Below are 144,179 nucleotides of genomic sequence, written 5' to 3'. Positions count from 1 at the left end.
CATGTTAAAACAAGCAATCCAGCATTGCTTGAATTATATGACTGACATCCCCCCTTTGACATTTGTCAGTCTCTTCAGCACTAATGTCTTCTGCAAATTTCATTTGCAATAGTTGTATTCCCTTCCATATATTTGGAAGAAGTACTGACCACCAGAAAAGAATCACTTCCCAAAGAGCTTTGCTAAAACAAACCTGCTTAAGAAAGAGAAATTTTCACGCTATTAAAGAGGTTGCAGAAACTCCACCTTTGGAGATATTCAGAACTCAGCTGGACAAGACCCTGAGCAATTTGGTCTGACTTTGAAGTTGTCCCTGCTTTGAGCAATGGGTTGGACTAAATGACCTGCAGCGGGGCCTTCCAATCTAACTGATCCTGAAATTCAGTGATGATTCTCCATTTGACTTGTCAGTTGGTGAGTTTTCAATCAATATAACATGTACCATGTCAATTTTATATTGTTTCACCTTCTTAATTTCAGTCTTCATGTGATGTTGAGTCAAATACTTTCTGTCATTTCCATTGTCCATATAAAGCTAACTTGCCAGCTCATCAAAAAAGGTGGCAAATCACTTTTACAGAATCGGTTTTGCATACAGTAATGTTGACTGATATTAATTATATTTTTCTCCCTTAATTCTTCTTTAATCTAGTCCTGCATCAGCTGTTCATTCTTCTGCCCAGGATTTGTAACAGGCTTTAACTTATTCTAGATTCCCAGCTCTCCCACAGAGTTTCAGGAGTTACTGAACATCAGGAGAAGGGGCTCAGAGACTCTTCAGTTGATGCTGCTAAAACTTTTGGATGCAAGTTATCTGGATGGTCTGATTGCAATGTTTAACTTTGCCCTAAGTTCCTAGTAGAATGGAAATTGTTTCATCCTAATCCTGAGATATGACTGCTGTTCTTGACTTCTTTCCAAATATAAAGTTCATTGAACCCTGCTGTCTTTTCCATGTTATTGTTACTGGCAGTTTTCAGGGCAGACTCCAGGTGCAGCCACATAGGAAGTCACCTGAGAGCAGACTGGGGGGGTCTGTAAAAGCAGCTGTAGTCCTCCTGCCAACTTGGCCCACAGCAGGGCCCTGGAAAGCCGGCCTGAAAGCCACCGTCGACTGCCATGGAGGGGAGGGCTGGAGTGGAGCGCAGCTCGGAGGCTGCTGGCGAGGGCTGGCAGGGTCCCCACCCTGCTGCAGGATCACTGCCCGTGCCCTTCCCACCCTCTCTCCTCCCCAGGGAAGAGCCGCCCAGTGCTCCAGGTTTCCCCGGGGCCTTTCTGTCCCAGCCCCAGCTCCTCCCTCCTCCCGCCATTGCATCCTGCTGCTGGAGCAGCCCAGCCCTCGCCCAGCACAGCACCAACCCCTCAGCCCAAGGGGGCAGATGCATTTTAGTTTCCTCTTCTGACAAGCCTCATGGTGGAACAATAGCATAACTGCAGTACTTTTTGCTCTTAATATACCTTTAAAAAATCTTGTTAATTAACTGCATGCAATTCAGAAGTTGCTCACAGCTACTATTTGGTATTAAGTTGAATATCAAAAAGGTCTATTTGTGACACGTGGCTAGAATCTTATCTATTTTGCTGGACAATCCAATAACAAAAAATTCCAGGATGTTCTCACTTTTTGTCTGCCTTCTCTATTTTTTGAATCAACAAAACATTGGTATTTATTCACTGTCTCCATATAGTTCAATGCAATTTATATTTATCAGTACCTGTGGTACACTCAGAGCCAAATTCTGACACCCCTATTTCCACTTACATCAGTCTGCCAGTTTAGACAATGGATTAACATTCCTAAAATGTCATAGACTGACAAATTTACTAATACTACAAGTACTACTGAAAAAGTACAAGTGATATTTCTGTATTTACTGTTGCAGCAAAAGGGAAGAGAAATCATTTTTATCATTTTTTTCCTCCCAAAATGCTGGCTAGTTTTGAAAGAAAGTTTAGTAGCCAGCATTATATTTTGGTAACTGACATCATTAAAAATGACATTCATCATGCCCATTTCAAACTTGTGAAAAAACTTCTTTTAACTATGTCTCACTACTAGTTGCAAAATCTGTTTTAATTTTCCACCCTGTCAACTCTATGGGCTTTCCTGTAGCAAACTGTGTTCTGCCTTTTGGTCTCCAGCCAGCCAGTGTGTTTTGAATCCAAGTTATCGCATACAGAAAAATAAAGTGATTTTTCATATCAGCAGGCATCAGCGCTCATTATCTGTCACTTCCTGAGAAAGAAAATCTACCTAACCTGATCTTTCCACTCTATTTTTAGTTAGTGTTCTGAGTACAAAGCCCCCCTCCAAAACACCACTCTTAGGCTCTCATGAATTGGTGAAGTTCACAATAGATGCTTAAGGAGGAAACCATGGGTAGTTTCTCTCTTCCCTGACCTACATGCTGCCAAAAATTATGTGTCTTTAATAGCAACTTCCTTTTGCCTGAGATGTCTTTCACAGACAGCATTTAAAAGTATATGATGAATACAAGGAGGGTGAGCACCATTCACAGACCCTGCAGCTACGGCTCACTTAAGAAATCATTGCTTTCGGCACTGGGACATTAATCCTTCCCTCCCTAAGAGACAGTGAGACACCCCACCCTACACACCTTATCTCCCATCTCGTTTGGATTTTCTGCCATGGTAAAAATCTTGGGACGAAATGTTGCCTTTTCATTTATAAAAGACTGTCTTCAGGAGAAGAAATGCTGAAGTTCCATGAAAAAATTTCATCTTTATGGAATTGTGTGAAGCAAAATTCACAGTTCAACAGTAGCTCTGCTTCTGACAAATAAATGTGGAACAATCAGGAGATTACAGGATGGGCCTGGTAATCAGCCAGCTTCAAGTCAGTAAGTGGCCACATATACTTATTATCCAAGGCCTTATACTACAAGAACTTCAACATATCCCAGAAGAGCCCATCAGGTCCTGTTGGAATTAGCTTATGCAGATAGTACCATAAATGTGCGCAGGAACAAAAAGGAAGATACAAATCCTGCCCAGAGGCTTATAAAGACAAATTGAAACACAGAGCCACAACCCAGACATTGGGATCTGCATGTATCAGTGCAGAAAAGCATCTAAGACAGAAATGGATCTCTACAGAGAGAACAGAGACAGATGGTCCCTGTTAAGACATAAGCGTGGGACCTGTGAGAACTTCTGTCGGTTCCCTCCACTTTCAGAGACATCCTGTGTGGTTCAGGCAAACCACTAAGGTCTAAATATGTAATGGGATTCATTCTTATCCTTTGGCATGTAGGTGCCCACTGCCTTTCACAGTCCTCAAACTCTTCATTCGCCCTCTGAGGAGAATGAGCAGCTCATATACAGCACCCATGGAAGGAAGTTGAGCATGCAGTAGGAAACGCCAGGAGAGGGACAAGTACTAAGCCAGGTCTCTGCTAAGGAGCTGGTGCCTGAGTCCAGGCTGCAGGGAGACGCCTTCCTCCAATGAGGAACAAGCTAAACAAGGTCAGCGATTTCGCACAGAAAGAGGAGGAGGAGGAGGATGTGGTGACAGCGATGCCACCCAGTAGCCCAGGGGCAAGAGAACTCACCTGGGAGGTGGAAGATTCAGGTCTGGATGCCTTCCCTTCCACCTACTTTGGAGCACAGATTTAAACACAGGTCTTCTGTCTCCTAAACGAGTGCTTCGAATGCAAGCCATCTGTCACCCAGGTTCCTCAGTATAAACTGCACTACGTTGCACAGTATTTTTAGATATTCCTTTGGTCAGAGAGAACAAAAATACTTTCACACCCTGGTGTTAGAGTATTCATCTGGGACGAATGCTCCAGCCTCCTCCAGTGAACATTTAAGTACTTTATACAAACTGGAACAGCAGAGAAACCCACCTCAGAATATCCTCTCATCTATTGAGTTGTGCAGTTTTTACAAGAGAACTGGAGTCAGACCCAGCAAAAGAAGGATCAGGACCCGGATTTCTCCCATGCCTGCACAATAATTACTAGGCTTAGGGGCAGGAAGAAGTGGAGACTCTTGCTTCTTGTGTTTTGGGACAGGTGCAATGAAGAAGGTGTGTTCTATCAGATTGCATATTTCAGGCAAGGTGAAGAGACTCCGGGCTGTCAATGCCTGCAGGATGCAGATGTTAGCAGCTCAGAGCCATTGGGGAGGGGACGAAGGACTAGGTGTATGCCCACAGCAAAAATCTAGGTGTATTATGACCTTAGCTCGTGTCATCATCAACACCAAGTGATGCTGGGTGCCTCCCAGATTAAGTAGACCTTGCCGGGGGGTTCTGATGATCTCAGTGACATGCAAACACTGCGTTAGCCATACACCAGCCAAAATGTTAATCTAGCCCTTAATCTCCAGGCCACATCTACACTGCGGTGCGGCAGCACCACAAAGACAAGGCTCCAGGCCAGACTCGCCTCCTATCCATTCTACTCCCTTGCAGGAGCACCTTCAGGGCTGCATCTGGGGCAACCCAGCTGGTACTCACAGGGATGAACTCTATGTGCGCCCCACGTGCTAAAGTGCACTCAGAGGCACACTTACTTCTGTGCAGTGCAAACAGGCCCTGGGACTCTCTGAAGCCTCTGCCTGTGCCATTTGCCCTTGCAGTCACACCCAGTCGCCATTATCAGGCAGACAAGATTGCCTGGAGTAAGACAAAAATGTTTCTTGCCACTGATGGGATTTGCAGGTTACCCAGACTCAGGCTGCTCCATGTGTGAGTGTGAGCATGACCGTGCAGTGCTTTGCTGCAGGAGGCCTTGGTGCCGGGCGGTGCGGGACCTACAGCCCAGGGGCAGAGCAGTTCCTGCCTCCCTGCCTCCCTGCCACTTGCAAGAGCAGTGGTCGTCCCCCACCAGCCGCACTGTGCGGATGCACACATGCACGTGCACTATCTCAGATAGCCAGGGCCACTGTAACCACCAAAGACAGAGGCATTTTGGCAGAGGTGGGAAAGCTGATCTGACAGATCAAAAGTGGAGAGCTAGAAGCTGTTTCTAAGACAGACTCCTAGGGAGCACAGTAGAGAAAAGGAGGGAAAAAATAAATGATAACATCATTGCCAAATCCCAGCACACCAGAGACATGAGTCAGGCCTCAAAGAATGATACAATTTCAAAGCAAAATGACATTTTTGTTCTTTCTGTTTGCCTTTTGATTTTTGAGTCCCTAGGGTTCACATTAAAAAAAATAAAGATGAGATTTTGCCCTAATTACATACCTCCAAAATATGTAGTTGTAACAAAACAGAACAAACAGCACAAAGCTCCCAATAAAACCACCAGAGTTGACAAACCTCCTGTTAATCAGAGAGCTGGAGAGAAAAAGATGTTTGGAAGAAATGAGCAGCCGAAAGCTGGATGTGTAAGAGGAAAAAGCCCTTTGCTTAAAGCAGTAAGGGACTGGGAGGCAGGATATAAATTAAGGAGGATGATAATAGCAACATTTCTTGGGAGAAAATGAAATCCTCCTTAGCTAGCCTTCCACCCCAAAGAGACTGCAGCAAATGTTGAGTTTAGCTAAGAAACTTAAATATTGAATTTTAGGTGGGAAACTTAAAACTCAGACTTGTTAAAGATGTATAGTATGGATAATAAGTGACATGACTAATTAGTGACTTCCCCAATCTGTTCTCCTACTGTGAAACATAAGATGTTTCCTATTTGTTTAGATTGCAAGTCTGAAAAGGATAGAAAAGGAAACATTTGAATATTTGCAAACATCAGGCGGGGTACTATAAAGAGAATAAATGTATTTAAATATGTTTATTGAGGTTTTTTAAGCTTGTTAGTGCACAATGCACACAGATGAGGATGTTCTGGGAAAATGCAACTGGACATTCATCGTGCCTTCCCAGCAACTTTTGCTACATCAGTGGGGTTTTTTCCGTCTCTGCATATTAAAGCTCTCCACTCATCTGGAGAAAAGCCCTGCAGATTACATAGTTGCAGTACAGATCTGAGAATTTTTATGGATGTTGGCAATCAAAATGTAATTGATGGCTTACAGGAAGCAAAATAAAGAAGGTTCTGTGTCAGTGTTTACAGCGCTGTGAATAGGTGAGCTTAATATCAGACATTAAATATATCCAGGTAATAAATCACGCCACAATAAATCAAAGTCTTATTGTACTGTGGACAGTTTTTTTCTAATTCATTCGTCTTTGACATGGAGTCTTTTTCCCATTATGAAACTATGTATTTCTCTGTAAGTTGCTTTATCAGTTTGCCAATCAAGATTTACAGCCATACAAAAGCACCAGAATTTTAATCCAGCAAAAAAAATTCTAAGGTTAAAACCACAGACATTTAATAATGAATTACTGAAATGTCCGTTCAAGTCCCCATCATCTCAATCAAGATTGTTCGTTCAGATCCAAACTTTTCTTTTCAGGTAAATTTAATATATTACAATGGCTCCAAGGAAACATAAAATTCTCAGTTGTATCTTTAGATAAAATCTTTGTGACCTCCAAAATGAGAGCAGTGTGCAGGGAATGTAAGCACACCTGATCGCGGACCCTGCGCAGCCACAGCTCCCCAGCTCCTGGGATCCCCCAGGGCATCCAGGGTCCTTCTTTTCCACAGGTGTTTCCCACAGCAGGGACTTGCATGCCTCAAGGCGTTACAGGAGTGGAGCAGAGCTTCTCAGGGCATCACCACTGCTGCCCTGGCAGAGGACACGGGCCAACCATGTTATCAGCCCAGCAAGCAAAGCCTGGTAGTTAAAAGCTTATCCAGATTCACACCAGCTCAAAATCACTTTCCAGCACTCCTCTCTCCCACTCTGCCCTTGAGAAGTCATGTTCAGCAAAAGGGAGCCTTCCTGGCTTGCATTTGCCTCAGATCTTTCCCAACTACTGCTGCTCCGGAGCGAGTACAGAGATGACTCAGCTTTTCCTTTGAAACAGAAGAAATTTGGTTCTCCTCACAGTCCAACTTTGGTGTGCTATGACAGAACGCAGATCTGTCTTTCACTTTGTTTAGAAGATGTGACACCAGTAGCCATTGTGGATTTAATTATATTTCAGCTGCAAGAGAATTTCAGTTATGTTTTTTATGTGTCTTCTGACCTCAAAAAGCCAACTTTAAACAGGCAGAGCATTCTTTAATATCATTGATTGTGGCTTGGATGGACTTATGTCCTCATTATAAAAGAAATTACTCTTCTTTGTCCGAAATGTTCATTTTGGCAATATCCAAAATGTCTCCCTCTCATATATATATATATAATATGTATGTATGTATGTGCGTGTGTATGTGTATGTATACACATACATACCTATGTATATGAACAAATGACATTGTATAATAGTATAATGAACTGCATAATCAATATTTGAATTTCATAATGAAACTGCATAATGAATGTCTCATATATATTTGTATATTGACACATAAATATATGTCAATATCCAAACTATCTCTCATATATGCACATCAGCAGTAAAACTTCTCAGTAATACTTAGTCAGCATATCCTCATCATCCTCAAAAGAAAATATATTTGTAAAAGCTGAACCCTCTTGTCAAAACCCTTTCCTCAGAAAAAGAAAAGCTTGTGATATTCTTCATTTTGTTACATATTTATTAATGTTCATTATACCTCATACATATTTCCTATAAATTATTGCTTAGATATTCATATCTGTGCAGTATCACTGTCACCTTGGTTTAGATATTTCCTCAGCTAGAGCTCCCTAGTAATATATTGAAGACCTTTTATTTCAAAAACATAGCACTGCTCCACGCTTTGATAACATTTCCTTTTCGGTGGGATTGATTTTTTTATTGCAGTATGATGATGGACTTTAAAAAGCATCTTAAAGCACAAGTGACAAGGAGCAGCTAGTATTGTGAATAGCAGGAGGATAAGTGGCACCTTAAGGTAATGAAGAGGAATATGTAGATATGAGAACAAGCAGCTGGGTCTGACTCAGCCCAGCCTCATACCGGCTCCCTGCTGAAGTGACACCTCACACCGGCAGGGCTTTTCAGCTTGGGCTCAGCCTGCCGATGCTGTGCACACACCTTGGAGCTCCTGTGCCTTGCTTATCCTTAAAAGTGCCTTTTCCCGAAGGGAGGGCAGCATATCATTAGATCGTATGGCTAGATAGTCTTCAAAGTTTGCCTGCAAATGCTCATTACAGGGTTACTTCAAAGCCCAACCCTGTTCCAGATGCCCAGACCCAGCTTGGGTCGGTGGGCCTGGCCAGTCAGCTCAAAGAAGCGATCTGACACTATATACAATACTTCATGACGGAGAGCCTGAGGGGAAGGACCTTTAAAAGTCCAAGAGCTACAATGGTTTCTGCTCAAACTATGCCACAAAATCCAGCTCCAAACTTTCGTCAGGGATGGGCTAACTTTTATTCATAATGCCTCCCCTTTCTTCTTCCATTTGTTTGCTGCTTGGCCCATTCCCACCCCTGTGTCAGGGGCAAGTCTTTCATGTGTCATTTGGCTGAACACCAGTGGAATATAATTTACATGAAACAGATATAGAAGACATTGGGCCTCTCTTCCGCTGTTAGAGAATCAACAGCCTCAGGAGAGGAGGGTTGTTTTATTTTCTTTCTTTGTTGTGCTGGGAGTGGTATTGGGGAAAGAGCTAACAAAAGTGATATTTAGCAGATTGGGCTCCATTTAATAAAAATAAGCAAAGAGAAAACTTTCTTCTTTCTCCATTCTTTGTGATACTACGCTCACCCCTCCTGGCAATCATGGTGCTCCTGGGATATTTTCCACACAGGGCTGGGCTGTTCTCATACACCATGGCCATGACAGGAGCAGGCAACGCTCTTCTCTGATCTTGAAGTCAGAGCTCTGAGAAATATAGCCTCACAACTTAAGGCTGCTATTGATGCTGTGGTTCAACGACACTATAAATCTTGTTTTGAACCTTCCTGATTAGGATCAAAAAAACCCCAGAACCACACAGGCAAAGCAGCGACCTAGTATAAACTCACTTTGCCGATTCAGATTGCACAAGAAAGCTCTGATGAGTTGCCTTGACTGATACTGGTGGGCTTTATGCCTGATTGATCACCATCCCTAGCTTTTTACCAATCAGGCCAGCACACAGCGCCTACAGAAATGTATGTGCTTTGGATGATTACACAGAAATGCGATCATGTGCCACACCTGATCTGAATCAAACACGCACTTCTGGGCAATCCAGTCATACACAGGTACAGCAGTAATAACCATGCAATTACACCAGAGAAGTTTCCAGAGAGAAAACTGCGGGTCCAGGAAATAGGCAGACATTCCTGGAATTTGAAGGCAAAAAGAAACCCTTGCCATTATTGCAAATTGTTCCTTTGCATAACAAAGCCTGTAAAACCTTGTTCTTCGAGAACTATCAATTAAGCAATTTTTAATTCATTTAATTCAGTGGGATTGTACTTCTTCTCTGTCAGGCACTTTTTCAATCAATGTCACAAGGACAAATGCCTTTCAGAAGTCCAGCGGGTAGCAGAAGGAGTATTGTTAGAAATTGCTATCAAATTTAAATCTAGCTACGATAAAACTACATTAATGGGCATTAATTATGCAACTATCCTTTATGTTCTCTAATTGCATGCCACAATAGCTTTCCTAAGATTTTGCCTGAGATTGAAGCAGTTTCCCTGTTCAGTTTACTCACATTTTTTAAGCAATATCACGCGCGGATTTCTGCAGGCCTCCAGGACGTCTCTGTGCACCAGGCTGTTAACACCGATGGCTCAGAGAGTCCCTTTGCCAGCTTTGCTAATGCTCTGGGGAGCGAGCTGCTCAGTCCTGCGATTTTAAAAATGTTTAACTCCAGCAGCTTCTGCTCAGTGCCCTTGCGGGCGAGGAGGAGGGCTGGCTCGGCGCCGCCGGCGCAGCTGGGTGTGTGCGCCACAGCCACCCAAGGGCGTTGCAGATCCCTCGCCCGCCTCCCCAGCGCCGCGCTCCCGCAGCCGGCCCCGAGGCCACGTAACGCCTCGCTGGCCCTCGCCACCGGCAAGGGGCAAAATGCAAGGCGCGTGTCCCACCAGCGTGCAGCTGCAGGTCTGCAGGCACCACGGCAAGGCAGGAGCTGCGGAGAATGCGTGTTCCTGTGCAGCCTGATCTGCTAATCCTCTCTAGGCTGCTCAAAACGCTCTTGTCGAAGCACAACACCCTGGCTGCAGGCTTTAGGGAGACTGCTTGCAGTAATTACAGTCTGTCATAACAAGAGTTTATTACAATAGTCATATTCATGTGACAGGCAGAAATGTTTGTTCCCTTATGAAATACACAAATGCTAGAAGATTATGTGGGTAATGCAAACAATAACACCATCCTAGATTATGAACCACAGTTGATTTTCATATACTGCATTGAAAAAATAATGACAGCAAGTTATCAAGTTATCTGCCTAAAGTCAAGATTTCAGTATAATTATTTACCTTCAAGGAAGGTACCATCTCTCAGTGATGCTTCTGTTTATTGATGATCACAAGCTAATTGCTGCTGCCTTAAAATAAAGCATGAGGGGATTGAGGGCATTTGCCTGTTTGTGAGGAGGATGTCTGTTGACTTTTTAAGTATTAACAGGCCCTTTTAAAATATTAATGTCAGTATGTTCAGGTAACACTAGCATAAGCAGGTTTTAATTCCTGAACTCTATTATTTTGATTGCCCTGATAGCCAAAATTAGCTATCATTCACCCTCCAAACACCTCCATGGCGACTTTCTGCACTACCGAGCAAACACCCAGACACCTGCAGCACAGTTTGCTCAAGGAGATTTTGGGAGCTGAAGGCTTTCAACATGAATGATATATTTCCCTGCTCATCTTGATCAAAGAACTACCTAATTTGAGGGAAAAAAATGCTTGAATCATCTTCAGTGCAGCCATGATGGCTTCCATTTACAACCATCAAAAATTAGGCTAAGCTTTCAGTGTTCATTGAGAGCATTTTCTTTTTACATAGCTCGTTTCCTCAGGCTCTCCTGCTTGGAACTGCAGGAGAAGGGGTTATATTTGTTTTACTGCACTGTGATCATTTCATGAAGCCTTTCTGATGGCTTGTAGCTCGCCAGCCATTCCCTGATGCTGGGCTGAGAAGCAGAGTTTTAAAGGCATGGCCTGACGAAGGATGCACGAGGCAAGCAGTTGTCACGGAGGATGGTTTATGCAGCGTGTCAGGTTGCAACTCTACTTCTTAGTTTCAACATGTTCCCAGAGATTCTGCTGCATCTTCCATCCAAGCCACCACGGCATCGTAGCAGTAATAACCAGTGTCCAACAAGGAAAATGTTTCTGTGGCATGGGTGGAAGTTTTGTGTAATACCTATGCATTTCTGTTGAAAGTTACATTTCTGTGATCACATTTATAGCTCCACCCCCTCACTTTCATTAGCACAAAATATGCAAGGATACTTGTTTGCATTTGGCATGATGGTTCATCTGTTTGATGAAGCCACAGTAACATGTCTTACCTTAAGTCAGCTCTCTGTATATTGAGGTGCCAGCATGACATGCAAAGGTAACAAGAAGAGCAGTAAAACAACAATTCTTTCTGCTCTGATTGCAATTTTACCTAAGGTATTTTCCTCACGGAAAACAACCAAGTAGATAAGTAACCAACACTGGTGAGGCATAAGTGGAGAGACTAATCAGTATTACCTTTCATTTAGTAAGCATCACAGAAATACTTGTCACTGTACAGAATATAAGTTCAGAAGTGTTGAACAAATATGCAGAATGGTCCCTGCTCTGAGAAATTCAATTTAAAAACACAAGCTGATACAATTAATAGAAAAAAGGGAAACAAAATAAAAAATTTTATAGCATCTTCTACCAAGCAAATGTATTTGCTTAAGTATTGCTTTGACTTTATTGCATCCTTTCAGAGTTCTCATGTGCTTGGTGTATTTTTCCTCCTTAAATTAATCTAATTACTTTTTGAAACCATACAAGATTTTAGTATCCACAGTGCTTGGTGACAATGAATTCTGTTTTAACATGCTATGTAAAGTATCATCTCCTTTTATTTGTTTGAACTTCCCACCTGATAATTTTATTCAGTGTCCCCTGATTCTTGCATTACAAGAACAATTAATCTCTATGCACCTTCTCCCTTCCACTCACGTGGTAGATTTCTAGTGTATCCTCTCTCAGTCCTCTCTCCCCAGGCTCAGGAACCTTAGTCTATGTAAGCATCCCTGATACGAAAGCTATTCCTTATCTTTTACGATATCTGTTGACCTTCTCTATAGCTTGTATAATTCTACTATATCCTTTTTGATAAGAGCACACAGTATTCAAAATGAGGGTGTATCATAGACTTATACAGTGGTGTAATTTTACTGCTATGAGTAAATTAGTATCTTCAGTTACTAATTCAATTAAAACTTGGAAAGATGCAAAATTATGACAAAAAGTAAATATAAATCTGTTTATAAGTTCAGTGACCTCACACTGATTCTGGGACTTGATATTCAGGCTTGAGTGTCTCAAGCCTAATTACTGATTTGGAGAGTCTAATTGCCTTACTTGGGCACCTAATTGCAAATATTTTTGAGGCTATAAACACAGGCTTCAGTGCTTAAATGCAGTTTGATAACTTGTTGAAATAATGCAATCTTTTTCTTTTCTTCTCCAGATTCCTATGTGAGAATCAGGCAGGAAGTTAAAAACCCTCATCTTGGCAGTTCAAACTCCTCTTCTTTAAAATTAAAACATTACAAATCCCCCTGTGTTCCATTCTTTTCCCCGTCCTCCCCACCTCTTTTTTTCCTACTGGCATTTCTCTGTTTGCTCCCAGAAGCTGAAGATACTACCTGTTGCTGTTTTTAGCCAGAAACAGAATCTTAAAGAACTCTATTAAGCAAAAATACTGTAATTTGAATGCTCACACAGTAAGAAAAGCTTTTAACTGTATATAATTTGGAAAAAGTTAAACCTGGTTATAACACGTATAGCATATATACAAGGGTATACTGCATGGCTACAGCACTTATTCCCAAGAACCACAGAGCATTCGGATACTACGAACTAGGTCTGAACCTAGGTCAGCATAGGTTCGTTGAAGCTAATGGAGATGTGCTGGTTCAGATTCATTTCAGGAGGATGAAGCTGCTGTCTGAGCATGACAGAACCATGGGAGCTGCTGTCCCTTTACAAAGGACTTCCAAGGGCTTCAGCAACAGGATGTAGGTTGTGATAGTCGGTCTAGGCAATCTTTCACTGCATTTGCAAAGCTTTTGGTCCCAGCCATACTGCTGACAAAGGCATTATTTACACTGACTGGCCTGATAAGAGAATGTAAACACCTTAAAAGTGCCATTCCTCTTGCACAATTAGCTCTGGGGTGCTGCATCAGCATTCCTGGCCTGCACTTCCCACCGGCAATGATGCACCTTATTCAGCCTTTACCTGCCTCTGTTGCCATCACACCAGCTCTTCCTCAGGGCTTTCCATGAGCCTTGAGGAGCCTGGCAAGGCTCTTTGCCAGTGAGCACAAAATTGTCCTACTCCTGTTCTAATCCCAGTATTTCATAAACTAACGAATCAGAAGATTAGTCAGTTATGATAGTACTTCTTTTTATTAGGGCAGGAATAACCTGTGCAGAATCCTTTTAGCACGTGCATTTTTTTTCAGGTCATGTACACTGTTCTTGAATTACCAAACCCAAACCCCTAAATTAAAAGTATGAGGACATCCCAGTAATAACTACTGACTGTTTTAATATATTTTTTGCTTATATTTATAGCTTCTTGCAAAAGCCCTATGGCTCCAAATGGCAAAACAGTGAATTACTTGGATAGGGACAGATATAATACTGCATTTGCAAAACACACAGTACCACCTGAAATTCTTCATCTATTCTGGGTAAAAGTCAATGGATTTCAACCATGGATAAAGGTTTATCTTTGATCATCTTGTAGGAGATAACAGCACAGCTGATGATATGATCAGACAAGGATTTGTGATCATATTATTGTATTTCATAAGCTATTATTCCACACCTGTCTGCACATCCCTGAATCGTAACTACCATCTTCAGTCTACAATGCAGTAGTCTACAATTTGTGTGCTGCTAATCTGTTGAAATGCAAAGTAAAAATAAATGCATCTAATCCATTTGCTGAGTGCTCACTGTAACTATCTCATGAAAGATGACAGAGCCAGACTCTTGGAGGTCTGCACAAGGATAGGATGAGAGGCAACAGACACAAGGTAGAACAGGAGAAATTCCTACTAGATATAAAGAAAATATTTTCAGTGTAAGGGTGGCAATGCACTGGATCAGGTTGCCCAGAGAGTTTGTGGAGTCTCCATCCTTGGAGACTCAACTGGACACTGTCCTGGAGGCTGGACTAGATGACCTCCAGAGGTCCAACTTAAATTACTCTGTGATTCTGGGAGTTTATGGCCACTTACTGTATTTCAGTTGTGGGAGCGGTAGTTAACAGGTTATGAACATTTTCATATTGCTGTAACTATCAAAGGGAAGTAGCAATAAAGAATTAAGGAACATTCAGTTACAAGACAACAACTACTAGTTATTGTTCATTAATAAACAGAAAAACAAAACAGAAATCTGGAGATTGGTGAGGTGCCCAGCAACAACATCATCAGCTGGTAGCAAAACTCCTCAGGAAATGGAATTCATTTAGGTCATGGGAAATTCCAACACTCTAGAGTCTGTTTTGAGATTAAAAATATAGATGACATATTTTTCAGGAAGAACACAAACTATTTCAATTAATGAAAAATGTTAATACTGTTAAAAGATTATCACATAATACACATGCACACACGCATGCATGCAGACACACGTGCGCGCACACACACACAAACACACACACACACACAAAATGAAATGGAACAAGAATGCCAACACTGAAAATTCAGGAAAAGTGGTACAGGAGAATCAAAATAAAACAAGACAAGAACATCCAAATGGAATCTCCTATTTCGACTTTGAATTTCTTTGAAATTTTCCCATTCAAAAAGTCAGCTGATGTCAACATTCTACTTCATGAAAAACATTTTATACCACCATGGAGCAGCATTTTCCAAAGGGAAACATTTCCACTTCAAAACTTTAAATCAGTTGTAGCATCAATAACTCAGCTGTTCTTCCAAGATCAGGAATCTCTGAGGAACGTGGGTTTTCTTCATCAATTCATCTTCATTTTTCCTAAGCCAAGATTTTCCTGTCCTCACAACAAAGCAGAGAATTCTTCATGCTTGTTACACATTCCTTTGGTGTTTTATAAAAATACATCCACAAATTTTACTGCCTCATTTCTTTCCAGACCACCCTAACAAACAACTTCTGCTTTATTTTTAGAATTAGGCCTCCTTGCTGGCTTTTGTTTTCCTGTACAGCCCTACCACGGTCTACTGTAATTCAAATTTAACTATTAGTTTGCTGCACCATACACCTGACAATACAGCACAAATAATACCTACCTATTTCCTTCTCCATCTAGGTACTTCATGTCCCTCAGCACTTTCGAGTTTTTGAATACCTTAAATACTGATAAGCAGAAACAACATATAAATAGTATAATGCTCTTACTTCAAAGTGGAAGGAAGAAGTAATAAGATTATTTTCCAGCAACCCTAGCAATCAGTCCTCACTGACTGTGTGAAAGGCTATGACACTATGATTATTTTCTTGGGTATATGAGTGTAGAGTTTAGAGAGATAAGTCATGCCCAAGAAATGAGGTTTATACTTCTAGTGGTATGATGCCACTAAATATCATGTTAGATGAACCAATGTTATAAAGAACAGTAATGTTTCAAACTGATGGCAGTGAAAAATGAGACCATTTTGTACTACAACACCGTTATTGTATGAGGCAGCTGCTGCTCTACAGTAAAAGAGCCAGTCATGAAAAGGTTAAGATTTTCTGGAAGTGGCATCTCCACAGATGGCAAATTCCTCTTTCTGTTCAAATGAGACTGTCAAAATCAAAACAACCTCTTTCCCAGAGAAAGAAAACTAATTTTCCACGAATTCAACCCTTCCTTCTTCTACCGTTTCCTCAGCTGTTGGTTCACTGCCAGTTTACTGCATCCTCAGTCTTCAACTCCCTTTGGTTCTCAGAAAAGATCATGTTTGCTGTTTGCTGTTGTTTCCCAGCCCAGGACACCCTGCTCTTACAGGGCATGTTATATCCCCATTTCTCATGCTCATGTTCCTACTTTTTCCTGTTGCCTTTAAGATTCCTTCCGCAATCTGCTGTATCATGTATTGTTCACATAAAAGACACTGCCTCTCCCTATAAAATCTGACTCATTCACACCTCTGAACTCATGAAGTTAATTGCCTCAGGGTTTTTTTCACCTTGATGGCATCAAGCTAAGCCCATTCTCCCGATGATTCAGTTTCAGGTCTATGTATTGCCAGCTGCTTTTTCAGATCTTCTCTTTGGTTCTTCTCTGATAATCTTCATTTGTTTCAGTGGGATCCTCTTTAAACTTCTTTAACTTCAACAGATTTCAGGAACTGCAGTTGGTAGGCTTCATTTTCCTCCAGCCTTCTTCCAAGTGAGAAGAATTCACCATATGTCATAACTAGTAGGAGCTCAACAACCAGAGTTAAATGTCTTGAAATGTCTTGACTAACTCTTGTATCTTTTTCAGAATCTCTGAACACTCATCCATGAGAATGTGTATGTACAAATTTGCCATTACATGTACTAGAAATATTTTTGGTAGGACACTTATTTCTCCACTAGATAATCTAATTCAGTTCATATTCTCTGCCTCTGGGACAGCAAGATGGTCAGTAACTGATACAGTACTGCACTTTCAGTCAAAGTTTCATACTTTCACACATTATAGGAATTTTTTTTTAATATACAAATGAATTATATCAAAATCTGCCCGGGAATATGAGTTTTATTAGGTGAACAAGCTGTCAGGAAAATAAATTTCTACTCATCACAAATTGTCATGCAATAACACATTCAAATGAGAAGGCCAAATTTTCTAGGAATTTCCATGAAATTCCTGAATCTCAGCATTTATTGTAGGTCTTGGTTGCATTTGATGTGAGATATGAGCTAAATGCAGATGGGCATTTAGCTCATATCTGCACACAAGAATCAGATGGCAAAACTGGGGCTGCATGCTGGTATAGCGAGGCTGGCTGATAATGGGGTGGCTGGCTGTAGTGTTTTCATCGTTTTCATGCAGTACAACCTCATATAATTGCTTTATTTTGAACATATACAAAAATCACAGCATAGTTCAGGAAGAAAATCCCCAGCCTCTGAAGAGCCAAACTATCTGTGCAGTTGGATCACTCCTGCTCCTGCAAAGGAGACAACAGACAGCCACCTACGCAGCGTTTCAAGCCACCTAACTCCAGTGCTGTGCTAACCCATTGGATATGCCACTTCCAAGCATTATTCCGCCTGTAATTCCCATGCACAACACACACAGGGATTCTTTTTCCAGTTTCTCTCTCTCTCTTTCTCTCTCTGCAGTTTAGTATATTCAAGTAACAGAGTCAAGGCAGCTGTACCATATAAACTACTCAATGGGTACATACAGGATAACAGGACTTGTCCATAAATGAGTAAAAAGTACTCTTAAACTAAAATTGGGCAATATGGGCCCCATAAATATAGTATAGAGCAAAATCAGTAATGGCTTCAGCTCCTGCTAACACACAGGACAAAATGGCTAATATTCCCATTCCACAGCTTTCCACCATACTGATTTCCCCTCAACGAGAGTGCCAGATTGGGCAGCCTGGCTGAGCATGGATGATTCTCTGCGTCTCTGCTTGGTCACTGCAACCTCCACTTTGAATATGTGGATGATTCTCCTTTTCCCCCAGGCTTTTGCTGCTTCCGTATTTGTCTAAAACTCACAGAGAAATCTTACCTCTTCAACACACACACAAAAGGAAAAGATCATTAAAGTCTGATGACCAGCCATTCAACCAGCAAATACTTTTGGATAAAGTGAGAACTACTGCAGAGATAAATGTTCTGGTTTGTAGTTGGGTCTACAAATATGAAAGGGGGCTTTTGTTGTCCAGTGATGTTAATGAAAAGCTCACCTGAAAGGGGAAATAGGGCTTACCCCCCCTCCAAAAAATTCCAGCTTTACCAGATGCAGCAGAAAAAGAGAGGAGACAGTAACAGTAGAAACACAAAGATGACTGCAGGAATATGAATATGATTCAGAGAAGAAAACATAAACTACATGAGCGGAGTCCTAGGCAGCTGAAATAACCTTCCAGAGTGGCAAGAAGCCTGACGCAGGACAATACACACAAGTGCTTATCGTTTGGTTTAGCTCTATGTGCTACCTGCAGTAGCTCCACTGATGAGAGACTTGAGGGAGGATGTTTAGAGAGGCTACGTGTGCTTCAGAGGTGAAACAAACAGGACCTCTCCAAAAACTTATGTTCATGGTGCCAGGGGAACCAGGGGCAGCTTTTGTCTTACAGCAGGAATTTGTAACAGAAAGTCCCACTTCCATCAGAGAATCCTGCACAAGACACCTGCATCCCGGAGAAGCGCGTAGAAGGATGGGGAAGGAGCCAAGGGCGCTTCAGCCTCCTCCTATCCGAGGAATTTTAAGAGCCGATATAGCATGGAACATGCCAACATAGCAGCCTCCTGAAGGACGGGAGGAAGTTCATAATGTCCCAAAACCTGGCCCTGCTCCCCATGTTTCCATATGGAGCGGGAACAGCCATAGGGGGGGTAGCTCTGCAGTTGCAGTCTGTGACCGCTGCTGCCTAACAGCACTGCAGAGAGCACCACACACCTTCTCCTTTCAAATTCCCATTGCTACCGGGCAGCCAAGGGCTTTGGAAAGCTCTTGTCCATGCTAGTTTCATCTCAGGATTGCTAAAAATCACAGATCAAGGCTAAAATTCATTTATGAAATGGAGCTATTAAAAACACCAAATACTGAAAATTGTGATAAAATATGGGTAAAAGTTTGGTCTCCACAGCTTAGCATTTGAAAGCCTCGTGTAGACTGTGATTTTGAAAGTAACCTAAGGATTAACATGCTTCAGCAAGAAATATGCTACTAAGTCAGCACCAGAATGCCTTGCTAAATAGGTATTTTCCACAAGAAAATTGTGAAATCCTTTCACAATGAAATATTATCACTCATTTTCTGAATACACGGCTTCATCATCTTTTTCTACTGCTTCTCTATACTTTTAACTCCACTTTCATTCCCCTCTTAATTCCAGCCCTCCCTAATCAGTACCTCTCCCAAAACCAGTGATTTCTGTCAGCACCTGACCACCCAAAATTCTTTTTGGAACATGTCTTAACTGACTGATTCACAGATGACTGTGATGATTACTGTTGATGAGAGAGGGCTCAGTGGGCAAGAGGAATGGAAAGTGATCTCTTCTTCTTTCCTTAATAATTCCAATGGTGGAAACAGACCTACCGTTATTTTTCTTATGCCTATTTTCATGGTAGTGGCTATGAATTTTCATGTAGTCTTGTAGAAACTGTGTTGGCTGAGTAAGTTCTTTCATTATAAATAACACTGTTTACACCTTGGCTTTCCTAACTCAATTGAGGGTGAAATCTAGCATGCTTAATTTCAGCTAAGGACCGGTGTGTTTCCCTAACACTCAAATGAACTCAAGCAAGTCAATTTTTACATCAGGAGGTCCATACAAAATATGATTTTAGTAATTCCAAGGAGTTTCTTGACTGCTAAATGAAACTCTGCCATGATAAATTGGCACTTTTGGCACTTTTAAATAAAATTCAGCCTCATAATTCTCATGTTTCTGTAGATAAATGCCGAGTGAGAACAGTGTGGCTAACTCCCAGGTAGCTTTTTGGAAAGCAGAAAGGTTAATTAATCCTCAGTGTAGCCTAGCTTTAATCTTGAAAAAATAAAAATGTTTTAAGAGCTCCACAATTTAGATTCCAAATGAGACTGTTATGCATGCAGCAAAGCTATAGTGCTCTTCATCAGTGCCTGGTGTTCCCCAGAGATTTTTCTGGATAAGTCCCAAAATTTAGGATTTGAGTTTTATTTACATAACAGGGCTCAGGCTCAATGGCTAAGCAAAGCTTATCAGAACGTTTGGACATCCTACTGGCTTCCTCTCTTCATTTTTTCCCTCTTTCCAGTCCCTCCAGGGTCTGACCTCTTTTATTGTCCCTTCAGAGATCACCCCTGCCAGTCCCACGCCGCAGCCAGGCCATGACCCCCAGCCTGGCTTTCCTTCCCACTGCAGACCCAACAGGGTGCTCCATGGTAGAAATTTGCCTGATAAACACTATATCTTGAGATATCTGTGACATGAAAAAGCCTACCTCACTACTCTGTCATTTTTCTCCTGTTCTGGTCACCATCTTTTCCCAGGTCTCACTTGTCCATTTATAGAAAAATTAATGGAGTGTTTTGCTCCTTATTATAATTAGAAAATCATTTAGTGAGAAATCCTTTTAAGGAGATCATTATATTTACAGATAGGGTCTGATTCTGATCCTATATAAATCAGAGCAGTTCTTTCTGTTGACTTTGGTGGGAATTGAATCAGACCCCTTATCATTAATTCCCCCTTGAAAGGTCTGTACAGGCAAAGTCTGAATTTACTGCTGGCTGTACAAGAGTGAGGTATATGAAATATCAGAGCTGCAGCTCAGGTACCAGATACCAAGGATCGTAACACTAAGTATGTAATTCAATTATTCGTGCAGTGAGCATGACGAGTACAATGACTTATATAACAAGCTGACACACCTAGTATCAATGTTTAAAGAGCGAGCCTACAGAAAGCTGAAGCTTGATCTGATACCTTTGCAGATTACTGGCAGAAGGACAGAGAGGTAAAGGACTATTAATATGTATTAGGAAAGGGATGTAAATTTGAGCTGTGAAACATTCCTTACAGGATAAAACTGTGAGATAGGCCACAGCAAAAACTATAGATCTGAGTTTCATATTTCTCTGCTGTGGGAGAATAGCGTGTCTGATAGAACTGCACCTAAATTCAGGGATTGGGACTTTGGATCTGGATTTAATGTTCCCATCTTTGTAGGTTTTTCAAAGTGATGTTCAGATCTGATCTAACATAAATTCAGGCCCAGACCCAAAATCTCGATTCAGACATGATTCATCTCAATAAAAAACATGTTATCCAATTTATACCATTCAGATCCAAATTTGTCCAAATTTCTAGGACATTCAGCCTCAGCTGAGCTGATTCAAAAGTTCTATAATGAAGTTCACATTCAGATTCCTGAAAAGTCAGGAGTAATTAGGATGCCTAGAGGAAGAGAAAAACACAGGGATGGAAGTCAGAAGCAAAATAGTAAGAGGACCAGCTGATTGCCAAAGTATCACAAGCAGAAAGAAATATCAAGAAAGGGGAAAGAACAAAATGCTGTGGCATCACTCTGTTCACACTTTTATCAGGCAGGACATAAAAGCCAAATCTAGTCTGTACGCCATATAGATATGTTAGTGTACAATGTGGCTATTCTAATAAATCTGGCTTTTCAGGTAGATTTACTGGAGCAGGAACACTCCCATACTAATCAGCTAGGCAGTTCTGGGACTGGAACTGACTTGCACTTTGCTTGGAAGAGCAAGTACAAGACTGCTTCCACCTGTGAGCAAATATCTAGTATTTCAGATAGCTAGCACACAGACATGACTGTGTAGATGTGACATGAGTCTGGGGAAACAGGCCAAACCGGAAGTAACTTAAATCAGTACCAGTGACACCTCTTAATCTGTTGAAGACCCCCTTGTCAAAACAAAACTCTTAGTTTAAATGCTGCACTCCTTCTAAACTGAAACGGTAAAATTCTTACTCCAGTCCTGAGAAGGCCTTTTCCATAAATGGAGCTGCCTGTGGACTATTACTATTTCAGCTCTGCTATTTTTGATGAAGACGGAAACAACAAATTCTTGCTTGCTCTGTATTACAGAAAAACAGAAAGAAAACCGACTGGCAAAGCTAAATGACCACTTGCTGTGCAAGCAAAACCTGAGAAGAATGTCAAATCTAGCAAGGAATAAACCTGAAACAACCCTATTTCATTCTTAGTGAGATCAAGCTTACAAACCACCTCACACACAGTGTCTCTTTGATCAGCAAGATCCACATCAGCTGTTGAACTTAACAGAAACAGTTCTCTGTTACTGCTCACTCTCTGATTTCTCTTGTGTACTTATCATTTAATGTAACTCCCCTAGGTGCTGCGCAGAACAGTAAAGGTCATTATTCAAACAAGAGAGGTACACTCACAAGATATGAGCAAAAAGCATCCTGCCACTGCTCTTACAAGGGCAGTGAGTGACACTGCAGAAATTCTGCAAAATTATCATGCCAAACCCAACATGATTTTTCATTTTTGCTCTTTCCTATTATCCACATTTTTACTTCCATGCTTATCACATGCGCTTGTGAAAACTGCACATACAGTCATAGGTGCAATTGTTGTTACACAGTTTTGCACACAACTCTGGGTATGCAATAACAGAAACCAGAATGAACATTTTAGTTCTATGGATGAATAACAAAGGTCATATCTTAGAAATGCTAAAGTGAAAGAATCAGCAAGGCTTAGACACACTTGGGCCAAACACAGACTCCAGTGAAACCCATGCAAAGAGCTGATGGTTGTGCTGCAGAAGCACTCAGGGGTAAGAGCAGGACCAGGAGAAGAAAGGGAACCCAGATTGTGTGTCATAGATGCCAGATAAGGTAAAGAGGCTGGAAATCTGGTTCTGAAATTCAGTTGAAAGCCTTGCAAGACACTGCAATGACCTGGACCGAATGGGGTCTCTCATGAAACAGAGAGGAAACCCTAGCAGTGCTTAAAAACTGCATATTTGTTGAGCTTAGAGATGAAAAGGAGAAGAAACGAGAAGAAGTAGCTAGAGAGGCAAGTGAGGTCAGGTTGGATAATGTTTTTTAAGATGGGAGAGACTAAAGCTTGCTTATATTATGGGGTGAAAAAAAACAGCAGAGAACAAGAAATTACAGAGGGGAGTACAGGAGAATAGGGATTGGAGGGGTGCTGAAAGAGATTAGGAAATGGGATGTGATCACTCAGCCTTGAGGAGAGGTTAAAGTAGAGCCCAGATGCAAAATTTTTGTTCTGACTGGGAGAATAAGGGAGAGTTGTATGGCAGGAAAGGAAAGGAAAAATAGCCAAGTCATGTCAGATTGGAAGAACTTTCCCTTAGAAGAAATCTGCAGCTGTTAATACTCAGGAAACTCTCAGAAAATCAGGAACAATATATGTTCCATTTTTATATTGCTATATAATTTTGCATTATGGCTTTAATGCTATGCTTTCATACTCCAATATAATGATACTTTTTAAATGTCCATGCCCATTCCATGTAGTAATAAAAAAATGCCACTTGCTCTTTTCCTGTTTTCAGTAGTCCACCTATTTGTACATCTTCTGTTAAGCACTGCAGAAACTTAAAAGAAAGCCTCCTCTCAATAGCCCTCTGAAGAAGGGTAGTTAGTTGTATTTAAATGATGGAGGTATGAGGCACAAGGAGCTTGTGACTGCCCCTTGCCCTCTCACCAGAGATCAGACTCGAGCAGAGCTATTTGCCCTGCCCCTCTCTCCACATGTTCATATTACCAACCGTAGGGTGCCTGTAGCTTGGACAGCATCATCATAACTCTTTTGTTAGCAGCTTGCATGCCAGATGCCTGTACATCTCATTTACTGTCATGGGATGCGCTACCAGGACCTTTTGGCTGGCCAAGTCTACCTACATGACATTGCTGCAGCAGGCTGAGGAGATTCAGTGACAAAACTGAGGTGGGCTCTTGCAGCCCAGCGTGGACAAACTTTGGACTTGAGAACAAGCTCAGGCCTGTGCTCAAAATGCAGTATGCTTTTCTGAAGGGCTTTTTTCTAAAATCACACAGGAAATAGACGTCAAAGCCCAGAAAATGAAAGCTGGTCTCCGGAGCATTATGCTGGCATCTAGACCGCTGAACTTTTTCTTCTGTGCTCCAGAAATGGCGATTTGTGGATCTATGTGTGATTGCCCACGCAGTGAGTTGCACAGACATTGACATTACCCATATAACTAATGTTAGGAAGCCTCTTCTGAGTTAAATCATCAACCTAATTACCTGAAAGGCCTGAAAGAACTTAAAATGAAGCTTTTTGTGTGTGTGTGTGTGAGACATTTAGCACTTGGCTCAGACCTGATAATATATTAAACGTACTCAGGGCTCATTTGGACATACAGACACTTGAGCATGTTGAGCGTCCCTGAGGAGTGGGGACACAACTCTGAGGATAAGCTGTTTTTTTAAAAAATCATTTCAGGTTACCTTTAAAATCATAGGACAAATGTCAACAATAAAACAGGTAATAAATTATTATCACAACCAGATCCCCATACCTCCTAGTAAGCAAACATCTGAATGAGACCAAAGTACCGGCAGTGCAATAAAATACAAAGGGTGTGGAGTTTGTGTAATATGAAGTCATAATTTCTGCTTCGTGGATCTACTTACAGAAAGAGGAAAGAATTTTCTGAGACGTAAGCAAGTTTGTTTAAACAGAAAAAAACTTCAAAGAAAATCATAAAAATAGGTGGGTAAATGCAAAGATGACTTTGTTTGGAACTCAGCATAACTTTGATAAAAATGTTTACTGTGCAAATTTTTAAAAAAATTTAAATATCACAGTTTCTTTTGCTACTTTTAGCAGAATCCTGTCCTTATCCACTGGAGGCACTTCCCTTATTATTCCTTTCCTTAGGCTTTGACCTTGAAACTCCACAAGGGCACAGGAGTTCATCCACTCACTTTAGTTTGCAGGATTGGGGGTTGCTTTTTGCTTACCTGAAGGTGTGGAGTGATGTTTTCCAGATATGAACACCAAAGCTCTCCCGCTTGAACAGTACAGGTTAGCTCAAAGTAGAAGAAACTGGATGTGTCACTACTGTAGGAAAGAAAAGCACTTCCTTCATTATTTCTTTTCAAACTAAAGTATAATTTGAACTATGAGGAACCTACATCTGATTTTTACTTTGAAACTGCAGACTTTCAGAGCAGTGGGCATCAGCTGGCAAGTCAGTCCCCTGCTTTTCTCTGCCTCTGATCCCATTTCCTCTTTCAAAAGCTTCTTCATGATCCTCTTCATTATGGTGTATCAGATACTCACCAAACAAAAAAAAAAAAAAAAGAGAGACTTAAGGGCAAAAGATACAGTTTCTATTTACTCACATGTTATCTTTGAAAAGAAGGTGAGATTCTCTGGAAGGAGACATGCTTTAGCAATATGTACTCATAAATCTTTCTTTTTAAACTGATATGATTTTAATTTTTATCAAATGAAATAGCCACAATTTCTTACCCACAATTTCCTTATTCTCCTGTGAGCTGAACCAGATGACATTTATGGCTTTAACTGTTGGCATGTTACATCTGATATACCTTAATTCACATGTACACTCTGCACAGAGTGGCAAGGATTGCCAGAAGAAAATTAAATTTTTAATAGTTAAATTTCCTGTGACTTTTAGTGGATGTTGGGGGCCTAGCTCTCCTCCATGCCTTTGAAAATCCCAATGAATATTAATATTTATTAATTTTTATAGCAATCCTTATACAAGTCTTTTAATGTTCTTTAAACAGATTAATGAATCAAATCTTCTAATACCCAAGAGAGACAAGTGTTACTTGCATATAACAGATCCCAAGACCCTGAGAAGATAAAAATAAAAACAAAAACCCACTGGAGCCAGAGGACAGTGGCATACACTGACAGCAGGGGCTTCAGGGTCAAGGCTGCAGTCATTGGCTTCCCCCATCAGTCACTGTGCTGAAAGCAGGAGAAAAAAGAAAGCTCCATATTTCCCTGCCAGACTCTCCTCCTCTGTGAAAATCAAACTCACTCGAAAGAGGAAATGTTTCTGGAGTTTGTGGCATTGTTTTGGTCTGGTTAATATTTTGTGCTGTCACTCTTTATCATGCTCCTCAAACAGCATTATCACCAAAATGACCTTTTGTTTTCAAAGAAGCATGATTGGTCAAATCTTTGGAATAACTCCTAAAGCCAGAGGGCATTCAGTAGCCAAAGATCTTTTATGCTTATAACCAAGTACTTCTATAAAGTGTTGCATCAAGCAGAGACAATATGGCAGATAAGGCACTGCTGAATAACAGTTACATTTTCCTCAAAGTAGTAAAAACAATGTCATAGCTCCCAAAGGCCTCAACTCTGTAGGCCTGAAATAGAGCAAAAAGGAAAGAAAAAAAATGTAGGCATTGTTTTCCATTTCTCAAGAACAGCCAGTAATAAAAAGACAATGGATGAGTCTTTCTTGCATTGTATATAATATTTTTGCATCATCGTGAATGTTATATATAAAAAGTACACGCACACACACCCAGATGTCATGAAAAAGAATGCCATTAGTGCCACCACAGAGTTTGAGAAATCAAGCACTTCAAAGGCAAAAAATGAAGTCATAAAATAAAATTTCTCCCTTAACTTCACTCTCCTGTATTTATTCTAAGATATAGAATTTGTTACAGAAATGAGCAGGAGAAATATTGGTGATTCCAACAGCACAGACAGCAAAAAAACAGTTTTTGTGCAACTCACTGTAATGTCCTCTACCAAAACCAATATTTGGCCCTTCCAAGTCTATAGGCTGGAGGACTTCAATTCAGCTAATTTTCTGCAACCTTGTCATACTCCCTGAATTGCAAAAGATCTATTAATTAAGCCAACTTTGATTAAACTGTCCTGCTACTGAGCTATACTTGGGCAAAAATGTGTAGTTTTATCTGGTGAAAAATTATTTAATGCATTCAGAATGAAAATGCACTGAATGCATTCTCCTTTCAGCAATGAGACAAACTGCAGAACCCAATTAAATTTGATTAAGTTGTGCATTACTAGGACAAGGATGTAGAAATCTAAACTGAAGATCTCCCTTAAGTACACAACATTATTAGTAATACTTTTTGCCCACCCAAATGCTAATGGTCACATAAATTAGGCATCCTAAACTCTGAGTACATCCAATCTTCTCTTTGTTTTATGTGAAATAATAATAATGAATTAATTAATTCTATGCATTGACATCATACACTGGCATTTCACAAAATGCTTTACAAATTCACCAATGAACAAAGTGTGCCTTAGGTTAAAAATTAAGTAAAATGTAATAATATTAATTCCTGCATTTAGGGATTTGAAACAAGAATTTCTGCTGTGGGTTGGAGGTTACCAACTGGAAACACAGGAGAGAAGACTGAAGATATTAGGATCACAGGGTGCCTATTAGACCCAAATGTAATTGTGAAATAAGCAGTGTGGTCCTGGGATATTTCAGACAGAACATTTCCATTAGAAATAGAATAATATTCATGGCAACGTACAAAGTACTGCTGCACCTTCATCTCAAACACTTTGTATACAATTCTGATCATCCATTGTTCAAAAAGGATGAATTCAGGATGTAAAGGCAGTGTAGATGACTGGGATGATCCAAAGAATGGATCAGCTGCCATACAGTAGCCTCCTTTGTTTAACCTAATGAAATAAATGCTAAACAGGGATACAGTATGAACACCAGAAAGCTAAAAGAACTTTTTCAGCTACAGGATAATGCTGGCATTTGATATAAATTGGAATGAATAAATTTACACCATAATTTAGATTTTTAACCAGCAAAGAAATAGGGTTCTGAAACAGGCAATAGGAAGAGTGGGAGTAGAAACCTAACTGGTTTTAAAGAGGAACTTGATTAACTTATGAAAGTGGTGGTATGATGTGATTGTCTGCAATAGGAGAGACTCAAACTTGATGACCCAAAAGGTCCTTTTGAATTATATGATCCTATGTCATAGGTATTCATCCTATATGGATAGGTGTACCCCATGGCTATTCTGTGGATCAGCCACCCATAGAAGACTGGACATTACCAATGGTTCAGGTACTGCAATAGATGGCAGGAACTAGCACTTCAGAATCACTTTTTAATTTAAATTGAGAGCTCCAAGGCAATGTGTGCTCCTATTTACTGATTTCCTGAAAACCCTCAGGGTTGCTGTAGTTACATCTGCACTGCTGTTGGTAGTCCCCACCAAAAGCACCTTGGGTCAAGAAGCAGAGACTACCTCATGTCCGTGCTGTATGGGGGGTCGCTCCCTTCTCCTGGTCCATGGCCTGACTTCTCTGCCAAGGGAAGTTCTTCACTGCCCCATAACACCATCCCTCTGCGAGCTCCCCGGTGTTGAGTGCAAACACCCAGAGAACTGGAAACACGGCATAAAACACACAGCAAACCAAGATGATGGTACGAGCCACTAGCGGTGTTCAACCAGCCACGATTTGGAAATTCTGACTCTCAGCAAGGGGACGGTCTGTTACATGAGCTGTGGATCCTTGAGCTTTCCAAGTCCAGCTCTTTGATTTCAGCCTGTTTTCGTCAAAGACCGTCCTTGCTGATGAAGGGGGCAGTCCCAGGCAGGGCTCAATTTCTGGTCCACCTGCCCCACGTGAACCCCACATGGTCTGGAAAACAGGCTGCTTCGTATTGATGGAAGCCTTGCCCATCCACAGCAATCACCTGCCATTCCTTCTGCAATGTCATTAAGCTTTGTTTTGCTTTGCTGACACCAATGCTGCCAAAGAGATCATCTGGCAAAGGAGACAGTATTAGTAATGCGGCTGGTATTTTGCCTCCTGCAGTTGAGATCACTTCTGAGCACTAACTCTCTACTGGTCCACTCAGAGTGATGGCCTAAAGCTCTCTCCCTTGTTCAGCTTCCCACTGGTGTAGTGTATTTGCCATCAAGCTATTGCACTGCCTTACTACATACTAATGATAATATCTATAATTATTATTTTTCTTGTCTTGTCTCTTCTCTTCCCTAGGCAGTCACATGAGTTGTTGAAGTATTTCAGGAGCCTGTGTCCCTGCTCCATTCCTAAATTTCCAAGTAGCCCTGTAGCCCATTCATTGTCACTCATGAGGATGCCTCTGCTTTGCTGGAAGACTTTTTTTAAATCTTCTGTTTCTCATTTGGATTAGAATCTTTATTTTCCAGGCATTTCCTTGTGAAACTATGACGGATCCCTCTCATTCACACAGTTCTTTTCATTTCAGAGATCAGAGATGTGAAGTGTAAAGTGTCTTCTTTGTACAGTGTATAAACAACACTAAATGTATGTGTTAGCATTCAGGATGGGATTCATTTAACTTCACCTTAGCCATGTAAAAGTTAGCCTCATTCAATCATCTAGATACCCTCTGTAAAGATTGGAAAGGGGAAACTTCCTCCAGAGGGAAATGTTTTTCATGCTGACACAGGGGGAGATCTCACCTTCCAGAGATGCCACTCTCCACTGAATGCAGAGCATGTCTCTGAAACCATCTCAGACTAGACACTAATATTCAGAAAACTAAAGGTAGATGAGATTGATGATTGGTGTTTTATGTCTTGGCAGTGTTTTGTAAACAGCAACTAATTAATTCTGACTCTTATAAGGTAAGTAAAACTCTCCCTAGCCCATTTCAGAGAAGGTAAATAGAAGCACAGAGAAAATAGATGGCCTGTCAAAAGATAGACTTGCAATCACTGTCAAAGTCACAAGAAGAATACAGGAGATCCTTAATCACCGTCTGTGTTAAGACCATTAAGCCATGCCTCTTTCGACAAACATCTTTCTTCTTGTTGCCACCAAACATCTCAATAACTGTTTTATTCAGGTTATTAATTGTTTGCAGTGCTTTATCCTTGACTGGCAATAAAAAGTGCTAACACAGAAAGAATTCCCTGGAACTGCTCATGTCAGTTAACCCCTGCGACCCAGCTGAAGAAAGTGCAGGATCCAGAGTGGTTCAGAGTGGTCCCCTGCTGTTTGGGAACCAATAAAATCCCAGTGGAGACAGAGGTGTAGCAGAAATGGGGTTTGGGGTGCAAAGATACCAGAAATGGGGTATTGGGGGCAAAGAAGGGATGGGAGCAAAAGCAATTGTTTCTCCAGTTAAACTGTGCAGGCTTGCCAGTATAGCTAAACATATGCAGAACTCTCCAAAAACATTGTCTGGTGTAGAGCAGACCTCTGGTCATCCCCCATCCAGAGAAGTCTGGCCAAGGACCTTCGAGTTCACAAGCTAACCAGGCCACTATAAATACATACCTCTGTATCTGTATTTATATCTGTGTATCTGTATTTATATATGTACCTATGCATATTTGTGTGTGCATATGCACACACAGAATTTTATAATCTTTAGGAGCTAATTCCTGATATTTAACCATTTGATGTTAGTAACAATGTATACAGCTCACCAGAAATTTGTACGCACTTAGAACTCTAGAGGGTTTTTTTGCTTTATAGAGCCAGATCCAGCCTTCAGAGCACTGAAGAGACCCACAAGGCCAAGGAGAGAGAGGTATGGCTATAAAATGAAGGTGAGTAATTGGTGGTGTAAAGTAGTTCAAAAATCCCTGGGCAAATACATGCTGTGCCTCTAGTCCATCAAGGTGCTGAAGTCCCTATCAGTGGGGGAGGGCATGCCACAGAGGAGCTCAGCTATGGCATACCAGAGGTTGCATGGGACTCCTAAATTCGTACTGCCAGTCTGTAAGGATTTGATCTTTTGCAAACAATTCAGTATCTGAGAGCAGAAAATAATGGGGGGTTTGGTGGTAAAGGTAGCAATACATCTCACAGTCACTTCGCTACTGCACAGAAAAAAGTGCAAAGCAATCACATTTTAAATTCAAATTGCAAATCCTATGCCCTGCCCTTCACATCCCATGATTCATGCTGTGGAAAAGCTGCAGCACGCTGAAGAGGAGCTCTTTTTCAATGAACAGAAACAAACTGAGGAAACTGGAAATCTACATTATTTACTGCATCTAAATCTCTTTCATATGGTAAGCAACAGCCCTAGCCAGCAAGCTGCAAACCAAAAGACACCTTAATGGTCCAGGAAGTTCAGAGTTCTTGGAGTTAAATATTGTGCAATGCAGGTGCAGGCTGCAGATGGGAGGTTGGGGTGTGAGAGCATGCCAAGTGCACAACAAAACTCAATTGAAGGAAGCCAATTTTAAGATCTCAGTCTGAATGAGTTGAAAATAGATGGCAGGAATTCCATAGATATCCTCCCTGAGAAACGAGGTTTTCAAGGGTCTTCAGTGTGCCAACCACTGCTTTGAAAGGGGAACCTTGCCTGGCTTTGCTTTCTCACAGTTAAAATTATCACTTGGCACACTCAAGCATATATTCTGTAAAATTTATAGGGGCAAATAATTTCTTGATGAAACTCAGTTGAAGTTAGCAGGGAATTTAGCCTCTATCCACTGAATCAATGTTTTTTCATGATTCGTATCTAGTTATTTTAGAAATAAGAGCTCAAGATTTTGCTGAAAGCAAGAAGGCAGAACATCCATATTTGAATCCTTTCCCCCTTATTTCTTCTACTAACTTTCTGTGTACTTTGTGTTCCACTACCCACTGGGTTATGCCATGCATTTTTAAGGTTGAAAGAAATCTTGTTTTGGTGTGTTTTCCTTATCTACCTACATAGAAGCTCTAGTCTGTAAAACTGACAGAAGTTCAAGCAATAAATCAAATTACAGAAAAAAAAAAAAAGAAGAAGCAAAAGAAAAGAGCAGGGGGAAGTACTTCCAAAGCAATAAAGCAATCAGCTCAGCCTGAAAAGTCAGGGTGCTGATGGGCATGTAGACTTTAACACAGTTCACAGAACATGCTTTCAGATCTTGAATTCTTCCCCTTTCTACAAAACAGCCCAATTAATAGTCCATCATTTGAGAGGAGGAAGATGTCACAAAGAAAATACAAAGTTGATGTAGCATCTTGTTCGAGCAAATGACGCTTGCATGGCTACACAGCAATGTTCAAGCAATGCCTACCACAAGTAAGACTTAAAAAACTGACACCCATCCAAGAGAAATCAACCTTGCATAATGCTTTCCACTGAAGGTGCAATAGCCTTTCGGTGACCCTATCAGCTCAGAGCTTCCTTGAACAGGATCTTTAAAGAACAAAAGAAAATCTGATAGACATTTTTTCCTCTTTGTTAGGCTTCCCAAACTGCATGCTGTGTCCCTGTTTAGCTTGAATTTTAAAATGAGAAAGCTAGAACGGCAACTTGCCTTGCTAATGCATTGCTGTATAGTTATGCAAGAATGACTTGTTTGATTGATTCAGGTGTTTTCTCCTACCTTTGTTCTTTTATTTACCAACAGAAAAAAAAAGAAGCAAATATTTTGTTCTTGCCTTAGCATTCTATTTCATCTGTAAACTATAGATGATAATAATATAAGTAACTCTGTTATGCATAAAACTTAGTGAATAGTCTCATTTCCGCAGCCCTACTGAAGTAGCCCATTTAATTTCAGTGGAAATAAAATTAAAAGACATTGGGAACACTGACCTCTTGCATCTAGACCATTGTTTATACAGTGCTTTGAATATCTAAAGCCCTACATACATGCTAACTACTCTAGTACTGCTGACATATGCTTGAAAATAGATCTTATGATGTATTCTTAATGTCTTGCATTTCTTTGCTTAGGTCCCAATTCTGCCTAACCTTTCCAGCAAGCATTTTGAAGTTTACACATTACTAGTTGTTATACCAGAAGTATTTGCAGTATATTAAGTTAGACACATACATAAGTCTTTGCAGAATCCAGGAGACTTGGTAAAACACACTGAAATTCTCCCTTCCAGAGTAGATCATTGAAATTGCTGCTAATAGCATTAACTCCAACTTAAGGATGTAAATGAGACTTATGTGGGAAATGGGCTTTTGCTGGCTGTTCATACATTTCATCTTGTGGGTGTGTATGTTGATTTTCCACTCCAGAACTTCTGATCCCCCCCAGTTCTTCATTACTACGTGCCGAAAGCACTGTTTTTAGTTTTCCTTTTTGTACACTTGAAGTCATATTTATTACCTTTGTGGTCAGAATATTCCACATTTGATCCTTTTTCCATTTACCTTTTGCTCTCTTCCCCAGCCCTGATCATGACTGCTAAAAAAGTTTAAATAGATCAGTGACCTTTTTATTAATCACTTTTGTAACTAAAAGCTAGTTTGTTGACAGAGTAAGTCCTAGTTTCTGGAGTACTGTGGAAAAAGTGTGTCACTGAGGACTTCTCTAAGTTGATGGTGTCTGTATGTATATAAGAAGCTCTAAATCTCTCAAGTGCTTATTTCTGAGAACTTCCAGCTCCAAAGGACCAATGTTTATCTTTGTGATGATCTGTGGGAAGATTTGAGAGTTAAAAGACTTTAGATTTAGTAGCAAATTTTGCAGAAAGTACACAGTCCTTAGTGAGAAAAGATATCCATTTGCTTTTTTAATCATTTATTTTCCCCAAAGCAATAAAATTCAACTGCTTTTGAACAGTTATCTCTGAGATGTTATTTTAGCTGAATGTCATAATTTTTAAACTAATACTTCCTTAAAGCTTCCCACTTAAGTTTAAGCATTTTTTCTATTTTCATTTTACAGTTTAAATAACTGAAACATTTTATTTGCATCTGTGAAACCCAATAACTAAAAATCTGATATGAGGTTGCCCTCTTCTGAATTTATACTTCTTAACTACTGTAAGCACACTCCAAAAAGAGACCTAAATTTGCACCAGAATATAATCCAACAATAAAATCATATTTTCTTTTCAAAAGCCAAGCATTCAGATATGACAGGAAAAAAAAACTGTTGTAAATTGCATTATAAGCAATAATTAATTTCTAAAAGTTTTGAAATGGTCTGCTGAAGAAAACTATTAGGATTATCCATGAAAAATATATATTTTCTATAAATTACTGGAGGCTCCATGACCCCAAAACTGTACATTCCCAACTCTTCCTGGAATATATGGCTGACTAGTATGTCAGCAGTTTTTTTCCAGGCCTTTTATTAGAAGTATGCACAATATGTTGTCCTTTTCTGATGTCCTTTGCCAAAGGCTTCACAAAAAGGAGAGATTGCAACAGACACAGTGGACCAAGGCCAAAGGAACATTTTGGATACTGTATGCACCAATGAGATGACAGAGCAGCTAGGATGCCTGCAGAAACAAACACAGCATGAGTGCCCCTTGAAAGTATATGCACAGAATGAATATGCATGAAGAAAGGTAAATGGACACCTTTTTGTGCTCAAGGAGGAATACGGAGCATTCACAAATACTTTAAAGCAAGTTTCAGAATTGCTACAGCAGATCTCTATGATGATATCTTTACACAGCTGTTCACCAAAGGTGGAATTTTCACTATTGACATAAATCCGCTTTGACCGTGTCCCAGCAAAAGACTTTGCTGAAGAAGTTTTTTGAGAGGTGATCACCACAGGAGTAGCTTTGTTATTGATAAATGCATCCAGCATGAACACGAAGAGAGCGTTCTTTCAATGCAGACAGAGGAGAGTAAGCTTGACTTCAAAGCCATCTTTGTCTTCTCCTAATCTTGGTCTTCTCTGCTACGCAGAGCAGTCCTGTGTAATCTAGACAGCCCAGAAGACTCCTCAGCAGGTACATGAGCAGCAGTACCAATACACTTTAAAGCCGAGCCATCAGCATGCCCATGGCTCTTCCCACTCCCACCCCGAGTAAAACCCTCATACCAAGTTTCTGAAAGGATCTTTGGAGAACAGCCATGCAGCTGTCATCCCTGGTTCCTCTTCCAAGTAAACTCTCTCCTTCCTGGAACTGGGGTTTGTGAAGACCTTTTCCTCTGTTGCATCTCTCCTGCACTCTGTGAAAGGAGAGTATAGGGATAAGGATTTAATCTATGGTTTCTGAATATACAGCAACCCCTGTTTTGCTGTCTGTGTGACCCAGGAGAGGTAAGATCTCACTTCTGGATAGTTTTCAGTAACTTTTTCCTGTTTTGGTAACTGTTTTATTTCTGTTTAAATGTTACTATAGATACTGGAATTCAGCCTCATGAAGTTATATAACACAAATTTGCAGAGGCAAGGGCAGGGATGTCAGGAAGGACAGTAACATCCTCCTGTAAGAACCACACACAGAAGAGAGGGTTCAGTGTGAGCCCATTCAGAGAGAAAGGTACCCTTCATACCTCATTCCAGATCTGGGAGTCTGTGTGGTTTCCCTCTGACCCATAAGGATCCAACGTGTCTGAAGCATCTGGGACTGATTGTGTGAAACTAGTCATAGGACACTCATTAAAAATATTGAAAGGAGAACAGCAGATTTTGTTCAGACGTCAAGAGATGGCAACATGTACAAACAGTCATTCCACAATTGAGGGAAAGCTGGTGGCAGACCTGAGACAGCAGCAGCTGAAGGAGAAACGGGGTACAATGTTCAAAAATGCTACAGTGCCTTAGGCACTCATGTTCCATCAATTTGCAGTATGGTTTTAGTTCTTAAGCATTCCTCCTTTTTGAAAAAAGGAATGAAGGTACACTGCATTTGTCTATACCATTCAGGACAGCCCTGTGCAGAGGAATCATCCCACCTTGGCACAAGCTAACTCCAGCCCCAGAAGCAGAGGGTTGGTGTGGTCGTGCATGTGGCTAATTAACCCAAGGAGCAGCGCTAGTTAGCTTTTGCACTAGCGATGTGCTGCTACAGATCTTCTGTGTCCGGGACCTGAGGCGGCAGAGGGCAAGGCACAGTTCAAGTCACACCAGCTTTCTCCGAGCTAACTCTGAGCAAAATTACCTAACCATGGTGGTATGCTGGATGTCCTCAGACATTTTCCTATTACTCATGAATATGTCTCTGTCATACTGTGGGGGAAAAAAGAGTCTCTAAACCAACTTGTGAAAGTTGAAACGTGTTTGGCTTTGCCACCACCATTTTCATAATTTTGGAAATGACTAAGAAAAAGTTCACTGGCCTCGAAATGTATCAATTTTCTATTGCTCTACCAAATATAACTGAATTGAAAACAGACACCAGTATGTAAGAAGGGGAAGGATGGATGACTGATTTATGTGCAGTTTCCCAATGTTTTAAAGAAACCTGGGTTCAGCTCTTGACTTGCTGAAATGTCAGAGTCTAAGTCCACATTTCAAAACTGAGCCGGACATTTGAAAGTTCCGCATAGAATTTACTGATTTAAATGCTGTAATTTTCACCTTTACATGCTAATATTGCCTCAGCTTTCCATGAGTGAAAGGGTGATGATGTCTCCCCATTTCACAGAAGTACAGCAAAGACAAATTCCCTTAGAGAGTATATGACGCTGAACATCAAGGTTTGGGGAGAAAGAGGTTATTAGAGATTCCCTGCAACACAGGCATATAACATGCCTAGCTCTGTTTTTTATTTAAACTAGTGTCAGTTGTAGTCTCATCTTTTTTAGCAACTACTACAAATGCTCCTTTTAGAGCTATTACAGATGCTGCTTCTTCTTCATTGAAACAAAGAGAGTGTTTAACAAGACAGAGAGATAGGACACAGTCATTTAGGACGGGAAGTGAATAAGAAGTAATTAACATAACACGGCAATATAGGTAGGCAGATCTCGTGAACAGAACTCGTTTCATCTTTCCTGTTTATTTGCATGTACCTGCCACCCCAGTTTTACATCTCATAGCTCCTCAAATACTGACACAGGAGCTTTAATCCATGTGTAGTTTTCAACCATGCAAACAAAGGCCATTTAGATATTCTTCAATGATTCAAATATTTGCAAGCTACATACACACTACTGTACTTGAAACAGAGTCTCTGATCCCATTTAATATATTCTAAATAAGTGTACAGTTAGCCTACTTAAGTTAGTGGAGTTTTTCTAAATTATGTAAATCTGGTCAGAGATGGGCCCATTGCATTTGCATGTTAAAAACACAGAGTTTATGTAAATATAAAGTGGGATATTAAAATGATCCAGCACTGATAAGGCTGCTAAGGTGGCAGTGACTCCAGCGCTTGTAGTTCATAGATATATATATATATGCATTTCATTTCTATTTCTTCCTTCAGTCACCAGGAACAAAATTAAAAACCAAAAAAACCCCAAAAAACTAGTAGTGATTCACAATGCCCCATCTGAGAAATGCCAGGGGAAAACAATTTCTGCAATGTACTGACTCACTCATTTTTTGACAATCTGATTCCTTTGAAAGTGTCTTGAAATGCTCATTGAAAAGTTAAGAACTTATAAAGGACCTGGCAATTTTTGGAAATAGAATACAGACATTAACTGTTGTAGGATAGCTAGGAAGGCCCAAGAAGGAACAAAAATGGTAGGTCTTCCCTTAAAGCTTAGTCTGAAGAATGTTTCTGTGATGTTGTTTTCAACTGATTCATATAAAACGCTATATGATCTTTGGGGAAACACAATGTACAAATGCTTTTCCTATTGTATTGAAAAACTGTTAGCCCAACTGGAAGACTTGCACATATTGTCACACAGTTTCTTTGCTTCCACATAATTTTAATATCATATATTTAATAACTATTATCATTTTAATATTTCTCAATGAAATCCTGAACAATAAACTGAATTGTAGACAATATACTTATTCAGTACCCCACGTCTCTAGATGTTCTGAATGCCATGTTCCCTCCTATTACTGTATCCTTTCTTTAACAATCCCACAGACTTCGTTTGAATTCTAACTACTATCAGATAATTCCAAATACAGATACTTTAACTAATCAGTTGTCTTCAGTGTGGTTCCTTGCTCAGAAATGCCAGTGTGACCTTACCGTTTGCTGAATCTGTAAATAAGTAATTATTTGGCTTACTTATTAAGGTAACACACCCTAACTAGGATGAAAAACCAGACCTACAAGATAATCATCATCTCAAGTTTCTGCTGGCTGTACTGTCTCAAAGTATTTGCCCACATTGTAATAGTGAAATTTCATACATGCTTCGCACTGTAGCTGGAAGTGCAAGGCACTGGTGGCCAAAGCAATAGTCATCTAACAGGTATATTCTCTCATTAATTTATGAGCCCTGAATCTAGTTCTGCAGATAGGAAGATATATATTCCTCACTACAGAAATTGTATTTCTGGGATGTAATTAAACTTTTTCTATCAAATAACTTTTCTTTATAATAGATAGATCAATATTGGTATTACTAGATGTTTCTGTAGGAGGCAAAGGATTACATTTCAGATTAGGAGAGTATATTTCACACTATAGCTGATATCACACAGGACATTAATCTTTTTATTGATACTTTGAAATTCTAAATAGCATTGATTACAAAAGTAATTTGGAAGCATCATGAAGACAGAAATGATGTTCAGAAAATTAGACATGTTGGTATAAGAAAAAATATATTTTTGAAATGATGCATAGCTGTATTTTCCCTAACACCTCTTCAGTTTTAACATTTAGAATATACAGTAAAGGAAAAAATAATAAAAATTGATGGTATCTGTTGGTAAAAACAGAGAATAGATACTGTTTTTGCTAAAGTATGTAGTACTACACATAGGTATGAAAGATGGTACCCACTGCTGTTGCTTTACTTTGCTGCTATTGTCTGAATTATGGCAATTTTAACTTGCAGTTTATTTTCATTCAGGTTTTATTTTTAACAAATACAACTTTTTATAGGTAGTGGCTGCCATCAACAGCCTGATTTTGAAGCACATAATGATCTTTATCTTCCCCTAAGAGTGGCACTTATGTAGCATCCCAGAATCACAGCATGGCTCAGGTTGGAAGGGACCTCAGGAGGTCATTTAGTTCAACATCTTGCTCAAAGCAGGTTCAGCACTGAATTCAAACCAGATTGTTCTAGGCTTTGCCCAGTCGGATCCTGAAAACCTCCAGGGACAGAGATTCAAGAGCCTCTCTGGGCAGCCTGCTCCAAATATTCATAGAGAAAAACTATTTTTCCTTCTATTGGGTGGAAACTCCCCTCCCCCATTTTTATGACCACCATCTGTCCTTCTCCTGGTGTGTTCTTCAGCAAAGAGCCTGGTTTCATATCCTCAGTGACCTCCTCATAGGTGCTGGGGGTTGCTGGTAGGTTACCCAAAACCGCCTCTTGTCCAGGCTGAACAAGCCCAGCTCTCTCAGCCTCTCCTCACCAACAATGTTCTGCAGTACATGAGTGAGGCCAATTGTTTTGCCTATATACTTTTATATGTCATAGCCTCTAGTGAAATATTTTTTTTAATATACTGAACTATACAATATACAAAGCATTAGATAAAGATGGCAGCTAGACCATTCCAGGGGTTAACCCAGTCAAAACTGGACAAGTTCCACAGAGTTTGTTCAATCAAGGGAATGAACCAATATCACACCAACTTCAGTACATCTCCTCAAATGAAAGAATTAATTCTATGCTTTGTCTGATAAGCCATTTTAGGATCTCAAAAATTAGCTGAGAAAGGTGCTAACCATTCAGTAAGTATTTAATGACATTAAAGAGAAACAAAATTTTTCAGTCTTACATTAATTTTTCAAATTGTTGGTATATATTTTTCTTGCAATACCAGATTTGCATGAAAAAAACAAAACATTGTTTCCCCAAACTACATGCCTTTGGAGGCTGTTTTTGAATATTGGGCATTATGAGTCATTCGTTACTGTGGAAATTCCAGTAAGTCAATGGAGTTATGTCAGACCTGAATTTGACTCTGAATTTCTGACTGTACATCCTATCCTAAACTGTTCAAGTAAACAAACTCCCCAAATGTGAAAGGAGAAAAAAAATTGCCTTTTTTTTTTAAGATACCTCTCAATCATTCAAATTAAACCCAAAGTTGTTCCTCTGTTCCGGTAGAAGGACACATAAAAACCTATGATCTCTGGATGTCTCAGAGATCTCCAAAGGTCAATTTGTACCCTAGTCAAGTTATATAAAGTGGAAGCCATACATAATAGAAAATGGCAAAATGGGGAAAGAAATGCTTTAATCAAACCAAAAATTTAACAGATTATTTTAAGATTCATCTATTTTCCCATAGCCAAGCAAACAAATAATAATTGGAGACCATAGATATATTAACCTTAAGTATCTACTGGCAGATCCAAGTCATATTTTTATAGTAGGAAGAATTTGACATTGCATCCTTTTAGTTGCCTGACTGAGCAAACTTGAAGCAGCTTTTACATAATATGAATCTCAACAGACATAAATTGACACATCTAAATTATTTTTGATACAGTAAAGCCAACTTTCATTTGTTAAGGATTTGACTTTCTGTCTAACTGAATTATAACAATCAAGATTTTTTGAGGATAGCAGAGAGAAAAATTACTTCTCTGGACTTCACATTGATTCAAGACTTTCACTGCTTATTTTGGAATTTTGGGATTGATAAGCAACAGAACTTTTATAACCAAACCACTGAATGTACAGATTTTTTTGTATGAGCAAATCACATCATCTTTCCATTTCCTGTTCTACACACCAAAAAGAAATTCCAGCCCCAGTATTCAGGAAAATGCAGTTCCTAAAATTGCACAGCAGTAAAGTTCAAGACCAGTAAGAAGTAAGAGACAGAGCATCTGCACAGATGACCAGACTGTGATCTCAATTATATCAATATCCACAGTTACTCTGAGCTTACATCAGTGTAAATTCCATGAGAATTTGGTCTCTGGACCAAATGTTAATGTTAAAATTGCTGCTATTCTTTATGCTTTGGAAATCTCAGGTCTTCCTGAACTAAATCTTGAACCTATATACTTAAAATAACAATCTTTCTACACCTCAAATAATGAAATTCAAGCCCAGCAACCATCAGTACCAGTTACAACGGCAAAAGAAACATGCTTGTTCTCAAAAATATCATCCTGTCTGAACAGATCTAAACCCCCACTAAGGTTGTCTCTGTGATTTTGATTGCTGCTAAGGACTAGGGGGCTGACCCTTGGAGGGCTGTTTTATTATTAAAAGCAGTCATGTGTGCATAGGTGGTGTTTTGACTAAAAAGAGCAGCCGGCCAGCCCTACCTTACGTAAGGCAGCAAACACAAAAGAGCCCTGTGTTGCGGTGTCTGAAGTTTGTTTCTGCACCGAACAAGCATTCATTTCAGGGGTGAGCAGGTCCGGCAGCTGCCCAGGTCCTCTGCGGTGGCCGGGGCAGGTGGGGAGGAGGCACCATGCCCTGGCCCCACGCACCTCAACACTGGCCCTAACCCGGCTCCGCGGCAGCATCCTCCCCATGCACCCGCGGGACGGACCTGGGAAGCCTGGGAAGCCTGGCCGCTTGACTCCTTCCTACCCTTCCTCTGAGCAATACAGCCCCAATTACGCAAACACGCGTTTGACTCACGTGTTGCTCACGTGCCTAAGTGGCTATAGGATGGGGCCCACCAGCCTATGTGGGAAATTTCAGCGTAATAAAAGTGAGTCTTGTCTTTCACTGTGAAGTGTTGAATAACACTTAGGTCTTTCAGGAAGGTCTTTCACAGGGACCAGTGAGTTGACTCTACCCACTTAGCTCCCAGAGCTGCAAGAGCTGTCTGCCAGAAGACAGGCCTGAGCCAGGTAATTTGCAGGCGCCTTTGTCTATACTACAGCCGAGCTGACTGCAATAGAGTGTAAACATAGCCAGGCCAGCTTTCAATTAGGTAGCTTAGGCACCAGCAGTAGTCTAGCCATAGAGTTCAGGCCAGTCTACCCGCTCAGGTATTTACCCAGCTTTTTGGGCATGTTTTCCAGCCTACTCTGAGGGCCATGCTACCGCAGTTGGATTGCTACCAGTACCCAAGCTGACGAGTTTAAGACCAGCTCAGGTCTGCCTGTGACTGCACTGTAGACATACCTAAGCCTCTAAATCATTTAAACTCCTACTGTCTCAATTTCCACATTTGTAAAGCTTGGAATTACAGCATTGGCCTAGGTTGTTACTGTACTGTTGAGATTAAACACTTGGTGTGCAAAACACGTTAGTGTACAATTTGAAGTGTGAAATTCATGGTTCTTCCTAGATGTGAACTGTTTAACACAAGTAATGAAAATTGCTGGCTATGTGATGACCCCTCTTTCCTTTCTTTCATTCCAGAACTAGTTTAGTGACGTCACATCAAATCCTCCATCTCATGACAAGGATTCATCCCACAGGTTACAAACCAAAGGAGACCCTAGCAATACTCTTTATTCTTTCCATACCAGAGAATGTGCACCACTGCTCTTCTTTCTGTTTTGAGAGAGAAGTCATTCAGCATGTCAACACTTGAAATGTTGCTGGGATGATGAGCAGAGTTAAGATGGAGGAGGTGTTGTGCTGGAAGATGTTAAGAGCTGCCATCAGCCAGCCCTTTGATCTAGAAATACTCCCAGACCTGGTTAAAACTGCTGGGTCTGCTAACCTGATGGCAAGGGCTCTCTGCATCCCCAGTTTTTCCCTCCTGGTTTTTCAATTCCCATTAAAACCAATCAGATTCTGATCACTGATACCTTGAACATCCCTTCAAATTTTGGATTTGTTAAAGTGTGGAGACCAAACACAGGAAGATGATGAAATGCTGACAGATGTAGGATCTTCCTTTGCACAGCGAAAGCATCATTCACAATCCTCTCTCACATTTGCTAATATAAATCCAAAGTGACTTCACAGAACACAGTGAAATTACAATGGATTGAAACAGGTTCATCTGAGGCCAGAATTAAATAATAGTTAATATGAAAACCCATTGACTTTACCAGGAGCAGCAGCATGACTTATTACTGCTAAATATTTTGGCATTTCTCACAATTTGACATCAAGACAACTCTGTCCCGGACTTAGGGGTTTCAGTTACCTGTGTAACCAGTGCTAGTTCACCAGAATAAGAATACAAAACTGGGACATGGCTACTTTATCTTGAGCACGTTCATATAAGAAAACTGCAGCAGCAGCTCCCTTTCGCAGCCCTAATGCAATGTTTTTTGCCCATATGTATGTTCTAACACCACAATTTTGTTTATTTTATAGACGTGTAATAAAAAAATCATTCTTTAAGAGCTACATGATAATATTTCAACAATACCTTGTTGTGACATGATACAGTATAATTGCTTAGCAGGAGATGCTACAATTTATTGTTGTGTCACTGAGTCATACCCTTTGGGGTTTCAAACTGGTGTCTTAGCTCACTTTTTAAAGACATACAGACTAGTAAGCTAAGTCAAGGGATGCATTAAAACATCCTAGAAATAAAAAGACATAGACTGAACATGTGCCTGTGCACAGCGAAGTGCTTAAAAACATTTCCCCTGATCCTCTTCCCTTCCCTCTTTGTTTTGGTTTTACAGCACTATTGACTAAGATAATAAAGAGAACAGAAACAACAACCCAAACATGCAAAAAGAGGTTTGTTAAGTTAGGGTCCTCTATAGGCGCTTGATCTGGTGTGATCTTCAGGAGCTGGAGATGCTCAGCACCTACCACTGGTCTTACCCACGAGAGCCAGCATGTAATCAGGGTCCCACAGGGGGACCTCTCCATCTGCAGAAAGCATCACTGGCTTTTCATCCATCTACACAATTCTCACTGCAGATCAGGGCCTTGCCAAGTGCCAAATTTGCCTCTTGCTTTTGTTTTTAGGTATCATATATGAATCAGAAGAGTACAGTACTTATAGTCCGTAATGAATATATAATAATTATAAGCTCAATATGGCAAATTAGTGGCAGACTTTTTGCCTAAGTTATGGCATTGAGACAGTAGCCCAGTATTTTTTTTAAAACAACAATATCCCAAGTTAAGTTCCTCTGTCTATACTTGGGTATCTAAATAAGTGGCTTCTATTTCACAAGCTGTACATGCAGTGCACTCCACTGACATTCCCGTCTCAACCAGCAAGCGCAGTCTTGGGACAAATTTTGTTCCCACATTGTCATTGCGCACCTCATTGTTCTCATGCCACTCCAGAATGTAAAACGTCCTCAGAACTACAGCTCACCCTGCTCTGAACACTGCTTTCCTGTTGTTTAATGTAAGCTCCTCAGGGCCACGCCTTCCCTTATAACCTGCGCAGCACCGAGCAGGAGCTGTGCCAGGGCAGGGGCCAAGGCTTCCCCACTCCAGCTGTGTGGCCCTGGCTGGGAGAGGAGCCCAAAGGGTGGGAAAACCAGGGGGTTTGCTCCACAGCTTGTCCCCCATTTAGACTCCAGTGAAACCTGCCTAAAGTCAGTGTCACCCCACAGATTTTAACGCTTACAGTTTGTTCGGGGGGAACCGGGCATTCCTGGGTACATTGAGTAGGTGGGCTGAGCTGGCAGCATTCAGCACCTCAGGGGCCCCAGTGGCTCGGGTGGCCGGGGGCACACCTGGGCCAGTTGCATGACTTAAGAATTGGGGAAAGGGAAGGAAGGGGAAAGGGAAAAAGGAAGGAAAAGGAAGGAAAAGGAAGGAAAAGGAAGGAAAAGGAAGGAAAAGGAAGGAAAAGGAAGGAAAAGGAAGGAAAAGGAAGGAAAAGGAAGGAAAAGGAAGGAAAAGGAAGGAAAAGGAAGGAAAAGGAAGGAAAAGGAAGGAAAAGGAAGGAAAAGGAAGGAAAAGGAAGGAAAAGGAAGGAAAAGGAAGGAAAAGGAAGGAAAAGGAAGGAAAAGGAAGGAAAAGGAAGGAAAAGGAAGGAAAAGGGGAAAAGGGGAAAAGGGGAAAAGGAAAAAGGGAAAAGGAAAAAGGGAAAAGGAAAAAAGGAAAAAAGGAAAAAAGGAAAAAAGGAAAAAGAAAAAAGAAAAAAGAAAAAAAGGAAAAAAGGAAAAAAGGAAAAAAGGAAAAAAAGGAAAAAAGGAAAAAAGGAAAAAAGGAAAAAAGGAAAAAGGAAAAAAAGGAAAAAGGAAAAAAGGAAAAAGGAAAAAAGGAAAAAGGAAAAAAGGAAAAAAGGAAAAAAGGAAAAAAGGAAAAAAGGAAAAAGGAAAAAGGAAAAAAGGAAAAAGGAAAAAGGAAAAAGGAAAAAAGGAAAAAAGGAAAAAAGGAAAAAGGAAAAAGGAAAAAAGGAAAAAGGAAAAAGGAAAAAAGGAAAAAAGGAAAAAAAGGAAAAAAAGGAAAAAAAGGAAAAAAAGGAAAAAAGGAAAAAAGGAAAAAGAAAAAAGAGTTGAGATCGCCTCTGCCCATCTGCCCCTTTCCCTCCAGCAAAGAGCCTCTCCCCGCGCAGCAGCACCTAGGCATCTCGGACTGATTAGAGCCATAAAAACCACCCCGGCACGGGGCCTCAGGGAGGGAGCGCTCGCTCCAGCCGGAGCGGGCGAGCCGCCAAGCTGGGGCGGAGGCGGGCCGACACCTCTGCCCCACGCCCGCCGCGCTCCGGCCCGCCCGGCCAGCGCCGCGGGGCCGCGCCTCGCCTCGGCCCGGCCCGGCCCGACCCGGCGCGGCGGGGCAGCGGGGCCGGGCCGGGGGAGCCGCCGCGCCGCCCCGCGCCCTTCCCCGGCCCCCGCCGGCGCGGCCGGCCGGGCGGCAGCACGCCCCAGAGCGAGCACCTCCCTTCCTGCCCCCCGGGCGCTGGGTGTTGGCGTTGTTTTGCCGCCGCCGCAGGTTGCCGGGGCGGGTGCGCAGGGAGGGGCCGGGGCCGGGGTGCGGGCCGGGTGCCAGGCGCACGCCTCTGCCCGGCACACGGGCGGGGAGGAGCCGGCCGGGCAGGTTCGTCAGCGGGCTCGCCGCCGCGCCGCGCCGCTCCCCTCCGCCCCGCTCCCCTCCGCGGCGGCTGGGGATAATTAGTGCCTGTGCGAGGCCGCCTGCCCGCGGGGCTGGGCGGGCGGCGGGGCGCGCCCCGCCTCGGCGCGGCCCCCACCGCGGGGCGGGGAGGCGCCCGGCCGCGACCCTCCCCGCGCCGCGCCGCCGGCCGCGGAGCCGGGCAGGGCGAGCGGCGCCGGTGTCATGTGACAGCGGGGCCCGGTGCCAGGAGCCCGGGGGGAGGCGGCCGGGGAGAGGCGGGCGGAGGGCGGGCGGGCAGCTCCTCCTCGCGCAGAGACCCGGCGCCGCCGAGCAGCCGCAGCCACGGCGCCCTGGGACGCGCCGGCCCCGCGCCTCGCCGCCGCCCCCGGCCCCGCCGCCCCGCGACGCCCCCCGCCGCCCCCCGAGGCCGGGCCCCGCCGCGAGTGTAAGTGCGGGACGGGGCGCTCCGGGCTCCCGAGCGACGGCGCCCAAAGGGAAAAGTTTCCAGGCGCCGAGAGCGACCGCAGGGGCGGGGGGCAGCGGGGAGCCGCGGCGCGGCGGGGCGACTCACGTCGGGGCCGGGGCGGGGCGGTCGCGGCGCGGGGCGGCGGTGCCCGTGCGGGGCTCCCGCGAAACTCCGCGCTGCGGCGCGGGGCGGCGGTGGGGAGCGGGCGGCTGGCGCCCGGGTGCGCGCACCTGCGGCGCCCGCGCCGCCGCGGCCGCCACCCCGGGGGCCCTCGGCGGGGAAGGGGGCGCCCTCCCGCACCGCTCCGCTCCGCCGCGCCGCACCGCGCCGTCGGGGCGGGCCCAGCGCCGCCGAGCGGGCGGGCGGGCGGGCGCGCTGCGCTGCCCCAGCCCCCGTCCTGGGCTCCGGGCGCAAGAGGCTCCTCTTCGGTTAAGAGACAAAAGTGCCGTCGGGTCCTACCTAGGGGAGAGTGCCGGGCAAAAGTGTGCCGCAAAGTGTGATGAGCTCCTTCAGCTGTGGCGGAGGGCGAAACGTTTGCCTGCTGCGCGGGGAAATATCACTGCAGGAGTTAGCTTCTTTAAAAGTATTGCAACAGTAGCTCCTAAGCGGTTCAGTAGTGCCCTATCCCTGGTTTAACTCTAACTGCGGTTAAGGATGATACTGGCTCTCAGAAATATATTTGTCCCACATATTGTCAACTAATTTTAGCTCCATTTAGCTATGATATAGATGGAGTTAAAACACATAGTATCTAGGATAGCACTGTCACTTAAATATGGAATTAGAAATGACGACCATAATTAGCTTGCTTTTCTGAATGCCTTTTTTTTTTAAAGCCTAAATCGGAATAGGAATATTTACTTTGGATCTTTGTCAGATGTATGTCTTGCACAGCTAGGGGGAACCCTGGAAAAGGAAGGCTTAATCCTCAAGAGCTCACACTGGGATATCACAGATTGGGAGAAATACCTCTCCTAGAATAGCTCAAATGATCATTCAAGAGCTGTATGAAAAATTACATTAAAATTGCTTTTTGTACTCCCCTGATAATTCAGTTACTGTACCTGCATTGTCTGCTGTGTTTTATTTACTTCCTAGCCTTTGAAAATTCAGGAAGTGTCCCTGTTTGTAAGGTTCAACTCCAAACGTTTTATTGTTATGAAAAGCTGAATTTGCATGGCTGATGGAAGAGCTTTGAGGACTTGACTTTATTTAAACTAATATCCATAAATGCTCATTACCTGTGTTGAAAACAAAGGTTTAAATGGCTGCTCACTCATGTTTTTTCCATAGAATACCTTTAAGATATGGGTTTTTTGGTAATTGCATGAGGAACTTCTTGTATGAGAGGAACCACATCTGGATTTGATAATCCTGCCTGACCCAGAAGAGATTTACTTCAAACTAACTTTCCTCTTGTATTTTTAGGGATATAATATTTTGTCTACTATGAAAATACGAAAATCTGAAACTGACTTGAGCGGCCTTTTTAATTTTTGTCTAAGCAGGCCCCCCCCCCTTTTTTTTTAATGCAGTGGGTAATGTGTTACAGACCACAAGGGAGACTGAGGGCAAGGGCAGAGAAATAAGATGTTAAGTGGTCTCTTCCTTCCATGAGAAAATGGACAAAATTGCATCTGAGTAATAGAGCTATAAGACAGCCCTTAGGTACTGTGAGGATTCAACCTATGCAATAGCTGCAAAAGTCTTTAGATAAATAATGATGTAAATATGCGTGAGATTAGTCAAAGGTTTTAAGATACTAGAGACAGGAGTTATACAACCACCAAATTACTTATATTTCCAGATATTCAATATGAAGAAAGTAACTGATAAAGGAACTGATACTATCAGCATAAAACACGCACCCACACGTCTGTAGATTTTGTACTAGCCAGTTGTAATCTCGTGTGCCTTCTTGAACTTCAGTTATTAAGTTAAACTCTACAGGAGTTATTAATGTTACTGTGATACTAGTCCACATAATTTGCAATAGTGTATTCTCATGTTGGATAATATTAGATGTCTGACCCATGGTGTGTGTATATGTGTGTATATATATATATTTTATATATATATGCATAAACAGTTCACAGTATGTAAGAGGAGAGAGAGTATTGAAACCACAGATTTGAAGGAAAGGAAATTTTGAAGTTATTCTAGTATATGACATCTAGGCAAGTTATGCCTTTTTCTGCCTCATGTCATCAGCTTGATGATTTCTTTTTATTGAGCTGTGTATTTGGGGTGCTTCAGAAATAAAAGCATTATACCCACAGTAAATCAGGTCCTGAGGTAAAGGTTCAGTGTATACGAAACAGAGATATAGAAAAGCTAAATTGCTAAGTGTGTGTGATGCGTTAGGAAAATGTTAAGTGCGCTGAGTTATGTTGGTCCTCAGCTATTAAACAGTACTGCACAGAAGTAGTGAAATACGGTGCAGCAACCCCTAGTTTTAAAAATTATTCTTGCCTTGATCTGACCCTCTAGTTCGGTTTATGAAAAAGGTGCTTACTTTAGCCTACGAGCTGACTGTTGGACGTAATGGAGATTTAGCTCTGTTTAGCTACTGGCGTTCTGCAAATCCAATAATAAATAAATCGGTCCAGGGAAGTTAATCATCATGACCTGTGGTGTCTGAAAATCTCATGCTCCCTGGTGTTGTTAAGGGAGCCTGTTTGTAAATAGGGCAGGTCCCCTGCATGAGGACAGTGTTTTTCTTCACACCCAGTGAACAAACACCTCCACCCAGCGTTGTTGTTTCGAAGGCTCCAGCTGCTCATGAATACGGGTCAGCGAGGGCCGCCGAGCGCAGCTCGCTCTCCCCGGCGCAGCCAGCAGAGCCGTTTCCTGTTCTTTGTTTCAAGGCTGGGGTTTGCGTCACGCATTCCTGGTGGCATGTGCGCTGCTCTTTCCTGTCTGGGCTGCTCGCTGCTGGGTCGGGAGCCCGCCCGGCCTGGGTCGGGAGCCGGCGCGGCCCGGCGCCCTCGGCCGCCCCGCCCGCCGGAGGGCCGCCCGCTCGCCTGGCTCCGTTATGTCACCGCGGGATGCCGGAGTTAACCTTTAACGCACACCCTCTGCTCCCGCCTGCTTGTAGGGGATGAGCTGGAGCTGCGCTCCCTTTTCCGAAAACCTGTGCTCCGGTCTCCGGAAGGCTCGGCGCCTGCTCTCGCTCGCGCGCCGGCCGGTCTGGAATAGCCCCGCTGCGGACATGGGGCTGTCCCGGCGCAGGCAGCGCGAGCGGGCGCGGGGCCGCGGGCGCGGCTTCGCCTTCCTAAGAGCGTTGGCGCCTGTCCTCATCCGGCCTGCGCGCCCCGCCGTGAGCACCTCCTGCTTCCAGTTCAGGTTAGAGCGACCGCTCTTGAAAGGAATACGTATTTTCGCATTATCTGAACTAGGTTTAGTACAGAAATCTTCCAGGTTTAATACGGAAAATGAGACACTGCTGCCTAACTTTTCTTTGGGATAAATAGGTATGGCTGGCTTATATGTTGCATTTTTGAAGGAGTAAAAATGCATTTTTTACTCCTATTTTTATATTTGTCTTCTCCTTCCCCCCCCTCCTCCCCCCCCCCACTACAAGCAGACATAGAGAAACATCAAGAGGAAATTCAAAAAGAGAACATAAATCTTTCTGTTGCTCTGAGTCTGACTGAAGAAGAGCTAAGGACCTGAGCGAAAGCTCGCTGAAATCAAGAGAAAGAGTTGCATTAACTTCAATGGGCTTTGAATCAGGCCATGGATGAAAGTGCAAGATGGACTGTTTCTTCCTCTCTGTCACTTGTGTGCTGGAATATGCATGTTTTCTGTACACACAGAAATGCTTCCAATCTTTTATTCTACTCCTGTTTTATTTCATTCATTTCTTTAAGTAACCTTCTTGTTTTTGCAGCTGCTCTTTCGGATGCTAAAAGTTAGTTGTTTGTGCTCACTGCAAGTGTCTTACTTCTTAAAAAATATAATAGAACTTATCAGAAATGTGTATTTCATAAAATTCCTCTTTCAGTGCTTAATTATATATGAAGAATAGTTTTTACTAAGTTAAGAATATGTGCATATCCTTATATCAACTTGTTTCTTTCCCCTTCAGAAATCCAGATAAGAAGTGGTGTCTGGCCACACAGTTTTGGTAAGTTGTTCGTTGATTGTTTTTGTTGCTCTCAGTTATTTTACTTGATTGTTTTTCTGTTAGTTTTAGAGTACTGTTCATGAGGTTACCCAGTAGAGCCTGAGTAAATATCTTTTAATTCTGCTGCTGTTAATTTGCACAGGATTTCAATCATATTTAATCTTTTTCCAATGACAGAAGTGTTGCACTTAACTGTAGTTTAATATTGGAAACTAGTGTGTAATTGTAGTAAATGTAGTAAATCACTAAACGTAAAAAATTTTGTGACTCACACCTTTTTGTAACCAGAAGTTTTACAAAATCTCAGACCAAGATTAAAATCATAGCAGGTTTGTAAATCAACTTTTTAATATTAGTTAACACCGCTAACAGGAGATCTTTTAAAGGTCTTTTATTCTGTCATCATTGAAGCTTTGTGTTTTCATTCCAAGGCTAGTTGCTTCCAATCCAGAATATGAAGTTTGGCAGAGCTGGTTTCAGAAGAGATTTAACCCTTCCCTATTAAGAATTCACTTGATGCCGAGCCTTGCTTTTGTGGTTTTAGTAGCCATAGTGGATATCTCTTGAGGTAAAATAGTGTAGGTGTACATCAGCCAAATAGAAAAATAAAGCTCTAACAGGCTTTTAAATACTAAACTGAATCAAAATGGAAAAAAAAAAAACCACTGTGTGGTCTGCCCATCATGCAGTCAAGTGTATTATTGACAAACTTTATACATGAAGGCAGGACAGAATTTCCTAAAGAGTCTAGGCTGCTTTGATCACAGTCTCATTTGTACCCACTACACTATCCAACTATTCTCCTCCCTTTTTTTTTCCATTTCCTTAGATGCACAGAAGTTCACAGACATCTGCCCTGTATTCAAATTCTGATTCAAATTAAACATTTAAGCTATTATTTATAAATGTATACTTACTTTAGGATTTGAAATTTTTTCCTCTGCCCATTCTGTTAAAAATGTTAAATCTGTCTCATATGTTTGATCAAATAGTAGAATCCTACATGTTAGAGAACAGTATTTTCTGTCATTCTTCTCTAGTAGTAATAAATAAGATTTGTATTTTCCCTTTAAAATTATCTTCAAAATTAACCTCTTAAAAAAACACAACAAAAAAACAAAGTCCAGTTTGGAAGGGAAAGATTATCATACCATTCCACATACTTTACTTGTTTTCGAAAGTCTGGTCTTTTCTCCTTACTAGACTGTTTCTCCTTCTAAGCAGTAGTTTGAGACAGGAAACCAGACAGCAGTCTGCCCTGATAAGGGAGAATATTGTCTAATGGTGGTGCCTCAAGATCTTTTCTTTCTCTCCCCCTTAGGTTCAGTAAATGTAGAACGGAGGATTGAACAGGGGTTACATGGGGTCCATTTTTCCTTGGTAGAAATGATACTTTTTATGAGCACTGGAAGGACTTTTTGCCTAGAATTCGCATACAAGAAAGCCATTTTCAGGCATGTGGCTTCAAAGAGTCTGTAAAAGTGTTATCTTAAGTTTCATTGAATACTGATTAGTCTGCTACACAGCTGATAAATGATTATGTCAGAATAGTTCTAGGTCAAACAAAGAGACATCAGCAAAGTTAGGATGCACAAATTGTGCAAAATACCAGATTTTTCAGCTCGCTTGCAATTCTGAAAATAGAAAGGTAAAAAATTTTCAGGTCAATAAAAAACATAAATAGTCTGAGATTCCTTGCTATGCAGAAAGGAGAAAAAAACATTTTGTCACATAGAAGTGGAACATTTAACTGTAAAGGATTAAAAAAACCCTAACAATTGTGATTAAAAGAACTGAAGCTTCTTACTTAAAAGCATGTTAATCATAGAATAATGTAGGGTGGACCTCTTGAGGTCATCTGGTCCAGCCACTCCTCTAGAATGCAACATTGCACTCTCTGGAATTTCTGGATTTTTTTTAAAGTGACACAACTCAGTGAAATCTAAACAAAATATTGTTGTTGATCCAAATATTCTTTTTCTTTATGCCTAACAATTAAAACTTTCAGCTGAAAAAATGTTGCCTTGGTATCATTTTCTTTTTACACCATGTCCTAACATTTTCAACAGTTATTACCCAGTGGAAATCCAGTGAATAAACCAGCAGAAAAGGCTGCCGAGTAGGAAAACTTTTTCTTGGTGTACTAGTTCTTAATAATTTCCCCCTAGTGTTCTTTGGGGGCTGCTCTGTTTCATTCCCCCTGCACTGTGTCTGGGCCTTCATTCCTTCCTCTGCTCTTGCTTTCTTTGACTGAATCTAACTGCTGTGCTGAACTTGAGTTTCTTTGCCTGCTGCTATTTTCAGGCCCAGTGCAGTTAAGCACTAGCTTACTTCCCATTAAAGTCCATGGAACTTTCTTGCTGACTCGGGTCTTGATGAGCAACTGGTACTGTAAGTGCAAACAAATCTTGTCGCTAGCTCTGGAAAACACGTCTTTGACCCCTTCCTGGGAGTCCTGTTCTCAGAAACTCATTTTTCTCTGTCTAACTGTCTTTCGAGGTTGCATTGGAGAAGATTTCTCACCCAGGTCTAAAAAACCTCCCCACCCTTTGGATTTCATCAGTGGAATCTTCTGATATTATCACTTCTCCTTAACATCAGGGGAAGTTTGACTTGAGGCTCACAGAAGAAGTAATAGTTTCAGAACAACAAAGTTTCAAAGGGCTTGGACCAAAGCGCTTTTGGCCACATGACTTGCGTTTGCTGCTAGATCCCGGCAATGCTGCAAACACTGCAGTGTCTTTGTGGAGGGCGCTCATGCAGCACTAATTTAGCAGATGTCATTACGTTATTTTGTAATTATACCAACAATAACAACACTACTTGGAAGCTTCTAAGCCAAGCCTCACTGTACCATAGGGCAACATTCCTTGCTTCCCCAGGCACAAGGATTGAGAAAGCAAGCTCCATGCATGGTTTTGTGCAGGAGAGGAGAGGGGCAGAAGTTATGGTTGCCACCCCCCTGTCCCAATAGTGTCAGGTCTCTGACTGCTCTTCCAGGGGTTTAATGAAAGCTCTGTGCTAGAGGGAGGATTTGTAGTTGTTGGATGTGCACAGTCAAGACGGGCCCTCTACCCCACCCTTTCCTTTCATAACAGGTCTTCAGAGTTGGTGGACCTTGAAGGTAGGTGCACTGAACAGCCTGCAGTAGCTGCACTGCAGTTGCTCTTCTGCAGCTGCTCTTCTGCAGCTGCTCTTCTGCAGCTGCTCTTCTGCAGCTGCTCTTCTGCAGCTGTTCTGCACTACAGATGTGTAGTCTGGGGCCCTTCTTAACTGCTCGGCTCATTTCATCCAGAGTGAATAATCTTTGCAAAACCTTATTGTCAAAATACATTAAGTACCTTTAAGCTTTCATTTACTTACATCTATCACACCATACCATACCAGGAAGTTAATATCAAGAAGTCTCCAACCTGGACAGGAAAATGAACTATTCTGGTGATAAACATTCCTTTTGGAAGGGATCATTTGCTGCATATTGGATCATCTTTAAAGAAATAGTTCCTTTAATTATTAAGGGGCAGAGTTTATATTTTTCTGACTTGCTGTTTTCACTGGACTTCAGCTCTGAAAATACTGAGGGACTTTGCCTGGACTTTACCTTGCACCTGTCCTTGTTTGCATACAAAAACCAATTGCTTCATTTGTCTTTCTGAAGTACAGGGTGTGAGCAAAATCTTATCAAAAGCCATGTCCTGTTTGGACAAGTTGGACTGCCTTGGCAGAGATCCACAGGGTGGAGTGAATGGGAGGAGGCAAGAAAGTAAAACTGGGTGGCTTGTTAGCAGAAAGAGAGAGAAGGCGAGCAAAAAAAAGAGAGGGTGGAATGTTTGCCTACCGGATTGCAGTTAATTATTTAGTTTCAGATTACGTGCATTTTAAATTCTTTTAACCCACATTAAAAAAACCTTTTAATGTAAAATAGTTTATACAATATGTGAAAGACAAAGGCCCTATTTTTAGTAGACTTAATATAAATATATTGTTGTCTTTCCACTGCTTTCTTCGGGGTACCTCAGGAACGAGAGTTGGTACTTCAATTTTCCAGAAATTAATTGTATTTACTAAACAATTGATGGGCTTTCAAACAAGTACATTATGAAATCAGTGTGCACAGTAGAACCCAACTGTTTTTCATTCCTCTGTAATAGAAACAGATAAGACTGTTTACCTTCCCTATTGCCCTCTTCTCAAATATTTAGGAGAGAGAGAGAGATTGGGAGTTTTTGGATTAGTAGGCATGTTTTTTTTTATTGGAAGTAGTGTGTATGTACGTACATGCATGCACTTACTTGCTAGTGAATGGGGTCCAAGCGACCAATTTGCAGCATTCTGTTTAAATGCAGAGAAGATTGTTTCATGAGTTTATTTGCAGTCTTGGGGAAGTGTCATTCTGAGCTAAATTTTAAATGCCAGACCCAAAGCTGGTTTATACTGACTTTGTAGCAACTATACCAGATTCCACAAGGTAAGGATCTGACCCTCCAATCTGGACCCACAGGACCAAGCATCATACACCAATTGATTTTCTTTTCTTGAAAATCTATTTCCACTTACTATCAAACTGGGAAGAGAAACCTACCTCTTAAGAGTAATGCATGTTAAAGGAATGCTCAATTTCTGTACTGTGGAACAGCAATAAAAGTAAGATTTTCCTCTACTGTTCTTAGATGACTGCATCTGACAAAGATTGAGAACTATTTTTTCGCTTTTGCTCAGTGCAGTACACTTTCTATTTTCAATGTCAGTCTAACTCCTGCAGAGTAATTTAGAGCCCTCTCAAGAAACACTCAAATGTGTAACATGACATGTGAAATGCATATCAAGTGTCTTTCACACACGTTCTTGGAGAAAAAGGAGAAAAGAAATAACTCTTGAACTGAAGAAAATCCAATTGTAAAACCACAAAAATGACAAACAGAAAAACCTGGGAGCATGATGGCTTACTTAGAACTTCTTTCTTTCTTTCTTCCTTTTAACTGACTAAAATAGTTGGTGTGCCACTTTATCTATGCACATTTAAACTAAAAATTGAAAGTTTCTGGAAACCTGAAAGCAAGTAGTTACATATCCTTATATGTGAGGTCTGAAATGTTGCATTTTATTGTAAACATTTTTTAAAATCTAAAAATACACATCATGAAAACAGAAATGTTAAAAACTTGATAACCACTCAAAGAAAAATAATATAGTTCATTCTCAACTTGCTCTCAAACATGCTTAATGTATTTATAAAATTACCACAATTTTTAGCAAATAGTACCATCTTACAAAATATTTCTAAAATAAAACCATATTTTAAATATAAACCGGAAATCTCATTGAGCTGCTCTTTTTGTTTCACTTTATTTTTGCAGTTTGGTTTTATCAGACCTTTGACTTTTGTAAGAAGAGTTATGAAGATACTTTCATTTACTTTTTAGGAGTTAAACTGGTTTATTTCCAGTATTCAAAAAGTATACTGTTGTAATATTTTTCTATAAGTCATCAAGCTTTGTTCATACACATAAATCCATGGCAGACTTAAAACAATTCATGCTATCTTACTTTGGAAGTTCTTACCAATTTCTTACCTATAAACACACGTGATAGTTAAATATTGCAAAACTGTTCATTAGTGTAGGCTTATTAGAATTGTTCTAATTTGAAGCAGGTACATCTTAAACATTTAATTTAAATCTCTGGAAGAATTTTCTGGCCACAATTGCAAGTATGGTGTTGTGCATTCAGCCTGCTTCCTTAGGGTGGACTTGTCCTGGGGGAGTAGTGTGGGTGTATTGGTTTATTTCCAGTGCCATCTACTGGTCAGAACTAAATTTGTGTAATGTCTTGTCCTCGCATCCTACAGAGGTCATACCACTTCTAGGCAGTGCTCTGCAGGGTATAGTGTATGATCAAAACTTCCTCATAAAATACATAATCCCAAGTAGTTTATAAAAGCTTTATCAACATCTAAATGTCATTGAGAACAGCATTCCTCTGCTTCCCTTGGCTTTTCTCTGGACGCTTTCTGGGCCACTCCAGAAGAACTATCTCCTCCTCCTCTCCTTCACAGTGTCTTTCCAAGTTGACCACGGCAGATGTGCGATATGATAGTTAAGATCTAACATGCTTTACGCTAAATCCTTTTATCTCAGACAGTTCCAAATAGGCTATTGGACAAGCAGAAAATGATAGAAAAAACAACTGAAGCTCCACAGAATACAGTCTAGATCTTTTTGAAGTGTTGGGTTTGTACAGTTAACACAAATGGTTGTTGCATTGTCAGTAAATCCATTCCTTCAGAGAAAAAATAACTGATGTATTGCTTATGGGAGGTCACTGCAGCATGTCACATGCACCTCTCCAAATTAGTCCTGGTTTTTAATCTCCTTTCTTTTGCATTGATTTCAGTGTCACTGTACCTGATAGTTTCAACTTTTCTGCCTGGATGCTGAGGAGAGGGACAGCCTCTCCAGAATCAGTTCACTGTATTATCAGCTGAACAAGATTGTTCTGAAGTTGGAGTGTTGATGAAAAATGCATGGTCTAAACCGTGACGTGTTGCTTTCCACACTGACAGCTAGTGAAAGTTGAGAATACTGTGGCCTTGATGTGCTGGTGTGCACAGTAAAAACTCAAATTAACTTCTATTAAAGACAGCAGATGTCCCTTGACTTCAGTGGCAATTGGGAAAGAATAAAGTCATGATAACTAAAATATTTTAAATGAAACACTGTCAAATATTAAGAAAGCTACGTTAGATATAGATAGATATTCAGTCTGACAAAATAATAAGTTCTCTCCAATCCAGAAAGTTGATTGTGGGATTTCCTTCAGCTTTCTAAAACATTGTCTTCCCCTTGTAGACCAGGACATCAGAGGCACCAGGACAGCTGAATAAAAAAGATGCTAATGTTTGACCCAGTCCCTATCAAGCAAGAGGCCATGGAACCTGTTTCAGTGGTAAGGCTTTTAAAATATTTTAACCGTTGTGATCACGCTATAGTTTTCCACTTTTAAGTTTGTGCCAGGATTTCTGTAAGCGTTGGACTACTCCAAGAACTGCTGTGGAACTATATGTTGCTTTTAGGGCAATCAGAGTCACATTCTAGGAAATCTTTTTCAGTAGTTTGTGAATTTATTGCCCCTAGAGGATGTGCCCCATCACCTCTGCCACTGCTCCCATCCCCAGAGCAGGGGGAGAACATCCAAGCACCCCTCAGTCATTGCGACTGACAAAGCAAGTAATGGCTTTCTGCTGGGTAAGCTGGCTAAATTACCTTACCCTGGGGTCAGATGAGAACCAGGACAGTGGAGAAAGAATGAGGGAAAAGAGGGAAAGGTAGACTTTTTTTTTTTTTTAATTGGGTTAATTTTCATCAGTTTGGTTTACAGGGTCATTTCAGCAAAGAGTCTGATAAGCAAGAGCGACAGGAGCGTGTAGCTGGGGAGGGGACAGTGAGAACTGCGTCGGTCTAGGCTGCCAGGGAAACACTGCCTGAGGAACAGTCTCACCTGTACTGCATTTATGCAACTTCCCAGAAAGGGAGGTTCTGTTTTTTCTCCCTCCCACCCAGCTTTGTGCTCCCACCATCTCTTTTGCCTGAGGTCTAGCAATTGTGTGGAGGCAGAATGATTTGGATCATTTGCATCAGCTCATTGAATGGTCAGCATGGGTAACCCACCCAAAAAAAAGCCAAAACTATTTTTTTGTCAGATCAGGAAGCTGATCTGACTTGTTCTGCAGCTATTCAACCTAGAGCAATGGTGGGGGGAAGGGAGAGGGAGCAGGACCTCCCCTCTCAGCAGTAGCCTGCAATTAGATCAGATTACGTGTAACATGAAACCTCACCTTTAGAAAGGCTGATGCATTAATACTGTGGAGTCAGTCTGCATAAATTAGCGTGCATTAAATCCATGCTCTGAATGCATTTTCAGTGGAAAATTTGCTTCTTGCTTTATTTAAAATGTAGAATAATTGCCATAAATTTAAACGTGTCTGTAAACAGTCTGATTTCTTTGGTGTTGTTAAGAGTACATGTTGACTGTTAAATTTATATAAATCATAGAATTACAATTTTATATTCATGGGGTTTATTTACTTCTGAGCAATGACAGAAAAATAGTCAGCCTGTCACTGAGGACATAAGTATATTGACACTTTGTCAGTCAAGAAAGTACATTAGTATTGGTCAGTCTGTCATTTCAATCACAATTATTGCATATTCTTATTAAGATAAACAGTGATTATCTAAGATTATTTAAGGATATCTAATTGTTTTCGTCAAAGGCAGAAAATAGGCCACATCCACAATAAAGGAGCTATCATTACACTAATGACAGAAAATCGCTATAGAGACACTATGAGCTGTCCTTGGCATGCATCTGCCTTCATCTCCCAAAGAAGACTCTGCAGTGGCTTAGGATGGTGCACACAAGAGACAAGATCCAGCCCCAGACAGCCACGTACTTCTGCAAGATAGGCAGGGTCAGTCCTTCAAACAGATGACCAGGGAAGGCATGAACAGTCCCTTCCCCAGAATGGAGGATGAAGGAGAAATTATACATGCCAGGTGCTTCATACAGATGTGTAGCACCTTTCACATGTTGGACCTGTGGAGCTCTTACATATTCTTATACCTCTGACCAGCCACTAGAGACTATGTAGAACATTTTACTAAATGTGTATGCTTTCCTTTTACTTACTGCATAATGCGAAATAAAAGCAGGAAAGGCGAACTGGAAAGGGGGACTGCTTAGATTCTTTCCTGAGAAAGTTCAGAGGAAAGGACACTGTTTGAGTGAGGGTCCCCTCGTGAAGGTTGCTCAGTGTTTCCTCAGGCTGGGGGTGTGTTTGTCTCAGCTCCTGTGCGTGCACTGGCTGTTTCGCCCTGAGCCCTTGAGGTCCTGGCTGCCCCTGCGCTTCTCGGTAAGGTGGTTTCCTTGGAGCCTGGCTGCCGAGAACCGCTCAGCCGGAGCTGTTCTGCAGACACCTTTAAAGGGAGGGAGGGGATCTTGGTACAGGGAGAACGTAGCAAAGGGTAACAGTCACCGAGTGTGTTAGTTTTCTTGACCTTCTCTTGAGGAGGCATCAGTGTGGGTTTTGTTTTGTTTTGTTTTTGAGAGGTGCTGAGCATACCATTCAGTTCACTGCGGGCTGACATAACTCAAAGCCTTTGAAAATCAGGATTTATATGTATAGTATCTCTCATTTTGATAGTACCATTAGAGGTCAAACAAAACAAAGCTCCCTAGGAATGATTATTTTACCTGTTTCGATAATAAAGTATATATGAACATACAGTCTGCAGGTACAAAACCTGTCTTTAAAAAAATCTCACTGGTTGGGGTGGGAGATGCAAACAAATTATAGTTTTGACACCACTGTGTTTCAGGGCGTGTGGTTGAAAGGATTAACTATACTTCTCAAATGACTGAAGCTTGCACCCAAAGTATTTCATCACTCTACCAACAGCTCATACTATTTATCAAATTGAACTATCAAGCATATTTTATGATAGTTCTTAACGAAATAGTGACGGATTCATCTCAGTCCTACCTAAGTATTCACTGTGAGCACTTTTTAAAAATTTGGACAAATAACAGTGACCATTCAGTCACAGAAGTTGCTTTTTATGTGTTAACATCTTTATGAATTGAAATAAGCAGGTTTTTTTCTGACCTTCAATCAGTCCCCAAAACTGTTTGCTTCATCCCTTTTTTAAGGCAAAGTGGTATGTGCTACATGAGAGGCTGAGTAACTAGTAATTAGAATATGAATTTCACATGGTGAGAATGTTTCTTCATGTATTATCTACTACTTGAGTTAAATCCTATTCATTCTCTTATGTGATACTGATTTGACAACTTGTACAAGTAGCTAAGCTGGATCATCATCTGTTTTTGCAAGAAGCTGGTTAGACTTTTAAAGTCAAATGCATTGGGTTTTGTAGTTTATAAAGACTTGATGAATTGCTTCAAAATCTCTTAGCATGTAAAACAAAAAAGGTGTTTCACTGTGGCAGTTTTAACAGAATTTAGCAAATTATATCAGATTAATGCTTCATTAGTGCTTCATAGTGTCGCCTTAGGGAAACAGCAGTCTTCTGGGTGGTGAAAGGTATCTTTTGACATATTTGGCCAGTCTTTATTCTTGACAGATTGTCAAGAGGAAAAGCATGGTGATTCCTTCTCTCTTCTGAATTATGGATTTAATTGTGTGAACCACCTGGATGTTTTCAAAAGATGCCTCAAAAATGTTAGAAGTTGCTTGAGTTTATTTTCCAGTCTCTTTGTGGGTTCAGTACTGGAGGTTTTATTCTGGACAAACAGTAAGTAAAAGGAAAGGAACTGCTTAGTAAGGTTCAGTTGGAGAGTGTACAGGAATATATGCTGAAATACAATCCTGCATCTTTATAATGATGTTCAAGGGAAATGCGTCAGCTTAAACGTTTTGGGGAAACAGCAACAATACCTAGTTTTACATTGTTCCACCAGAATACTTCTAATCGGTGCTAAATATTTAGTATTGCCAATGTCAGATACTTCATGCTGTTGCAAATCGGGAGCAGATCTAGTGAGGATGGAAAGCTGCGTGGCTGCAACCTTGCCGAATGACGAACACTGCACCAGACAGTGCTAACGGGTGGGGAGAGGCAAAAGTCTCCTTCCCTTCTCTCTCCCTTCCTCCCCTTCCTAAATGGTATGGGACAGTCTTAAAAAAGACAGCCTGGTCAGTGCCTTAATACAAGCCAACTGTTAACCTCGTTGTTTAATTGTCGTTTGATCCGTTGACTTCTCTGAGACTCTCAGCTGCAGCCGGGCAGGAGGTCAGGCTCGGCTCTGCTCTGCTTTGCTCTGCGGCTGTGGCCAAGCCAAGTCCTTCATGTGCAGCCAGAATTCTCCCAAAATAGGCGATGGCCCACGAGGGAAGTGCCAGGACTGGCAGAAAAGGACTGTTCTCACAGGCTACCTATATGCTCCTGGCTGCTGCAGTCAGTGACGTTCAGAAAACCAAGCAGTTTCAGGTAGTTGTTCTTTTTTGTTTGCTATCGCTGACACTCGTGGCTTGGAGAGAGATGGTGGCGTCTCCTGTGCTCTCCCAGTCCGTATTCCCACAGTGGGGCTGTCACTTCCCCAGCAAAGGGAGGGGAAGTGACTTACTGGAGTTGAAAGCAGCGCTTCCTATCACCCGAATGGCAACTGCTGTCACCCAGGCAGATAGAAACCGAAGCTATGCTACGCTAAAAGACACAGCAAGCTTAACTATGGGATTGATGAGATACGTCTAGAAGTGGCTTATTCCAGACTAACACAGGGTTTCAACCACCCTTCACTGATGGCGAAGCAAAAGAGTTTTCCACCCAACAGGCAGATTGTTTAATCTATCGCCTCACTAATGGCCGGTAGTCTCCTTTTGATTTTTCTAGAATCCTTCTAGTCTCTTTCACCATTTTTGTGCCCAATACAAATTTGGAAAATTCATAATTATGTGCACAAATCAATTCCAGAAATTCCTTTTTTTTTTTCCTGTTCACAGAAGTGCAAGAGGCAGAAGGAGGTGGTCTTTCTGCCAACTCAGATTATAAAATGTTCACATTTATTCCTGTAAAGAAAATAATTTGTGACCCCACATTTTTGTATCATGACTTTATCTACTGTCCAAACAGAAACATGACAGTTAAAATCTCAGAAGGAAAAAGAGCTTAGAAAAATAATTCAGCTTTCACAAACTACAACAAAAAACAGCTGACGTATGTTAAATTTGTGCCAGCTCAGTTACAATGAAAACCTTTTATGCAAAATAATGCAAGGCATATGGGGTAATACCAGGTCCCTAAGATAATCGCTTTTTAAAAACATAATTGTTTTCTTCCTAATTCTTGAAAAGTATTTCTTGCTTATCTAAATTTATTTTACTTAATTTTTCCATTACACAACATTTTAATAGTTTAATATTTTTCTGACACAAGCCTAATGTTTCTTGAAGAATTGAGAGAGGATAACTGTTTTAATAGTAGGGGTACAGCTTGGAGATGCTTCATTCTTTAGTAGACTCAATTTACAGAAAACATTCCCAGAGATTCAGATTTCATAGTCTTTTCCTTTCTAGTGTTTTTTTACATCTTTCTAAATGGTAGTTTTCAGAGGACCGAACTTGTTAAAAAGTGCAAGATTTATAAGGCCCTTGTGCATGAATTCATGTGGGCTGTGATTTACTAAAAACTATTTAGATAACATCTGTTTATTATTTTCAGATAACTGTTATTTGAATATAAGAGCACTTTAATTGGATGAAAAGTGCACATTCACCTACACTGGGACATGCCTCACAAAATGAAAGAAATGTTTGTATATAGTGACCTTGTGACCAACCCTGACGAACCTGCAAAACTGCAGATACACTAATGCTTAGTTGTACTATGGAACACTTACAGTTTGTTGAAGCTAAGTAGACTTTGTACTCCAAACCAATAAGGGCAGTTCTAACAGAATACTTAATATCTCTAATGCATTTAGTGTTTAAATTTCTGCTTACACCCATAACATGGCTCAGGTTTAGTAGATATTAAATACTGTTAAATATTAAACTCTATCAATATTCAGTAGCTTTGATCGCTTAGAATTCTAATAATTCTCATTATTGCTTGGCTCATTAATGCTGACAAGTTCATACAACTTGTCTCACTTGGGATTGCTTGCAATGATGACATTTTAGTAGAATTCTGAGTAACCAATTACCATCAAAGATAGACTTTTTCACAGATTGAATTTGCAAGAATAGTCAAAAGAAGATCAATTAAATAAAATTTCAGTGTTTTTAATGTAATAGTTACTATTTGAAGAAATAATTTTAAGAAAAGCTTTATTACTATCCACATAGTTCTCTTTTAAGCACCATTTTTGCATGCTGCTTTGCTTGAAATTAATGATTAGTTATAAGTATTTTATGGAATAGGTGACTCCACTCTGTCGTCGTTTCTCATCACAGTAGTATGAATCAAAAGAACAATTTACCATTTTTTAAACTCACATAGGACAGTTTCAAGCAATAATGGAAAAAAAGACAAATACGTTTGTGTCATTTTGCAATAATACTTTTAGTTAACATTGATATTTAAAATCAACTAAATGTCCCTCACAGGGAAGACAGAGGTAAGAAACTAAGATGATTTATAGCTAGAAGTTTTCATCTCAAGAAAAAACATTTAGAAATGTCATGGAAGTGATTGTATAAAAGTGCAATAGCTTTATACTTCTAATCTTTGTCTCTTTCTACCATTTTGAAGATTTTTTTTTATCCCACTCTCCCAAGTCTATTTGTTGCTAAAGAATTAAGATGTCTTTGACTGTTGGCATGAAAATGCTTAGCCTTAATGTGAGGCTTTACTTACTCAGGATACAAAGATAGTGTTTTATTTCATAAAATTTACAAAATCTAGGGGCTAAAAACAGAGTGGATTGTGTACACTGTCTTTCTACTATGTTAGAACATCACACCAGCTTCTACAGTAAGTTACCTGTTAGTAAAATAATTCAGTTTTAAATATCTTTTAAATGCAAATTTGATCTGGATAGTGGTTTAATAATACACTCTGCAATGTATGCTAATACTTCTTGGTTTACAGAAATTGTTTTTACTAAAATGAGGAGATCATTGTTTAGGTTAAGATTAGCTTTGGGCTTCATATGATCTTGTAATGAGAATTGCTAGCTACCACTAATTAACAGGAATATTCACCCAGCATGCCAAATCTTTATTCTTTCTACTAGTTTACTCAGTTTTCCAAAGTCAGACTGTCTATGCTTAGCTTTTTTTTACCTTTCTCAAAAAAAAAAGTTTAGAATTTACCCGTTGTACTCTATTTCTTTCTCACCTACTGCTTGTGTAGTTCAGTTGTATAATTTTTACTGCTCATAGAGTTCAGATACATAATTTCTTGTTTTAGTGAAGGTTGTGAAGTTTTGTTTTACAAACGTGATCAATTACTTGTTCAACTGACTGGGATTCATTACTTGCAATTCTAAGTCCAGTTTAATTGCCGTCTTGCTTGACTTCATGTTCTCAGTTTGTACTTCTGTACTGTGGGTAGTACCATGTATCCACCAGGTCAGTTAAATATGTGCAGCTTAATGTAAGAAAAACACTTTTTTAAGGAAAAAAGAGTTGAATATGCCTTGAGAATTTGTTTTCATCATTTGTGATATGTTGCTTCTGAAATAGTGAATCAGTACTTGAATAACTTTCTTTGTGCTAAATATTATGCTTTTTTAATATACTTTTATTTTAAAAGTACATTAAAATGCTTTCTTGAAACCTTTTCATTTTGCCTCAGTTTTATTAACTGCCATTTATTTTCACAAGCAATTGTGTTTGTGTGTGTGTTGATTTATTATTTGATGTTTTTTTCCCCTTTTTTCCCACTCCTTCTAACAGTCATACCCGTCCAATTACCTGGACCAAATAAAGCCAAACAAATACAGCGTCATTTATTCTACAGCGAGTATGTTGCACAATAAATTCTACTCAAACGCCGAAGGACTATCAAATGGGATCCAAATGGAGCCAGTAGACCTTACGGTGAACAAGCGAAGCTCGCCGCCTTCAACTGGAAGTTCTCCTTCCCCACTGAAATTCCAGACTGTTCACAGGAGAGCTTCACCTGGACTGGCTCTGTCCTCCCCCAGCTCACCTATCAGTAAATTCACACCGTCGCCCCCAGGAGTACAGCCTATTTCCATGCCAATAACCATCCCCCCCGTCATGGCCGCAGCGCTGTCACGCCACGGACTGAGAAGCCCTGGACTGCTGCCGGTTATCCAGCCCGTCGTGGTCCAGCCCGTCCCGTTCATGTATGCGCCCCACCTCCAGCAGCCCATCATGGTGTCCACAGTGCTTGCGGACGAGATGGAGAATCCAAGCAGCATGCCAGGTGGGTGTCGTCGGAGTTGCGCTTTTATGCCAGCTCATCCCAGGAAAATAACAGTATATTTGGGCACCTCTTAGTGTATTTTTTTACATTTTAGGAAATGGAGGCATAATTCCTTTTAGTTCTTTTAAAATCTGCAGGCATATAACTTACTGTGTGAATATTTTCCCAGACTTACCAAAATCATATTTTGTTCTGGTTTACACCTGCATAAAGCTGTTTATCTTAGTAGACCTCCTGAGATTTGAACTGATGAAAATGAGAATTTGAATCCTAATTCATCAGGAGATAGACTAAACACTGGAAGGTCTTGTGTTTTAATATAAATTGTGGCACTAAATATAAAGTGGATGGGGGATTTTTTTGGTTTTAGCTATAGATTTTTACCTATATCCTTTATTTATACAATGCAGTATTTTTCATCTCTTGTCTTCACTTTCCTACCAACCCCTCCACAGTGCCTGTCATTGAGTCTTATGAAAAGCCTGCACTGAAGAAAACGATTAAAGTAGAACCAGGAACTGAACCATCCAAGACTGACTTCTATCCTGAACAAATGTCGCCTCCGGTGATGACCTCATTGTCTCCCCAGCAAGTTATGTTGCAAGAGTAAGTAGCCAACAATAGTCCCCAAATCAGCAAGGGAGTGAAATGAAGTTTGTTGGGGTGGCTACTAATTTTGGAGGGAGGGGAGAGTTGCTGTGTTTTAGAACATGTGACAAAATACAAAAAAAGATGAAGCATCAGTTGCAGCTGAAGTCAACAAATGTATTAGTCTTTCTTCCCCCAACTGGCACTGTGAGATATGGTTTAAACTTTTTCTCTTTAGCAATATAAGCGTTGATATGTATTTATACATAGTAAGCATGTAGATCTGTTATATTTATGAAATGCATTTCTAAAGTAATACTAGACCCAGCCCTACAAGCCACTGAAAGCAGAACTCCCAATAAGCCAGTGCTACCTCTTTATGAAAAAATGACAGCAAGCTGGAAAAATACTGCAAGGACATTTCATACTGCTATCTGTATTTTTATTGCCTGAAATATTTCTTAAAAAAATATTCTTGTGACTTTTCTTTTTCTTTTTCTTGGAGGACCACTCTGTCTTTTAGTAAACTTTGGCTACTTAGTGGAAAGAAACCCTTCAGGCCTACAAGTTCTTTATATAACCAGTGAAATTTCATATTTACCTGAGACCACTGTTCCATGGATGTTTCTTCTGGCAGCTTAAGTAGTTCCTGCAGCTCCTTCTCCTCCCCAGCCCCTTGTTTCCACCCCAGGAGCAACTCATTTGTGCTGGCACAGCTGTTACTGGGACCACTTCATGAACTGGATAGCAGAACTAATCAGGGTTAAAACAGTCCTATTTGCAGAAGGCAGAGCAAGGACTAGGAACAAGAAGTGAGGTTGGGGCAGAAACTTTTTAACTGGAAATATTAAAAATACTTCAGGAGGTACCTGAGGAACCATGGCCACCCCTCCATTTCCTGAATTCTTAGGACAATTCTGAAAACTTCTGCCAAAGTCATGGAATGGTCTGGAGTCTTGCCCATCGTCCTGCCCAAGCAGCAGGCACTGCCCTACACAGCCATACGGCTGCTGGAGCAGCTCTAGCAGGAGCTGGAGCAGGGAACTGAGCTAGGCTCATGACACGTGACCTCCAGATCCATTTCTTTCCTTTCTTTTGCTCACTGACGCCCTCGGAGCAGTTGTATGGGGCCTCACCTCCTGGAGTGTGGAAGAAGGACCCCAAACCAGCACATGAGTGTGGGAACACAGGGCGATTCAGAGAGAGAAAGCATGGGGCTGGCAGTCCCGTGTGTTTCCTTCAGAAGGGAGCCCTTTCCTCCTGCGCACATCTCCTCCCCGTGGTGAGGTGCACTGCAGTACCAGAGCAGACCAGCCCTCTTGTAGGCAGCCCTCCTGGTCTTCACATCTCCAGCCAGGTTGTATGTGGGTTTCAGACTGCAGTCTCCTTGCAATCATCTATTACTGCATTTAATACAGTACTTTTCTGCCTTTTGGAGAAAGTGCTGGAGTTAACCACTTGCCAGCTTGCTTTCATAAAGCAGAATGCTGTTTATTTAAAAATAACCTTACACATTTTATTACAATAAACATACAATAAATTAGTAAGCATCCGTGTTTACTAGGTGATTACTTATCTTCCATAATGGACCTGCCACACACAGCAGCCAGGTCTGTCCGTACTTGAACTAACTTCTCCTAGGTCAGGACTATCAAATGCTACAGTTTACTTTTGTTCTTTGTTAGGCCTCTTTAACAAGAGCAAACCAGTAAGTGCTGTTCCTGGCTTATACCACACCCTTCCTCGGGCTGAGACTTGTACAGACTCCACCTGCGTTAGTGATTTGCTTTAATTATTTCCCAGCGAGTCCAGTTTCCACAGGAAACCCATCCATTGAGCGAGGAACACAAAATTTGGTATATCTTGTAGGCAGCATTGTTACAAAAACCTTTGAATGGTCCATCTTTTCAAAGCATCTCCTCTGCTGGTCGGTGTATGGGCATTAGGTTTATGGAGATGCTGCCGTCACGTTGGAATGACTTTCGTTGCTTCCCAGCTGGCCTGGAGAGCTGCAGTTCTTGCTCATTCCTAAAGCGAGCCCTTTTGAGTTCAAATTCTGCTGCTGATCTACAAGCAGATTGTAGATGGTAATTTTTATCTTTTCATCATCCAAAAAATACATAAATTACTCAAGTTACAACATCGGAGGCTTAGAGCTTGGAAAATTTCCTCTTGTCTCAGCTTCATCAACCTCTTGGCTCTGCGTGATGAGCCTTAGTTATGCAATGGTTTTTTTTATCATTTTTCATAGGTTCCAGCTGCCCAAAATACACTATTGAAACACGTTAAGCCACATTAAGGATGCATAGGAAACCCTCAGTCTCACTTTTAAGCGACTGATACTAAACTAGCATTAGTTTTTGACATACACATTACATATATAATGTTGATGGCATTTCTGTAGGGATTCTTGCTGGACTTTCTGACATGCCTAATAATTGACATAACTATGCAGTTTTTTCTAAAATGAAATTTAGGTAATAATCTCTGACCAAATATAAGAAGCATCTTTAATATTGTGTTTCCTTGCAAGTGTGAATCAAAGTCAGATTCATGATGCCAACATAACATGGTGTATTGGTGAAGGAGGCAGAGAAGTTGCTTAAGTAAATCGTAACATGATTTTTGGAAGATATTGTTACTTATTTTTAAAATGATGCTCACATGGTTAGACTTGCATAAATTTGTATCTAGTTGTGTAAGAAGGATTGGAACTATAAAGAGTTAGGAATGTACTTCTATTATTGGGTCTTATTTAATATTTACTTCTGATTTTTGACACAAGCTTACCATTTTTTTAAACTGCCACCCACTATCTGATTATTGGTAAAATTCTGTAGTCTTTCCAACCACCTTTCCTCTAAAGGGAAAATGAGACAGAGATGAATTCTGAGTGCTTTATTTACACGCTCTTAGGTCAAAAACCGTCACAAGTAGTATAGTGCCAATATCCCTTTTCTCCATTTTTTCAGAAGTCACTGTCTCCAACACTAGTCTCCATATGTAGAGACCAAAATCTGGACCAGGTTCTACTCTTCAGACTCTCAGTCCAGAAAACCTGGACTACTCTTCAGAAAGAGTAGTATGCAGCAACTTTACAACTGAGCACCACTTTAGAGAAGCATTTCTTTAGAAGCTAAAAGCCTGCCTTTCTTATTTAAGAATATGTACATACATGTCACCATCTGGGGTTTCCTGCCATTACAGTATTTTTAGCTACATTTAATGTGTGCTTGAAGAGTACATACCTATGAGTCTGTGACTCAACAGTCACAGAAATGTCCAAGAAAGAATTTGGCTCCCAGTTTGAAACTTGTAACTCTGATAGCCGAATAGCAGAAAGAAACTTTTCCCACATCAGTAGGTCCCAGCCTGATGCTGTGGAGACTAATAGAAAGTATTTTTCTGGTTAAATCATACATGAGATTTTCTTTGTTGTGCCTGATAAGCCTTTTTTTTTTTTTTAAACCAAAGGACCCTGAGCATACGCCCTTGATTTTACTGAGAGAAGTAGGCATTGAACGTTTCTGAAAATTAGGTCCTAAAAGAACTTGCTTTAAGCTTTGTTTAAACCTCAGTGTTACTAAACATAATTGGATCAGTAGGAAATGTGAAGTATAGCAACTGAGAAAAGACTGGAGTTCTAGAAAGCATATTTCTATCAGATGGAAGAGCTGTTTTGCAACAGGGAATGCTAATATCTGCACATGATATATTATGTTTCAGTTAAAAGCTAAAAAATATCTAAAAGTGATAATACAAATCTGCTAATCAGTTGAAAAGTATTACTTTGTGAAGCTGTAAGATTTGTAATGCCTCTTACGTTTTTGAAAAACCTTTTTGCTTCCTTTTTCTAACATTGACAGTGAAGAAAGAGTCAAGGTTGTACCCAATTCTGAAGCCAGGGTGTTGTTTGAACCTAAATAGCCACACTTACTGACATCTTTTAAAAAGCTGGATGCGTTTTCAAACGTGCGAATGTTTGTGGTTTTACTTATTACAGAAATCTGTATGTAGTTAGTCATGTAGATGTCTTACCTGAACTGTACCTATGGGCTTCAAGGAAAAAAGTGATGTTTATGAAGGCGGAGAGCCCATTCAGACATCCTGTGGGTGCATCACACAGGCTGAGCTCTACTTTTAGGAATCGGCGTCAGCGGTGCAGGGAGGCCGCACCCTCCTGCCAGCCCCAAACAGGAAGCTCTTAATTGCTCGCAAAAGGAGTGGCTGGAACAATAAAGATCGAGGGCTGCTTTGAAAGCCTAAAGACATGATTTCTTTAATAATATGGGAAAGCTGTTTCCAATTACAAACCTATTAGTTTGGGAAACCTGGGTTTGCCTGAGAAACAAGAATTGGAGGATTTTTTTCCCTTTTAAGCTTAAAAAATGATGACAAACCTTGTGATCAGTAAAAGCGGCTGTATCATGCCCCAAAGTGAGTAAACATTTAAAAATATGACTGCTACAATCCATGAAATTTTCTAAGCTCTCTTGAATTTTTCGACGTGCATGTAATGTTCTTTCTGCCAAGAGACAGTGGTAGTGAATAAAGGGCTCTGTCATGAATCATCTTATCTGAGGTTTGCTGTGCTAAATATTTTTCATTTTTAACATTCAATTTGACTTCACAGGAATCACCCTTCAGTTATAGTTCAGCCAGGAAAGAGACCTTTACCTGTGGAATCTCCAGACACGCAAAGAAAACGCAGAATACACCGGTGCGACTATGAAGGCTGCAATAAGGTCTACACTAAAAGCTCCCACCTGAAAGCTCACAGAAGAACGCACACAGGTTTGAGCATTGCTCTGCTTTTCTTTCATCAAGTCTGTGGTAAAACAAGAGTAAGCTTTTAATTTGTGCTGATCAGCGGATTGCCACAGGAGTAAATAATAAAATGACATATGTTAAATCTCGCAGTGTTCTGAATATAATTATAGGCCATGAGAAAGAAAGAAGATGTAGCAGGAAGAGCCCACAACAAGAGATTTTAAGCCATGGTGTATGCTGGTATGCTTTACATTCACTGGCTCTTTGCTCATTTTTTTTCCAGTTGCTTGCAGATTACTCACTCTGTACACCCTGAAAACACCAAATCAGTCAAATTGCAGTACCTCACTACTTACATCACTGCTAAATTTGACTGAGACTTCCATGGGAGTAGCCCATTTAAAAAAGTCTGGACTGTTTGCCAAATATAGATAGGTCTGGCCATGTGGACACACTAACCATTGGTCCGATAGTGCTCTTTTTCTGAGTGCTTTTCTTAGCGCTCTTTTCTGAGTGAGCATTCCAATAAAGATTTCCCCATCTCTCTTCTCTGCAGATATGTTCATCTTGGCATGCTGAATGCATATGTGCGTGTGTGTGTATTTATGTATACACACACACATATATATGTATATATATCCTAGATTTTTACAAAGACGTGAGACACTTTCAGGTAACATTGAGTTCAGTTCTTAACTGTCTTACATCTGTACACAAGCCAGACCTTTGCCTGGTTTGCAGCACAATAGTAGAAATGAGAATAAGGATTAAATATTAGAAAATAATTATTGAGAGAGATTTTAAGTTGAACTACTCGTGACAGTGGTACCATTTATTTTTACTATGGTAGCTTTAAGAGGTCACATCCGCATGTCAGCCTGCTGTGTTGAATGATAGAAACAGCCCGTTTCCCCCAAGTAATTTGCAATATGAGGCCCTGTTTTTGAAAATACTTGAACAAATGTTTAAACCTTCACACTGCTGGGCTTGATGAGACAAAACAAGTGCTAATATGGCAGAGGGAGGAAAGAGAGGCAATAACAAAATGAAGTTGTGGCAGGAAACAATTTTTTGATCTGTGAATTTTGACTGCACAGTTTCTAGTGCAGAGCATTCTGCAGCACAGTGCTGGTTGGAGGCTTTTTGGGTAAGCTTGGAAGAACTAGCTGGAATTTGAGAAGACAGGATAAATCTGTTGAATTACGGATGTGTTTGTGTCTTAAATCCCCAATTCTGTGTTTCTTTTTCTAGGTGAAAAACCATACAAATGCACTTGGGAGGGATGCACGTGGAAGTTTGCCCGTTCTGATGAACTAACACGGCATTTTCGCAAGCATACTGGAATCAAACCTTTTCAATGCCCAGACTGTGACCGTAGCTTTTCACGTTCGGACCATCTTGCTCTTCACAGAAAACGCCACATGCTTGTCTGAGTGTCTTCTGTCCCTGCCTCCCATCACACTTTTTTTTTTTTTCCTTGTGCATTTTAATTTGGATTCAGCTGGTCTGAATCTCTGAGTTTATACCATTAAAAGCTTACATATGGTCAGTAATAGATGTTATCTAACCCTTCTATGTCCTTGCCACGGGTCAGACCTAAAGAATGTGAACACTTTTTTTTTTTTTTCCTGGGGATGCTAAGCAAACCCTTTCAGCAGACAGTGTGTTTAATGTATTCCTTTGTGAATAAGGGAACTTGTAAACTAACAACTTTTGTTGGTTTCTTCATATAATCAAACCAGCATATACTGATAAAGTAGTAAATGTTATTGAATATCCAGAATGCTAGTCCTTGCCAGAGACTTTATGTGTCCTGTAAAGGATACACTCTCATTTTATGCTCAACAATGCAATGAATGGACTCTCCCAACCTCGTTGTTTTTTGCAATATGGTTAATATAACAGTTTTAGAAAGATGCCTGATTCAGAAATCCCCTGTGCCTGAGCAGTGAATAACACTGTAAAAATTAATCTAATCAACATAATTACTTTACAGAAAGAATGATTGATTCATAATATTGCTTACCCCAGTCAAGAAGAAAAATCAGCGGAAATTGGTCTATGCATCGAGTTGTATGGCTAAACCAATCTCATCTGTCCTCTGTATTATAGTGTAGTATATAACCTTCTTTTTACTGCATAATGCCCTGGTGGATTTGTTAAATGAAGACCTTGTGTGGCACTGTATGTCTGTGTGTTGTGCAACTGTATGGATGGAACACACACGGTACTCTCCTATAACATGGCATTAAATGATATTCATAGAAACCTACCACACCTCATTTCAGGGATATAAACTATCCCTCTATAATCACTCCCCTACATTTCCTCTACTCTAAATATTTTTTCTCTTTGCTGTACCTCAAAAATAGCAATTGTCATGTCAAAAATGCTCCCAACTGCATTGTTGCAAGTGAGTGCCACTTTAATACACTACAGTATTTAAAATCATTAATTCACAATATTTTAATTACAAGATGGCATCAAATACGAAGCACTTCTGATGAGGAACTAAGTAATGTATCTGTTTTGGGTTAAAAAAAAAAAAATGTACCAAACCATCCATTTGATAATTCTGATTTGTGACCTTGTTAGTCTCTCAGTGGTGGACTAAGCTTTCCTGTGGATGTGTCTATTGCATTAAAATGTCACATCAGCAAGTCTGTTTGTCAATTAACAAACACAACTCAATAGATAAAACATAAATAAAATAAACTGAATTCAAACAACCTACAGTTGACCCTAGACATGTTCCAGCCTTTGGAGCCCTGCAGAAAGGGGGGTTTCTGTCTTCATTAGTTGGCAGATTTGGTGGCACCACAAGGAAACAGGATGTATTTGTCTAGACCCTTATGCACCATTGAGGTTTTGTTCTTCTCCCTACATCAGGTAAATGCCGTTCCCTGCAAATTTAAACATGCCGTAGTCAGATTTTCCTTTTTCTTGGAAAAATCCACTGGAAAAAGGAGGGTGGGGAGCAGAGCATCACAAACCTCTGCAAGAGGAGGCAGGTGGAGTGTCCCTCTGCAGGCAGATACGCTTGGCCCTGCGGAAGAGGTGTGCTCGGCTGCTAAATCCTGCAGTAAACTGAAATAACCTTGCAGATGCAAGAGTTCGAGCAGAAAGACCCTTTTCACTTTTGCTGCCTTGGTGGTGTAGTTTACCAGCCATTCTGCTGACGTCCGCTGGCCCATAAAAGTAGAGAAAAACAGGATCTGTACTTCTTGGAGAAAAATGTTCTTTCAGTTGTTGCCATAAAGTACAAAGTATTGCTCAAACTCTGTAATAAATGCATATATATGGAAATACAAAACTGGTAATTTTATCTAAGGAATAGGCTGACCCTTTAGTTGTGCTCCACAAAGGGGCGGATGGGAATTTGCAAAGCAGTGCTTCAAATCTTTCTGCAAAGCTTTTATGAGGAAGATCCACATGCACTGTTATACCACCGTAAATCCTAGTGACTTCACCAGGATCAAGTGAAGTTGCACCAGATTTATATTCTTGTAACTGAACCTAACCTGTTGATTTATGGAATTGAAAAAAATGGAAAATCAGTTGGTCTTTTTTTGGTTGGCTGATTTGGTACTAACATTGATAAACTTCCAGGAAAGAGAATTAAATAAATGAGCAACTGTCTTAGAATGGGGATTTTGTTGTTTTGTTGGATAATTTTTATTTTAAATGGTAGCAATATCATGCAGAGTCAAGTTAGTCTTCTTATTAGGCTGTAGGTGTTAATCGTAGTTCCATAAATGTAGACATGACATTCACTGATAGGGCTGCGTGGAGCATCACTCAGGAGCCTAGAGATAGTTAGTATCCGAGGATGAAAACAGTTCTCAGTTAAATTCTAGGGGGAAAAAAACAGAAGAGATCTACACAGATAAGCAGATTACAGACAACTGATCCCATTTTTTAGCTTAACAAATTTAAACACATAAAATTTGGGATGCTTAAGCAACATTTGTTTCCAGTGCTCTTTCTCTTTTAGGGCTTTCATAAAATGTTTAAGTATTGTCATTTCTTTAACTAGAAATCTAGGATCAAATACCTTATTGGCAGATCTTTGTAACTCTGTAACTCTTTGTAACTAAGAGTTACTCTGGAGAATTAAATCTAGGGTACTTGCCATGTTCATTAGCCTATGTACCTTTTTCCTGAAAATATTTATGACACTGGTGGGGGCAAATACAGTGGAGATGCAATAGATTTTTAAAATATCTTCAGCCATGTGCCTTGTGATTTAGGACAACATGAATTTAAATATTAAGTATCAAAATTTGAGATTATTCAATGTAAATGCCTTGTTTATAGGATTTTTTGCTTGTGTCTATGGTGTGTTTTAACAGACTGTCAGAAAACATCAAAAGTATGTTTTCATCTTTCGGTTCAAAATGTGAATTTAGATCTTAAGTGGGTCATTGACTCATTTTAGCAAACTTTGATTTGAGGGGTATCTTGAAAATTTTAAATGTATAAAACTAAAGAAATACCTAAAAAAAGCCAGTCTTTCCCTCTTTGACCTTAAGAGAAGCCAGTTTAGATGTAAAGATACACAAAACTAATCCTGCAGAAGGTGTATATTTAAAAAAGAAAAAACCTTTTTCACTAGCAGATTATGTTTTACTAAAATGTGCCTGTTAAAACCATTTGATTATAATGACTTACTAATTTCTAAGACAATCCTATGAAGCTGAGCAGGTATTACTATGTGTGGTTTTATTTAAATATACACTGCCATTCTGCAGTGATATTTCTAATGCCACAGATTGTCTAAATATGTTGCCTGGGTTTTTGTCTCTGTCAAGGTTAGCAACATGTAGATGAATGCAAATCCTTTCTATAAAAATTACAAAGCATTTTACATATCTTGAGGGCTACACCAGTTTTCATTATATTTTACAGATATTAGCACTTTTCTGCTATTTATGTACTTTAAATGTTAGAGGGTCAAAATAATCTTTCTGCTTAGCATCTCTCACCTGCAAATATAGCAGGAATGTTATATTTACTTTAATACTTGTATAAACTATGCAGAAAATTTTTAATAAAATGTAATATATTTTATAAGCTAATAAGACTGAATGGGTAATTAAAGGTTTCTAGTGTGCATTACTATAACTCGCAAATACAGAGACATTTTGGTAATCTGTCTTACTAAAGATGTGAATGTTTAATGTACTTTCACTGTTTCTACTTTGGTAGTCCAATGGGAATTCAGTAATGACATTTTGTCATGTCAAACTGTGAACACAAATTTGTACTGTACAGTCCTCATTCTATATTTAGTATACAATACATATGTATTATACTTGTTAATAAAACCATCAGAATATTATTTGCGGTCATGTCATCGTGTACTACAAAACAAAACTATAGTCAGAAAAGAAGCTAAGGAAGTGTGTAAAATCAGTACTAATTAAAAAGAACAACAACAACAACAAAAACCACGTAAGCCCCCCAAAGCAATTCCCATTGTTTAAGTCTTTAATATAAAAAAAGTGTTTAAATGTAAAAAATATATATATTTAAAATTTTTCATTCCTACTTTGAAGAGCCTACTAAGAGGTTATGAGATCAGCATGAAACAGCAGAGTAAAGCATGTAGCATCACTGAAATTAATTCGATGTTCAGTCGATATCAGAGCCTTGGAAAGACGGCCAACAGTCGCCGCTCTGCACGCCTCCGTTCCCTCCCCAGGGTTCCCGACTCCGCCGCGACATTATCGTGGCCCAGACGACGCTGGACGCAGCCTGAGGAGCCGAGGCAGCGCGGGCGAGGATTTGGGGGCGCCTGGGCAGCGCCCGCGCCGTGGCCCCGGGCGCGGGGGGCAGGGGGCGAGGCAGGCGGCGCGGGGCAGGCCGCCCAGCACCTCCCTTTCCTCTAGCTCGCGTCCTCCTGACGAGCCTTGCCCAGCGCCGCCGCAAGCAGCAAACCCGCCCAAGTCAGTCAGGCGCTGCCATTTCAGGCAGTGCAGAGTTCACGGACTGCCCTGGAACACCAAACGTGTGAGTTTTTACTTTTTTATTGCCCATGAAACCGCCGTCGGGGCCTGCGTTCGTTAGACAGGCTCGTCGCCGCAGCCTTTGCCGGCCCGCGTGCCAGGGCGGGCGCTGAGGCCTCCTTGCCGGCGCTCACCTGATGCTGCAGGGCCCCCGCGGCCCAGCCCGCCCCGCTCGGCCAGCCCCTCCTCCGGCACCGGCACTCGCGGAGCCCGCGGAGCAAAACACCCCGGCTTTTGCTGAGGGGTGGCTATTTGGAGATCTGACCGAAGGATGCTTTTTCCTTTACACATGGAAGGCACGCTGCCTCAGGTAATAAAGTGGACTGATTTTTTGTTTGTTTGTTTTTATGCCGTACATAAACATCAGAACAAGATGCTAATAAGCTTGAACAAGATTTAAAAAGAAGGTACTTTCTTCTCAACCATGCTTCAGAGCTCTGACATCTTCCATGTCAACCATGAGGCATTTTTTTGGTGTTGCTGAAACCGGAGCTGTGACAAAATCAGAGGGCAATTGCGTATGATATTTCACACAGAGAACGTGTCATTTGTTTTACTGGCTGGAGATAGAGATTCTGTCATAATCCTGAAGTCTTTGGCCTTAACAAGGTAAAGAAAGTAGATAGAGTTGTATAGACAAGAGCAACTACAGTGTCTCGAGCCAGCTAATCAAGCATTTCCTCTGCGTAGGTTTTACAGTCCTCTGACAACTTTCTGTTGATTCTGCTGATGGATGTTTTGGATTTTGGGGCATTTTGCCATTCAGTTGACAAGATCATAAACACTAAATATAAACCATCCCAAAGCTTAAAGCATTAGAAGATGCTCAAACATGAAAAAAATGACTAAAATAGAGATATTCTGCTTCTGGTGTTAGAAGTCCCATGTGCCTCAAAGACTCTCGTTTATGAATGGTAAGGCACATGCCAGCATGCCTTACCAGTTCAGGACATTTATCCTAACACATACAAAGAAAGATCATTTCATTGCCTGTATCATGCCTAACAACTTGCAGCAGCACATTCCCAACAAAAAGCTTACTTAAAGGCTGACCCTGCCTGGGCCGTCCGATAGCCAGATGGTTGCCTTGGGGGCAAGGGGGACAGGACGGAGGAGGCTGCAAGCGGATCGTAACTCTGTCTGTCTTCTCAAGGTCCCTGGCAGAGAGCACTGAGATCATTTTTTGGCAGACAGCTGAGTGCACTCCCTGTCTTTTTAGAAACTACAGTGGATGCCGAATGCCAGCTAGAAGTTTTGATTCACCCTTGTAAAGCTCCACTAGGTCTTGAGGTGCCCAGCACACAGTCTCAGGCTTTGCTGTAGGAATCTACCCCAGCCCCAGGTCCGTGGATGTTAAACAAATTGCTAGCCAGATCTGTCTCAACCGAAATGCATTTTCCAACTAACAAGAGATTTTCAAGACAACACTTCCATTTTCTCTGAAGTTTTCCAGGTTTCCATCAAATTAGGTTTTTTCTAATGAAAAATAATTTCCTGGATGATTCTGCATATTTGTCATTCTCTAACTGTTACCATATGCTTTAACTTTCTCACCTGTGTTCTTTCTTTCAGTAATTTATCTGTTACTGCCAGTTCTATTTAAGATTAATGGTTCTAGTGTGAAGTAGCTGTGCATAGCACTCTGTTCTTGGAGGTCTCTATTTTTAAACATTGTGCAATTTAGAGCACTGCCTACAGACAACAAAGAAAGACTGAGAAACAAGACTGAAAGAAAAACTGAGAAAACTAGTTATGTTTCATCTAGAGGGAAAGGTTATCCAAAAGTATAGAAAAGACGATATCTACTACCAGTGCAAGCTGTTCCAATCAGATAATGCAAAAATAAGTCTTGGGTTAATAAGATCGCATAATCAATGAGCATGTTATCACAAAGAAGTGTGGGGTCATCATGATTTGGGAGCCTCAACACCTTTTCTGTTTTTTGCTTGGAGGGCCAAGCAGAGTTCATGGTCTGTTCTGGATAAACTTCCTGCATCCAGTTAAGGAGAAAGCAAGTTTATTACAAGGTCAGTAATGTCCATACTGCATCTCCAAAATGGATAAATAGGATTGTAGATAATACTCTTGACAAGAATGTTTTGCATAACATTCAGAAATTGAAATTGTGCATTTCCAAAAAAGTATGTTATGGTTGTACTCTAATATTAAAAAAAAAAAATTTTTAAGAAAGAAACAAAGAATTCACTATACATCTTTTAGCAATTACTCCCCTTCCTTGCTGAGGTAATTACACCAGGATATTGGTGTATCGCTGCCTGAGGCCCAGCAAATCAACATGGTGAGCACCTATTCTACATATCAGTGAAGTACGGAAGCAAAAGCAGCTACAGCAGAAATGAGGCCTAAGAATAAGGTCTTGCAAACAGCAAACAAAAGGTGAGAAATGACTGCCTTGTATATCTTGATGACTCTCTCAAAAATAAGGATCTTTCTTTATAAAGCAAGACTTCGTGTTTATATCATGCTGCTTACTTAATAAGAGTACATTTGTTAGCAAAGCAGAATCTGCTCTCTTCAGTCTACACAGTAGGACTGAACCGCAGAGCAGGGAGCTGAATCACAGCCTCTGGGTCAGGGGGAGCTGCAACGAGGGGTCGGTACGTCCCGACCGGAGCATCCCGAGCGACCCCTCTCTGCTCCTCTGGACGAGCACACCTGCAAGAAGCTCCTGAGCATGCTGGGCCAGAAAAAAACGTGATTATTTATCTCAGTTTCCTTAGGAGGAAGTCTCTTGTATGTACTCTAAAATGAGCTATCCCTCTCAGGAAGAGTTCAGCGATAATTAAATCGGCCACCGGGTGTCAGCCTTATTCTGAGCAACTGGCAAACTGGAAGATTGCAAGATTGTAATTTAAGAAAATGTTAAGAAATGAAGCTGTTTCATTTGTCTTACCTTCTATCACCGAGTCTGATCATACCACGCACAGAAATCTGCTAAAGGATTCAAGACTGGACTTTGTATCTTTACTGTTATTTTTTAATAAGTATAAAAAATAAAAAAAAATATGGCTGCATTTGGCCAAAACTAACTAACTAAATAAATAGTCAACACTTTTTGCACCCTCTGAACAGAAGAAGTTTCAGGGAAAAAAAAATAAAGTTCCAACAGAAAAGTGATGAGAAACACCATCAAGTGCTAAATTAATAAACAAAATACATTTGCATTCTCAAAGGAAATTAGAAGTGTATTTTATGTGGCTGTAGGGTACACTACCATATGTAAATGACTAAAACATTTGGCAAGTGCATGGGAGATTTTTGAGGTAGGAAGGTTATAATGGGATATTTGGGGGTTGATATTCTGAAATAATATACCTAGCAGACTTGAGGAACCAAATTATTTCTTTCACATCTACCCACAGCTTAAGTTTCAGAACAGTATATGAAGAAATCCTCAAAGGCCCATGCATTACTTACATAATTACATTACTACCATACATCATTTAACACATAAAAAACAGTTTGTAGATTGTATTTCATGTGCAGAGGTTGGAAAGCCTAATTTGAGAAGTTTTACTTCCTCTCTCTGCAACTATTAAACAGGACAGAGTACATGTTCATTACAACATTTCTGATAAGTATTAATGCTAATTGTGCTTAGGCTCTTTAAATCAGGGTGGGGGTGAGGGGACTAAAGTCTTTTAGGAAATAGAAGAACAGTTATTTTTGGTAGTGTTCCCAGCTGTTTAATGTAAAGATCAGAGGAGTCCTGCAGAGGTAAAGGCTACAAATTTCTAACCAGCCTAAGTCATTGGCCTGTATTACTGATAATTCCTTAAGCATCCAGCAGCTGTACTGCACACAAGGCTTTTCAAACCTTAAATGTAAACAGCTGAAATGAAGTAGCCACTAAAGCTTAGCCAGGCAACTGCTTAATAGCAGGTAATACAGTAGTATTATAGAGGAAGTTAAGAACCTTTATCCAGAGCAACGCTGTGCCATTGGGAGAAACCTGTCAGGAAGGAAATGCTGCAGTTCCAGCTGCGAATTCAGGCTGCAGTCCCAGGTTTAACATCCCTACTTCTGTGGAAAATGCCTTGAAGGCTGTGATACCTGGCTGAGGGGAACAGGAGATTTGCAGTTTGCTGTCAGCAGCACTCGGGGCACCACGCTTTGTTGCTGTGAAGCACCAGCCTCCCACAAAGTAGAGTAAAGCCTCCCTGACAAACTCCCCTGAGCCCTAAGCTCCACTACATCTCCAAATATCTGCCCCTAATCATAAGTAACCCGCTTTTCAAGCATGCCACCTCCATCAGCTGCCACTGAAGAACCGGCATTTTAGCAGTCCTTTTAAAGATATGCTAAAAGAACTTGTTACTGGCCTTGGGAAGGGGGAGACCCTCATCACATGTCATTACAGAAGCCGGTAGCTGACTTACTTACTTTTACCTTAAGGTAAGACTTAAAAGAGATCTTCAGCCATCCTTTTAAAGGCTGTATGTTCAGAGCCAGGCACTGCCAGCCGCCTGAGGTGTCTGGTTAAACTATGAGGTGGGTGAGCAGGGGTTTCTCAGCACCGCTGAAAATCAGGAAGCTGTCACTTGGCTGTCCACCTGCTCCTTCATCTACTGCGCACACGCCTGGGAGGTGTCTGGTCAACCACATTTGCGAGCGTTAAGGAGCACATCCTGCTACTTGCTTATTCACTTTGTACGCTACCCACAGCTATGATCACAGGGCTTTGCATTGCCATTAAGTGGTAAGTGTAATTACACAACTCTCATCATCAGTGAAATGACACCAGTAAATCTAATAACAGATAAAAAATGAGAGGTTTATTAGATTATAAAATTAAATCCAAGTGTAGCAAATGATAAATCTTTCCTATCAACAAATATCATTGGTTTAATTAGTTTGACTTTAGCAGAGAGATTATTTGCTGATGAAAATTCTCCTGTTTGCATGATGACTCTCAGTGCCTGCTGATAAAAGGGCAAGATATTAGAGTTCAATGAAACTCTGGAGATAAAAAGAGATTCACCCCAAAACATGAAGTTTCTGAGTTTAAATACTGAATAAATGAGCTAATTCAGTGACAGTTCTGGTGAGGCAATCCTTTCTCACTGGTTGTGCAAGCTCTGTCTCCTACTGTGCATTTGCAGTATTACCAGTGTTCTAGAAACAAAAGGGCTTTCCTGTAATATTATCATATAATACATATTCTACCTATACCTATAAAACTACATTATGTCATAAAATGTAGATTACTTATTAGCTGCTGCAGACAGAAAGCAATAAAATATATTTTATAATGTAACAAGAATTACAGTGGTGCAACTGAGGGAAATTTTCATAATGAAACAGTAACTTAATAGATTGAAAGGATCTCTTTCTCTTTGCCCTCATATAGCTGAGAGAGCCCATCATAAAAAAAAAAAAAAAGTTTTATTAAAATATATAACTACCTTTTACAAAACAGGGAAAACAAGCAAGCCAATATAGCTTGATATGCTACTTGTGAAAAAATCTATAGTATTACAGTTCAGATATTAACTAATATTCTTAAGCTAATCAGTAGTGAATTCTATTAAATCATGACTTACTAGGTAAATCTAGGGAAGCTGGAATGTTAAGTACAGCAAAGTAACCAGGGTGTTAAACAGGGCACAATGGCTCCAGCTTTCAGCTCAGAAGGTCTCTGTCTGTGATTAAGGGAAAACTCCACTGAGTTCATGGGACTTTGAACAAATCCTTCTGTCTGAGTACAGACTTATAACAAGTTCCAGTGATGTCTGAAGGTTTCGAAGTAGTGTACCCTTGTCATCTATTATACCAATTTACAGAAATGGATTTACAAAAGAGGCATTTTCTTGTTTGCTTGCATTTTTTAATTAAACACAAAGAAGTAGATCCCTACCATCTTATACCCACAACATCCCTGGCAGAATATAGATTAAATGCAAGACTTTACAATCCTGATAACATTCAACCAATCAGTACTTTAGTTACTTTCAAATATGTCTAGAATTAAGAGGAAAATACCAAAATAAATGCAACCCAAGTCTATAAAAATAAATGCAATTTCTAAGAACATTTTTTCTCCTTCTCTTTTTGATGATGGACAAGTACAGAAGATTTCTGATGCAATACTTCGACCACTAAAACAAGCAGTAGCAATTCCTATATATATTACAATTAAATTCTGCTACAATGTAAACAACCTGGAAAAAAATGTAAAAAAAATTATAAAAATTTGATTAACACAATTTAATGCAATACAGTTAATTATTCATATGCTGACTTATATTACTAGCAAAAATAATGCCACTCTCTACTCCTCATTTGCTTCAAAAGACATTGGTAGGTTAATGCTAATAGTCGCCCTCAAGTTAGCCCAGAAAAGGGCACGCTTGCTTCTCTCCTTCGGCCACTCCAGGTACGTTCTCTTGGCCATGAGAACCTTCAGCTTGTGATACCTAGCAGGAATGACATATGGAGGGATCGGCTCCAGTAAAATGAGGATTAAGCTATTGGAGCTCTCACTAAATAACTTGTGATGGGCAAAGTACAGCTCATAGTGACACCATTCGCTCTGCACAAAGTTGGGAGACAGCACAAAGATCGACTTGTAGCTCTTCTCTATGCAGTTAATGATATTCTCCACAATGCTTTTGCCTGGGACGAAGTTCCTCTCATGCTGGCACAGCTGCACACAGCCCTCCCCCTTCTCCAAGTTTGGGATCAGCTCATTCTTCACCCACAAAGAATCACGTTCGCTGTATGAAATGAAAGCGTGAAACTGCAGAATGTTTTCCTGCTCTCTGGGGTAGCTGTGCCAAGCCCTCCGCTTCGTCTGCGTCCACTGCCATATCATCCGCACATACCACAATGCATCAAAGTAGATGCACAGAAAGGCCACGACAGCCACCAGCACCAGCGTCAGGAGCAGAGCTGTCACAAGCAAGAGGGTGGTGTTGCAAGACAGTTCACTCAAGTGAAAGTCCTTCAGCTGGGTTCCTCGCAAGTCTTCCGGGTACTGGCACATGTAGGCCTCCGGCCAGCCTGACAGCTCCCGCCTAGACTGCTTCTCCAGGCGGATGAAGGCTCGCAGTTCACAGGAGCACTTGAACGGATTGCACCCTGCTCGTAGCTCCACCACCCTTTGACAGCTCTGGAAGAAGTCAGCAGATGGCGTGAGGATTGAATTCATCTCCATGTTCAGGGCTGCCAGAGCAGGAAAGACACTGCATCCGGGCAGGTCAGTTAGCCGGTTCAAAGCAAGATTCAGCTCTCTCAAGGACTTCAGCTCAGCAATCCCCTTGGGGACGCTTGCAATCTGGTTGTTTTGTAGATCAAGGATTTTGATATTGACTGGCAAGCACTCAAACACAGACTCCGTCAACTGGTTGTAGGATAAGTTCAGCTTTGCCAGTGAGTCGGCCCATTGGCAGCGCTTCTCAGCCCCATCGTGATGCAGCAAGTTGCTGCTCATGTCCAGATATTTCAGTGATTTCATACTGCTGGTCATGAAGCTCACCTTGGAAAGGCTCTCAAATTTATTCCTCTGCAAGATAAGTGATTTCAAATCTGTCAGAGTGACACAATTCTGGAACAATTCATCTGTCAGGGCATTGTGAGAAAAATTTAAATACTGAAATGAGCTTGTTCTCTTGGGGCAAAGCATGTGTGGCATACATGCATCGTATATCGTTAAATTTTCTATATTCATCTCTGAAAATTGTCTGTATAGAATTGCCTGGTTGAAATAATAAACCTTATTACGAGCATGCTCCAAAGTTAGTGCTTTCATGGAGCCACCCCAATAGACCGATTGTTCCTGAAAGCTTAATAAGAATAAATATTCGTATTCTGTCAGCTTCCCCACTGATCCTCGAAAAGTTAAATTTTTCACAGTCCAAAACTCCACAGGTGAATACCAAATAAGCAGAAAAATTTGAAAAATGATACCCCATCGTAAATCCACATTGTCAAGCGTCAGAGCTGTTGTCTTGATTTTTTTCAGAAACTTTAAAGAAGGTGAAGGAAAATCTTTGTAGCTCAAGGTATATCTTATGTTAGTTATTTTTAAATTTTCTGAAGTGCTCATTCCATCATACAAGAGGAAAAAACTGAAGTTTTGGTTTGCTGCAAAAACTATGTGAAGGCTCCTTGTATTTAAGGCTGTCAGACTCTGAGGTTCATACCCAGAAAAGTCTTGTAAGGTCAGGAAGACAGTGTGCAGCTGCAAATGTGTGATGTATCTGAAGTCTGATCTCTTTATCATTGTGGCACTTAATCCTAGGTACTCCAGATGAAACATGGTTCCAAATTCGTGACAGATGGGCAAGGCAGTAAACTCATTGAAAGAAAGATCTAAATGTCTAAGACGTGCAACAGTTTGACAGTAAACTTTCAAAATGTTGTTATGAGACAAATCTAAGTATTCTAAATCTTGATTAAACATGAAGACATTGAGGTCAAGCTCTGCAATTAGATTATGAGAAAGATTCAATACTTGAAGATCAGAAAGAAACATAAAATCAAAGAGAGTAAATTCAGAGATCCTATTATATGATAAATCTAATACACGAGTACGGACTAAAATGTTTTTTGGAACACTGGTTAGAAAACTGCTTGAATAGTTTGCAATAAATTCATTTTCCACAGTCAGCTGGATATTATTCCAAAGAGTGAATATAAAGACCCAGGCAAAGATAAAGATACTTGTGAGGGGTCCCATTATGTCTTTCAGAATTATCTTGGTTCTTTACAGAAGCAGAAAAGCATGGTTTTGTTTTCTGTTCAACATTTCTCAATACTGAGTCCAACCCTATGGAAAGAAAACACATTTAATTCGCTGAATATGTTTAATTGTTGCATTCGCTAATCATTGCTAAAATAAAATTCCATATAAAATTTATGCGATAAAAGTTAGATTTTTGCTGTTTTTTCTAAGGTATTACCAATCCACCTCACCCCTATTCTTTAATTCCAATTCTTGTTTTTCTCAATTAAGCGGCAAGGAATTCTTTAATAATGGGAGGAATACAATCAGTGGTATCTTTTTAAAAAATACAAAGATGCTAAGAAAAACAAATTTCACAGCAATCTTCAAAAATTCCAAAAGAATACAAACGTAGGAGTAAAGGAGAACACGACAAGCCTCCATCTGCTGCTTCCCTATGGCCCATGTCCAGACACACCTGGGGACAGAATTCCAAAAGCCCCACAGGCCCTTACGGGAATCAGTACAAAAGCAACCTCTTCACTCAGAAGAGCCAACGGATATTCTTCTTTGCACTTCAAAGACCAGGGACTTGGCCATGTATCCCCTCAAAGTCAGCTGATCAGGGAAACTAGCTCTAGCAAAAACAGGGGTGTCCATTTTTTCAGTAAGCCAAGAAGCTTGAGGAGGAATTATACTCTCATGAATATTATAATGCTAGTGTGTCCAAAAGCATTGTTACAAGAAAACCACAGCACAATTAGCAATCCTGTATGAAGCAGTGGTGCCAAAACCTGAAAGAAGACACTTTTTACTCCAAACACTTGCAAAGTCTCCTGGATTTCCTAGGAACATCTCCAAATTATCCCACAGCTGTAGCTTGACAAAGAACCTCCCTAGAAAAGGTGAGGGACAATGAGTCTAGCTCTCAGGATTAAAAACCCATGGAGGGAGAGATTTTTTGGAAATGGAAAATGTCCCAGTAGAATTAACATGTAGTCATGTCCTTCAGTATTCTACATAGATTTGGTGAGGCATCAGTCCTCTCATGAAAAAGCATGCCCTGAGCATTACTCTCTTTTGGTCAAGCATTTAACACAACACACAGACAACCTGAAGCACGAGAGACTCGCACACTCTTTCAGGAGATAAACATCCCCATTTTCCCTGTGTTGATTCTGTTTGGAAAATAAAAAGTGTTTTAATTCATCCTCCATGCAATTTTTTGTTTAATAAAAAACAAAAGCCTATTTTTATCAGTTCTAGGTTATAACGTGTGCTAGTGCATAAATAATTTGATTGGACTGATAACAGAACTCATGCCTTCCCCTCCCAATCTCCCATCCAGCTTAATCAAGTTTTCCCCAAGGAAGTAAAGCAAAAATGCCTGTAGTTAATGTCACCAAAAGCAATAAAAGAATAAAACGCTAAAGTGGAAATCTACCTCTGTAGAATTTGACTGACAGACAGTCGAGTTCCATCTGCAAAAGGTTGGGCTGGGCTGTCTGAGCACAGAACGGATTATAAGTGAAGCTCAGATGGTTTGTTGAAGTACAATGTCACTCGCAGAAAGAATGAAGAGAAGGAAGCTGGACCCAGCTTCCTTCAAAGAGTAGCTGACCCTGTTCTTCAGAGTCCAGGCTGGCAATGAACCTCTTGAGATCAAAAAAACTTTGACCTGGAACTGTCTGGAGAGACTCCAGGGCAAAAGGGAAGTCAGGAACAAAGCAAGAATTTTTCTGAAAGAAGAGAAAAACAGAAACACATCCTCTGCTCCATGCTCTATTGCCAGATAAGTTTTAATTTACCGTGTGTGCTATGGTATACGTTGCAAGAAGGCAGGATCCACACTATATAGGCTGAAGAGGGCCAAACTAAAAGAATAAAGCAGGCCTGTCTAACAAAGCAATATTAAGGGTCAGTAATAAACCATCCAACACTATTTTATGATGGTGTTAAATTATAGTTGATTGAGAATGAAAAACGCCATTCCAAAAAATTTTTTTATTTTCTTCTTTGTTGAAATTCAACATGCAGATGAGCATTTTCACTGAAATTTCAAAATGCAATATCTTCCAATGGCAGAGAAATACCAGCACCTAAGATCTGACAGAGTCCAAAGTATATATAACAAGAAGAAAAAAATTTAAATAATGCAGCAAATATAACCCACCTGTTGTGTATGAAATTCATCCCTGAGCAAAGATCCAGCAAAAGACTTCTGCATACTCATCTTATATTCTCAAGACAGCATTTCAAACATACGTAATCTTGAAGCTGAGGAATCTCACATGAGATGATAATTCCTTTTTAATAGCTAATAATTGCTACCTCCAGAAGTAGAAAGATTTATTTATGTAGGCTATATAATTCTAAGAAAACATCCACTTTCAGTACAGTGCAAGTATTAAGAGTTCAAGGAAAGGAAAGAATTTTTAACAGCCCAAACTCAAAATACATTTACTCTTGCAGTATTTACATAACTGTGGTTTAGGAGGAAATGGACCCATCTGCTGTACAGAATTTTCACCAAAGCAAGACTGCTTAAATAAATCTGCATTGCTAATTTTATGTCTCTTTCTGACGGTTACACAGGTGTTCTGGAAGTTTGGTAGCTGCATCTGCCCTTTTACACACCCAAAAAACAGGAAGCAAAACTTTCACAGCCAACTTCTCTGCATACCAGAATCAGAGCTCTACCCCTCAGGAGTTATTTTCCTCAGCAAGCAGATTAATTATGCTGCACATGGACAGACTGCAAAAACTCTAATCTCAAAAGCTAGTTACAGGGGCAAACTGACATAGTTCAAAACCTACGTCAGTCATCTTGACACCTGATATGTCTCAGGTGGTTCTCATGGAAACTTCACGCTGTAACTTCCACCAAGAAATTATAACAAATGTGCTGTAGGTAATATTCTCTATGACATGAAAGCTGTACTGAGGCCATGAAGAATATAGCTATGTAAGCCAAACTATCTGGGAATGGAGGATTAAGCAGTCATTCAATTAACTTTTTGAGCTGGGCATGAGCCTAGTGAGCAAATCAGCAGAGCAGAGAGTCAATGCATTTCAAAGGCAGATGTAAACAACTGAAAACAACATCTCATTCCCATAAGCCTCCAAACTAATACAACATGCTTTGGTAAGATTAACTAATAAAGAAGAAAGAAGCCGAGAGTCTAGGCTCTGTTCTAAAGATTCATTTAATTTTAATGAATTTTAAGATTAAACTCATGAAGTATATAATGAATTCTTCAGGTATTAGCAAACTGGGGGAGGGTGGAGGGGGTTTGGCCCACTCTGGCTCAATCCAAAGCTTATTCCCTTCCAGAAGACAGCACCTTGGAGGAGAGGTGAAGACGAGCTGGCGTCCAGCTAAAGAAGTTGAGAAAAACCTTCAAGGTTGCCTATGAAAATTTAACTTAGACAGTGGTGCCATATATATTTAAAGTTTGCATTACTTTCCTTCTAAACTTTTCTTTGCAATTACCCTTCTAATTCTGTAAAGAAGAAATTAACCCTTTTGTTTTTCTGGAAGAAAACTTCTGTTTTTCATTTTGAGATTGACGAGCGAGATAGACTGAACTGAAACTTGCTGACAACAAACCATTCTGCTTTCCTCAATGCAGAGAATCTAAGTAGTTCACTACAGATCAAGTCCCTGAGACATCTGTGACCCAAGACAAGACTGGGGATCATGAATGTTTCTCAATAAGCAGCAAGAATCTGCTTGTCAGCTGATACTGTCTGGTATTCAAGTTAAATGGGAGACCTTCCCATTGGTTGGCATTAATCCATGTCCCTATGGAAATGAGTAAACGAAGGTGCTTGTTGGCAGAACAATAATATGATAATCAAATTAAGAATGAAAGCATATAAAGCCAAGGTAGTTTTACTCCCAATATAATTACTCAAAAATCTTTGCTAGGTTCACAAAATCAAATACACCACCAACTTTCTTCAAAATTGATTCCGGTACACACAGAGCTGCTAAAAGCAAAAGTAGCCACATCTTTAGTTGTAATGTGTTCAACTTCCCTATTACCCTTCTTTATGAGACTTCAAAGCACATTTCAAAACAATCTGCCATAAATAAAAATTTGGCACTAACTGAAGCAAAACTGATTCTTCTGAATATTTCTGTGAATTCATTAGGAGCATTGCATAATATTATATTCAGCAAAGCTTTGCAGGTTGGTCTCAGTTTACTGATTAAGTGATTTTGTATGACACACAAAAGCTAAAAAGCAGTGTATTTCTGTTTATGTACCCTTAATGTACTGGCTAAATGCTGTACTTTCCACAGTCATTATATATACATATATATATTCATGCAGACACCTTACTCCATTTCTGAAGTTTATACTGCTGGTTTTTTGCAGCTCATTAATTTATTTCTACCAATAAGCACCTATCTTCACAAACAGCATTTCCTCAAGGTACATTCCAAATTTCTGCCTATATATTGTGATTGCTCACCCAGAAAGGAATTGCAGCTACACTTGGGCTGGGTAACACAAGCTATTCAGGACCAACAATATCCCCAAAGGAGTGAAGAGTCTCTCCAACTGAAACTGCAGAAGGGTACTTACACATGCAAAATACTGTGTTAAAACATAGCCAGAGCAGCTGGACTCATCCAAACACTTCTAAAAAGTTAATGCAATTATGAAAAGTTGCAAGTGGCTAGGTCAGTGTTTGGTCATGTTCAAGGACCTTATCTTCAATCACAACTCTTGCATTGTCACAACTTACTCCTGTGCATCAAGTGGGAAAAATGGGTGCTAAATGTTACCATAAGTTAAACTGAGCAGAGATTTTATTGCATTATAAGCCTTTTGCTTGGGCATAAATAGACACAAGGATCAAAAATGGGGAAATCAAACTCTATTTCCGTTAACACAGAGGCACCTTGCAGAATACAGAACTGACTTTCTCATTTATTGGCTTATCAATACTACTTCCTCTTGACTAAGCAGTGAGTACAGATAGGCATTATAGTCAACCTCAGTGAATGTTTCTGAAAGAAAAACTGTATCATCCAAACCAAATCATTGAGTAAAAAGATGAGTTTTACAAAGGTTTTGAACCTTCCTCCCAACAGAACACCTCACCTCCGTGGAGTCCCATTTCTTTCCCTCTCCTCTCAGCTCCCTTTTCTGCTCTAAACCTCTGCAGCTGAGCTTCAGTGATGATGCTCTATCACATTTTAAAGCTAAAAAAGAGCTGAGCTCTCAGCAGGGCAACCCAACCATGCATCAGGACTTCCATTCTGCCATCGTTCAGACAATCTCACTTATATTACACACTACTTATATATGAAAACATTTCCACTTTCACTTCATTTGCACAATTTCTATGTTTTGGAGGGTGTTTAACCCCCATGTTATTGCTTTTGTGTGTTGATACTATCATGCATGTAAATGTGACATTTTTGCTAAGCTCTGAGATGACTCCTCAAATGCCTGCTCTGATGATACAGTATCTGATGTAAGAATATATTTACCTACTCCCTTTTCCTCCTAGCTGGAGTGCATTAGCAGCTGCAGTTTTCCATGTAGAACCAGCTGCAGACTGGTCATCAGTGTACGCAGAAAAGGGCTGCTACTTTCCAAAATGTCAGATAAAGTCCCAGGAGAAGAGGCTGACAAAGGATATGAGGCTAATGTACAGGCCACATATGGGAAAAATTTCTCCTCAGACTAAAAACTGTTTTTATAGAAACTGTTCAGAGTATGGCAGAGGCCAAGACAATTGTCTGGAATATCCTGATGTGTAATCTCTTGAGGAATCTTCTCCCCCTGTGGAATCTGACAAATAAAGTAGATGCAGTAATTCACTGCATGTTCAGCTGATTTGCTATTTATCTGGCACATAATATAGACAAGAGTGTAATAACATGTGGGCTTTTGGTCCCAAAGGACAAATTTTAATTGCTCCCCACTCATATTACAAGTCTCACTTTCCAACATTATTCACTCGTTTTGGACATACACAGGAAACCTGTAATTATATATTTCTACTTATGATCATATCAGCTACATTGCCAGAAGTACATGGAGTTCCCAAGTTCTCTCCACAGCGGTAAGCAAACTCCTGCTAAACACTTCCACTCTTAAAAGAAATAATTAATTTCTGAGAACAGCTGTGTGTTCTCATCTGAGTAATGTGAAGGCTTCCTAGCACAGCCTGCGACTCTCAGGGATATCCCTTCATCCTCTGACCGATAGAAGAATCCTGTGAGTTCTTAAAGCTTCACACACAACAAGAATGCTAACTGAATTTCATAAGTTTTGTAAGCTGCTGAGACTAAAACTCTGAGACTTTTGCAGAGAATTTTCAAGGAAGCCACCACGTAACAATCCAGCTGTTTCAGGTTGTGTGAAAGCAACAGGCAAACCAAGTTAATTAAGTCTGTCCGCCTTCAGTTTTTGAAGAACTACATGACAGACATATACTGAATCTTTAGTTGGACGGGAAGGAAGAAGCACAGAAAACATTTCTTTCTGCAGTCCTGAATTAGACAGCAGTTTGGCAATAGGTGTGTTATATTAATTGAGGTTAAGCGGGATGAGAGTGCTAAAGTTGTTGAATTTGACCTTTTCACTGTAAATCATTAAACAGTTGCTCACAGTTCAAGATTTCAATCAAGAGATCCTGGTCTGCTTAGACCTGGGGCAAACAATCACAATTAAAATCTTTTGCTAATAATAACGGAAGACAAAAATCAGATAAAGCATGTGAACTTTCTATACTAAATAAGGATTTCATCTTAACATCCCTTCCTCTTTCTCCATTCTGAAGCAAATTTTGAAAAACAAAACACTCTGCTTACTGGTCATCTAAGTCTGGTATTCAAGACAGCAAACAGCTGTCCTTTGGGGGCAACAGAATCACAGAAGAATCACAGAATCACAGAAGGGTTGAGGATGAAAGGGACCTTGGGAGATCATCTAATCCAACCCCCCTGATCAAGCAGGGTCACCTAGAATACGTTTCCAAGGATTGTGTCCGGATGGCTTTTGAATATGTCCAAGGAAGGAGACTCTACAACCTCTCTAGGTAACCTGTGCCAGTGCTCTGTTACCCTCACGGTACAGAAGTTTTTTCTCATGTTCAGATGGAACTTCTTGAGTTTCAGTTTGTGCCCGTTGCCTCTCGTCCTGTTGCTGGGCACCACTGAAAACAGTCTGGCTCCATCCTCTCTAAATTCACCCTTCAGATACTTATACGCATTGATGAGATCCCCCCTCAGCCTTCTCTTCTCCTGGCTGAACAGTTCCAGCTCTTGCAGCCTTTCCTCATAAGAGAGATGCTTCAGTCGGTTAATCATCTTAGTAGCCCTACGCTGCACTCACTCCAGTAGCTCCATGTCTCTCTTGTATTGGGGAGCCCAGAAATGGACTCAGTGCTCCAGATGTGGCCTCACCAGGGCTGAGTAGAGGGGGAGGATCACCTCCCTCGACCTCCTGGCAACACTCTTCCTAATGCAACCCAGGATACCATTGGTCTTCTTGGCCACAAGGGCACATTGCTGCCTCATGCTCAGCCTGCAGTCCCACCAGGTCCTTCTCTGCAGAGCTGCTTTCCAGCAGGTCAGCCCCCAGCATAAATGATCTCTAACCCAATTCTCCTCAACCAAGGGAAAGTCTTCCTTTCTCCAGACTTTCTTCCTGGTCTCCAGGGTCTGGGATTCCTAAGGGTTGGTCTTAGCAGTAAAGACTGAAGCAAAGAAGGCATTCAGTAACTGCCTTCTCTGTACCATTCATCACCAGGGCCCCTGCCTCATTCATTAGCAGGCCCACATTCTCCCTAGTCTTCCTTTTGTTACTGATGTATTTAAAGAAGCCCTTCTTGCTGTCCTTGATGTCCCTTGCCAGATTCAATTCCAAATGGGCCTTGGCCTTCCTAACCACATCCCTGCATACTTGGACAATGTTCCTATAATGCTCCCAAGTGGCCTGTCCCTGCTTCCATCTTCTGTGCACTTCCTTCTTCTGTTGAGTTTTGCCAGGAGCTCCTTGTTCATCCATACAGGTCTCCTGCCCCCTTTGCTTCACTTCCAACGATAACGTTTGCTGTGATGATCTTCAGCAGTTGTGAATGTTTGTCAGAGTCCAACCACATCTTCTTGAAGGCAAAACAACACAATACAGGCAAAGGGGCCTGCTGTATTCCTGTACAGGAGAGCAAATACTGTAAATGTAGCTTGTCTTTCTGCTTCCATCAATACAGGGGCTACATCTGGTCTTATCAGCTGTTCCAAGATCAGGCAAAGTGGTTTTCAACCTCTGGCTGTTTATTGCTTTTCTGATCAGGAACTTAAAGCTGTGCTGCAAAAGATACTGTTTTGGCTGAAAAAAAACCAGACTCTTCTAATCAAAGGCATAAAATGAGGTAGATCAATGGGTAGAAAAAAAGTTGGAAGCTAGAAGAAGCATGAGGTAGGGAAGAAAGAGTTTCTCAAGATATAGCCAATGATGATGGAGGCAGTTATGCCACTAGAGACACCCTCTCAGTCCCTTTGGTCAGGATAACACTCAGGACCAAAGTGATACCAGGATAGTCTCAGAGGATTGGGATTACAGTTCTGATTTGTCAATTCACCATTTCTTCCTGCCAGCAGTGCCAGACTACAAACCCCCAAAGGAGAAGTAGCTCATCCTTTTTTTTTTTTTTTTTTTTTTTAATTCCCCCCACCTCCCCACAACTTCCCCAGTCAGTCCTCTTTTCTAACATGGTCATTTTTGTCCACCTATGTTAGATACTCACAGATTTCTATATCTGGGTGCCAACCTTTTAGGCTTCCTGAATCTGAGAAAACTCCATCCAGGAACTGCCTCCAGCTCTGGGTTTCTAAACATCTTCACAGAATGTATAATTTTCTTTCTAGCAAGCCAATTTTGACAACGGAAGTCATGTGACCCAGCTGCCTAAGCCTTTTGATTAATGCATTTATCCAGCAATTTAAGCATACCTTTCTACATGACTATAACAACTTGTCAAGATTTTATTCTTAGAAAAATTCACGACTGTATTTCAAGCTGTATTTCAAAACACACATTCCACATTCATTTCTGATTTGCCTTCTCTGTATCAATCTCAAGTGATTTTGAGCAAGATTTTCCTAAGCTGATTTTTTCCTATAGTTAGAAGGCAGCATAGACAACTATGTAGAACATGGCTCTACAACAAAGAGTGAAACACATTGACAATCAATCAAAATTACCAAACATTTATTATTTCACCAAGAAAAAAAAACGGCAATAAACAGATTCTTAATCACTTTCCCCACATCTCTTTCCATCAGCCATTGGTAGGTTAATGCTAATAGTCGCCCTCAAGTTAGCCCAGAAAAGGGCACGCTTGCTTCTCTCCTTCGGCCACTCCAGGTACGTTCTCTTGGCCATGAGAACCTTCAGCTTGTGATACCTAGCAGGAATGACATATGGAGGGATCGGCTCCAGTAAAATGAGGATTAAGCTATTGGAGCTCTCACTAAATAACTTGTGATGGGCAAAGTACAGCTCATAGTGACACCATTCGCTCTGCACAAAGTTGGGAGACAGCACAAAGATCGACTTGTAGCTCTTCTCTATGCAGTTAATGATATTCTCCACAATGCTTTTGCCTGGGACGAAGTTCCTCTCATGCTGGCACAGCTGCACACAGCCCTCCCCCTTCTCCAAGTTTGGGATCAGCTCATTCTTCACCCACAAAGAATCACGTTCGCTGTATGAAATGAAAGCGTGAAACTGCAGAATGTTTTCCTGCTCTCTGGGGTAGCTGTGCCAAGCCCTCCGCTTCGTCTGCGTCCACTGCCATATCATCCGCACATACCACAATGCATCAAAGTAGATGCACAGAAAGGCCACGACAGCCACCAGCACCAGCGTCAGGAGCAGAGCTGTCACAAGCAAGAGGGTGGTGTTGCAAGACAGTTCACTCAAGTGAAAGTCCTTCAGCTGGGTTCCTCGCAAGTCTTCCGGGTACTGGCACATGTAGGCCTCCGGCCAGCCTGACAGCTCCCGCCTAGACTGCTTCTCCAGGCGGATGAAGGCTCGCAGTTCACAGGAGCACTTGAACGGATTGCGCCCTGCTCGTAGCTCCACCACCCTTTGACAGCTCTGGAAGAAGTCAGCAGATGGCGTGAGGATTGAATTCATCTCCATGTTCAGGGCTGCCAGAGCAGGAAAGACACTGCATCCGGGCAGGTCAGTTAGCCGGTTCAAAGCAAGATTCAGCTCTCTCAAGGACTTCAGCTCAGCAATCCCCTTGGGGACGCTTGCAATCTGGTTGTTTTGTAGATCAAGGATTTTGATATTGACTGGCAAGCACTCAAACACAGACTCCGTCAACTGGTTGTAGGATAAGTTCAGCTTTGCCAGTGAGTCGGCCCATTGGCAGCGCTTCTCAGCCCCATCGTGATGCAGCAAGTTGCTGCTCATGTCCAGATATTTCAGTGATTTCATACTGCTGGTCATGAAGCTCACCTTGGAAAGGCTCTCAAATTTATTCCTCTGCAAGATAAATTTCTCCAGGTGAATTAATTTTTCACATCTTTGAAAAAGCAGATCTGTTAAATCATTCTTTAAAAAATTTAAGTATTTAAAGGGACTGTCAGAGGATGGACACAGCATATGTATCATCTCTGATTCGGCTATTGTCAAGGCTTCAATGTTCATGTCTGAAAATATTTTGTATAGGTCATCCTGTGAAAAATATAAATCTGTGATTAAAACCTTCTTCATTGTCAATGCCTTCATAGAGGTATCAGAATAGTCAAACTCGCAATTTGTAACGTCTGACAACTGTATCATATTGTTGATATTGAAGTACTCAATGGATGAGTGCCATACAGTCTGAAGAATTTTAGTAAAATATTCCCAGTCCACAGAAATATTCGCCAATGTCAGATATTGTAATCTTGAGCCTTTTTTGAAATTTGATAATAAAGCTATTAATTTTTTTACATCTTCATTTTTGATTTCTGACAGTGATAGGCTTTCTGTAGTATTTTGTATTACAACCCAATCAAAACTAGCTTTGGACTTATGATTACTTGTATACAAGAGTGGCTGGGTCTTGTTTTCATTGTCAGGACCATCTTCTGGAAGATTATGAGAAACAGATGTAGAGAGTTCATTTTCCACAGACAAGCTTATACTGTTCCAAAAAGTTAATGTAAACAGACATTCATAAAGAAAAAGGTTTTTGAGAGATCTTATCTTCTCTGTCATATTGTTTTATGGTTCCTTAGAGATGCTCAATGCTCTTCTTTATCTGTCCATCTTTGTTTTAATCCTGGAACAAAAAAAGAAAAAAGACAAAACCCAAAACAGATTATATCATGAAGTGGCTATCCAGAAGCCATCATAGGAACTGATTTTGTAAGGTTCCAACTTCCTGTCTCTCCCTTTTACTCAAAAAGCAATGAAAGCACTTATTAACATTCAGGAGAGGCATTCCTTATTTAGAGGACAACATTAAAATTTCTACTTGGTAAAATCTGCTGTGTTTAGTGTATAATGAGTCTGTTTCTTATAAAATGTGTCTGACTGATTTCATAGGCAACTGCCACTTATTCATAGAACTGCTACTGTGATCTCATGCACTGTGTAGGCTCCCCAGAGCTTTGTAACACACTTTGATAAGAAAGTATAAAATTTGAGATTAGTGAGGTCATCCACTCCACAGATTCTCTGTTGAAGATGCAAGCTATACTCAGTAGACATTTTTTAAAATGGACTTGTGACTACAAAACCTGAACCGAAACAAATGATTTGCAATGATGATACAGTGAGATAGCAATTCGCTGTCAGTGGTGGTACTCATGCTGCTATCTGGAGGACCCTAGTCTCTATACCATTACCCATTCTGCAAGCTTTCTTAGAATTTACATTACTGGGTATAAGATAAACATTTTCATTGATGTAACACAACTTATAGTAAGAAATCTCAACAAGTCACCAAATCACAGACAGACAACTGAATTCTTATTTTGCAGGGAATGCATGAAACTAGACTTGGAAACCATGTAGAAATAGTGGAACAGAGAGGCAGATCTCTTCCAGCCTTATTTCTAGACTTTCATTTGGAAAAATTATATACAGTTTTACCATCCTAGCCCTCAACAGACATTTTGGCAAATGCAGAGAACAAAAGATAATCAGCATCCTCTATGCTATTCTTCTGATTGTTTGGGCAACATTACTCCTAATGCATATATATAACCAAACGAAATGTGTAGCTTCAAGAGAAAAGCTGAATAAAAATCTACCACCAAATCTTTATTCCTTCTTAAGACAAAATTTCAGCAATACCCAGGAACTAGGTGAAAGGATATGATTCTTCCACATGTGCTTAACTGATATCTATTTTCTTTCTCATTCCTGTATCCTGGCATTCATAGTCAAACTATTTACACATACCTTCACACTTTGTTTAGATTACCCTATGAAGCAATGAAATTAACAACTGTTATAACACATGACCGGTGATTTGCAGGCTAACACAGGAGAAATTATATTTTATATATCACTTTTCTTTTAGAAATGTCCTCAAGTTTGACAAAAAGAACATTATCTAGATATAAGGAGAGAAGCAATCCAGTAGGGCAAACCAAGAGCACAGGGAGAAATTGCTCTGTTTTTTAAAGGGTCAGAGAAGAGATCGAAGGGTTTTAAGAGCTTGTCCAGTCAGTATAAACTGACTAAAACTTAGTACTACTCACAGCTTAAACTTGTGGAGTGCCTCATGACAATCTTGGTGACAAACTAGTAATTCCACATAGCCAAGAAATCTAACAAATGCAGAAACTCTGATGTTAAAATACATAGTTTATATGGATAAAACATGTCGTCAGATTAGACTCAATCCTGAACCGTATAAAAATTATTTCCATTAAATCACCGCAACCTTCTTACTGCAGATGCAGTGCTAATCTAAAGAGGCTGTTTTTAGCAAGCCTCTTTGGATAAATTTATGGAACGAAAGCAGCTCTACTCTCGTTTCTTCCCCATATACTTGAAAGTACACCATACATTTTTAATAATTACCTTCTAAAGAGAACATTGCTCGTTTTCAAATGAAATGCAGAATATAAAACAGTTTTAGCTAACTAGCAATCACATAAAACCAAAAAAAAAGAAAAGTTTCTCACCATAAATCCCTGGTCTCCAATAAAGTAGAAAATGTGTCCAGGAAAAGTCAAAAAGGAAACTTCCTGTAACTCTCTCCTTGTAACAATACTTAGGAACACCCAAACTTTCTATAAAACTTGTTTGTGCCATCTACTGACAGTTTATGAAATGGCATTTGTCTTCTCCCAGATTTATTTCCACATACAACATTAATATAACTTCCCCATTATTTGATTATATTTTTGAACTGCATATTTTTATGGTTTGTAATAGACAAAGCAGGTAAAAATATTAATCTTCATTTACACCCATTCACCAACTTTCAATCTTTATCAAATTAGTAAGAGAATAAGTACTTTTTCTTTCAAATAAGTTTTATACTGAAATTCAAACATCTTCTCCTCTGAATTTAATAATGATCTAAGTCTATACGCGTAATTCTAATTCATTTTGTTATTTAGCTATATGAATTTAGTTGTCAAGTTCTTATCAAGGCTGTTTTCTATAAGTCCAGTTTGTCTTACTTGAATTTCAGTTTAATGGGAAAGGAAGAATGATCTCTCTCTTCTGCTCCAACAGTGTTGTGACTGGGTCAAATAGTGGACACGGAGACAGTGGATCAAGCCTTCTTTTTGAATCAAAACAGAGCAGAGACCTCAGTAGAGAATGCCCAAACACTTGGGTTATTGTCCTGGCAAAAACATAAAACAGCCTCTCTTTATTTCTCTATAATGTTGTTCAGAAATTCCATCTTAGCTGAGATCTAAATACAGAATTAATTCTGCCATTGTACATCTACCTTTCGGGTTTAGCATGCCATAACACATTCATGATTTACATAACAATTTCTCAGGAAGCAAAGGAAATCATCCAGCTAATCGTCTCTAGCTGGAAAGATTTTGCTACCTATCCTTAGGATTAGAAAAAATCCTAAGGTGAGCCCTTGCTTCCATCCCATATTCTTGTTTTGCAATGAAACAGCTTAGCAGCCTGAATATGACATACCTATAACTCCAACGAGTAACAGAACAAGATGTACTTTTCTTTAACATGTAATAATTGCCATAAGTTAGAGACTATTATTGGGGAGTATCTCTTTCACTAAATGACAGTATTGGCTGGCCATTGGCATAGTTTGAGTTTTATAGTCGTGCCTACATACTATAAAGATGGATAAAGCATAGTTAAAAAGCAAAATAAGTATATTATCATCAATTGTATGCCATTAGCTCTCATACTTACCACACAGATTTACCAGTACAATCACTGTGTTTTAGGCAAACACGACCACTCCAATTGGTTTGCATAAAATCCAATTTAATGGAATAATTGAGCAAGTTACAAGTAAGCAAAACAGCACTGGGCGGCCGGGGAGTCTCCTGCTCTACCAACGGCGTGCGCAATCCCCCCCTCACAGTCTCCTTATATGCAATTCCAGCTCCGGGTATATGTGGCACTTCCTGTAACTTCTGCAGTTGCGCCGGCTGTTGCTAGGGGGTCTTCTTCAGCCCTCTGGTGGTCGTGGGGATGAAGGCTGGAGTCTTCCTCTGCATTGTGAGTGGTGACCCTCAGGTCACGCATATATTTTACAACTTTCGAGGTCATGCTATATTTCACAGTTGTGTGACATCGCCATCACCATATTAGGCTATCTAAACTAACATTGCCGCTTCGCTAGCTCAACTCCCTTATCTCAGGCGGGGTACATGCCCCCACCACAGGATGTAGGATGTTCCCACAGATGTTCCCAAGGCTGTTTCTTATTTTGATGTAACAAATTAGCACACATCACAGTCCAGGATGTTTCAAGGCTGTTTCTCACTTTGATGTAACAAATTAGCACATATCACAACTGGAAGAAGATGAATATATTCCCCAATGTTATGCATACTTCTGTGTATTGTCAAATTAGTAGTCAAATTAAATTAATTCATATAAGGCACTTATTTCCTTCCATCTTTTCTTTATATTTATCTATTTGTTAAAAGACAAGTATCCTTTCTAAAGCCCATCTAGGGCCCACTAGAAAGATGACGGCACTCCATTTATGGTAAGAATGAACTTTAGTGAAAGTTGAAATAAGTAGAAGAGTTCCCATCTCTAATTATTGTTCATTATCTGTGTAAATTGTGTTCCAAAAAACTGTTTGCAACATTACTGCAGTGAGAAAATATAAGTGAAATTAATTATTGAAAAGGGAAAGAAAATCAGAAAATTAAAGTGCTAAATTTGGTTAAAGTCATTTCTACTTAGGAAACAAATACATTCTTCTATCCCACGGCCAGATACATACATTTACTCATTTGCAATGTTTGTTCATCCTGCACGAAAACATTTTTATTATAATAATGATTAATACTGCCTTTCATGTCTAAAACATGTGTGAACTTCTAGAGAATCTGTCAAACTGGCACTGTAAGATCTGCTTTACAGTCAAAATTATCACCCATCATGAGAAAAGAAAATCTCCAGTCACAAAACTTCCTCTGTCATGGTTCCCCATAAGCGTTTGACTTTACTCTTCCACAAACTCCAATGCCAAGCAGAGGTAAAACTTTAGTATCACTCCAGATTCGTGTTCCATAAATACATAAAAACATGAAGAAATTAACCTAAAAGAAAATGCTAGAACTACTGACATGCCCTGTTATTTATATTATCACTTAGAAATAAGACTATCATTTATAATATTTTTTGGTGACATAAGTATTTGTTCTGCTATCACCTACCTTAATGTGAAACTGCAGAGAATTTTGCTTGATAAATACGTAAGTTACATAACTTTATCCATCTCGCTGCGAAGCACGTTTTCCAGAACTGGGGGTTTATTTTGTGACTTCTTATAGTGACCTCCTCAGTGACTCATAAAATATATTCTAATGTTCCCAATGGTAGTAGTATTTTTTTTCCTTTCTTCAGCAAAGGAAGACTAGTAACAGCCGTGATGAATGCCAAACTGCCTTTTATTACAGTAAAATCACAGAATCACAGAATGGTTGAGGTTGGAAGGGACCTCTGGAGATCATCTAGTCCAACCCCCCTGCTCAAGCAGGGTCACCTAGAGCACGTTGCACAGGATTGCATCCAGGCGGGTTCTGAATATCTCCAGAAAAGGAGACTCCAAAACCTCTCTGGGCAACCTGTTCAGTGCTCTGTCACCCTCACAGTGAAAAAAGGGTATGCTTTGCCTCAAAATTAAGAAGTAAAATGAGGAAAGGGCACGAGGAATCAGACAGAAACAAGAACCACAAGCTGTTGGGCAAGAGTCTGCAAATCCCGTGTTTAATCACGTATTTCACACAAGACTGCCGGAGCCAAGGCAGACGGTAACTTACCGGAAAATTGTGTACACACCTCTTAAGTTTCCTTTAGCCCATTTCATGTGAACACAGATAGAACTAGGGTGCAAAGGGCTTTCTGAAAAGCCAAATCTCAGTTGCTTAATTCTACAGCCACATACTTCAGTTAGGGCTTAGCCTCTGCTTGTTTTGAGGAAGGATTACACTTCCTACCAAAAGAAATAGAAAACCGCGCTTGGACGCCAGCGCAGTGCCCGCCCTCAGCCGCGCCCGCCGCCGCAGCCCAACCGCCACCCCGCCGCCCGCTCAGCGCGGGCGGGGCGCCTCCTCCCGCCGAAGCCGCCCGCTCAGCTCCCCGCAGGCAGCGGCAGCTCCGCGGGGGGCTGCGGCCGCGAGGCGGGAGGGCGCCCCGGGGCCCGGCACGCGGCTGCGCTCGCGCCTGAAGCGAGCCGCCGCTGCCCCGCCGCTGAGGGGCGGTAATGGCGGCCGGGCAGCTCCCCGCAGCGGGCCGGCGCTCCCGTCCTCGCCTGCAGCCCCGGCACGGCTCGGCAGCGGCCCGAGCAGCCCCCTCGCAAGGCAAGGCAAGGCAAGGCAAGGCAAGGGGCGGCCCCCCAGAGAGACTCAGCGAGCCTTCCTTCCCTCGCTGCCTCCTCCCTCCGTCCCTCCCCGCGGCGCGGCCGGCCCGGCCTCCTCCCGCCGCTGCTGCCGACGTGGCGGGGCGGGGAAGGCAGGGAGCAGGGGGCGCGCCGGCAAGGGGACTGCTGAGCGGTAAGGCGCAAAGGGATTTCTTCTTCTTCTGCCACTCTCGAAACTGCCTGCGGGCCCCTCGCAATTCCTCTGCCCCAGAGGAGAAACAAGAACGGAAAGAAGGGAAACTGCGGTCACCGTGGGTCCGAGGGGGCGGCGCGCGGGCTGCTCCCGCTTCGCCCCCCGAGCGCGGGGCAGGTGGCGGCGGGGCAGGGGACTCCCGGGCGGGGCGGGGGCAGTGCGGGCACCCGGTCCCGGTCCCGCGGGGCTCCGCGGGCGCCTCTCCCCGCCGGCCGTGCCGGCACCGCCGCCGACAGAGGAGCGCCCCGTGACAGCGGGCGTCGAGCGAGGGGGAGCGGGGCGCCGCGGGGAAGTGCCCCCTCGCGGGCAGGAAAGGGCGGTTATCCCGCCCGGAGGCGCTTGTTTGCCTTTGGAGGTGCCCGTCGGCGCTCGGGTTTGCTTTCGAGGCGGGATTAAACTCGGCAGGCGGCTGCTGCGCCTCCGGGTGCGGGTCGGCAGGTGTCACTGAGCCGCGGCGGGAGGCGGCGCGGCGCGGCCCGCCTCGCCTGCTGGAGGCAGGGTGCTCACGTACAGCCCTCTCCCAAGCTGGTCGTGAAATGCTCCCCTTGAAGCGTTCAGAGTAATTCTCTCACAGCAGAGTTTTCTGAGCTGATTTACATCAGGAGAGTTGCTTGAGTGACGCCTTACCTCGTGTTCAAGAAGACAGACTTCTGGTTTTTAACTGATTTGGGGAGTCGTTTTGTTACATGCTTTGCTCCCGTAAGAACGGTGTAACAGAGAGCTGTTGGCCTTAAGGGTTTTCCAATATACGGCCCAATCCCACAAACAATTATGCACACATTTATAATTGGTGCGCATGTTAAATTATGTGCTCTTTGAAGAATTTTACTGGTGGTGTGTCTGTTCTTACTCAGATCTTATCCTGATGCAGATATATATCCTGAAGCTATATATGTACATACACTCAGGATTTATAGATTTTAGTAGAAGTTGCTCCTATCTGACAGTGGAATTTGGTTTACAGACAGAAAGAAAAATTTTCTTTAGGCAATGCTGCCCATCATGCAGTAAGCACTGTTAAAGCAATGGTGATATTTACCTGTATTTAAGCATTTGTCTAGTATTTGCTATATTTGTAATGGAACACTGCAAATACTTATGGCAAATGTAAAGATTCTGACTTGTAAACACATGCTTTTTAAAGGTAATTCAGTTACAGTGTAAACTGAAGTAATATAAGTAGCATCAAGTGCTTACTTATTTATGTCTCTTATTCACTGATACTGAATGCTGTTCTTGGGAACCATTCAAACAGCTGATCTACATTCAGACTAGAAAAACAAGCTACTAAAGCCACAGATGTACCTGATTCTATAGACTTTAATAAACTACGCTAATTTAAATCCATCTTTCTCAGGAAGAGTTCTAAATCCTTAATACATTTTGCTTTTTGCCTTTTCCTCTGTTCCTCAGTCTCTTTTAGAACCCCAGTCCTTCCTAACAGGCACAAAGCTTTGGACCATATTTAATTCATATGGGAGTCAATGAAAAGACACCATCTACAGAGAGGATTGCTTGAGTTTTGCCGTGCAACTCTGCATATAGACAAGACCTTGCAATGACAGCTCTCTGTCAAGGGTTGTCTTCTGAGTACAGTGCCAGACATACTATTGTTGCCAACAAGTAAGTAATAGTAATCACTGTACAGTATTCCTTTTGGACTCTGCCAGTGCCGCTCCTTAATCAGGTGTAGTGCCTGCTCAGAGGCCATTTCTTCCCTTCCTGGATTCTCAGCCTGCTGAGAATTTGAATATTCTCAAATTATGTGCTTTCTCCATTATGTTAGTATCACCACAGTCGTAGTCACATACTTTTATCGACTCCCTGTCATCCTTCTCTCCATTAGTCAGCAGGCTATAGGAGCCTGTGTATCTGGAAGTGATGAAAATGAGACCAAGAGCTGTTTGGTCATTGCATTCCAGTGGCATTGCAGATCAGATCATCCTTGTTCCCCAGTAGCCACATTAAAGAACACAGGAATTAATCTTGTGGAAGCTCTCATATTTGACTTCTCCAGACAAATGAACATCCCTTCTCTCTCACCAAACTTTATCTTGGAAAACAAAAGAATATTGCTGCTCTTCATACTTGAGTGTGATCCTGCAAGGTGAATGGAGTACTCAAAATATAATGGTATTATCAGGCATGATGCATGTGCCACAGGGCTCCATGCTTCAGGAGACCTTATGCCACGGCCCTCACCCCCCCCTTTTTTTTCAACAATAGCTTATGGGAAACACTGCATATTTTGGGTTCATTCAAAGGTTCATGAAATTTAGAAAGACTAATTTATTTTCTATATTCAGAATTGAAAATGTCTGAAGACATACATGATGGCATCCCAGCTGAAGAGAAACCTGAAGTAACGGAAATGCCCAGCAATGATGTATTGCCTCATGAGTCAGTGCCACACCTTGTGGAAGCTGGGATCTTGCCTGTGCCTTCACAAGATGAAGGTGAACAGGCCACTCAGTGTGCCAGTAAGGGACAGGAAGGAGACATATTTTTTATTGAAAATCCTTTGACTGAAAAAGTAATTGAAAGTCTGCCTTCCAATGGAGAGGTGACTGAAAACATGCCCGCTGAGTGCAATGAGACTGTAAGCCTTGATGCTGACCCTGAATCTGAGGAAACACTACATGAGCAAAGCAGTCCAGTAAGTAAGATTTTCTTTTCCGGAAAAGCTGCCTTCCCTGCTTTATAAGGAGAATAGAATTTTGTAAAATGTACATAACGTTTGCAGTGGTTACCACTTTTTTATGTATATAAAAACTTAGGGAATTATATGCAGGGAGCCTACATGGGAATAAAATTAATTGAATTGCAATGCCAAGCTTTTGGAAACTAGGAAGAGTTGGTTTTCTTTTCACCAGTATGATATAAATTTGGTCTTTTTAGCCTGGATGCAATAAAACCATGTCAGAGCCTAAGTCTTAGTAAGAATCTAGTCCCTTTTGTAAAGATACGCAATACTGCAGTGATTTTGTTATCTGGTTATATACTACTAATTTTCTGTACAGATCCCCTGCTTTGTTCAGTTCACAGAATGAACCTGGAAAAGGGCAGAACTTAAGTTACAATTGCAGTACTAAATCTTGTACTTTCTAATTGCATCTGCAGTACTAAATCTTGTACTTTCTAATTTTCAAATCATAGACTTCACAGCCTAAATAGTGTATATTTCACAGGATTCAGTCAAACTGGGGCCCTTTGTTCTAGGCCAGTGGTTTTCAATTTGTGATCCTCAGACCTGTGCGAGTCCTTTGAGTAACTGTAAGAAGTTACTCAAGAAGTTACTGTTAGAAGTAGAAGAAAACTAACAAAAACAAATTTTTTACAGTCTACACAGCATTCAATATACCTGACATAGCTAAAATAGGTTCACATCTCCACTGAAAAATGTTCAGGCGTTCACACATTGGGAAAGGTTAAAATAACTTTGTTTTAGTCACTCCACCAGAGACAGTGACCTACCTCAAGGAGATTACAGGGGATGTATACAATACAGAATACAGCGCTGCCTTGGGGTACTTCACAATTAACTCAAAAACCAAAAGCTGCAGAAGTGATATGTTAGTAGAGACTTTATCAAGGCTGCTAGTTTCTTAGAATTATTTAAATATGTAATACTGAAAATTGTTCAATACCACATACTAATGAAAAAGAAGGGCATCACCTCCTCTGGCTGGTGTTTTGATTGAACTCCATTGTTAGGAGTACCTAAGTTTTAGGCACCTTCAGGAATAGGTGACTTGAACTAAGCTTTCTATTCTGCTTTCTTGGGCACAGAAGTCTGAACTTCACATAAGACCCAATCCAGCAGTGACCATAAGCATTTTAAGATCCCATTGAGAATCTGTTGCATTTTTAGGAAGACCTTTAAAAAAATGTTCTTTAGAACTATGAATACAGAGGCAATAAAATCAGTCATTATACTAAAGCTAAAGAAGGGCATATCTGTCCGGGGATACTATAAATGAAATAAGCTAGAATGACAGTTTAGAGCGATAGCTAATTCTTAACTAATTCTCCATATGGACGCACTTATTTCACATTGAAGTTGTAGTCATATGTTCGCTGCACAGATGTCTGCTAATACCACTTCACTGGTATTAGCACTTTCCCAAACAGATGTTACAATTCGATAGCTAGAAGTTACTGTACAGCGTTGGAGCCTGCTGAATGTGTTATGGGGCCATTCAGCTCAAAAGCTGCAAGGTTATTTTAACTCACTATGGAAGGCTGTTTGAATTGGCCTATCAGACTTTGTATTGAAACAGCCAAATGATCTGTTTCACAGACACCAAAATGAGGTTGATGGCCTTGATTTCCTCCTGAAGGGTAGAAAGGGTGAGGTGAGAACAGTAACATCCTGCAGTTTGTTAAGAATGATATTTTTCATGCTTGGACTACTCTGCACAAAAGCATAAGCATCCACCTGAGGATCTGGTGGCAAAACTTTTGTTACTACTCATTCTGGGCTATTTCTCTGTATACATGAGCCCTGACTCTTCAGAATCATTCTTCAGAAGACATCATCATCAGTGAAGTTAAGTATTGTATTACAAAATGCCTATTTGTAAATTGTATACCCTTGTAAGCAATCACACAGCCTTTTAAGCTGGTATCATCATTTATTACATGCTGGATCCTGTTGCCTGGCAGGTTCATTGTTTTTCCTCCTGCCTCCAGATAGTATGCATTGTAGACAGTGGAGTAATATTTTTCTTCTTACAGGAGGTGGACTCCTCATCTAAAGCAAGTAGATGGGGAGCTTGGGGTACCTGGGGCAAGTCTCTCCTGTCATCAGCTTCTGCCACAGTGGGTAAGTGTTCAATCAATAAAGTACTTGGAAATATGTAAGTCATTTTAATGCATCATTAAATACTCTTAAAGACAACAACTAAAGTCAAACTGCTTGCCTTGATTAATAAGATTCATACATCATTTTGTCCTTGTATGCCTGGCAAGCTCATGGTGTGCCATGACGTTAATGGGAAGAGGGACCTTCCTAAACTGTCAACGCACATAAATATTTCTTCAGGTCAGATTATGGACAATGTATTAGGTTTGTCTGTAGAACGAGTGAGTTACCTCATAGTGGCTACTTCACAGAAAGGATATGATCTGCTGCAATTACTATCAGCAAAAGCTCAGGATTTTTGAAGTCAAAGCCCTCCACCCCAGATTCATGCACGTATGTGTTTATGGTTTATATACTAAGACTTCTGTCTGTAAAATATAAATTCGTTTCTTGTAAGTCATTCCAGCTTTCAGTGCCAGGCAATGAAGCTCTTAAGCTATCCTACTGGACTTTAGAGAGTGGAAGAACATATTGAAACATATTCTGAAAAACATAATCCCCTTCTAACTGCCTGCTCAAATCAACTAAGTCACTAGTGTTTATAAAAGATTCCATTTCTGTTAACCTGTGTGATATGCCTTATGTTTTTTACATTGCAGTTGTACCAAGCTATCTTTTATCTTTTGTGAAGCCTTAGCAAAAGCAAACTGTTGCAAATCAACATATATACTGAATTGTTCCAGATGAACAGAAATCTCAAAATCCTTGGATCCCATGCTCATTTCTGATAGTGTGTCAGCCCAGAATGTTCTCATGAAGACTTAAAGTCTTGATTATTACCCACCAGAAAGAACTCACACAGATAATAAATGAAGCATACAAATACCTAGTTACCAATGGGAAATTATTTCTCACAAAACAGCTACTAAGTTGCTAACTTCTCAGTTCTAATCAGAGATACACAGAACACCTTCAAAAGATGAACCTAAGAATTAAAATTAATTACTGGCTTCATGATCCTATATATAAGGCTAAATAATCCTCTTCCTTATCCACCCTCTGTACCATGGGCAATAAATTATTTCTGTCTGTTTCTCAGAGAAGAGGGAACTTCCCTATCACCTCCTTTTTCAGTTACACCCACACTCAACAGGTCTTAACTACCCTTTCTTTCAGGAAGTCCAACCAATTAACATACCTAATTAAACTTAGAATGGGTTTCTAAGATTTCTTTAAACTGACAAGTGCAGACTGCTGCTGAAAGGGGCAGGACAGACCCAGCAACGTTTTTCTTTCTTATGCCAACAGTAGCATTTGTGTAGTGATGTGGGGAGCTGGTTTATGGAAACTGGACTGATTTCATTGAAAAGTACAAATGAAATACGAGTTTTCATCTGGATTGGTTTATTAGTTCTGTAATCTGGCTCACCATTTGATCATGTAACTGCTACTGCTGGTGTGAGGGAATGAGGAAAATGATGGGAAGTTACAGAACATGCAGGTAGGGACAAGGACAACTTAGCTAAATGTGGAACCGCTTAAGTGTTCTCAACCTGTGTTTAACCGTAAAGCTTAGTGCTTCTCATTCAGAGCTGTAGAACAGCTTGGGTGTCTAAAATTTGGCTTATCTTTTCCCCAACAATATTATCTGGTCTAATAAGAGATACTACTTTCACAGACTTCACAAGCCTTGCCTCTCTTATGCCCTCAGCCCATCATGACTACATAGCTACAACAGCATTCTGAAAAGAATTTGGCTTAGTGTACGTAACCGAACAGGAAAAGTTATGTGCATAAAAGTAATTTTGCTCTTGATCAGTTGGAATTGGAATGGTGATAAACATTTCAGTTCATTTTTACAATTGCAGCAATGAGTTTCTTGGAACAGAGCTCATTCAGGTGATTCAGTCTTGCCTGTGAGATCGCCATATTTATATTCTGTTTAGCTTTTGCAGCAGATAATATTTTATCAAATGGACATGCTAATGTTGTTTGTGAGTAGCAAGATTATTTGTTACCAAGCAGACATTGCTCTTGCAGGCTTGCAGTGGCAATCTCGCTCACAATCTTCTTTTGCTTTGAAGTCTTGGCCTCCAGGAGGATTGAATTCAGTACCACAAAGAAAAGTATACATTTTCTGTGGGGCAGCATGGCCTTGGATATTTTTTTGTAAAACTGATTTGAACTTTTCTGAAAGTTTTGAGTGCCATTGTAAAGGTTGGGGATTCTAACCAGAATGTGTGTTGTATCCCTTCTTATAGTCTAATAAGTAAATAAGATCCCCTTCAAAGCTCTTGGCCACTTAGTCTATAAAACCTGCTGCCAGCATTGTATCTCTGTGGGTTACATTCAGTGGACTTTCTTACGATATGATCTTGTTTTTAATATATAGGCCATATAACATTTTGGTTCATATACATTAAAAATTCATGCTTAGTTCACAGTGGCTTCTTAACATACCATCTGACTGTATCATCATCATTACCACCTTCATTATATGTAAATATACAGTGATTTTGCTGTCTATGCAGCTGGACTTGATATGGTGGTGTGATGATACATATTTTAAATAGGAATATGATCCCCATGTATATATTTGCATCATGATTATTATTTTTAAAAAGAGCACAGTGGGAACAGGTGAAGCTGCATAAGCAAAAAAAAATCACAAACAGAAAAAATTTTTAATTTGTTTTAATTTTACAGGAGAGTGGTTGCACGAAGTCACACTGAAGGTCTAGTTTCTGGCAGTGGCCAGTAGCAACTGGGAAATCGCCTAAAACCACATGTATATAAAGAAGCCCTTTCCCCTGTTTTCTGCTCCCATCTTTTGGAATCTGCAGCTTAGAGAATACTTGACCCTGGCGTTGAATCCACATATTCCTATGTAATAATTCTGGGTCTAATTTTGCCCAATGAATTTGTTAAATAAAATAGACTTTGAATAAAGTAGAAGTCAAGGTTGCATTCTCATCTCCCATAGTCAGACTTACTACATTTTGCATCCTTACTCTGATTGTTTTTTCCTTTATAAGGTGTCCAAGTCTGATACTGGATCCTTGAATCTTGATTAACAACATTTACATTTATTTTCCATGACATTTTAACTTGTGATGCTGACTCTAATATTATAATATAGTTCACTGAACTCAAGTTAACTCTGAAGACCATGTAGATAATCTTAGATTTGGTCTAAGAAATCACTGAAGGAGGTAATAGTTTATATTCCTGATATAGAGGGGTTATTTCCTTCTTGTGTATTATGGATATTCATGCTTGATCCTGTGAAGCATTTACTGCCTGTCACTGTCATAGACAGGATGTGGGACTGGGTTTAACATATATCTGATTCAGTATGATAATTCCAAGAGAGAGAGAAAGAAGCTATTGGGAATCTTTGCAAGCTTTCTTCTTTTTAATAATATTTATTTTTCCCCTTAAAGTTACCTGGTGTAGTATCTGAGCAATTCAAACAACACTTCATCTCCTTTCATCAGAAAATGGATGTGCCATGATCCAGGACATTTGAATGTTGCTTATTTATTCATTGTAGCAAGTGTTACAAATCAAGCTGCTTTTATGGAATTAGACTTACCAGCAGCACCTTCAGTATGTGATTTTTCTGTTTCTCTGTCGTTATATTTGTAGAACATAGCTGTTTTTCTGGTCAAGCTTTTTTTTTTTTTTTAAACAAACTGTACAACGTAAAAATACCAGAAATAGTTTGTGATTGACTAAACGTTTTAAAGGGCTTACCAGATACATACAGCTTTTACCAAATACATTCCTTTCTCTTTAAGACTGAGCTGAAATGGTTGTTCAAGTATCTCAATTTCATTATCCTTCAAGCCCTGATTTAGAGCTCCCAAACAGATTAGCATTTTTGCATGGCTATAATATGCTTAGTGTTGCTAATTATTTCATTTCCAATAATAAAGTTGTTTCCATATAATTTATATCTTATCTCTTTAACTAACTTTGAAGATATAGCCAGTGATTGTTTTGGGGGTTGTTTTGTCTTCTAAAGAAAACATCTTCTGTCTTTGAACTGCCTTTGACCTTTTTTGGATCATTGAGGTCCAGCTCCATGACATTTTTGTCTGTGAAAGGCAGGCAGGATATCCTTCTGCACAACAGGTTCCATAATGCCTTTGGATTAGTTAGTGCCTCAGCCATGCTCAGTGGCTGACACTAGATGTCACACTAAGAAAGTTATTGAATTTTTGTCGTTGATGAGGTGAAAAGTTTTATTTTGTTTTTAAAAGGTGCGCAAAAAGTTTGGTTTTCTGCCCTATGCAACCACAGTGGAGTAGCTCCACTGAAATAGTTATTGGGATGATAAGATGGTAGAATTAAGCTCACTGTGCTTTGGAGACACAACCCCGTTGTTACAGTTGTTGCTATCATTTTACCCTCTTTCATTTAAGTTGTATTTTTTAGTAAATCAGAAATAACACAATCCATTCTTTCAGTAGTAGAGTTGATAAAATTCTGCTCTGACACAGGGTTACCATTATAGCTAAGCCAATTTAATAGCTAGCAGCCACTGAAATGAATAGTCCTGCACCTCTCTTCTCCTTGCATGTTTCTTCCTCCTCCCTGTGTCAGCACGCATGTTCTCCTGAGCCTCTGGCAAACCAGTTCAGGAAGCTAAGCTGAAGAAGAATAACCCTAAAGGAAAGAAAGATCCATTTTCTGCCTGTTTAGTTCCTTGAGCTAACTCTCTGTGGGATGAGATAAGTGCCAGTGCCAACAGAAGGGACAAATAGGCAACACAAGAGGAGCAGGAACTTCCTTACCAGCACCAGGAAGTCATTAGATCACCTTAGCTCTAACATCAAACCTTTTACCCCAAGGCTTAAGTCAGGCAAAATGTGTTCTCAGCTCATACTTGAAGCTTGACACTTCTGTTTAAAAAAAAACAACAGTTTGTATGCTTGAGAGCTTGCCTGATTTTTTTTTTCCCAGCTAAGCTATCAGCTAGCTTAGTGAAAGTTATTACCTCTTCCCACAAGCCTTACCTTTCAAATGCTGTAGTGTTGGATGAATTATATGGATGAATTATATAGTTCATATTTTTGCCTAAGTTATGATGCTCAACAGGCTGCATTTCCAAGCAAAGTCTATTTCTTAACATGGTGTATACATATGCTTCACTCTTTGCATGTTTGGTTGTTGTTTTCTTTTTTTTTTTTTTTAATTCAAGTGCCCTTTATAAGACTATCATCTGTAAATATCCCTTATACAATAAAAGTAAGAAGAAACAGAACCCAGCTATTTAAATGGGCTTTGAAATTCATACTGTAAAGCCGCTCAATGCATCTTTCATACATTGTCATAAGTAATGTTTAGCTATCTTGATTATTTTACATCTAATGTACATTCATCTGTTTTTTCATTCTTCATCTAGTAGAGTGATGTACAGAAATATCAGACACCGTAAACCTCTGCTGTATGCTCCTTGTTTTCCTGTCCCTCAGTATGACAGAATGAAATGCCACTTTCCATGTCTCTTTGTTCATGAGCATGGATATTATTACACGTGGATATATGCAATAATCAACATTATACAGCTTAAATTTAAGGTTGTGTGGAATGAAAATGCTTGAGATAATGTGAAATTAAAGCATTGAAATGATGTGAAAATCTGTTTCATTCCCTACAAATATTATTCCCCTGTTGTGAAATAAAGAATGATAAAAAACAACAGCTGGATATTATGCTCATACCTTATGTGGTCATAAAAAGGACAGTTAATCCCTTCAGAAGATGTATCTTTCACTGCATATATTACAGCTGATTAAGGAGAAACTATTTATGCTGAAAATCACATGGTGGTCACTCAGCTGTTTTGTAAATAACAAATTACAGCTGCTGTAGAAATACCCCCTTATTTTCCACAGTTCTTCCTTTTTAAGAATATATTGAATGTAAGTAACAGACTATCAGCCAGGAGGAATTGTGGATGTGCTTTGGGGGTTTGCAGTCCCATTTACTTTCTTGTGATTTAGAAGAGGTTGAGAACCAAAAATGTATTGTAACAATCTTTACGCCTATTGCTATATTATTAAAACCTTATATCAGTTGCAATAAGGCGGTCTGAAACTGGTCTCATTTACAGATTTAATTGGAATTATTCCTGAATCAGTCTGAATGGCATAATTACTATCAGAATCTAGCCTGTGTTGTTTCTTTAAGTAAAAGGAAGACAATTTTGCTAAAGCCCTAAAGTGAATGGAGACCAACCAAGAAAAAAAAGAATATTTTCTTCAAAAAGTGAGCACTTGAAAAAACTTATCTTGTAGCTCTTCTATCTCTGCTGTTACAGAGGAGCAGTAGATGGAGGTATCAGAGATGTTTCCAAGTTTACAGTATCAATTCAATTATGTCACCACACCCAGTGTAACAAAATCAGCGTACCGTTATCTCTTAAAATGCAGACTCATCTCCCATCAAATGTTTTATTTCTTTGCTTTTTACAATAACAAATAATGATTTTCGTTTCCAAAGCAATATGTAATTCTGCAGTGTTTATGCATTTGTATATCTCTAAGAGTGCTGACCTGTTTCAGTTGTGGTGTTCTGATCTCATCTGGTTGTGTCGTAGTCAAAGATACTTGCCCTATAGCTTAGTTCAGCAAAACCGCTCCTAGCTACCCTGAAAGGTTTTCTTATCATTCCAGTGCATGTAACCACAGCCCTAAAAATGCTGCTTCTCATAATTCTGAAATACAGTACAGCAACTGTGTGAATACAAATTTTCTTAGAGATATAAGCTTATCTGCAAAACTATGAGAATCACATTACAGAATGTGAAAAAAAACCTCTTTATGTTTATATTCAGGAAAAAGAAATTGCAAAATTAGTCTGAAAGTCCATCACTTTTTAATGAATTGTTAAAAGGAAATTTTTGCTTAATATTCTTAGTTACATCTTAATGTAATTACAAGACAGTAATATTTTGTTATGAAGTCAAAGTTCTTATGAAAATTTTATGTCAATGGAAAGAATGGATTTTTTGGTCATTTAAAAAGCTGTGAGCAGGAGAAATGGAAAGGAACATGACACAGTATCTATTACATTAGTTTAAAAGAACAAATAATAGTTATTTAAGTGAGTCCAAGGAATTTGTGTGGTAAAAATCATTACTCCAGAATGTATTCATGCTAATATTTTCGTTGAACCAATTAAAACGTGCAGGAGGCCAGGGCTAGACAAAGTAGTACTCCACTCTTCTATAACTGCGCTGAAACAGGTTTTGCAATAGACAAGAAGTTACCCATCAATGACTTCTATTTCTGTGGCTGATAACCTAGCACAGCCTATACAGTTGGACATATGCTTCATTTTGTAAGACATGAGATAGAATAGGCAAAGGTTGTATTTTCTTTAGACAGGTAAAAACATTTACCTGCCTAGTGTCCCTGTTTCAGTGTAAAATACCAGGATCCTATGCAGTTTACACCATCATATAGAAAATCACTTATTTTTGCTGGTCTGTTCCTTAAGGGACATCTGTTCTTTACTTTGTGGTTTCCTCCAGATACTCTGCTTTTCCTGTATGTGATCTTTCAAAGTACTGATTCACATATGGTTTCTAGAGTGTATTTATTATTGAATTCATAGAGCATCTGATGTGCAACCCATCTGACAATCACAGAATCATAAATCTAAACTCTCCGTTCTCTTATTCCATTCCAAATAGTTTTGCTGCGCCTTCCCTTAATCAGATATTCAAGAGGCATACATGAATGACTATATATATGTTTATATACATATATCCAGGTACAGAATACCAGCAAATGATATTTTACTGTAATTAAAATAACTAAGAAAAGATGTTTTTAACTTTTTAAATAGAAAGTTCACATAATTGTGGGAAAGTATGGACAACATTTAATGAATCTTTATGCCCTAGATGCCTAGGTATCTTCCTGAGCATCTGTACTAATGGCTTTACTGAAGTAATTTATTTCTTTACAGTTCAGCTTAAGGTAGAGAAGTGGAGAAGTGCAAAATTATCACTAATATTCCTTATGGATAGTTAGGGCAGATAGATAAATTACTCAGCCTTGTCCTACTGCTAGAAGTGATCAGCCTTACATGAGATGCAGTAACTGTGTACACACAAGAAAAATTAAAATAAGGTCACTCAAGCCTTTTCATTTTGTGTTGGAATGAGATACGAGAGTTGGTCAGTTGGTTACTTACTGCATCTCAGCTGTGTGTAGCAGCTTCCAGCTGAGGGTGGATAACTTTCAAATATGCTGGCTGGATCTTTTGTGATTGGATAAGCGTATCATGAACATAATTTGAGGGCAGTCTTTTTTTGAGGACAGTGTTTTTCAGCTACAGCTGATCCAGATTAAGTACCTACAACCTCCATTTGTTGACTAACAGCCAATCTCACCCTTTCCTGTAGCCAGATATTACCAATCCTTGTGATCTGCTGGTGTAAACTCTGTGTAGAAAAGCAGCGAAGCAATCATGTTCTGTCAAAATGGTTCAAATAAAAACACTAATGACATATATAAATTCTTTACATGAAACTAGACCATTTTAGCAGAACAGAGTTAGGGAGCCACTACATATACATCAGATAAAGGTGGTAAAATCCCTGTAGAAGATCTACTCTAGATCAGCTACCACTGGAACAGTAAGTCTTTCTGTGTCGTCAGACACTTACAGGCTTTAGGAAGTATATTCAAGCAGCAGCTTTGAGGATTTGCATTTTAGAATTTGACTTCGAATGCACCACTGAGGAACTTAAGTCCTGAAATATCTTTGATGATCCAGGTCGGCATTCCTAAAGAACATACCTACAGCCATAACATCCATGCAGCAGACTAAAGAATAGATTCTTTACTTCAATCCTGCAGTCACCCATAGTCCACCAAAAGGCAGGATGAAGTTAATTGTTCTAAACTTCTGAAAAGTATATGAGGCCAAACCCTATGGAATTAGGAGGACCATTAATTTCTGTTTAAACTAATGGGAATAGAATATATTCAGCATCCTGAAAAGCAGGAAGCTAAACTTATTTGTACCACTGAAACAAGATTTACAGTATTTCACATCCATTGCCATTTGTATTATATTTCAGCTTTATATTTCTGGTCAGTTAATATATTGAATGTAGTAGTACAAGCAAATTAATAACCTAGAAAACAAATTAAGCAAGTGAGGTAGGTTTAATACTAATTCTGATTTTCATCTATTTTTAAGTGATCATATGTGGAGCACAGCTATGCGCTCTTAGCAGTAAATTTTCAAATCATGTAATCTAAAATGTGTTTCTGCTGCAGGTCATAGGATAACAGCAGTAAAGGAAAAAGCAGGAACTACCCTAAGAATTCATAATGCAAGTTCAGCATCTTCAGAAGCAACAGATCCTCCTGCAGCTGAAACATCAGTTATACGTAAGTTCAAGTTCACTGAAATTGGACAAAGCTCTTTGACACTGCCAAATTGATACAATTTACAAAATTCTAAGTTTTCGATCACAGAATCCAGCTTACTGCAATTTGTGACTTGTAGATGTGACAGTACACTGTAGCTTGCTCTTTCTTGTCAGAAGCAGAAGATTCTCCAGACCAAAGCACTTCTGCGGATATTCCCTCTTCTCCTTCATCTGGATCTCGTGGGATGTTGTCAGCAATCAGTAATGTTGTGCAGAACACAGTGAGTCATTTCAGTGGGCCTCTCTTCTCTAGTTCTTTGTTTTTAGGTGCAACTTCATGTCAGCTTTGTTGGATCGTAGGTCTTTGTAAGAACAGTTCTGTTGTAGGTCTGTTTGAAGTGTCTTTTCCATGCTAAAATAACTGGCTCAAATTTAAAAAAAAGTCAAATACAAGTAAGGAGTTACTGATTTTAAATGAACATTTGGCAGCAGTTTTAGCTGAAAAATACAGTCGTCTTCTAAACTGTATACAATTCTGTAGATTCTTGGGAAATCTTTTTTATAGTCATGATATCATCATCTGATTTTTGCTGTTAAGTCCTTCCAGATAAAGTATGATAGGAAGATCTGTTCTTATTTTTGAAGACAAAAAAAATAAGATAATCCATTTGTTTAAGTTTTTTACTAAACTACCCCACTTCTGTATTGTTGTTCCCTAGTCATTATCTTTACGTCTTTTTCTAGTCTCTCATTTCATATTGGCTTTCCCAAAAAGTCATCTGATTGCAGACTCAATGAGGTAAAATCTTTTCTCCACCCTTCCTTCCTATTATATTTTCTGTATATTCTCCACATATTCTCCATATATTTTCTGTGTTGCATTTCATTCTTTTTCTCTTCTTCGGTGTTTCAGCTTTTGCAAAATCCTGTATTTGTTTCATTATGTTTCCAAATCAATTTTCATGTCATCTTGTTCACCAACAGTGTTTGCACATTATTATCATAGCAAATGTTTTCTCCTGAGCTTGTATGCTATTTAGCATGAAATTCTGGAAGATTTTAAGCATCAGCTAAAAAAGGGGATAACCAAGTCCCCATTGAGCATGTTTTATGAAATGGCAGTTCTTTTTCAGTGCAAATCCAGTTCACTCTGAGCACCTCATCATTCTGATATCAAACATTTTGGGAGCAGGGGAAGACTCCTATAGACAGTCCCTAGCAGAGAGTTGCTACAGAATCTGTAGGATCATAGGGCTTGCAAGAGCTGGGCATCAGCAAGATTACCTGACCATTGTATAGGTATGATTTTCAAATAAGAGAAATTTGCTCATATGCAGACCTAGAGAGACTATTATACCATTATACTTTTACTATACTATTGCTATACTGTACTATACTATTATACGTGTTGAATGTCACCAAAGAACAACTTAGGGTCTCAGTGGTTATGTGGCAACTCTTGCCGCTAACTAAAAAGTTTCCTGTAATGCTTCAGTCCTAAGAACTGCATTGCCATCTGAGACTTCTGTAAGCATTTTCCATTATATATCAGATTACATTGGCATGTGAGTATCTGCCAGATGCAGAATCCAGATTGGAATGGAAATCATTAGCCAGTGAAAGTTATTCTTCAGCATAGCTAAAGAATTGTGTGTGATGCTAGTAAGAAGACACAAAACAAAGAACCGCATTTCTATAGACAGCTCCAGAGTCATTACAGGTGTCAACATTTTAGAAGTGCAGGTCCAGTGCAAGTCTTTTTATTAATTAGAAATATTTGTATAGTTCATTTTCCTCTTTTTGAAAATGTATTCAGAACAAAATAACATGATTTTATGAACACGTAAATTCTATTGTTAGTTAAAGCAGAGAAAGTATAAGGAGGTGAATGTTCAAAGACAGTGTCAGCAAAAACAATACTCTTCACAGTTTCATATTAACATAAAGTAGAAAAGAAATAACCACATTGCATTATTTTATACAGGGGAAAAGTGTATTATCTGGAGGCTTAGATGCTTTGGAATTTATCGGGAAGACAACCATGAATGTCCTTGCAGAAAGCGATCCTGGATTTAAGAGAACCAAAACACTGATGGCAAGAACAGTTTCCTTATCTCAGGTTGGATTTATTTAAATATGATTCTGTCAATGCAGGTTCAAATTCTTTTTCCAGGATTTTATTTGCCTTAGGGAGAGACTAAATTTATTGCAGTAGATCATGGCTGGGTATTTGGAAATAAATATTATGTAAAATTTACTCCACTTTCTTTTTCTTCACAGAACCACAAAATACCATGTTTTGCAAAATCATCCTTTCTGCATAATCCCATGTACAATAGCTGATTTTTATAAGATAGTACATGTGGTGATAAATCATTATACTCTGGAGAGACAGTCAAATTGTTAGTGTTTTCATAACAGCTGTAGATAGATATCCTCTGGCACTAACATCACTGTACTTGCCTTGGGAATGAGTAATACTGGAATATGGCATATGTTTCATTAGAAATTAAAGCTCTGAAAAGTTATATCTTATGTTCACTTAAACTAATGGTACCCTTACATAGGAGTCAAGTCATGACTCGCATCTTTAAAAGTTCAGAGATACGGTAATAATAGAGCAGAAGTATAATTGCTGCCAGTACAAAATTACTTTAGCTCTCCAGACACAGGTGGGAGGGAGGCTGTGGAAAGTGGTAGACATTGAAATAAATTTTCAATGCTGCTATGTGTTTACCCCATTATAGAAAGGAGTGAAGTATTTCTTTTTTAATGAGGTGTTCCATCTTTAGTACTGGTCATTTTAGGTGGAAACAGATTGATATAGTAGGCCAAAAGCGAAGTAACTATTGCTAAGAATATTAATATAACTGTACAACTTATATATGTCTATTGCAGCAGCACTCTATTTTAAACAGTCATCACTGATAAAGTGGGAATATATGCAGATTTAACACACTACAATCTCAGTATCACAGCTGAAGTCTGCCCCGAGATGTGGTTCGGACTGTACATGCCTCATGCTGCAGCGTTAGCCATTGTACTAAGGCTTAAGCTTGTGGAATGTATTTTGGAGAAAGCATCCCAAGGCACTTCACACTGTAATAGCATTAGATTTGCAGTAATGAAAGGGACTGCTGCAGGTAACAGAGACTCAAAATTTTGATCTATCTAAACATTTTTACCATGGAAAAAGCCATCCAGATTATAGGATTCATGTCTTCAAACAAAAAGCTGTTTATGCAGGCATATGCAATACTGTAAGTGAAATGCTGGCTCTGTGTAAATCACTGAGATTTTATTGTTGACTTCATTGGGACAGCGATCTGACTGCATTCTTTTAAATTTCAACATTTAAAAAGGTGTAAACACATAAAAATTAGAGACAAGTGGAATCATTTAAAATAAAGAATGATTAAAATAAGCAAGATACTGTCTATATGGGACAAAACTTTCAGAAACAACAAAATTTAACAGTATAAATGATCAAGTTCCAGTACCCTAGCTATGCCCAATGCTCTGTAATTTGCTGCTGTAGCTGTATAACTGTAGTGACTAAACTGGGTTTTGGCTTTGAACTGGCCTGTAGAGCAGTCTGAGCTATTCCACTGACCATATAGGTAGCCTAGGGAAGTTAAGACCACTGGATTAAAGTGAACCTTTGCAAATACCTTCCTAAATGATGTGCTTGAATCTACATATAAAATACGTGGCAGGAAGTGACATAAATCGGTTCTCATGGGTCTCCTAACATAGTGCCTTCCTTTTAGCTGATTTATGCATAACATTTTGAATGCTCCTTTGAAAATGGGAGACTTAGAAAAATCCGTCATCATAAGTCTTTTGCATCAAATGAATAAAAAGATAATATCATAGAAATTTTGAAAGAGGGAATGGTGTAAGTGGTGAGAGCTTGCCTGTTATCAGAGGTTTATGTGCACCTTAAAGTGCAGTTCAGGATGTATTTACCAGTCTGCCAAGAGCAAATTTGTCCTAGAGGCCATTCCTTCCTGGGAAGTCTGCTGTATAAGATAACTCCAAAATATCTCCAATTATATGGAGTATAGTTCTGACCCATCTTTGGTAAAAGACCTACCCTTATTAGGCAGATCTCTTTTGTCAGTCCTGCTATCATGTAAACTGGTTTTACTATCTGTTTATTATTTCCATGACTCCTAAAATATTTTTTTCTTCCAGTTTTGTGGTCTGCGGAATGGATTGCATGATTCTTTAAGGCTTTGTATGAAATTGTCCTCTTATTTTCTTCCATTGTAGTTGGTAGCTAAATTTATGAGATGTTCTCCATAGCTGACATTGTTTTTGAGAATATAAGCAAGAATATTTGTTGGTTTATTGTTTTTTTAAAAAAGATAGCAATTACCACTGGGAGAGACACGCTTAGAATGCTACTTAAATATTTTATTAGAGAAGTTCATCAAAAGATTATTAGGTATTTCAGAGAGACTAAAATTTCAGCTCTGCAAGTGTGATATAGTCCCAAGTTTTATTACTGCTTTCTCAACAAGGAGAAGCAGAGAGTAATAAAATCTGTCATGCCTACAGCACCACCAGTTAAACAACAGGAATGATGTATATTTTTGCAGCTGTTGCGAGAAGCTAAAGAAAAAGAGAAGCAGAGACTGGCCCAGCAAGTTACAGTTGAGAGGACAGCACATTATGGCCTGCTTTTTGATGAGTTCCAAGGTTTGTCCCATCTTGAAGCTCTAGAAATCCTGTCAAATGAAAGTGAAGCCCAGGTACAGTATATAGATGGCATAAATCATGATGTTTGGTAAAAAATTGTTCTTAACATTAATCTCCCTGCACAACTGCATTTGAAACCAATAGAAGGTTTTCCATCAACATCAGAGAAAGCTGAGACAGTTGGTCCCAAGGGCCAGTCCTTGGCTTCAGGAAGTCAATCTCGATACACCTAGTATTTAACTCAAAAATTAGCTCAAAAGAAACAAAGAAAATCACCATTAAAAGTTATTTTTGTTAAGACCATATATATCCTGTATTTTTTGGCTCATGACACAATGCAGAAGTCTTTTCAGAATTTGTAGGAAGGTTCAAGTCTTTTCTTTTTGTACAAGGCACTAATACTTACATTCAGGAATTCCAGACCTACTACACCTGGAGGCTAGTGAATTAAAATGGATTCCAGATTACTTATTCAGTTTCTAACTCTTCTTTATTGGGGTAGTTTTTAAATTTACATACGACTGCCCCAAGACATAATTACTGAAAGTATACAAATGCTATACATCTCTCTGAAGAACATGCTAAAGTTACTATATACGATTATATGTATATATTTTAATCTCAGCTATCAACTTACTGGCTGTGCTACACAGTAGGTCAGTAGAACCTTTGTAAATTCCCAGAAGCAGGATTTTATACTGAAACATTCTTCTAAACACATTTCTTGAACTATATTTTTCTTCTTCCTTTTTTTTTTTTTTTTGTAATTATCACTCCTTGTCCTCTGGGTTATTAAAAATAACCACCTTATTTTTCTTAGTGTTTTGTTATCTGTCACAAATAATAGAGACTCGTTTTGATATCAAGTATGTACCTACTGTCCATGTAATTTTTGGTTTTTGCAGTTATGTCTAAGTACAAAATTATAAATTCAAAACCTACGTGTAAGGTTCAAAGGCCTGCCTTCCAAAAAAAAAGAAAGAAATTTGAAAGAAACCCACAAAACAGGAAAGAAATAAATAGAAAAAGCTAGTTCAGGTTAATTGCATCTGTCAACACTATTTTGCTTTTACCCTGAGATACCACAGGGTAAGACTTTGTGCACAGGGTTGCTGATGTGCTACATGTTATGTGCTAGATAACCTCCAAGTAACTTGCTCATAGTGCTGCAGTATCAGCAGGCTAGAAGAAGACAAGCACACAGGACTGAATGCAAGTACCTGGGTCAACAAGTCCAATTCCATGTAGTAGCATTGATACATAGTTCTAAAAGGCTCACAGAACATGTACTCCAAGTACCATCCACATACACAAAATACACCTAGTACTATAAGCTTGAGACCTATACTAACAGACCAAAAGCCACACTCTGATGTGCCACAGGAGGAAAGCAAGAGAGACTGAAGAGGTTGCTAGTGTCCTAGGTCTTTTTAATAGCATGGGTTATTTAATTATTTTTTATTTAAATTGTTTTATTAATTATTTTATTTTTATTAATTATTTTATTTTTAATTTAAACAATTTTTATTTTAGAAATTTTCATTTTAAAAGTTCCCAGTTAATCCTATGAAATGGATAATGCTATAGAGGAGGGCAAAAAAAATCCCACAGTAGTTCTTCTCAGTCTGAGTTGGGACTCTCAAATCTAATTTGCCATTTAACTCTGAGCATATGAGCTGGACACACCAAGGAGGCACATATGAGAATATGATGTCACAAAAAGTATCTTGTCTCTCTCTAGTCTCTAACTGTGCCTGTCTGCACTTCTTCCAAGGAAAGTAAAAAAAAACCTCAGAACAAACCTAAAAGTAAAATTTTGTATTAAGCGGAAAAAAGACATTTCTCTTGGCTTCCATGGGCAGTCAGAGAATGCAAGCAGTGATTCAAAGAATCTGTTTCCATTCCCCCTGGATGCCATCCTATTAGATATGAAGGGACTCATACTAGATATCTGAGACACCCAAGGATGTCTCAGAGATCTGTCAGTATATTCTTCAGAGCAGGGAGACTAGTAGGCTATCTATAATTTTGGTGGGATTTTGAAGGGAGAAGAAACAGGCTTATTGTCCCAACTCCTCCATGATTGCTCCAGCTAAGCATGAATTCTGCCTGTGCTCTTCTTGCCTACCGTCCTCATTCAAGCAGTCCCAAAATACTTATGTTTTACAATGAGACCCAAGATTTATAATCTAAAATTAGAGTTCTGGGAGAAGATAGAGACTTGAAGCGCTTGCAAGACTTGTGTAATTTTTGCAATACTCATCAAATTTTGTTGAGTGCTAAAAAAAATGTCACAACAGCATGAGTTGGAAGGTTAGAAATAAGATTTGAGCATCTAATGGAAGTTTCCATCTCTTGGTCTATTTTGGTACAGGCTCAAAATCAGCAATTTAAGAAAGGCTCTGTTTTGGTTAGGAGTGCTCACTATGCTTTCCTTCACAGATTCAGTCATATTTAGCAACACTGGATGGAGAGCAGTTGGAGACTGTGAAAAATGAGTTAATTGATATAAAAGAGATTTTCGTTCCAAAGGAGTCAGATGATGAAGTGGTGAAGGAACAAAAAGGTAATTAGAAATAGATAGATTTAACCATTTGAGGGCTTGTTAATTCTGCAAATAGTAATTCAAAAAAATACAATCCAAACTACATTTTAATTTATATTATTCTAGTACTCTTCATAAAGAAGTAACTAAAATGAATACTCTAGAAGTTCTAGAAGTTGGTTAGTGCTTAATTTTGGATTTGTGTCACAATTGAAGTGTGGGATAAAAAAATATAGGGTAAGAAAATGTTGCATTGTTTGCTATATCATCGGTGAAAGCAAAACAAAATAAAAGGAAAAACAATAGCCTTTTGGATGACTGAGGTTTTCTTATAGAATCTATTTATAGAATTGTGTAACCTGAAAGTTTAGGAGTGTTTAGCAATGCTTTTCTGTTTTAGCACCTTGATCCTCACATTGCATCCTCCCCTTTATGGTCGTTAAAAGGTTAGAGTATAGTAAAGGGACTTAAAAAACCCTGAACTTCTTGAAGGAAAGGCACTTTGAAACACAGTCGCAAAGCAGCCTTCTAGATATTGCTTGTCAAATTATGGCATATGGAGAGTGAGAAAGAGGTTAAAATAGCAAAAACATGGCATAACTGGGTCATAGTGCACATCACTGAAGGGATCAGCAGCAGCGTGGTGGTCAGTAAATCAACTCACAAAAGTTACTGTAAAATAGGAAGGTCTTTTTTTATTAGCGGCAAAATAGGTCTCTTCAACAGACTTAGGGTTTTGGTCTTCCCCAGAACAGGCTGGGATCAGCTTAAAGCTACCATAACCCATTTCTCTAGGCCTGTGAGACCTATACCAACCTCTTCTAGCTAGCAGAAAGAATCCCCTTGATTTGACTGAGGATTGGCTCATGCTGTTAAACACTATACTCAGAAACTTTAAAAGTATTTCTTTCACATCATCTTGCTCTGTTCTCAGGGATGCTTGTCCATACAACTTACATCTTGCAAGATGGTGAGGTATGATTTCTCTAACCTTCAGAAAAGTTAGAGAAATTTTCTTGTAAACATCCACATGTTCTAACTGGAAGTTCTTTTCCACTCAGACTGTGTGCTTTCTAGTAGTATCTACTGAGTATGCCTTATGTCTGTCAGAGGTGGTTTGTTGTTTCTTCTTGGGGACAGCAAGTGTTCAGTGTAAAGTCTTAGTATGGTAGAGTTTTGGTTTTGTGCTGTTTTTTTTTCCCTCATTACTCTTTACAAGCCCACATCCTACTGTGGTTTTGTAAGAAACAGAAGTCAAGAAAGTGTACTGTATATTTAGAAGTGAAGATTGGTGAAATGTGTGTCACTCCTTACTTTACATGGGAAAGTTTTTTGCTTTGAAACCAGCCCCCAAGAAAAGCTCTGTTTCCTGCACAAATGATGTGCAGTAAAGCAGAACTGATGTCCTTGTCTTGAAACACTAACTGGTCTTTTAAATATGATGAGACCAAGGCAATGAGCATCTTGAAGAAAAGGACAAAACCAGAGTGCTGCAGGCTTTCCCCTGCAAAAGCAAATCAGTCAGAACTGAAATGTATCCTCCTCTCTGTGACAGTGGAAATAATAACCACACACCAGTTCTATTGACCTTACAGTTGAATGGGTGTTACTTTAGGTTGCAGTTCAAAGTGACTCATATCCTTTAGTGTGTTCAGGCTCAAAATCTATCAGTATTTGAACTACCGATAAATTTCATGTGTTAGTAATTCTGTTGGATTAATTTTGGTTCCACTGGAGGATAGAAAAAGACTAGAAAGGTTAATCACTTTTCAAAGTAGTTTTCTGTTAGGACTGAGCTGACAATTCTGTGGTGAGGCTTCTAACCAGGGACATGTGGCCTTTACTTCTTTCTTTTGCCTCTCACGCACAACCTACAGTACATGCGTCACTGCAGAGAGACTGCTCTTAACATTGTACAATGCTGTGACATGTCCCCTCTAGACAATGTCCTAGCGTGGGTACCTTTCCCAGTCACAAAAAATGTATTAACTTCACTAAAATATATCAGAGTGAGTGAAGGCTTCTTATGATTCCTGTAAGATCACCAGAGACAAGGAAAACAGGCCTTCTCCTGAATTTGTTAATGCACAGTATAAGCGTTTTTATTAAGGCAGCAAATGCATAAAAGCCTGTAAAACTTAAAGAAGTCCATTGACAGGCCTTTAAATGGCAATTGTGTGTCATTTTTAAATAAATACAATATTCAGCACTTTTACATGTAATGCTACATGCAATTTGCATGTCTGTTTGTCCTAATAGAGCGCAGTTTTATTAAACTCTTTCATCTTTCATTCAGACTTTGGTTTGCTAATGTTTACATAATTTAAAATGGGGTCCAGTGACTCTCTATTGACTACACTTAGTGTTTTGGTCTTACTTTACAAATAAGTTTAGCTTTCTGGGTTGCGTTGATATGTATCCTCCTGGGAGTACACTTGATCTTTAAGGATTTAGATTTGCTGATTTTTTTAACCAGAACTCTTTACCTGAAATGACTTCCTTGGGCCTTAGGCATATTTCTGTGGCATAAGCTCTATTACACTAAGAAAATGGTCTGTGTGTAATGTTAGTTAAAAGTTTTAAACATTATTTGGCATCCAGCTTAGCTAAAAGACAGTCTAATTTAAGAACAGTTTGGCTGAGCAGGGTTAAATGCAGTTCATGTCTTGCTCTGAAGAGACAACTTCCTTCTAGTTTATGTTGTTAGCTCAAGCTAGTTAATGCAAGTTAAGGTCCTGTTAAGCACATTAATAGAATATACACTTATAAAAACAAGTCAGCAAGCTATGTTCTCTTTTAAAGGCATATTTCTTTCTATTATTTTATATAATCTTTTAAATATATTTTTACGCAAGCTAGCTGATCTAAATGTGAGTCCTGCTGGACTTAAAAGATGGATCTCATTTTAGTAAGAAGTAGCAGGTTCTGTTAAAATCTGTGGAGGTGTCTGTGTTTTAATTCTGCTTGCTAAATAGTTTAAAACTACAACTACCATGTCTTTAGTAGGATTATAACTTTTGCTTCCTCTCTCAATAAAACATGTCTTTTTTTTTTCTTTTTATAATGAAGGCATACCCCTACAGAAGGCATTGATTAACTAATAGTGTTTGAAGATGTTAAATCTTATCTAGTCACTGAGCAATATTTAAAAACAAATTAATTACCACTTACTGGCTAGTTCGTTACCTTTTTTTTATGATTAGGTCATGTTATTTATATGGTGTCATTTATCAGTGGTGTATAGATACTCAAAAATAAGAGATTAGTTGAGAGGAAAACTAGTACTTTGCATTGAAGTGTTTGAAGAGGGTGGTGGTTTGTTTTATGTAAACTCTCAGGATCCATTCTTATCTTAAACTCTCAAGATCTCATTCAGAGATGTTAGTGCTGCTTTTAGTCTCTACAGTAAACATTTTTGGCCCTATATAAGAAGAAATGATCTTTAGAGGACTGTTTTAGGAAAGGATAGGGGCTAGCCTTTGTTCTTGGCAGCTTTGGAACTGGAGTCAAAAGTTTCTCCTTTGTCCTTGCTCAGATCAATCAGATAGGTGCAAAACCAATATCCAAAGAAAGAAAAGGGAAGGATATTTTCTGACACAAGTAGGAGAAAGCCAAATGCTTACCTTTCTCTCTAATGTTTCCTCTAGCTTTGATTATGCAACCCTTTCATGTGTTTTTCACAGCAGTTTCTTTTCCTGTCAGTTGTTTATGAAATAAAGAGAGGAAGATAGCTGAAGAAGTAGCTCAACCTACACTGTAAAAGGCATTAAGACAAAAAAATTCATATGCAATCATGTGAGTTAAGGAAGAAGGTAACCAAACTGGGTATTGAATCGAATATGCCAGTTATCACCAATTTTGGTACTACTGCATTGAGCCAGTGAACTGCTTATCAGTTTTCAGCATTCTGCACTTTATAAAACAATTTGGCATTGTCTTAAGAATGAGTGAAACCTGAAAAACCTATTGCAAAATCTCACTGATGAGAGCAGCAATGAAATGAACTCTGTGCATCTCTTTGGCCAACCAGTTCTTCTTGACCTACTACCCGTCCTGTTAAGAGGAAAGCTCAGTCTCCTGGTCAGTGCAGCGGAAGAGTTCTTGATATTAAATATCAATTTATTATATAGCACCAAAGATATGCACTCCCTTTAGAAGTAAGGATGAGGTATCATTGGCTCAAGAAGATTATAATCTGAGTGTCAGATTCTGCCACCTTTCCACATGTTGCAAGGTACTGTGGACTGAAAACAGTTTTACGAAAATCCCAAAGCTCAATGGAGAGAGAGTAATGAACCTCCACTTTTAAGGTCAGTAGTGAAAATTTGGGTAAAAATGGAAAAACTGGCCTGCCTAGTAAATGAACAAACAGAAGTAGGAACAAAGCAAAACATGAAAATCATTTTTGAAATAGGTGAACTTTTATCAGGTTCAGTTGGGGGACTAACCTTTAAGCATGGTCAGGCTCAAAAAAATGGATTTTGCATATTCTACCAGGAAATGTGAATGAAGATTCCAAACTCAGTAAATGAGGATGAACATAACCAACCAAAATACCAATTTTTAAGAGCTTAGAACAAGATAAAATGGTAGAAGGTAGCAACTGCAGTAAAACGAAGGAATATGTATAGTAAGAAGTTTAAATACTAGGAAAATGTATGTTGGCTCATTAAATATTGTGTGATAGAAGTGCAGATTCTTTAAGGCTTATTACTTTAAAGCAGAACAGAAAACATTCTTCACTTAAGCAAAGCTCAGCCTTAAAATAGAAAGGAAACACACCTCTTAACTGTGGTTTACAGAGAGAACAAGTAGAGAACATATTTTCCAGTATGTTTTCTCTGAAACGATATCACCCTGCTGCAATTTTTATTCCTTATCTTGAAAGAAGAGGTCAACATCTCTTCCTTGGTTATTTTGTAGCTCATGTATTCCTGTCAGGTAACTAGAGAGCATACCACTTCTTCTTACCTATTTGCCTTAGTGAAGCTCAGTGGAATCTAGAATGAGGTGGAAAGAATAGTCAAAGTGTCAAGCTAGAATGTCTTGTTGTATAGTTATTTCAGTTGCTTTTTCTCTTTTTTTTCTTTGAGCATATCTCCCCCTCTTTCTTGGTCACTGTCATTAGTTTGTAATCAAAATTATTTTCAAGTGCAAGAGTACTTGGGCATATAATTCAACTGGATGTATTTGATTGTGTAAAATATTATAGTGATAATACCGTAACAAAAAAATTATTTTGTTTCTTGTTGCAGCAGTTATGGGAGAAGAGTTTGTCAGCATGCTCACTGAACTGCTGTTTGAATTGCATGTTGCTGCTACTCCTGACAAACTTAATAAGGTTAGTGCCTATTAGTGAGCTGCCCTCTGTTTCTTGGATGAAGACAAAGAAGGAGGGCTTTGTTCTGAAGTCTGACCCAGAGCAGTATCTAGCTCAGTTCAGGCAGTTCATAAAGCAAGGAACAGGAGGGTGGAACTAATGTGACAAAACCAGAAAATCTTTGTTAGAAGAAGTGAGATTAGATAGTCAATACAGGTGCAGTGTCTAGCTAGAGCAATGGGCCATGTTAGAAAGCTTTGAAACAGCGAAACAGAGGTTGTGAGCATGGCAGATTTGGTCTAACGTATTAGGAACAGTGACAAAGTTCAGATTCAGAATTATTTTTCTTGCTCATCGTGTTTATTCTTCTGAGGGACTTCTCCAGACCTTCTCAGCTAGAAGCAACGTCCTGGATTTATCTCATCTAGCTTTAATCATCTAAAAGTTAGATGGCTAAAAGCTAATCACATGGTCTTTTTGTAGTCAGGCAACATTCAGAGGTGATTCATCTGATGATCTTAGGTTGAAATGAATGTTTAGTGCTCTCTAAATACATAGATAGACTACAGATAGCTAGCTTAGGCTTAGGTCCTAACATATTTTAATTCAACTTCACACTAAAAAAGAAAGATGATAAATTTCCTGCTAACCATAACAGTAGTCTCTGAAGCCATATACAACTTCAAGGGTTTTCCACTTTGATCTACTTTTGTGCCTGGGAAGACAGATGAAGATACAGTGATTGTCTTTTCCTTTAAGAATTTAGGACATTTATCTCTCCAAAATTTTTTTTCCTTTCTTTATACCACTCTCTTATTTTTTAATTTGGGAAATATTTCCATGTAAATTCCTTTAAAAAACACCACATAGAGCTGAAGTATCAGTGACTTGGTATTAATGCTAAGTCTACGTGCTGGCTAGGAACATCATACTTGTTGTAAAAATACTAAATACCGAATTATCTCTGGTTGATCCATCTTTATGCAGTCAGACGTAGTTCTCCATTCAGTTTCTTAAATGTGCACTTGACTAAATGCCATCCAGAGGATTGATATAAATAAAAGTTCTGAATGAAAATGAAAATAAATAAATATATTGTTAACAGATGGTTCAGGAATATAATTTGATATTCTCTATTTAAACAGTAATTTGGGGTTGGGTTCTTTGTTTGGCAGGCTAGGAAAAAAGCTCATGAGTGGCTGGAAGAAGCCAATTTTTCCACCACAGTAGACATGGAAGAGAAGCTAAAAGAAAAACCTGGAGAACCCGTTGAAGAAAAGACTGAAAAAGGAGAAGACAAAATTGGCAGTGATAAAACAGAAGTAGACAAAAACAAGACTGTGGAGGTAAAATAGCTTTTGGAAGATAAGTTTCATGCAGCAAATTGTCTTACTCGTGTTAGATAAGATTACTTCTTTGTGTGTTGGTTTTATATGTTGTTCTTACTGTTTTTAAACTCCTGGAACTATTAAGAAATAGATTCAAATAGAAAACTAACTTACATATTTTTTTTTTACTGTTAGTCTCTTCCCATGAGTATATATCAATATAGCAGGCCCTCTGCTCATCACACAGTTTGTTTTTTCTTTATATCTGTGCGTGTTTGCATGCATGTGCACAGAATACAGGGAGCTGAGGGGTTTTGTGGCGTAATGTCTATAGTTCATTGAAAGTCATATCTCAACATTCTTTAGCATCTCTTTCTCCCAGTGACAATAGGTGGAAAAAGACCTCAAACTTTATTTGAACTCTTGAATAATTTGTCACAAATGGACAAAATAGAAGTATTATTTAGTCAATTCACCATTGTTAAGTCTCTTTATGAATGATATTACTTAAGACTAAATGTATTGTGTTCACTTAAACAACTCCCTTCTGTTGATGTGGTTAACTGTGACTGAATTTCTTACACTAAGTTATAGCACTATTAAATGTGGTTGGGATCTTTGTCAAGATTTTTTGAATGAATTCTAATAAATTATCTGCCATGTTTCTTTGCAGAAAAATCCAAATGAGTAAACTGAGTTGTGCTGTATATATTACAAATTTTTATGTAATTACAGATTTTCAGATGGCACCAGCTTGTGAAAGTTGTGATGTCAGAGTTCTAGGTAGAATTTTTTAGTGTTGCTGTTAAAAAATACTTTTTTGTTGGGAATGTTATCCATTCTTGCTACTGAGGAATGACTCAGTACTTTCAGCTCCAAATGAAAATAATTATGCATTATATTCAAGAGTTAAGAGACTTTTGTATTTATTAGGACTGGCTCAAAAGTGATACCTTAGAAAATCTGAGAGCCTGTCCTAGCTCCCATTGAAATAAATGGTTAGTTTCTTCTTACTGATTTTCCAGAATGAGTGTAAGGTCTTTATTTTATAATCAGTGGATATTTCATTTTCCAGTATTGTTTATGAGGATGACATTATGACTGATATTATTTCACTGTGTATATGCTGGTATTTCCAAATTTGGGGGGGGGGTTATGTTTCAAATTATTTTATTTATATATATATATATATATACATGTGTATATATCGATGATGATATTGTTGGTGATATTGTTCCCTGTTTTTAATTTCATATAAGGAAATCTACATGCTGTCCATTGAAAGTCTGGCAGAGGTAACAGCTCGGTGTATTGAGCAGCTTCATAAAGTAGCAGAATTAATTCTACATGGGCAAGAAGTTGAAAAAACAGCTCAAGATCAAGCCAAAGTACTGACGAAGTGAGTACTGTTGATTTCTTATAAGAACATTTGCTTAAAACTCATGCAACTCAAAGAGCTTATGGCACCTGAAGGGAAAGTCCATGGATCAACAAATAGCATTGGCTTTAGGGCTGTATTTTCTCAAGTAATTAAATCACATAGGCTGCCTGTTATTTTTTGACATGGCTAACATCTGTATGTTTAGAAAAACATGACCTATTCACAAGCTGAAATTTGTTGCTGCTCCAGGAAATAAATGTATGTGTTCATGTAGGATGCATTTCCTGTCATCTCTGCAAAAGATACTGTGCCAGCAAGTGCAGAATTTGCTTTTACAATGCATAAGGCAGTCTTATTACCTGCCAGTAGAGCCTCATTTATCTAGTGCTTATCTGCCACAAAAATACAAAAGTCAATCAGTTGTTCTAAACAATAAGACATTTGTCAGCAACTTTGTGCTAATGTACAACAGAACATATGTAACTTTAAGAAGCCAGTCTTCCTAATGGAACTCAGAATTCAGATCAAAAGCTCTCTGTAGTAATAGATTCTACTGATTTTAGTGGGTTTTGCTTACCTCCTAAGATTTGACCCTAAGATGTTGTAAGCACTTGAATCCTGAGTAAATAAAGTACTTAAGCAAGTGTTTATCTTTAGGAATGTTAGAACCCTGGCAAAGCGAATGGGAACACTTCAGTCTAAAATAAAGCACTTATTCAAGTGCCTTGCAAAATTAGAGATAAAGTATGCTGTAGCTTGCAGGATCAAGTGCTATATGATGAACTTGTGATGGTCTAGCAAACAGTAAAAGATCTAGAAATAGAATTAGATCTCCTTGTTCTCATGTACTTTAACCACAATATGTCCTCTTTTAGTATAGAGTAAATGTTTTCTGTGCTTGGAGAGGAAACTTCTTACTATTCTCATTAAAGTCTGAGTTATTTCCAGCAGTATTTCTAGGAGTTGTTTTGCTGCAATCATCAGAAAAACAATAGTTAAACTAAAAGTTTAGAAATTAAAAAATTGAAAAGTTGCCATATCAAAAGAGACTAGTGTCTGAGCTAACATGGCATCATTTTGATGCTGTGGTCAGCACTGAATTTTTCAGTGGAGGAATATAAAACTTTTATCATGACCAAAATCTACCTCAAGATACTTATAAAATGAATAGAAGCAAAATTGCCTTAAGAATATTCTTGGCCTTCAAGATGAAGTTTGGTGCCTGGGACAGTCATAGGCTTTTTACCCCGGGCAGGTCAAGGATGTATTTTTATATTTGTCTCTCTTTTTCAAAACCAGCTTAACAAGTGCCATGTGCAATGAAGTTTCATCTTTATCAAAGAAGTTTTCTGATTCTTTAACAGCAGCTGGGGTAAGATAACTGTCTTCTGTTGCATTTGGGTTTTTATAAATATAGTTCACTTCTTAAAACAGAAATTATTACCCAAATCCTCTGGCTTTACACGAGGTACCAGCAAAGAGGGTGCTTCCTTCCTCAGTTCAAGAACACAGAGCACTTTTATAGCAGATTCCCTGCTGTAGAGGAAGTTTGTGAGCTTGGATAGACTCTGCAGTGCGTCCTCTGCCTTCTGAAATCTCTCTTTCTGGAGACTATTTTCACATTTTTCCTCATTTCCACTCAGCAGTCCTTACTTGCTCCCACTGAAAGGGGCCCACGTTGCCAAGAATGGCAAAAGTCCCACTACCTGGGAACATTTTCTTCTTCTACTCAGCCTATCCCTTTAGAATGCATTTGTGTAAAAATCATCGATAATGCTTTGAATACCTTAAGATGGTTTCACCAGCTGTCTTCTTAGCCTTTGCTATATGCCCTGGGCTAGGGCCATTGCATTTGTGAAAGATTTAAGAGATTAAAAAATCTGTGTTTGGTCTTTTATCTTAAAAAATCACTGTCTTGTATCTCAAGGTATTCCATTTGGGAACATCCATTTATCTGTGACCTTCCTTGCTAAAAACATAATTTCCTTCCCCTTCCCCTTCACATTGATAGGATATTGATAGGATGACAGATGGGGAGACTCACGTGTAGGGGAGCAGCAAAGGCCTTTGCAGGGCCCTGTAGTGCAGAAGCGGTACTCTGATTTTCAAAATGCTTCAAAAACAACTGGCACCTGAGCATTTTAGCAAGATTCAGAGACAAAAACTGTGTCATTGCTGAAGTTGTTCAGTGAATGTCAGAGAAGATCCAGCTCTGTCTCTCCTGATTACCTCAGGAGAAGGTGAATGCACATTAAAGGAAGTTTCCCCTGTTCTCCCATGAGCTCTTCCAGCACATCTCTGAACAAGTATTTTCAGAGTTATTTGTAAAAGAACATGATTTACTGGATTGCTTTTATTCTGAATAATTTACCTTCCTTCCCATTACTCTGGAAGAATCTGCTTATTTTGCATTTTGGGAGTGTATTTTAGCATATCTTTGTTTGACACTTGCAATAAATAGATGTACAGACACATAAAAATATATTGCCCATGAAATACTAAGCTGCCCCGACTCAGAAAATTGAAAACTAAAGCTCTCATGAGTGTTACACTAGGTTTTTAGGACCAGATTGTTTTTGTGGATGTTTGTGAGGACATATGAGAAATTGAGCACAAAGACACTTCCCACTGCCAACATATTCTCTGCAGAAGACATTTTTAGTTGGACTGTCTGGTGAGCTTTAAGTGCTTCCCATCACTGCAAGTTTTTGGAGGAAGATGTGAGTCTTCTACTCCCCATGATCAGTCAGAAAAGCAGGGAGCAGCCATCACACAGGACTGCACTAACTCTACATCTTCTTGCATGTCCCAGTGGTTCAACTTCCTTCTTAAGCTGCCAATGGCACTTGGATTCACAAACACATTCCAGCATCCTGCAGTGTGCATTGAATCATGGGAAACTGAGAAATGGCTTAGAATGCAAAATACTTTTTTTCAAAGACGGTGCCATCACTATATCTATATCTGTGTAGTTCAGATATTTAGTTGTGGTGCTGGCTGTGCCCATGTTTTATAATGTTGGCCATGTTTCTGAGAGTAAGCAGTAATGCAGAAGTGAGAAATAACAGCTTTGCTTGCTATACAAGTTCTCTTTCAAACTTCAACTTATCATTGATTCGTACAGTCAATAGTACTTAATTGATACTGCTTTCTTTATGTTTCAGTTTATTGACAATCAACTAAACAGTACACTATGTAATGGATTTTCTAGTAATTGACAGTAAAAATGCTCTTCTTTTTTCTAACCATCTTCCCTTTGTTCCTCCACCTTTCTCCAAACACTTTTGTCTTCTTTCTTTCATGTACCATTAGAGATTATGTCTATTTTATCATATCACACATTCATATCAAATTTTTTTAGATACTAATTAAATTTAATCTAAAGTTAAGGTGTTTCATGTTTCTTTAAATCTGTAATATAAAAGTAACAAGGTTGTTTTGGTGAAATTAATTGGTATTGTATTTCTTTTAGTCTAATAAAGTTCACTGTTCAATATTAGAAGAAAGCAACTCTTCCTGGGCATTACTATCATTGTCAAAAAGCACAATGCAAAGAACAGTGAGAAGAAAAAAAGGAAAAAATTTTTTGCCATTTTAAAAAGCAGAACTGATGAAGCTTGGTTTCATAGGGATTTGGTTTCTATAGCCTCTAGTAACTTCACTACTTATTATACCCATCTCTATTCCTATCTAGTGGTTGAGAAAAATGTTAGGTGTGCTGGGCCAGTCACACATGTGTTCATTGGCCAGTGTGTGTTGTCTAGCTCAACATACATTACTGCCAGTCTGAGGATCTGAGTTTCACCTGTGTTTTTCCCTCTGTAGGGGAACTAAGTTGGGCATTTCACTTATATCTAACCACTGATTTTCATGAAACTTCTAAGAATTTAATTATCTTTCTGACCTCTATTTCTCCATCTTGTTTCCTTGAAATCAGGCAGTGGACTAAAAAATTATTAGGAGAGATGAAAAGGGGACTAACAGACAGTGGGATAGACAACATAAATCTCTCATCCATAGGAAATCAGGCAGTTTGAAACTCTGTGGCTCTTGAATTAATCAGAAGATAAAACCATGGGCCCATCTTAGTTCTTCTTACTCAGTAATAGAAATACTACTGAAGTGTGTATGAAATGTAGAGACAATTATCAGGAATACCACAATAAATAGTCTGAATAAGAATCAAGCTGAAACAAGACCTTTCTAGAATTCATGAAACCACTGCTCCGATATTAGTATATTCCTGTTAAATATATTTCTTGCCCTGTCATTTCACCCTATTTTCTGATTTACAGAGCAGTATGAAGGCAGAGGTTCTTAACCCCATCATCAACTCCATGATATTAGAGGTAAGCCTTCACCTTTTTCACATTAGGAAATATTCTAGTAAGATGATTTTGAAATGAAACAGTCACATTTATGTTGCAATAAAGAACTGCATAAAAAGTAATATCAGTATCCTTCTGGCTGTTCAGTGCCAGCTCATAAACCTCAGTTTTGTGTTCAGCCTCTCCCACAAATACCACAGTAGTAATATGACATTTTCTGAGGATTCTTAACAATGATATGACTAAAGTGAGACTGATTAGCTCTTCAAGTTCTGCTGTCTGTCAGAGCACAGTAGACAATTTGCAGTATGCTGTTTATTTAAAAGCTTAGCCTTTTTTTAACCCATTCACAAGTTGCCAGGGATAAGCCTATCCTTACTGCTCTGTTTTCTATTTCTAATCTTGCAAAATAATTTTTACTGACAAATAGTTTCAGCCTATGCTTTTCTTTAAAATCTGAGCTGCAGGAATGCTGCAATGTTTTCCACCCACAGGCATTTAGATTTCTACAAAGATTCACAGTTGTCTAAAAAGAAGCAGGCTTGCTCAGTCTATGGTTAACCATGTGTCAGACATCACAAAAATGTTCATGAGGAACTACTGTTAGACACCATGATCTGTTTTTGATCAGAAAAGCACAGTGAGTAAAATGTGCCTCTGTTTTCCTGAGGAGGGAAGAGATCAAGAGGCAGTAATATGCTTATAAAGTACTAAAACAAAATATATATGCAGCTTGCATTCTTTTAACTCTACTAACTAGATCACACTTCCCTTTAAACATAAAAAAAATGAAGTACTTATTACAAATTGTCATTCTGTACCTTCCTCCTAACAGCTGTGTTTCCTTAAAAAATGAGGAAAAGGTTGTTTTAGAATAAACAATTTTGCACTGAATTAACAATAACTTTAAGGAAAAAAGAAATAGCTGCAAAGAAAATTAGGAAAAGTTGAATAGAGGTGTGGCAAAGATTATTATTTATTATATAATTCCTTTTGTTGTAGGATAAATTTGCTATTATAGCTGACATACCTTTCTGAGCTCCAAGAACTGCAAACTCCAGGAATGTCCAAAACTTAGGAATAAGCTGTTTTGTACTCCTTAAACCCCATTATTTGCATACAAACATGTATTAGTACAGCCCACGTTTGTGGAGTATTACAAGTTGCTGTACCATTCAGTATTAGAAATTCCATAAGTAGTACAACAGTGTGTTTAAACTGCTATAATCATTTAAATCATTAATTTCAGTGACACTTCTCTCACCTATACCACATCCAAAATTAGTTCTGTTGATGGAAAGGCGTGCTGGCTTGCTTTAAGTAAGTCATATCTCCTTCTGAACACTCTGGCATTTTATTCCACTCAGATTACACGCAAAACTCAGAGGTGATTCACATTCAAATGGAGGGGAGATCAGATTTCTATGTACTGATTCAAGCTGTGTTTACTAGCTAGTTTATAAACTGTTGTAAATTATAGGGGGTTTTATCTACAGATTCTAAAACCTTGTGTGAATATGTATCCTAATATAGCATGATGCCGATCTAAGAAAGATGGAGTTTATTTAAAAGGTGAAATGTAATTCCTGAGATATATGACAACTATACTAATGACCACGTTTTCTCTCCCATTAGGGTTGCAACAGTACTACTTATATTCAGGATGCTTTCCAGCTATTGCTTCCAGTTCTGCAAATTTCACATATCCAGACCAGTTGTCTGAAAACACATCAGTGACAGTTTCCCAGCAGTTGTCACCACTGGGCTTAACAGAAACCACAGACCTAATCTCTTTAATGTATGCAGATAGAAGAGATGCTATGAGAGATTTCTGGCCACTTAGAGTCCTCTGAGGACACTAAATGCAATTTTGCACATACAGTATTGAATAACTTTTTAAATCTCATTTAGACTTTTAGACTTTAGATGTAGTTTGTGAGTAATTTCTTTTCCATTAGAGTATGTCCTTTGCATTAATTTAATTTGAAGCAATGGTTTATTGATATCAGTATTGACTTAAATACAGATTCTAAATGTTGACCCTTTCAGCTGTAAACAATGTATGAAGCAAATTAGAATGTAATGCTTTTTTAAACATTTTAGCCCCGTTTCCGTTATTTGAATCTTAACTCTCAGTTAAAAATGTTTATTTCAAAAGTTGGTTTCAGTATTTAACTTCAGTCAATATGAACAAATTATCTTAGTGTTGTGCTCGCTGAATGTTATTTATAGTAATAAATAATAATCTGGTAATAATCTGTACCATTTAAATAACATTTCGTGTTTAGAGCTGTACAGTAAAAAGCATTAACTTTACCTTTAACTTTTAAATTATGGAGGATATGCATATACTGAAATGAAATTTGACCAGTTAGAGTATGGGTATAGCTGTACCTTTGCTGACCCATAATTTTATATTCATTTATATCCATCTCTTGATTCCAACTGGCTGAACAACATGGTAGGCGATTTTTTGAATATGCGTGGAATAGACAATTTTCCTTCTTTTGTTTGGGACCTGTTTATGAAAAACCCCCAAAATAGTCTCCTCTCAGATGTGTTCCCAGGTTACCACTTAAATTTGGGGTGTAAACATCATGAAGGTTTTTATCAAATGGAATTACTGATACTGATAGGTTGGAAATACAGTTTGCAGGCATAAAAAGGAGCTTGTGAAGAGAAGTTATGAGAGAATTGCTTTGGGTGGGGAGGCCGTATGTCAAAGCAACCAACTTCATTCACTCTGTAACATAGTATACTTGAGCATCAGGAATGACGTTTGAGAATAACACTAGCAATCATGATAATTTGTCCATATTCTTAGCTTAAAATCTTCAGCTGTGAACCTCGGAGTTTCTTTAGTCTAGTTTACCTCATAGACAGGAAAAACCTACCAATATTTTATGTAGCTCATTCTCCTGGATTTTCAGTTTATTACATTTTTCTTAGCTATTTTGTATTTTTTCCTCTTGATATACTTATGAATTCTATTTAAATGCTCTTTAATTGTAGCTAAGATCTGAATATGTTTAATCGTAGAAGCATAATTCATACATGGTAAAAATAATCAAACAGAACACGAGGAAATATTGTCCTTTTTGTTAGAAATGAGAAATCATGTATCTGCTTGCACATGGTAGCTTTTGTAAGTCCAAATAAGAGACAACAGAAAGGTCTCTCTGTATCTTACGCGACTGTGGCCCCTGTTCTGATGCCACATGCATCATGGCTTTTCCATCTTCTGTTATTTAGCATTGAAAATTTCGCTATCCATGCAATAAGATGTATTATGCAAAATTTATATTTTGCCATCCCATAATTTAACAGATTTGAGATATCTTTCTGGGTAAGTAGAAAGGATACAGTCTTCAAATCCACTTGCAAAGAATGTAAAAAAAACACTGTAACATAATACTGGGAACAAAAATAAAAAGCCACTCAGCAGCTGAAAAGGCAAACTAAGCTTGACATTCATTGGTATTTATGCCGTATCAAACAGCTAACATTAGTGCAACGTGGAGAAAAGAGGGCCACTGGAAAATGCAACTGGTGAGCAGACTCACTAGCCCAGAGGTAGAATACAACTCCCACTGACCATTACATCCACAACGCTTCCATCTGGTATTGCTTTATTTCTGAAAGCCTATTTTCAAAAGTGTATTACAAAATTATGTTTAGATGATTAAAAAATACTGCATCTTATCTAGTGCTTCTCTGGCTTCCACATTTTGAGGGGAATGAACATACTCTTCCCTAGTAGCCCATTCTGGCTACTGAAAGAGGCACACACGTGAACTTGCTTGACCAGGAGTCATTCTTGTATACATGCGTTGACCCAGAAGAAAAACTCCTCAGTATGATTTACTGAAGATGATAAACTTGATCATTAGCGGTTTTCAATTTTAAAGGCCTGGACACCAGTTAAAACATTCAGTAGCTTGTAAAAAAGCCTACTTGTTTAAAGCAGTTTTTCTGTTGTTGTTTTTCTATTTCTATGCTGGCAAGCAGAATATAATATCTGGTTAAAAAAAGAATTTATTTTTCAAATGAAGACTGTCAAGAAAACCTTAGTGTTTTCACCTGTCAATCACTTTATCTTGGATTTCTTTTTGCTTTAGTTGATTACTTATTTTAGTCAAGAAGCCTTTCTGTCCGCATCTGAGTAGAGCTATGCATCAGACATCTGTAAATGTGATATTATTGCCAAATGAATCATTCATAGAACATAGCCGTGGCAGTTTCAGATTGTTCCTATGCTGAGTTAATGTTTTTAGACATAAATTATTTTAATTACTATTTCCTATGGATCTTTGTTTTTCTCTGAAATGCAATGCAGAATATATAGTGTTAAACCTGTCAAGAAGATATGTTGTCTAATAGTGGCAGCTTTTAACAGAGGTTGAACAATATAGTATTAGAAGCCTCAGGGGAATACTGTTTCAAATTGTTTAGGGACATTCTTAAGAGAAATATTGCTTGTCTGAGATAGTCTTTACCTGAGGTTTCACTATCTTGCTTACAATATGTAAGTACTTTACCCTAAAGTAAAAAAAATTATAAAAAACTTGGACTTACGTATTAACATCCATATAGTTTAGGAAAGGGAATAGGCAGGGCAAAATATGAGCATAGGGATGCTCCATCTGACCTCAGCTACAATCATCTTTTCCATGGAAAACTGAATGCTTAGTCTTTAAATAGTCCATATGTCAGTAGAAAAGTATTATGTGATGTGATTTAGCCTTCAGTATAAATGTAACCAGAATATTTTGTTTATAGTGATTTGTATTTTTTCCATCAGCCAAATCAATCATTTGAGATATTGAATAATATACAATATACTAAAAATAATGTTTTGAAGAATAATGGCATGGCAGGATGTACTCAGTGAAAGTCTTCCATTTTCTGATTCTCTGATTTACCTTTGGAATGATGACTGTGATTTTATTGAGAGTCTAACAAAAACACACTTTACACTTTGCCTTACACTTTTAATAGAGACTTTTCTTTCTTTCATGACCACCTTTTTCCAGACAGTATATTTAGTGTGCTTTGGCAGTTATCAAACTACGAGGTTTTAGGTTCTTATTGAAAACCTTGGTTTTGAAAATTACCTGTTCACTTGAGCAGATTTATTTTTTAGTTTTGTAAAGCATGACATTTAGTTCACTTGTGAGCACATCTTTGTATGCAGAGCAGAAAGCTTCAGCTGAGGTAGTCTTTTGTACACACTGTACTGAAAAATTTGTCAAGATGAAACATAAAAGAATGTCTGCACACTTACAAGCTTGCAAATATTCCACTATTACAGGTCATCAGCCAAGGATGAGGTAGAAGTAAACTATTTGAGAGGTTGTCTACTGTATTTGTACAGTAAAGATATTTTTTGGTTTTTGGTTTTTGTCACGCTGAAAACAAAGCTGTAATTTGTTTTCTGCTTTTTAGGGTATAGTCTCTTCAAGTGTAAACATCTCTTCTCCATGATTTGCACTCCAGCATCCATTGCTTGAGACAGCTAAACAAAACAAGTGTCTCTTTCACTTTTTCTCATGCTGCTTAGATCATCCATTGAAGTCATTAATATCTTTTTCTAAAACGTGCCTTTATCTTTTAATACTTAATTGCAATCATTACAAGTTGAGATGATTTTTAATGATGTTTCTTTCTAGTGTCACCCACAGGTCAGGCTTCATAATAACTTTAATGAGTCTGAAATGCCATAGTATTTTGAGTGACACAATAGAGATTTTTACCTTTTTTCTGATTCACAGAAGTGAATTTTATCATACAGTCACCCTACTCATAGGATTATCTTTGAGACATTCCACTTCTATTTCAAATGACAGCCCTGTCTCTTCTCTTAGTCTCAAAAGAATGTGTAGAGTGGAAAAGGACTTTCCTTAGTTCTTTTTAAAACCATCTCAGATCAAGGTTTAAAGTGACACCATCAGCTAATCTGACCTACTTTGAAATTCTTATAGTCTGACTGGAAAACCCTCTGGACTCTAAACAAGTATTTTTTTCTACCTCAAGTCAACCTTTGTCACTGAGAATATAAGGACATAAAGAGCTGCTTTTATTGTGTGACCTGTACTTTTCCATGCTCTGACACCTAACTCAGCATACCTAATGCACAGTGTTTCTAGAAATGTATTGCTGGTGTGTGCAGTATTGCAATTAACAAATTGAAAATAAAATGTCAAAATTTGAGCTATATTAAAAAGATGGGAGAGGGAAAAAATTCAAAGGAAAAAAAGGACATGTTTTGTGAAAAGGAACAATTTTCAAGGGTTGGATTAGAGAAAGGACTTTTTAAAACAATTTTTCAACATTGTTCAAAGTAAACGAGATGACATTTGATTAGTTCCGGCAGAATCGGAATAACAGCATTTCTGAAATAAAAATCAGTCATGAGCTTGAAGGAAGGCAAAGGTGAGAACATTCAAAGAAGTAAAGCTCAAAGGAAAGAAGACAGCTAATGTGATCACTGTAGATCTGCAGTGCTCATTCCCCCTTTTTGGCATGTATACCAAAAGTCCCTGAGTTCAGACCTGCTAAGAACTTCTTATTGGTCTCCCCACTTTGATCTCCTTTTGACAGCTTCCCCTTACAATCTTTTGAGTAGATGCTCTAATAGACTCCAAGCACAGCACTAGCTATTTATTCTGCCTTTCGAATATTTTATCCACGGAGCTGAAAAAATATTTCTCATGCACCACCACAATAATGTGCACAGGATTCTAAAGAAACTTGAGCAAGAACTAATCGTAATTCTTAGTGAAATAAATTTGCTGCTGCTGTAAAGAGGAAGGCATGAAGACATTAGTCAAACAAATGTGAGCTATTTGTCTTTTGCAGTCTAGGGTTGAGGAATATTTGGCTAAAAAGCATTCAGTGAAAGGTGCCGGTTCTGGGGTCAGGCAGTGTCACCTAAATGAAAGCTGGAATACTTGGTTGTTCAGTTTTTAAACATCTTTAGAAGCCTCTCAGCCCCTTCACTGGACTTGTAAAAATGCAATCCTGTTCTTCCTTTGAGTCTCCTTCTCTGGAGATACTCAAAATCTGCCTGGACGCGATCCTGTGCAATGTGCTCTAGGTGACCCTGCTTGAGCAGGGGGGTTGGACTTAGACGATCTCTGGAGGTGTCTTCCAGCCTCAGCCATTCTGTGATTCTGTGATTCCTGCCCTTGCTCATCTCAGACGCTGTCTCAGTAGCTTATAAGATGCCGATATTTAAAGCAGTCTGTGTCTTTCCTCTAGTGCCCTCATTAGTTCTGTCCCCATGTCCATTTTGCACATTCCTGTACACCATCAGTTCTGCCTTCCCCATCAGTTTTGTTCACCCCATGCCACTCCAGCTTCACCTCTGCTTCTCCCCCGCAGTTTCTGAGGGTCTTCCCTCCTGTCTGCCTTCCTGTGCTTTAGAGGCTGCACCAGGACCCACTTTCCCTCTGCACATGTTCAGTTTTAAAAAGCTAGAGATGAAGACAAAGGATTAAAGAGGACATGCAAGGAGAGAAACCAACCAAGAGGATCTCAGGAGAGAGTGGGAAGAAGCTAAACTGACAGGCTCGTTGCTTTTTAGCATCCTCCTTCCTCCCTCAGTGCAAGTAAGCAGTCGGCCAAAGGAGTGTTTCCTTCAGGGGAGCATCTCACTCCTGCCCCTGCACAGTGACCCAGCTCAGACCTTATTCATGACGGCTCCATCACCAGTTGTGGTCTGGAACAGGCAGAACCTCCCTCACGGCCCCAGACCGGATTGGTAACATTCACAGCTAGTTCTGGCTATTTCTGAGCCATACAGAGAGGCACCTCCATGGCAAAAATACTGGTCCCGAAACACTTCCATGTCCCAGAATGGCTTTTCTTTTGAAATACAGAAGTAAAAAGAGTAAAGAGAAGACAGACTCTCATAAAAGGGAGAGTTAGCAGCAGGACCTTACCAGCGGAGAGAGAAGTTACATACACACATCCCTGATTTGTGCTTCTTCCTGAGTGAGCTGAAAGAATTGTCTCACC

The 144,179-nt window shown here is 39.6% G+C and overlaps 4 protein-coding genes and 1 long non-coding RNA gene across 14 annotated transcripts; 2 read left to right on the top strand and 3 right to left on the bottom strand.

Moving 5' to 3' along the window:
• Positions 1-33,753: 33,753 nt before the first annotated feature.
• Positions 33,754-46,185, bottom strand: LOC136992268 (uncharacterized). Its single transcript, XR_010884444.1, has 3 exons — positions 46,088-46,185; positions 34,607-34,737; positions 33,754-34,486 (listed from the first exon to the last, which is right to left on the bottom strand). It is a non-coding gene; the product is annotated as an uncharacterized lncRNA (long non-coding RNA).
• Positions 45,931-75,725, top strand: KLF3 (KLF transcription factor 3). 3 transcript variants are annotated; one of them, XM_067298145.1, is made up of 7 exons: positions 45,931-45,961; positions 50,073-50,111; positions 56,960-57,056; positions 64,531-65,026; positions 65,482-65,632; positions 70,248-70,408; positions 71,636-75,725. In XM_067298145.1, the coding sequence occupies exons 3-7, from the start codon at positions 57,000-57,002 to the stop codon at positions 71,815-71,817; spliced, it is 1,047 nt and encodes a 348-aa protein (XP_067154246.1). In that variant the 5' UTR covers positions 45,931-45,961; positions 50,073-50,111; positions 56,960-56,999; the 3' UTR covers positions 71,818-75,725. The 3 variants fall into 3 exon arrangements, with proteins under 3 accessions (XP_067154246.1, XP_067154245.1, XP_067154247.1); XM_067298144.1 differs by lacking the exon at positions 45,931-45,961 and adding an exon at positions 48,841-49,327; XM_067298146.1 differs by lacking the exons at positions 45,931-45,961; positions 50,073-50,111; positions 56,960-57,056 and adding an exon at positions 63,538-63,604.
• Positions 75,726-82,634: 6,909 nt separating this feature from the next.
• LOC106490184 (toll-like receptor 1) lies at positions 82,635-98,729 on the bottom strand. Its single transcript, XM_013949553.2, has 2 exons — positions 98,244-98,729; positions 82,635-85,183 (listed from the first exon to the last, which is right to left on the bottom strand). Exon 2 carries the CDS (start codon positions 85,091-85,093, stop codon positions 82,685-82,687), a length of 2,409 nt encoding a protein of 802 aa, XP_013805007.2. The 5' UTR covers positions 85,094-85,183; positions 98,244-98,729; the 3' UTR covers positions 82,635-82,684.
• Positions 94,301-100,367, bottom strand: LOC106490185 (toll-like receptor 1). 3 transcript variants are annotated; one of them, XM_013949557.2, is made up of 4 exons: positions 99,466-100,367; positions 98,748-98,914; positions 97,815-97,883; positions 94,301-96,385 (listed from the first exon to the last, which is right to left on the bottom strand). In XM_013949557.2, the coding sequence occupies exon 4, from the start codon at positions 96,319-96,321 to the stop codon at positions 94,360-94,362; it is 1,962 nt and encodes a 653-aa protein (XP_013805011.1). In that variant the 5' UTR covers positions 96,322-96,385; positions 97,815-97,883; positions 98,748-98,914; positions 99,466-100,367; the 3' UTR covers positions 94,301-94,359. The 3 variants fall into 3 exon arrangements, with proteins under 3 accessions (XP_013805011.1, XP_067154244.1, XP_013805009.1); XM_067298143.1 differs by lacking the exon at positions 97,815-97,883; XM_013949555.2 differs by lacking the exons at positions 97,815-97,883; positions 98,748-98,914.
• A 1,781-nt stretch (positions 100,368-102,148) lies between these two features.
• On the top strand, positions 102,149-141,439 carry FAM114A1 (family with sequence similarity 114 member A1). Of its 6 annotated transcripts, none has more exons than XM_067298142.1 (15): positions 102,326-102,408; positions 103,764-103,973; positions 104,657-105,006; positions 107,088-107,175; positions 116,460-116,573; positions 116,735-116,835; positions 118,539-118,673; positions 121,159-121,311; positions 123,701-123,824; positions 129,059-129,144; positions 130,299-130,469; positions 131,711-131,850; positions 133,132-133,204; positions 136,128-136,181; positions 137,796-141,439. In XM_067298142.1, the coding sequence occupies exons 3-15, from the start codon at positions 104,665-104,667 to the stop codon at positions 137,895-137,897; spliced, it is 1,683 nt and encodes a 560-aa protein (XP_067154243.1). In that variant the 5' UTR covers positions 102,326-102,408; positions 103,764-103,973; positions 104,657-104,664; the 3' UTR covers positions 137,898-141,439. The 6 variants fall into 6 exon arrangements, with proteins under 6 accessions (XP_067154239.1, XP_067154243.1, XP_067154242.1 ...); XM_067298141.1 differs by having other exon boundaries at positions 116,732-116,835; XM_067298140.1 differs by having other exon boundaries at positions 102,327-102,408; positions 116,729-116,835; positions 129,062-129,144.
• Positions 141,440-144,179: the final 2,740 nt, after the last annotated feature.

The sequence above is a fragment of the Apteryx mantelli genome, chromosome 5 (genome assembly GCF_036417845.1).
Source record: "Apteryx mantelli isolate bAptMan1 chromosome 5, bAptMan1.hap1, whole genome shotgun sequence".
Classification (NCBI taxonomy): Eukaryota; Metazoa; Chordata; class Aves; order Apterygiformes; family Apterygidae; genus Apteryx; species Apteryx mantelli.
The sequence above is the reverse complement of the archived record's forward strand: the minus strand, read 5'-3'. Positions and strand labels throughout refer to the sequence as shown.

Bases quoted from the DNA above. Each gene is read 5' to 3' on its own strand.
- KLF3 (XM_067298145.1), top strand. From the start codon at position 57,000: ATGCTAATGTTTGACCCAGTCCCTATCAAGCAAGAGGCCATGGAACCT. The intron at 65,027-65,481 runs GTGGGTGTCGTC...ACCCCTCCACAG, and splicing joins GAATCCAAGCAGCATGCCAG to TGCCTGTCATTGAGTCTTAT. The intron at 65,633-70,247 runs GTAAGTAGCCAA...TTGACTTCACAG, and splicing joins CAGCAAGTTATGTTGCAAGA to GAATCACCCTTCAGTTATAG.
- LOC106490184 (XM_013949553.2), bottom strand. From the start codon at position 85,093: ATGGGACCCCTCACAAGTATCTTTATCTTTGCCTGGGTCTTTATATTC.
- LOC106490185 (XM_013949557.2), bottom strand. From the start codon at position 96,321: ATGACAGAGAAGATAAGATCTCTCAAAAACCTTTTTCTTTATGAATGT.
- FAM114A1 (XM_067298138.1), top strand. From the start codon at position 104,665: ATGTCTGAAGACATACATGATGGCATCCCAGCTGAAGAGAAACCTGAA. The intron at 116,836-118,538 runs GTGAGTCATTTC...TATTTTATACAG, and splicing joins GTAATGTTGTGCAGAACACA to GGGAAAAGTGTATTATCTGG. The intron at 131,851-133,131 runs GTGAGTACTGTT...TTTCAAAACCAG, and splicing joins CAAGCCAAAGTACTGACGAA to CTTAACAAGTGCCATGTGCA.